The 131866-nt window shown below is 46.6% G+C and overlaps 3 protein-coding genes across 7 annotated transcripts; 1 reads left to right on the top strand and 2 right to left on the bottom strand.

Annotated features, from left to right (window-relative positions):
- Positions 1–10569: 10569 nt before the first annotated feature.
- mgat2 (alpha-1,6-mannosyl-glycoprotein 2-beta-N-acetylglucosaminyltransferase) lies at positions 10570–13818 on the bottom strand. Its single transcript, XM_038776405.1, has 2 exons — positions 13764–13818; positions 10570–13355 (listed from the first exon to the last, which is right to left on the bottom strand). Exon 2 carries the CDS (start codon positions 13301–13303, stop codon positions 11996–11998), a length of 1308 nt encoding a protein of 435 aa, XP_038632333.1. The 5' UTR covers positions 13304–13355; positions 13764–13818; the 3' UTR covers positions 10570–11995.
- A 5511-nt stretch (positions 13819–19329) lies between these two features.
- lrr1 (leucine rich repeat protein 1) lies at positions 19330–74712 on the bottom strand. Of its 5 annotated transcripts, none has more exons than XM_038776374.1 (6): positions 74516–74712; positions 55286–55426; positions 54978–55171; positions 54790–54888; positions 22027–22754; positions 19330–20420 (listed from the first exon to the last, which is right to left on the bottom strand). In XM_038776374.1, exons 3-6 carry the CDS (start codon positions 55164–55166, stop codon positions 20168–20170), a joined length of 1269 nt encoding a protein of 422 aa, XP_038632302.1. In that variant the 5' UTR covers positions 55167–55171; positions 55286–55426; positions 74516–74712; the 3' UTR covers positions 19330–20167. The 5 variants fall into 5 exon arrangements, with proteins under 5 accessions (XP_038632302.1, XP_038632310.1, XP_038632320.1 ...); XM_038776382.1 differs by lacking the exon at positions 74516–74712 and adding an exon at positions 55558–56109; XM_038776392.1 differs by lacking the exon at positions 55286–55426.
- Positions 74713–93928: 19216 nt separating this feature from the next.
- Positions 93929–95169, top strand: LOC119952829 (40S ribosomal protein S29). Its single transcript, XM_038776343.1, has 3 exons — positions 93929–94094; positions 94197–94296; positions 95016–95169. Exons 1-3 carry the CDS (start codon positions 94033–94035, stop codon positions 95022–95024), a joined length of 171 nt encoding a protein of 56 aa, XP_038632271.1. The 5' UTR covers positions 93929–94032; the 3' UTR covers positions 95025–95169.
- Positions 95170–131866: the final 36697 nt, after the last annotated feature.

Here is a 131866-nt window from a genome sequence, read left to right as displayed (position 1 = left end):
CCCCTCATCCTTCTCCGTTCTAATGAGAAAAGGCCTAGCACCCTCAACCTTTCCTCATAAGACCTACTCTCCATTCCAGGCAACATCCTGGTAAATCTCCTTTGCACCTTTTCCAAAGCTTCCACATCCTTCCTAAAATGAGGTGACCAGAACTGCACACAGTACTCCAAATGTGGCCTGACCAAGGTTTTGTACAGCTGCATCATCACCTCACGGCTCTTAAATTCAATCCCTCTGCTAATGAACGCTAGCACACCATAGGCCTTCTTCACAGCTCTATCCACTTGAGTGGCAACTTTCAAAGAACAATGAACATAGACCCCAAGATCTCTCTGCTCCTCCACATTGCCAAGAACCCTACCATTAACCCTGTATTCCGCATTCAGATTTGTCCTTCCAAAATGGACAACCTCACACTTGTCAGGGTTAAACTCCATCTGCCACTTCTCAGCCCAGCTCTGCATTCTATCTATGTCTCTTTGAAGCCGACAACAGCCCTCCTCACTATCCACAACTCCACCAATCTTCGTATCATCTGCAAATTTACTGACCCACCCTTCAACTCCCTCATCCAAGTCGTTAATGAAAATCACAAACAGCAGAGGACCCAGAACTGATCCCTGCGGTACGCCACTGATAACTGGGCTCCAGGCTGAATATTTGCCATCCACCACAACTCTCTGTCTTCTATCGGTTAGCCAGTTTGTTATCCAACTGGCCAAATTTCCCACTATCCCATGCCTCCTTACTTTCTGCATAAGCCTACCATGGGGAACCTTATCAAATGCCTTACTAAAATCCATGTACACTACATCCACTGCTTTACCTTCATCCACATGCTTGGTCACCTCCTCAAAGAATTCAATAAGACTTGTAAGGCAAGACCTACCCCTCACAAATCCGTGCTGACTATCCCTAATCAAGCAATGCCTTTCCAGATGCTCAGAAATCCTATCCCTCAGTACCCTTTCCATTACTTTGCCTACCACCGAAGTAAGACTAACTGGCCTGTAATTCCCAGGGTTATCCCTATTCCCTTTTTTGAACAGGGGCACGACATTCGCCACTCTCCAATCCTCTGGTACCACCCCTGTTGACAGCGAGGATGAAAAGATCATTGCCAACGGCTCTGCAATTTCATTTCTTGCTTCCCATAGAATCCTTGGATATATCCCGTCAGGCCCGGGGGACTTGTCTATCCTCAAGTTTTTCAAAACGCGCAACACATCTTCCTTCCTGACAAGTATCTCCTCAAGCTTATCAGTCTGCTTCACGCTGTCCTCTCCAACAATATGGCCCCTCTCATTTGTAAATACTGAAGAAAAATACTTGTTCAAGACCTCTCCTATCTCTTCAGACTCAATACACAATCTCCCGCTACTGTCCTTAATCGGACCTACTCTCACTCTAGTCATTCTCATATTTCTCACGTATGTGTAAAAGGCCTTGGGGTTTTCCTTGATCCTACCCGCCAAGGATTTTTCATGCCCTCTCTTAGCTCTCCTAATCCCTTTCTTCAGTTCCCTCCTGGCTATCTTGTATCCCTCCAGCGCCCTGTCTGAACCTTGTTTCTTCAGCCTTACATAAGTCTCCTTCTTCCTCTTAACAAGACATTCAACCTCTCTTGTCAACCATGGTTCCCTCACTCGACCATCTCTTCCCTGCCTGACAGGGACATACATATCAAAGACACGCAGTACCTGATCCTTGAACAAGTTCCACATTTCACTTGTGTCCTTCCCTGACAGCCTATGTTCCCAACTTCTGCACTTCAATTCTTGTCTGACAGCATTGTATTTACCCTTCCCCCAATTATAAACCTTGCCCTGTTGCTCGCACCTATCCCTCTCCATTACTAAAGTGAAAGTCACAGAATTGTGGTCACTACCTCCAAAATGCTCCCCCACTAACAAATCTATCACCTGCCCTGGTTCATTACCAAGTACTAAATCCAATATGGCCTCCCCTCTGGTCGGACAATCTACATACTGTGTTAGAAAAGCTTCCTGGACACACTGCACAAACACTACCCCATCCAAACTATTTGATCTAAAGAGTTTCCACTCAATGTTTGGGAAGTTGAAGTCGCCCATGACTACTACCCTGTGACTTCTGCACCTTTCCAGAATCTGTTTCCCAATCTGTTCCTCCACATCTCTGCTGCTATTGGGGGGCCTATAGAACACACCCAACAAGGTGACTGCTCCTTTCCTATTTCTAACTTCAACCCATATTACCTCAGTAGGCAGATCCCCCTCGAACTGCCTTTCTGCAGCTGTTATACTATCTCTAATTAACAATGCCACCCCCCCACCTCTTTTACCATCCTCCCTAATCTTGTTGAAACATCTATAACCAGGGACCTCCAACAACCATTTCTGCCCCTCTTCTATCCAAGTTTCCGTGATGGCCACCACATCGTAGTCCCAAGTACCGATCCATGCATTAAGTTCACCCACCTTATTCCTGATGCTTCTTGCATTAAAGTATACACACTTCAACCCATCTCCTTGCCTGCAAGTACTCTCCTTTGTCATTGTTACCTTCCCCACTGCATCACTACGTGCTTTGGCGTCCTGACTATCGTCTACCTTAGTTGCTGGACTACAGATCCGGTTCCCATTCCCCTGCCAAATTAGTTTAAACCCTCCCGAAGAGTACTAGAAAACCTCCCCCCCAGGATATTGGTGCCCCTCTGGTTCAGATGCAACCCGTCCTGCTTGTACAGGTCCCACCTTCCCCAGAATGCGCTCCAATTATCCAAATACCTGAAGCCCTCCCTCCTACACCATTCCTGCAGCCACGTGTTCAACTGCACTCTCTCCCTATTCCTAGCCTCGCTATCACGTGGCACCGGCAACATACCAGAGATGACAACTCTGTCTGTCCTGGCCCTTAACTTCCAGCCTAACTCCCTAAACTTGTTTATTACCTCCACACCCTTTTTCCTACCTACATCGTTGGTACCAATGTGCACCACGACTTCTGGCTGCTCACCCTCCCCCTTCAGGATCCTGAAGACACGATCAGAGACATCCCTGGCCCTGGCACCCGGGAGGCAACATACCTTTCGGGAGTCTCGCTCGCGACCACAGAATCTCCTATCTATTCCCCTAACCATTGAATCTCCTATTACTATTGCTTTTCTATGCTCCCCCCTTCCCTTCTGAGCCCCAGAGCCAGACTCAGTGCCAGAGACCTGGCCGCTGGGGCCTTCCCCCGGTAGGTCATCCCCCCCAACAGCATCCAAAACGGTATACTTGTTTTGAAGGGGAATGGCCACGAGGGATCCCTGCACTGTCTGCCTGTTAATTTTCTTTCCCCTGACTGTAACCCAGCTACTCTTGTCCAGTACCTTTGGTGTGGCTACCTCCCTGTAACTCTTCTCTATGACCCCCTCTGCCTCCCGGATGATCCGAAGTTCATCCAGCTCCAGCTCCAGTACCTTAACACGGTCTCTGAGGAGCTGGAGTTGGGTGCACTTCCCGCAGGTATAGTCAGCGGGGACACCAGTGGTATCCCTCACCACCCACATCCTACAGGAGGAGCATGCAACTGCCCTAGCCTCCATCCCCTCTTACTTTACAGAATTAGCTGCCCTGTGGACCAACTGGACCTCCGCCCTCCGACTCTGCTCCCAGTCAGCTGTACTCTAAACTCCTGGTTCCCTTCACGCTCTTTGATAAATATAGGAAATTAAATGAAAGGAGTACCTTACTCCCTCCTCACCTAACTCCCTCAGTCACCAAACTCTCACTGTAGCACTCAAATGCCACAAGCTCAGCACTCAGTGCAAACAAAGTCTGCACTGTATCTAGCCCCTATTTATACTGTGACTCTAGCTTCTAAAAACTGGCCTAATGCAATTAACTAATTAACAAGCTCCAGCTGCAAGTAAGTCCAAGTAGAACCTTGTTTAAAGCTGATTCAAAATTCACCTTCTTATAGACCAAACAGCAACTTTTAAGTTAATTAACTAAATAAAAGAAATACTAGACTTTAAATAACCCTTATACTCCCTCAGTCACCAAACTCTCACTGTAGCACTCAAATGCCACAAGCTCAGCACTCAGTGCAAACAAAGTCTGCACTGTATCTAGCCCCTATTTATACTGTGACTCTAGCTTCTAAAAACTGGCCTAATGCAATTAACTAATTAACAAGCTCCAGCTGCAAGTAAGTCCAAGTAGAACCTTGTTTAAAGCTGATTCAAAATTCACCTTCTTATAGACCAAACAGCAACTTTTAAGTTAATTAACTAAATAAAAGAAATACTAGACTTTAAATAACCCTTATACTCCCTCAGTCACCAAACTCTCACTGTAGCACTCAAATGCCACAAGCTCAGCACTCAGTGTTCTGTGTAAAAATATGAAAACTATGCAGTGACTAAATAAAGATGAGGAATATTCCAAATTTGATCTTTTATCCAAGCCGGTGTCGGCATCAGTTGGGTTATCAAGGAATGCTGTTCAGCTGTGGATCCTGCAGAGGACATTGATTCATAACATTTACAGCACAGAAGGAGGCCATTTGATCCATTGTGTCCAAGCTGGTCAAAGATCTGCCAACACTAAACCCATTTTCCAGCACTTGGTCCATATGGAGGTTATGGTAGTGCAAGTGAATATCTCAATACTTCTTAAATGTTATGAAAGTTTCTGACTCAAACACCCTTTCAGGCAGCGAGTTCCAGACTCCCACCACCATCTGGGCGTAAAGGTTTCTGCTCAACTCCCCTCTTAGCCTTCCACCTCTTACCTTAAATCTATGCCCCTGGTTATTGAGCCCTTTATTAATGGAAAAAGTGCCTTTGTATCCAAACAATCACAGCAGGTCTGACAGCGTCCTACCATTCCGAATGTAATCCTTTGCCTTGTGAGCCTTCCCCAAATGCATTACTGTACACTCTTCTAGATTGAATTCCATTTGTCACTGCTCTACCCACCTGACCAGTCCATTGCTATCCTCCTGCAGTCTATGGCTATCCTCCTCACTATTTACCACTTTATCAATTTTCATGTCATCGTTGAACTTTTTGATCATACATTTCAGTTCAGATCATTAATGTACACCGCAAATAGCAAGGACCCAAGCACCAAGCCCTGCAGAACTCCATTGGAAACGGACTTCCAGTCACAGAAAAATCCTCCTACCTTCACCCTCTGCTACCTGCCTTCCAGCCAATTTTGGATCCAATGTGCCACTTTGCCTTGGGTCCCAAGGCTCCTTACTTTCTTGACCAGTTTGTCATGAGGAACCTTATCAAAAACCCTGCCAAAGTCCAAAGAGACCACATCAAATGCATTATCTTCATCAACAATCTTGATTACTTCCTCAAAAAATGTGATTAAATTTGTCAAACAACGGTCCCTTCACAAATACAAGCTGATTATCGCTAATTAATCCTCGTCTATCCAAGGGCAGACATATTCTGTCCTCAGAATTATTTCTGGTAACTTCCCCACCACTGAGGTTAGACCGACTGGCCTATAACTTCCTGGTCTATCCCAACCTCCAATTTTTAAATAATGGGACAATGTTAGCAGTTCACTGGCACCTCACCTGTGGCCAGAGAGGATTTGAAGATTACTGCCAGCACCCCAGATATCTCCTCCCTTGCTTTTCTCAGCAGATTGGGATACATCTCATCCGGGACTGTGAATGTATACTTTTAAGGCTGCTAAACCTGCTAGTACATCCTCTCTCTCTGCTAGTTTATCTAATATTTCACAATCCTCCACCTATAGTCAAATAGCTGCCAGCAATAAACACTGTATTCAAATGTGAAGAATGATCCCTTGGATAACTTCCTCATGTGGCACCCTTTCCCAGCAAGAGCTTAAGCCTAGTGTCCTTGAAAAAAAGGGAGGGGAAGAAACGTAAAATACTGGATGAGAGAAACTTAAAGTGCATCTTGGCCGTCAATTTCCTCTTCACTCAAGTCTCTAATCCTAGCTATTTCTGTTAATGCTGGCAACCATCTGACATTTTGTCCAAGTTGCCATTCTTTGTGGGAGTGAGAGCAGTGAGTGTGGTCAAACTTTCAATCATAAACAGCATCTTCAATAAGCCCAAGACCCTTCATACCTGCAGTCCACACAAGTGTCCCAGTATGCATGGGGATCCAGTGGATTGGTCCACACTGTAGGTCAGCAAGGACTGGATGTGGCTAACCAAGATATGAGTGACTGAGTTTTGGAATGGCAATGGACTGAAGATTGTGGCAGAGACCTAACAATGATGGCTTCAGTAAATTAGAAGTTTAAACTCATCAATGACAATGTCTGTTTGGCAATCCAACAGCACAGGAGTGGTCATAGGGAGAGGTAGATCTTGATATTCCCAACATATCTATATGTGAAAGCTTACCCTTTCCTACCATCACTGCCGTCTACCCAGCAATGTGAGAAACTGCCAGGGTATGTCCTGTCCAAAAAAAGAAGTCGAACATGTAGCCACCTGGGTTGGTCACTTCCTCACACAAAATGGAAGAACGCAAAGGTTACAGGGAAAAATGGACAGTTGCAAAGAGACAAGTAGTTTGCAGAATCCCCTGTGTATTCTGGCTGCTAAAGAAACCAGACAGCATTGTAACTAACAAGTTTGCATATTAATGAAGCGATTCCCGGTGATTCCCAGGCACAATGGATACAACAGTTAATTGCAATCGCTACATTCTATAGAAGGTCAGACTTCTCGGCGCCAAAGGGAATCTGAAACAATAAGCCCCAAGGACCACCCAGTGATCAAGGAACAGCCCCGTTATTGGGGAAATTCAAATCAATCGATTGGGAAGAGACCCAATCGATTGCAAGTTTATAGAGGGTCCGCCCAGAAGGGCGCAAAGCCCCTAGGACCTATAAAAGTCAGGTCCCAGGGCTGATTCTTTCTTCTTGACCAGCCGGCCCTCCCAGCAGAACACCATTGCAGCAGAAGACCTTGACCAAGAGGAGAGGCCTGGTCAGCAGCCGCCATCAAGTAAGTGTCATACAACGCACGCTACGAGAGTAGACACTCCTGACCCCTTTAGTCCACACCAACTGGAAAACTGCGGACCCAGTGCAGAGCAAGAGGCCATTGTTCCCTGATCCGGCAGTTCCCTTATTCCAGATAAGTATTGGCCTATTAGTGGTAGGAATAGTTTAGTCTTATGTGCATGAGTAGTAAATAACTGTGTTATAATAAACGTGTCTTGTTTTGAACTTACTAACTGGTGTATTGAGTCATTGATCTGAACTTGAGCCTTGTGGCGGTATCATAACGATACCTGGCGACTCCAGAGCTAAGTAATAAACAGAGCCAATTGAGTGTAAAGCACACTCACCCAGAGCCAATTGAGTGTAAAGCACACTCACCCAGAACGAGCAACAAACCCAACCAGTTACCATCCCATCAATCTATTCTTGATCAGCAAAGTGATGGGAGGGGTTGTCAAAGTGCTATCAGACGGCATTTAGTGATTGTCTGTTGACTGATGCTCAGTTCTGGGTTCTGCCATGACCATTCAATTCTTCATCTCATTTAAGCCTCAGTCCAAACATGGACAAAAGTTTAACTCGAGGAAAGGTGAGAACAACTGCATTTGACATCAAGGCAACATTTGACTGAGTGTGACATCAGCAAGCTCAAGCAAAACTGGAGTCAATAGGAATCAGAAGGAAATCGCTCCAATGGTTGGAGTCAAACCTGGTATAGAGGAAGAGTGTTGTGGTTATTAGAAGTCAATTATCTCAGTCCCAGGACATCACTGTAGGTTTTGTTTAGGGAAGTGTCCTAGGCTCAAATATCTTCTGCTGCTTCATTAATGAACATACCTCCATCATAAGGTTAGAAGTGAGGATATTTGCTGATGATTGCAGAGATACAAATGCAGCAGACCCAGACAATATTCAGGCTTGGGTTGATGGGTGGCAAGTAACATTCAAGTGCCAGGCAATGACCATCTCCAACAAGAGAGAATCTAATGATCTCCCCATGACATTCAATGGCATTATCATCGCTGAATTCCCCCACAATCTTTTTAAAAATGTTTTCCAATTAAGGGGCAATTTAGTGTGGCCAATCCACCTACCCTGCACATCTTTGGGTTGTGGGGGTGAGGCCTATGCAGACATGGGGAGAATGTGAAAATTACCCGACAGTGACCCAGGGCCGGGATCAAACCCGGGTCCTCGGTGCCGTGAGGCAGCAGTGCTACCCATTGTGCCACCCTGAATCTCCCACTATCAACATTCTGGGGATTAGCATTGACCAGAAACTGAACTGGACCAGCCATAGAAATACTATGGCTGCAATAACAGGTCGGGCGCTTGGAATTCTGCGGAGATTAACAACTCCTGACTCCCCTGGAATACTCTTGTCAGGGGGACCAAGGCTCCAAGGCAGGAACATGATGGAACACTCTGTCGACAAGGAACCAAGTCAGGAGCGTGATGGAATACTCTGTTGGGGAAATCATGTCTAAAAGATTTGACTGATATTTCCTAAGGAGGTGGCTAGGTGTGCAGATGAGGGCAGTGCAGTTGATAATAGTCTGTATGGACTTCAGTAAGGCTTTTGACAAGGTCCTTGGGATCCAGGGCAATTTGGATCCAAAATTGGCTTAGTGGCAGGATGTAGAGGGTGATGGTTGAACACTGTTTTTGTGACTGGAAGCCTATGTTCAGTGGTGTCTCACAGGGATCAGTGTTGGGTGCCTTGCTGTTGTAGTGTACATTAGTGATCTAGATGTGAATATGGGAGGTATAATCAGTAAGCTCGCAAATGGCACAAAAATTGGTGGTGTGGTAAATAGCAGGGAAGAAAGACTTTGATTACAGGATGATATAGATGGGTTGGTCAGAATATGGCAAATGGAATTTAATCCTGAAAAGTGAGGTAATAGATTTTGGGAAGACTAAGGAGATAAAGTACCATAATGAATGGTAGGATGCGAGGAAGTACAGGGAACCAGTTGGACCTTAGGATGCATGTCCATAAATCCCCGGAGGTAGCAGAACAGGTAGCTAAGGTGGTTAAGAAGGCACATGGGACACTTGCCATTATTAACCAAAGCATTGAATACAAGAGCAGGGAGGTTACTATGGGAGCTGTCTAAAATGCTCGTTAGGCCACAGCTAGAGTATTGTGTGCAGTTCTGGTCGCCACACTATAGGAAAATGTGATTGTACTAGACAGTGCACTACAGCAAACAAATAGAAGCAAGATTAAAGGGAATTGAACTTGGAACGTTGGTTATAATGCTGGGAGCAACAGCAAACTCAAGGACCTTAGAAAGGGTGTTGGAATAATAATTTCTGGAGTATGTCATATTTTATTGAAGAATGGTATAAAGGCAGTAATTTTGAAGGAAACAATGTCTGAGAAAGTGGTAGCTGGAGACTACAGATAAACCAGTGCTAGAAGTTTTTTTGGTGAGGAATAAGGCTTTGAAAGGAAAATAGATAGTATCCAAGATATCAACAAGGTTGGTTTCTGTGTGAGCCAGGAATTGAATCAGTGGATCAGGAGAGTAGAAGATGAATCTTGTGATAGGCATGATACTGGTTGAATGGAGAAGGCTGATGGAACAAACACACACACCTAGATGGGTGATCTTTTCATACCTGGCATTTGTTTTTGAGGCAAGAGTGGAGTTTTGCTGAGCCATTCCAGTGATATTCCAAATAGATAATATTTTTGTGCTGCTCTATTGGAAACAACAAAGAAAGTCAGTTTCCATGGAAGTAGACTGGTATCTTCATGACCCAGAGTTTGAATTTTGATTCAAAGTTGTGAAGTCATGCTGGCACATGGTGGTGCTGCCAGTATTGATTTTTTTAAAAAAAATTGAGAGTACCCAAGGTGTACTTTAAACAAAAAAAATGCTCCATTACTCTTTCCTTCTCTCCTCATCATTTAAAAAAAAATTTAGAGTACCCAATTATTTTTTCCAATTAAGGGGCAATTTAGTGTGGCCAATCTACCTATCCTGCACATCTTTGGGTTGTGGGGGCGAAACCCACGCAGACACGGGGAGAATGTGCAAACTCCACACGGACAGTGACCCAGAGCCGGGATCGAACCTGGGACCTCGGCACCATGAGGCAGCAATGCTAACACTGTGCCACCGTGCAGCCCCGCTCCCAACATTGATATCACTGGAATGATATCCCAGGATAGCCAATCTTACTCTACTGTTTCCATGTGGAAATCCTGAAACTCGCTGACAGCACTGTGGGTGCACGTTATTCTACATGTATTATTGCAGTTCAAGGAAGCAGCAGCTTCTCAAGGAGAATTGGGAGTGGGCAACAAATGTTGGCCTTGTTAGCAACACACATCTGTGAATGAATAAAAATATATATTTGTCAGTTTCTTTCCCATATAGAATTTGTAAATACTTTAAACAAAAAAAAAATGCTCCATTACTCTTTCCTTCTCTCCTCGTCATTTTTAACTTGCCATGATGAAATTGGTAATATTGGGAAGAAACTGTTTAAACAGCAAAATGTAGTGCAGTTACATTTAAGGAAAATTCTACGGCAAAGCATGTTGTAAACAGTATCTCCTACATTTCACACAGAATTGCTTTCCTGATCCTTTTATTTGAGGTGGTAGTACACTGAAATACAAAAAAAACACAACCAAGGCATTTTCTTTTAAACAGTGGACCATTTCAGGTATCTCAAAATGCCATGAGGCAACATCTGTTAAATCAGCTGAACCAGATTAATTCAAACTACTGGGAAAAATAGACATGCCGGTTTTTTGAATATTAACAATTAACTGAAAACATTGCATTGTTTTCTCAGTTACAGATTTGTGCTTTAAGAGAACAGTATTGCCACTAAGATATCAATAAATTGTACTGGTGAGTGGACACATTTTTCTCATAACCACACTGGGTCATTTTTTTTTCTTTCCTAAGACTTCAGCAAACAGTGGGGCACTTATAAATTTTTCATATTAATTTCACTTGAACTCTGAAATTCAACCAGTGCTAATATATATATATAATTTTTCCAATTAAAAAACACTTAGCATGGCCAATCCACCTACCCTGCACATCTTTGGGTTGTGGGGGTGAGACCCAAGCAGACATGGGGAGAATGTGCAAAGCGCAGTGCTAATATTATAGCTTTTTTTTTTCATTTCTAGGCATTATAAGGAGGGAGAATTTTTGAGCTTTATGTCATACTAAGTATTTCAGGTTACAGGTGTGTTAATGATGGTGGAATTAACTTTGGTGATAGTTTTATAAATCACACTTAATGTACATTTAATGTATACATGTAATGTGGTATTTTTCTTGTAGTATAGATACATTAAAATAGCAGAGTGACAATACTGAGCTAAGCAAGTCTCATCTGTAAATTTAGCCAAACAATGAAAACAGAACTGTAAAAACTACACCCACAACATGAAATGAGCACCTTTGGCTTCTTACTGTTGCATACATCATTTTCTCCTCTTCAGTCACCAGAACACCCATAAAGTTAATGAAGAAAATGACAACTTATTTTCTAAAATAAAAATAAAATGCATCTTCCTGCTGCACTTCTTGTAAAGGCAGCAACTCATGGCTGGGTACAGGTCCACAGGCACCAGTAGTTCTCCAGCACTTTATTTTTCAAATGTGGCCCAGTCAGTGAGTGCCGACAAAGCTATATTCAAATTTGGACAGCATAGAGAAGAATCTGTCCTTATCCAACATTGTCAAAATTAATTTTCCAGTATAGTCACTGGATACTGATCAGGAATGGGCACCATGGCTGAATTTTCCTCTTAACTCAGAAGTCTTACCAACGTAGACCAGGTGTTACCTGGAGCTTCCCTAGTCATTAAAGCTCAATATCACACTTTTTGGTGCATTTATGAACTGAGCCATCAGGGCAGCCATTTATTTTTAATCTTGAAAGTCAAGGATTGTATCCTATTGTTGTGTTTTTATAACAGGAGGAAACTAAATAACCATTAAAAACATGATCTGGTATGAAAATTTATCACATCATTACTGGAGCCGGCGGTAACTCACACAAAGTTCATGGTCCCTAATATCTCCCCAACCTCCATTCTTTACGTGTGGGCTGATTGCAGACAATGGATATATTTCACTTATTGTCATGGTTTCTGGATACAAATGCTGCATGTTGCTACTTATAATTCTGTCAATTTTAGAAATTTCAACAGATGGCATGCAAGCTTTCTTGTGATGCATACCACAATCTCCAGCATGGAAAATACGGGGCGCTTCACACACCATAACTTTCCAGTACCGAGGCAAACAAGATACTGTTAAATACTGTAATGTCCAGTCCCAGTTGTAGTCATCATATTCACAGAAAGTATACGTGCACTGAATCATTTTTTGATATGTGTCTCTAGTCATAGCCATGCCCATGTTGTGTTCGGTTGATCGCCAGGTTTTCACCTCCACCTTATTGGTTTTATCTGTGAAATCACTGACACGGACGTATGTACCAAGGGACAATATGTCACAGTCAGGACAACTTTCAGTCTTTAGACGCTGCATATCTTTCAAGACATAATAGAAATCAGGTGACAAGTAGTGGTCCTCTTCAATGAAGAGCACAAAACCCTCATGACCTTCCAAAACTTTTACTCTTTCCCAGACAAAATGCAACTTCCACCACCAGTGATGTTTGGTTTGACAGAATTTGGATTCCCGATAATGGCCAAATGAATCTGGATATTCAGCATTGATACAGCCCAATTTGAAAGCATTCGTCTTGCTTATGTCACGAGGGCAATCTCTGGGGTCGTGGCCTGGGAATTCGTTGGGATACAGCTGGATACTGAATGGAAAAAAAATTTGCAACACTTGGCAAAAGTCGATGCCAGCTACGATATGGTTGATCTGCGGAGACCAAAAGTCATGGCTGAAGATTAAGAGGACGTTTTCTATGCCTTTGGCGTTCCTGAGCGAATTGACGAGGATCTGCAGGTATTCGGGTCTGTTGTGCACTTGAACCACCACCACCAAATCGTTTGGAGGACGTGTCTTTATGATCTCCTGGTTTCGGACAGTCTGATCAAAGTTCAGCTGGTAGACGATGCCGCGGTACACCAGAGTCAGGTTGTCCACCTCTGGCTGGTCGAACCTGTTCGGCTGGGACTCGTTGGAAACTTTCCTGGCCGGGCTGGCGCCGCCAGTCCGCCCGCTGTTCCTGGAGCTTTCGTCGTCCCTCGGAAACGCTTCGCTTTTCCTCGCTTTCCCGCTGGTCCAGAAGGCGAAGGCAGCGACCAGCACGACGAGAGCCAGGAGCAGCACCTTCCTCTTGTAGATGCGGAACCTCATGTTGAGCGGCGAGGAAGCGGCGACCCCCCGCCTTGTGACTGGAACACCGGGGCTGGGAATAATAAACAGGAATTTACAACAAGGAGAGAGGGAGGAGGACTCACGGACAGGGAGGGACTGGCGAGAGCAATAAACTTCCGATTATAATAAACCGCGGCTGGGCCAGGCACGATGCCACCTCACACTGGACCATGTCCAACCGGCACGGCCGCCACACTTCACACCGAGGCCGAGGGACAAGGCAGCCGGGGCTCCGGCAAGAGGATGTTACCAAGGCAGACGGGGCTCCGGCAGCTTCTCCCTCCCGGAAGAGAGCTGAAGGCAGCGCGGAGTGGACACGGGGTTGGGCTCCCTCCGCTGCTCTTCGTCCCCCGCTCTCCTCTCCGCCTCAGAGTTTGAATCGAGGCCGACATTCGGCCCGCTAACGGCTGCCCCGCTCCCGGCTCGCCCGCCTGCCTACCTGCTCACCCACCAACCGGCCCCTTCCCGCCGCCCTCATTGGTGCGCGAGCCCGCTCACTGGGAGCCGCCCTGCCTGACACAGGGCCGCTTATGAATGGTCCGCCCGGCTGTCCATCACGCTGACCCTCACGCTCATTGGTCGCTCTCTGCACCCAGAATCCCCGGCGACGCTGGCGGATGAGGTCAGCGACACCCCGGCCGCCTTCTGTTTACTGCAGTTCAGCTGGAAAGCAGCATTCCAGCGCACTGCTGTCCCAGGGTCCCGGAGTGCAGCAGCATATGCACACGCTGTAAATCTGATTTTAAAAAAATAGAAAATGCGGGAATTACTTAGCACGTCAGGTCGCATCGCTCGAGAGTAAAACGTCAAGGACCTGAAACGTTAACCTTGTCTCTCTCTCTCTTCCCCCCCCCCCCCCTTCCCTTCCCTTCCACGGATGCTGCATTTTCTATTCAAGTTTACTTGTTGTTACCGTAATGAGTATCTTGCTCTCGTCTGAAATCTTGCTGGTTTGGTTTGAAGGTGACTAAACCGGTTTCCTGTCCTCCACAAGTGTCAGTCTAAATAGCAATCGTGTAAGGAGTGATACATGCCCCCCCCCCTCCCCCCTCCCCCTCCCAAAGGAAAACTTGGTTTCAAGTAAAACGGTATACACATCACATATAGAAATGCTGAAACGAACACAATAGAGTTGTGGGCTCGACAAATAGAGAATAATATCCATACCAAAACCGTGTTGGGAAGGAGAGCCGACACCCAAAACATTATACTTTGGTGGTGTTTGTGATGTTCCTTGTATAGTCCTTCAAGATGGCTAAAAGTCATAATGTTGACAAAGAACATCAAGCTATGTATTTGAAACAAAGCTAGTTTATTTTACAAAACTTCAAATAGTTTGTACACTTCACTAATTAATAGCTAATAAAACAGTATTAATTTTAAAAAAAAATTTGAGTACCCAATTCATTTTTTCCATTTAAGGGGCAATTTAGCATGTCAATCCACCTACCCTATCCACCTATCCACAACACATCTTTTGGGTTGTGAGGGCGAAACCCACGCAAACACGGGGAGAATGTGCAAACTCCACACGGACAGTGACTCAGAGCAGAGATGGAACCTGGGTCCTCGGCAGCATCAGGCAGCTGTGCGAACCACTGCACCACCTTGCTGCCCTAACAGTATTAAATCTATGCTACATAAATCTATAATAGGGTGCTCTTCTGCACTGCAGGGATTCAATCATTTTATTTTTTATGATCTTTCTAGTACAACTAACACCATCTCAACCTCTCTCTAACCTTCACAACCTTCTCCCAGAACTCCTAGACACCCAGCTTTTATATAACTACTCTGGTGCCATCTAGTGTTGAGATACATGAACATCTTGTTAACCCTTTACACTCCTTACATTATATATATCATTAGTGTTGACATCAGTTAATATATCTTGCCAATATTTCTGAATGTAGTTAGCATTAGCTGAACCTTGAACCAGACATGATCCACTGATGCGGTCGTCATGGTTTGGCTGGTATGTACCTGTATCGGAAGGATTCTTTTTCTGTGATGGATGAGAGATTGCTGTTTTCTATTAAGTGTACAAAATTTATTAGGATCGTGGAAACATATTTCTTGGGTGAAGAAAGTATCAGCTCGTGGTACAGTAGCATTATGTTACTGAGCTAGCAAGCCAGAATCCATGTGGATGTTTGTTTTGAGAATTCAAATTTAAAAGTCTCAATTCTATCAACAGCCTGGGGGTTACCACTGACCAGATGCTGAAATGGACCAGCCATACAAAAACTGTGGCTAAAACAGGGCAGAGGCTGGAATTCTGCAGAGAGTAACTCACCTTATTCCCCAAAGACTATCTACCATCTACACGGCTTGAGTCAGAAGTGCGGTGGAATACTCTCCATTTGCCTGGATGAATGCAGCTCAAAATGCTCAATGCTATTCAGGACAAAGCAGCCCACTTGATGGCACTCCCTCCACTACCAATGTTTCTTCCACTACTAATGCTCAGTGACAGCAGTACAAAATGCAATGCACAGAGGTCCTTCGACAGCATCTTCCAAACCCATAACCTCTAGAAGGACAAGGGTAGCAGATGTATAGGAACACTACCACCTGCAAATTCCCCTCCAAGTCACACACCATCCTGACTTGGAATTCTAATCACTCTTCTTTCACTGTCACTGGGTCAAAATCCTAGAATTCTCTTCCTAACAGCACTGTGGGTTTTCCTACAACATATGGACAGCAGTGTTCAAGAAGGCAGCTCAGTATCACCTCATGAACGATTAGGGACAGGAAATTAATGCTGGCCGACCCAGCGATGCCCACATTGCATAACAAAAGAAAACAAATCAATTTTTATATGCATCGTTGCCTCAAATCTATAACTGCCAATCTCAGTCAGGTATGCTACAGGATGACTAGTGTTGAAAATGTCACAGCAGAGGGTAGTCTTCTGAACTTGGATCCAAGCCACAACATTAATAGTAAAGTAGAACATAGACGTTTTAAGATGTATCTGATAAAGGTCAGTCTGAAGTGTTACAAACCACCCTGATGTTAAATGTAAGGGTATGCCAAAACCCAGAAGAGTAACTTGAAACACTGGTTCATAATGGTGTGTTTTTTCTGGTATGCAAGTAACAGTGCACAACCAAGTGAGGAACAGTCCAGTAATGTGTGAACAATTAATAAAGAATATTTATTAAAAGAAAGCCAGAACATGACAAGGCCTATAATGGGCTATGACACTTGTATACTCATGACTACACACAGAATTTCAGATGAAACTATCCGTGGCCTCCAACTACCTACGTTTACCTGAACTCGTATGTAAAATACTTGCTTTCCACCGATAGGCGAATTTGTATCTCACCATTTCTCCAAGACCTCGGCCTCTAATCAACCATTTTTACTTTGTTCTTTTAATCTCAATTTTTTCCCCAATTCTTAACAGAAATAGGAGCTCTTTACGGAGAGTTCCTAAAATGGAAAATATTTCAGCACTAACATCCATCACCTTGAGGAGCACAAGTTTGACAAAAACAATTTCTTGTTTTCTCTAACTCCTCTGTTGAAAACACAAAATAAAGCAGGCTCTGAAAAAGGAGAATAAATGGAGAAAATTGGAGCAAAAAGAATAAATGTCATTTCAATATTACACTGAAGGATGCAGGATGGTGTTATTTTACAACAGAAGACAAGTTTTCATTGCTTGCTACTTTGTCAACAATAACTTACATTTATGTTGCATCTTTAACATAGTAAAATGTCCCACAGTAAATTTCACAGGAGCATGAACAAACAAATTTTGACTCTGTACTACTTGTGGTATTAAAGAACATCTCATAGAATTCCATGTTGTGTTTTTAATAGAGTACCTACAGTGCAGGATGCCATTTGGTCCAAGTCTGCACCAATCTCCAAAAAGGTACAGCACCCAGGCCCAATCCCCCACCCTATCCCCATAACCCCCCCATATCTTTGGAAACTAAGGGCAATTTAGCATGGCCAATCCACCTAGCCTGCACATCTTTGAACTGTGGAAGGAAACCGGAGCATCCGGAGGAAACCCATGCAGTCAAGGGGAGAAGGTGCAAGCTCCACACATATTAAACCCGGGTCCCTGGCCCTCAGGCTCTCTCAAGGAGAGAGAGAGAGAGAGAGAAAATAAAGCAGGGACAACTTGGGGCCTAGGAAGATGACGGCATAGCTGCCAACAGTGGAGCAAAAAACATTTGCAACAGGCTAGAATTGGAGTACAGAGATCTGATTGTTAGAGGACCCAGGGAAGTGACAGGGAGGGGTGAGGCCATGGAGAGATTTGAAAACAAGATTAGAAATGAAAAAAAGCATTGCCCTGTGTCTGCGTGGGTCTCACCCCCACAACCCAAACATGCACAGGGTAGGTGGAGTGGCCATGCTAAACTGCCCTTAAATTGGAAAAAAATAATAAGGGATTCTAAATTTATATTAAAAAAAGAAAAAAGCATTGCCAGACTAGGAGCCAATGCACATCAGAAAGCTTTGAGTTAAGTTAGGAAATAAGCAGCATCATTTTGGAGTGGTTTGATTTTACAGTGGAGATGCCACACAAAAAGAAAAGACGGTATGGCTTGCAGCTTTTGCGCCTACCACCAGTATGAAATTATTCAACTGCTGAAAACTGACAAGATGGTCAGTTAGACCTGTAAAATAAGCCACCAGAAATGGTTTTCAACTTTAAATGCGTAATATTTTGCAAGGTTATGAATCAGCTGCTCTTATGCGTTGGTCATTATCCAGACTAGTTGGATCATTCTTCAAAATGGTTTCCGACTGGGCAATAACATTTCTTCCTGTAGTTACCAAATGTAATTCAGCTACAAGTATTAAAATCAGTGTTTGCCTTGTTCCATATTAAAAGTCTCTATTTAAACACATCCTACATAGGTCTGTACTTTACATGTGTTCATGTGTACCTGTTAGTGGCATCCTTTTGCCTGAAACACCTGTATAAGTTCATTTGGATTTTTGTTGGCTATTGAGTGGTATACCTGAGCAATCTCCCTTCACTTTAAGCTAGACCCTGCCACCTTTTCTGTTGTGCCAAGTAACAAACTGTCAGATGAGGAAATCATTTTACATGTTGGAGGAGTTCCAAATATAAAATGTAATAAAATCATTATCGGGCCCACTCCCACTGTGCTATGGAGCTGAACTTCCAACTTTGGTCAGGGATTCGATAATGCAGCAGTGTCACAGAAGAATTTCAAAAAACCTTTCAATGTGACATTTCTTCCACTTCATCCATCTTTTCTGGCAAACGATTTCCCCCCCATTACATTAGTGGTTACTTATCTGGTATGATCTCCCACTAGCTCATCGGCCATGTGCGCCTGCCCCTCCTCTGGCCAGTAACTTGCATTTTACTGAATTCAAGATTCGAGAAATCTTAAGGGGAAAATGAGTCGAAAATTGAAACGAGCACGAAAAAGGCGAGCCAATTCTATGTATTATTCGGTATAATTCATCTCTGAACTTAAGAAGGTAATTATACGATACATAATTAATTATTGGGTTTGGCGAAAGGTAATTCTATTAACAAATGAGTGAATAAATTGGTAATGGACTGAAGTGTGTTTACACCGTCCTGCTTGGCATATGTTATTTATCAAAAATGTGATGTTTCTGACAGGAAATGTTCCAGAAATAGAACTCGTGGTTAAAAAACCTCACATTAAGATGCTGTGCAGTGTCGGCAACGAAACCAGTCATTCTACTGGTCAAATGCAGAGATACACTGATTCACACATCATTTGAGAGGCGCTGCTCAAACAGGAAAGTTAGTTGGCAGCTTGAAACTAGATCTACTACTGCTATTGATTAAATTGTCAACACATCTAAATTGCAAGGTGCAACACATTTTCCCTTTATAGAAAATCACTTGTGATAAAACGGATGTGAAATACAAAATTGCAAAAGGAATTAAAATTCCAAGGATGCCTCGTGTTATAACTGGTCTTAATATTGTTCTGTCTGGTGTAATTTTACTGGACATAACACAGAATTAAGTTAATTTTTATTAAATATAAATGACAATACTAAATAGACTGGAACAAATTCTCTGTACATTATAGTCTTATCAATAAAAAGCCAACAGCAATCTTCAAGCTCAATCACTGCTGTAGGAAAATGAGACAGCCAGTGATCTATAAACACTGAATACTGTTTTGCTCATTTTTATAAACTATAGTTAAGCATGACTTAATCTAAACACAGTTTCAAGGTCCACTTAAAATTTAATTCTTAAAAAAGTATTGCAAACAGTTTCAAATACTAAACTTTTTCTATGAAAACAGGCTCAATGTAAGATTCCAAGATTACAAAATATACTACCCAAACTGCTGAACATCATTTTCATTAGAGACTTAAACGGAACGCTTTCTTTGTCCCAGTCACTGATTTGCAGTTCAAATAGTTTGTAGTGTTCTTAAAATGTACATTTTGGTCACCACAGGAGTATGCACCAATGCTGGATATGTTGGCTGAATAGCCATCATGTACATTCGTGAAGCTTTTGCTCATCTCTCATTCATTTATAAAATTAAATTTAGAGTACTCAATTATTTTTCAATTAAGGGGCATGGCCAATCTACCTACCTGTCACATCTTTTTGGGTTAGGGTTAGACCCATGCAGACACAGGGAGAATGTGTAAACTCCACACGGACAGTGACCTGGGACCGGGATCAAACCTGGGTCCTTGGCGCCGTGAAGCAGCAGTGATAACCACTGTGCCACCGTTCCACCCCTACTCATCTCTCATTAATACAAGTTCCTAAAATTAAAACATCTCGTAAATATACTGCAAACTACCATTTAGTTATACATTTCACACTGATCATCTGTTGCGTTGTTGATATTTGTCAAGGAACTCTGAGTAGCAGGTTAATGAACAGAAGTAACAGAGAATTGGGGCTTCAGTGCCGCCCATATTGTCCACAAGAACCACAGTATGGGAGACTTGGTGCAAGTTCAGATTTACAACTACTTGAATGAAAGAGTTCAAGCAAGGTCTTCTGCAAAGGCAGGTTTTAATCAAATCCAGATCTTGACACAGGTGAGTTGGAAGGATTTGTGGTCCATAAGCAATTCTTTACAAGAAAAGAAAATGTAATTAATTTTAAAATACATTAATAGCTTAAGAGCAAGATATAAACTCAAACACAACACATGCAATTACTCCATCCCAGGTAATTTTGCTTTTTAAAAACAAATTTAGAGTACCCAACCATTTTTTCCAATTAAGGGGCAACTTACCATAACTAATCTACCTAACCTATACACTGCTGATGGGTATAATTGACAATTTAGTGAATAAGTCAGAAAGTTGAATACAACACTTTGAGCTTCCACATATTGTTATTTGATTACATAAGAGAATGCTCCAGGTTTCGCAAACTACTGACCAGTGTTATTTTTGCATTCTGAATGATTGTTAAAAAAAACTAAAGGCAGCTCAGAATCTGTTATTCGTTTGTCACCTCATGGGTTTGAACCCAAGCTTTTCCCAGCATTCAAACTCCCTCACCCTCGCATCAAAACACATAACATTCACCCCGGAGAAGGGAAAAACCAACAACTTTCAATGTAAAAACATACTTTCAGTTTGGCCGAGCGTACTAAAGTTTCTGATTCTGGGAGCTCCAGCAGGTTTGATTAGTTAATGGCATCACACAAAGTTCCCAAGTTTAATTTTTGTCTTAACTGATCTCATCTGGGGTGGAATTGCAGACAACCTGCTTTGGATCCCTCAGGCTTTGGCTGATGGTTCATATGGGTTGGCAGAGGTCATGAAAATTACCCAGACTTCTCAAACCCTAATTGCTGCTGAGTGACCTCTGCTGAAAGCAGAGTGAGACTCGACCAGCTCGGGTCCCTCCCACAGTCAGAGGTCAAATAACCTACTAACAATTGCTGTCTGGTCAGTTGTATAAGTGTTAGAAAACTGCTGATATTGGACCTAAAATCTGAATCTTCTAGATGGAGAGTATTGTGGGAACAGAATAGTAGGGGAGATTATAGAGTAGCTCCTACAGGCACGAATTTTCTGGTGCTTATTCTTTTTTCCTTGTGATGCAAGCACAGGAATAGCAGCTTTTCTGTTAATCATGGCAGAACAGAATGGCGTCATTGCCAGGAGGTGGGTGGAGGGTGCCGATCTTCATGGGTGGCTTCAATATGCGGCAGGGGCATTTGACCCCCATTCCCTTGTTAGCTTTTTTCTTCTCCTTGTTGAGGAAGTTGTCTCCTGATGGTAATGACTGTATGACCATGGATTAACCCTGTGGGTCCTCACCTTTGTTGAGGAATGTCCCCTTAGAACTATTGTGGCCGTTATTATTTTGTATTTTTGTAACGTTGGGATTTTTATTTGTAAAAAAAATCTGATAAAAAATATATTTAAAAAATTAACTTTTCTCAAAGTAAATTTGTGTTTAGAATCAACATTGTAGCTGGCAGAGAAGTAATAGAATTCTGTGAATCACTCCACTCAATAGCGAGAACTGAAGTCACATTAATTTATATCTGTTGTTTGATGTTCTTCCAGTATTGCAATAATCTTTGTGTATCCATCTAGTACGTGGCCAAATTTAAAGGAAAACAGATTTCTAATGTGGTCAAAGTGAAGTGCTGCTCAGTGAGTGGGTTACGCCATTATTAAACACTGTATTTACTAGTTTTGTTAAAACTCCTTACCTGTAATTTACTGTTGCTCTTGCTGCCATCTCTAATAGGGTCATCGGAATCTGCAGCTGAATTGTTGGGGCCAGAGGATGAGGTTGTTCAAAAAGATTCCCAAATAGATCCACATTCTCAAGGCACAACTTCTGGAAATCACATGGAAGATAAGGCAATTTGTTGCGCGCCGCTGAGAGGAAGCGGAGTTTAGTTAGCTGCCCAATCCTGTAAGGAAGCCGGAGTAACTCGTTGTCATCAAGCTTTAGATGAATGAGTTCTTGTAGTTTACAGAACTGAACAGGCAGAGCACGCAATCTGTTGTGGCTCAAATCCAAAAATTGCAGAGATTTCTGCAATGTGGAGCTACATAACGCAACACTGAATGTCTCCAAGTGGTTATTGTGCAAAATAAGTTCAGACAGGCAAGTAAGATCTCCGATGGTAGCTGGAAGTTTGCGAATATGATTATTACTAAGATCTAGCTTCCGCAGTTTTCGAAGGCAAAGCATACGCATATCCATACGTGCTAGTTTGCAGTAGGATACCTGTAGAAATTCTAGAGAGTAAGGGAAGTTTGTGGTGAGAGGATAATCCTTTCTAGACGTTATTACCATTTTGGCTTTTGGTTTTTCAACTTCAGTGGTCTTAACTGGAGCCAGATTGGACAATGATATAGTGTCTATTTCACTACCTCGGTGAGCCAGCCTTAAAGTGGAAAGGAAGTTCTTCAAATTATTGACATCTGCCTGTTAACGGAAAACACATTTCAGCTGTTAACATATATTAAAAGTATTATCTTTGATTTTCTTTTTGTTCAGCATGTCAATTTTAACACAATGAGCTGTTCTATACCAGATTCCTCTAGAAGATACAATAGGCTCAAGAGTATAATTTGGTCTCTTATTATTAGAAAGCAAAACAGAAGACAAACTTTAAAACATCCCTTGCTAGAATGTACCTTTAGTAAGCTCCTGTAAGTGTTAGCTACAGTTAGAAGTATATAACACCACACAGCACGTGACAAAAAGCTAATTACAACTATTAAAGTGAGAGCAAGTTTTACTGTAAGCTTGCATGAGAATAATTAAACTATAACTGACCTTTATATCATACTATTTTTAAGAGCAGATTTACTGGTTATCTGTTTAGTATTTATCCCGCTTTAAGACTACTTTAAGCACTACAGCAATGTGGTAGATATTTATTCAGCTGAACATGTATTGAACAAAAACTGAGTTTAGCCAATGGCATAGTAGTATTTGAACAGTAATAAGATTATAAATAAGCAGTTTATTTGTGACCAGTGTTTTGAAATTTCAGAGATTTTCTCAAGACAAATAGCGCACAGTAGCACAGTGGTTAGCACGGTTGCTTCACAGATCCAGGGTCCCAGGTTCTATTCCCTGCTTGGATCACTGCCTGTGCGGAGTATTCACGTTCTCCCTGTTTCTGCGTGTGTTTCCTCCGGGTGCTCCGGTTTCCTCCTACACTCCAAAGATGTGCAGGTTAGGTGGATTGGCCATTCTAAATTGCCCTCCAGTGTCCAAAAAGGTTAGTGGGGTTACTGGGTCACGGGGATAGGGTGGAGTGTTCAAGTAGGATGCTCTTTCCAAGGGCAGGTGAAGACTCGATGGGTCGAATGGCCTCCTTCTGCACTGTAAATTCTATGAAATCTACTACAATAATGGAAATTAATATTGCAGAAACACTTGGCATTTATTTTCGGAGTTGAATCGCTACAATAGAAACTAATATTTGAACTTTATAACTGTAGTCTTATTATTATGGATTCTCTTGTTTAAATCCATTGATGTCAGCAGTAAGTGTTGTGAAGTCATTTGTTGACTTGTATTTAACCAGATAGTTCCAATTCTATTATTTTGATGTTTAGCTAATTCTTTGCATTTTGAGTCCATACTGTATTTTAAACTTTGTTATTTTTATATATTAAACATTAACTTTAATCAAATCATTTTGACTACCTTTTTGTGGTCACGTTACCAAATCATTTAGGCAAACAGGTTAAAATAAATTAGAATTAAAACACGTTCAACACGAAAAGTTGCTTAGTTTACTGACGAAAGACGGGTTAGCAGCACCATGGCTGTACTTGGGTCAATCAGTGAGTTTGTGGAAGAGAATGAGAACTGGATAGAATATGTGGAAAGGTTGGAACACTTGGCAAATGGGATTGCAGACAAGATTAGAAAGCACTCAATTCTCCAAAGTGGGACAAATACTTACAAGCTAGTGGGAAATTTAGCCGCACCATGGAAACCGAGGGACATTTAATTTGCGGATTTAGATACACTCATTCAGAATCACCACAATCCTAAACCCCCAGTAATTATACAATGTTTCAAATTCCATAGTCATTTTTGGAAGGCGGGACAGTCAGTAGTTAACTTTGTTACTGAATTGCGTCAGCTCTCTGAACATTTGAGATTAGGGCAGTTTTGGAAGACAATCTTTGGGACAGATTAGTTTATGGCACTAACGAATACGACATTCACTGCCGTTTGCTGGGGGAAGCCATAATTACTTTTAAGAAAGATCTAGAAATTTCTCAGGGCATGGAAATGGTTGCCAATAATGCAAAAGATTTTCAGAAGGCCAATGGCAACAGCTAGGCAGGTGCACTGCATCAAGAAAAGAAAGAAGCTGCAAGTAAAAAGGTGAAGATATTGGATTGTTTTAGGTATGGAGGGTCACACTATGCCAATCACTGTAAGTTTATGGACACTGTCATCCGAGCAATAAGAAGGGGAAAGTGCTGAGGTGCTCAGAGAAAGTTGAAGGCTGAGCAGGAAAATTCAAATGCAGGAAAGTCTCAGTCAACGGTGCATTGCTTGGACAGCTCTGAACAGGAAGAGGAGCATGATTATGACATATTTAATATGAGTGAGAGGCATGCAGTGCTTATTTATGCTACAGCAGAGGCCGATGGACAGAAAATCAAGATGGAGGTGGACACAGGAGCCTCTGCATTGGTATTCAGTGAGGAGACCTTCAAGAAGATTTGGGATTCCAAGCAGACACCAGCCCTTACTCAAACGAATGAACCTTCGACGTATACTGGCAAGACTATACCATTGCTTGGAGCATTAGTAGTGGACATTGCAAAGAACAGCCAAGAAACAAGAATGCATGGCTCCTGGTGGTAAAAGGGCATTGGCATAGTCTATTCAAGTGTGACTGGCTCAGGAAAATTCACTTGAACTTGGGTGAGATAAAGCACACTAAAGTGGCAGAGGATGTAAAAGATGAACTGGGTACATTGCAGGGTATTACAGTTAAATTGTTTGTAGATCCTCAGTCTACTCCTTGCTTTTTAAAAAATCTGATGGCAGTGTCCTACTTCATGAAAGGCAAAGTGGAGGAGGAGGTGAAGCGCCTGCAAAGCTAGAAATCATTGAGCCCATTCAGTTTTCACGCTAGGCAGCTCCAATAGTACGTGACCATCAACATGCATAAAGAGTTGTTAAATTATAATTGTTTGCTTTTTGGCATACCCTCCAGTCCAGTGATATTCCAAAGGACAATGGACAACCTGTTACAAGGCATTCCTCATATTGTAGTCTACTTGGATGACATTTTAATTCCGGTTAAGACTGAGGAGGAGCATCTCCGCTACCTGGCTCGAGTTTTAAAAAGGTTTTCAGAGGCAGGACTGCCTCTGAATAATAATCTTTATTGTCACAAGCAGGCATACATGAACACTGCAAAGAAGTTACTATGAAAAGCCCCTAGTTGACACATTCTGGCGCCTGTTCGGGTACACAGGAGAGTTCAGAATGTCCAATTCACGTAACAAGCACGCCTTGGGACTTGGGGGAGGAAACCGGAGCACCCCTGGAGGAAACCCACACGGACATGGGGAGAATGTGCAGACTCCACACGTACAGTGACCCAAACCGAGAATCGAACCTGGGTCCCTGGAGCTGTGAAGCAACAGTGCTAACCACTGTGCTACGGTGCTGAAGTGGATCAAGTGCATTTTTCAGGCACCAAGCGTGGAGTAGCTAGCCACAAAAAAAAACTGCACATGGCTGATCTCCCGTGGAACGGAAAGTTTGAGCGATTAAGGAAGCTCTGGAGCCCAGGAATGTAACTAAGCTCAGGACATTTGTAGGTTTGATAAACTATGATGAAAGTTTTCGACAGACCTGTCTACAACGTTGGTTCCACTGCACCTACTCCTGCACAGAAGGTGTTCAAAGATGTGAAAGTACTGTTGCAATCGAAAAATCTGCTTGTCACCTTTGATCCAATCAGGTAATCTATTCTGTTATGTGATGCCTTGCTCTATGGCGTGGAGGATGGGTCATTTATTGGAGGATGGGTCCAAAAAACCTATTGGTTTTGCATCTAGAACGCTGACAAAGGCTGAAAAGGGGTATCCACAGTTGGACAAAAATGTCTAGCTATTGTTTTTGCAGTAAAAAGATTCCATCGGTACCTCTATGGTCATTAATTCATCATATGCACCAACCACTAGCTGTTAATGAGCCCTTTCACGAGTCAAAATGTATTCCTCCCTGGCCTCAGCAAACAGAGTGCTGGGTGTTTACAGTGTCGCTGATCAATAAAGGCAGGGAAGGATAATGCTGACGCGGCTGCATTAGCTGCCTCACTTTACCAAGTTTGCCAACCCAGGTATTGTGTCATCCTGAGACAATTTTCGTACTGGAGAGAATTACCCAATCTCCAGTGAGTACTAAACAAATTAAGCAGTGGATGGACAGGGATCCTATTCTGTCACAAGCTAAAAGATTTCTGATGCAAGGATGGTCGTCTATCATAGAAGATGGTGGGCCAAAATCTTATGTGAGGTTCAGCACGGTAGCACTGTGGATAGCGCAATTGCTTCACAGCTCCAGGGTCCCAGGTTCGATTCCTGCTTGGGTCACTGTCTGTGCGGAGTCTGCACATCCTCCCCGTGTGCGCGTGGGTTTCCTCCGGGTGCTCCGGTTTCCTCCCACAGTGCAAAGATGTGCAGGTTAGGTGGATTGGCCATGTTAAATTGCCCTGAGTATCCAAAATTGCCCTTAGTGTTGGATGGGGTTACTGGCTTATGGGGATAGGGTGGAGGTGTTGACCTTGGGTAGGGTGCTCTTTCCAAGAGCCAGTGCAGACTCGATGGGCCGAATGGCCTCCTTCTGCACTGTAAATTATATGTAATTAAAGATGAGTTAAGTGTGCAGGATGGTTGCACACTGTGGGGGTTGAGAGTGGTTGTTCTACCCCAGGTCATTCGTAAATAATGGATAAAATTCATGATGTTCACCCAGGTGCCTCTTGAATGAAAAGTCTAGCCATGTTGTATGTTTGGTGGCCGAATATGGACCAGGATCTGGAGAACAAAGTGAAATCCTGTTCTGCATGTCAATCTAACCAGAAGTCACGAGCACCATTACATCCTTGGCCGAGAATTCATTTGGATTTTGCAAGTCCTTTTATGAGTCACATTTTTAGTCACCGTGGATGCACATTCTAAGGTAGTTAGAAGCATACATAATGAGTAACATTACAGATTCCAGTACCATAGAGAAGGATTGCCTAGTCTTTGCAACTTATGGGTTACCAGATTCTCTAGTTTCTGATAATATTTACAAACAAATTGTTCCAAGAGAGTATGCAAACGAACGGTACTGCGCCTTTTCATCCAGCTTAAAATGGCTTGGCAAAGTGGGCTGTTTCAGATATTGAAGGAAGGATTAAGGAGGATGGCAGGTGACGCTTTAGGGACCAAGCTCTCGAAGTTCTTATTTCAATATCGTATCACACCATAAACAACTACAGGACTCTCACCAGCTGAAGTATTTATTTATTTTATAAATTTAGAGTACCCAATTCATTTTTTTCCAATTAACGGGCAATTTTGCGCAGTCAATCCACCTACCCTGCACATCGTTTGGTTGTTGGGGCGAAACCCACGCAAACACGGGGAGAATGTGCAAACACCACACGGACAGTGACCCAGGGCCGGGATCAAACCTGGGACCTCGGCGCCGTGAGGCAGCAATGCTAACCACTATGCACCCCCCCCCCCCCCCCCCCCCCCCCCCCCGGGCTGAATTTTGATGGGTCAAATCAAAGACCAAAATCTCACCTGGATCTGCTACGTCCTGATTTCAAAGCAAAAAAGTGCGAAGCTGACAGGAAACGCAGGAGAGGCATGATTATCATGCCAAGAAGAGACATTTTAACCTAAATGATTATATTTATATTAGGAATTTTAGCAGTAACACAGCATTGGCTCCCTGAAGTTACTCTTAATCAAAGTGGCCCAGTATCTTTGGCAGTGAAATAGAACAATGGAAGAGCTGTTTGCAAGCATCAAGATCATTTTCACTTAAGCCATGACTCGGAGACAGCACAAGTTCCAGGTAATACAATAGAAGGAAATGCAGCTGTGGAAATTCAACAAGTGGTTCCTGTTGTACCAGGACTTCCAGCAGACGCTACTTCAGGAGAGGGACATTCATGCACAGATACTCAACCTACTCCTGCGCCCACAAGTTCAGCTGAACTAAGCCAAGCATCACCAGAGTTGACGGAATCACCAGTGGCACTGCGAAGATCACACCATAGTCACAAAGCTCCTGAAAGACTGACGTATAATTAAGGCATTAGTTTAATTGCATTTGTCTTTGAAGGGGATTAAATGTAAGGGGCGGGGAAAGTAGTGTTAGAAAGAGTTATTATGCATCTTATTTAAATCTATTGCTGATGCCATCAGTTTGCTGTGACATCATTAGTTTTTATTGTTGTTTCCGGTGTATATTTGTATTTACCCATTATACAATTCTGTTACTGTTATTTCAATGTTTAGCTAGTTGCTCCTGTTTGTGTCCAATTATATTTTTGGGGGTATAAATTTAGGGTACTCAATTTCAATTAATTTTTTCCACTTAAGGGACAATTTAGCATGGCCAATCCACCTACTTTGCACATCTTTGGGTTGTGGGGGTGAGACCCATGCTAACATGGGGAGAATGTGCAAACTCCACACGGACAGTGACCCAGAGCCGGGATCGGACCTCGGCGCCGTGAAGCAGCAATGCTAACCACTGCGCCACTGTGCTGCCCGTCCAATTGTATTTTAAACTTCGTAAAGATGATTCATTTTCACTACATTGTTTTGACTACCTTTTTGTGGTCAAGTTACCACAATAACTCATTTTCTCCATTCTTCTCGTGAAAATAATAATTCATCCTGTGGCATAGTTTTTTTTTAAAATTTAGAGTACCCAATAATTTTTTCCAATTAAGGGGCAATTTAGCATGGCCAATTCACCTAACCTGCACATCTTTTGGGTTGTGGGGGCGAAACCCACGCAGACACGGGGAGAATGTGCAAACTCCACACGGACAGTGACCCAGGGCTGGGATTCGAACCCGGGTCCTCAGCGCTGTAGGCAGCAATGCTAACTACTGTGCCACCATGCTGCCCAATCCTGTGGCATAGTTAAATGATTTGCAGATAACCTTCATGTGGCCATTGTCCATATGGCAGGAGTTTAAAAAGGCAATTTTGGCTGTAGGGTGCATCCCAGCCTATTCCCAATCTAGACCATTCATTTAACAGTCGGGTAGAAACCATGAATAAAAATATTGTTTGTTTTTTGTCTCCTCATCCAGGATTTAGTAGAAGCTATTGAACATCTCCACCGGTCTTTTTCAAAGGTTAAGTTATTAACCAGATTTAAACTGAAAGTTTTCTGTACCAACAATACAAAATATTTAATTCCCATTCATATCTGATTTCTATTGGTATACACTGCACATATCCATATTCATATATAGATTTTTTTATTTTAAAAAACCTGTTCACGGATATGGGAGTCACTAGCTGGGCCAACATTTATTGCCTATCTCCAATTGCCCTCGAGAAGGTGGTGGTGAGCCACCTGCTTGAACCGCTGCAGTCCATGTGCTTTAGTTACACCCATAGTGCTGTAAGGGAGTTCAAAGATTTTAATCCAGCAACAGTGGAGGCATGGCGATATGGTTCCAAATCAGCATTGTGTGGCTTGGAGAACTTGCAGGTGGCAGTGTTCCCATGCATCGCTTGTCCTTACCCTTCTATGCAGTAAAGGCTGCAGGTTTGGAAAGTGCTGGCGAAGGAGCCTTTGTGAGTTGCTGCAATGCATCTTGTAGATGGTACACACTGCTGCCATTGTGCATCAGTGGTAGAGACAGTCAATGCTTAATGTGGTGGATGGCATACTAATCAAATGAGCTGCTTTGTCCTGCATGGTTTTGAGCATAGAGTGCTGTTTACGTTGCTCTCATCTAGGCAAGTGGAGTATTTAATCATACTCCTGACTCGGAAGCCTTGTTGATGGTGGACAGGCTTGGAGGAGTCAGGAGGCGAGTTACACACCACAGAATTCCCAGTCTCTGACTTGTTCTTGTAGCCCCGGTATTTATATGGCTGGTCCTGTTCAGTTTCTAGTCAACGGTAACCCCATTCTCTCCCCCCCCCACCCACAACTTCAAGGCCCCTACTTAGCTGCCTTGCACACCCCACCCTTCCTTTCATGTGCATGGCATCCCCCCATGGGCTCTGACCCTTGGCAGTGCCATCCTGGCACCTGGGCACCATAGTAATTAAGTGATTAATAATCACAATGCAGTTCGATTCCTGAAAAGCTAGGGTTGACTTTTACACTAGGTATGTGAAAATGTCTGTTCGGTCAAATATCCCAGTGTCAACTTTGACATGGGAATGAATATATGCTGTGTTGCAAGTTGTGATGACCTGGAATGCACTGCCTGAAATGGTAGTAGAAACAGATTCAATTATTTTAAAAAAGGAATTGGATAAATATTTAAAGAAAAAAATTGCAGGTCTATGAGAGAAGAGTGGAGAGTTGCACTAATGGGCAGCTTTCAAAGAGCTGGCAACGGCACAATGGGCCAAATGACCTCCTTCTTGGTGGCATAATTTTATGAGTTAAAGCCATCCATTGAACTGGATCGAAAAAAAAAGTTGAACATCTCACCGGAAGATTGCCATTTCTGCTGCTTCAGCACTCTCCAATAAATGGATACTCTATAATCGAGGCTCATCAACTGATTTACTCCCACTTAAGGTTCAAACCTGGCATCCCATTAATGATTTATGTACATCTTATCCCCGACTACACTGGCCTTTCCTGAAGGGAAGGGTTCATGTTTAAAATATTTTCAACTGAAGCTAACTAGTATTGCTGAATTTTTTGCTGAAACATCCAGTTTTGAACTATTATATATTAATGAAAGCGCAGATTACATAATGCGAAGCATGAAAGAGAAATGAAAACAACACTTTTCATCCCAGTCATGGGCTATGCTATGAACCTTAATGGATCACCTCATCACTTAATGTATCAGGTCCTTGCACCATAAGTCAGAAAGTGGCAAATTATACAAAGTTTAAAACCATCAGCTATCTTCTAATGAGGAAATAATTCCTATATTTCAGTTTTTTTAAATACGGTGACAAAAATTGGAAATTATTGTTGGTGATTATTAGCTGTCAAATGTTCAACAAATTTATGCAGCATTCTACAGTCTATTTTAATTAGAGATGTTAACAAAGATAAGTTTTTATCCATGTACATTATAGTTTACACTCCGGGTGAACTCGGAAGGCGGCTTGCAGTGCACTTTGTTAGCTGTGGCTCAGGCTCATGCCGTGGGAATCTCCGAGCCCCCGCCAGGTCGCAGAATCCCTGGGGGTGGCATGAATCCCACCTTGCCACCCTGACACCGGTTTTCAGGCGGGGGCGGGGTTTACGCCATGCCGGTCGGGGGCTGTTAGCAGCGGCCACCCCAGCAATTCTCCAGGCCCCGATGGGCCGGGCGGCCATCAGTTCCTGGCCAGTCCCGCTGGCGTGAAATGGACATGGTCCCACACTGTGGGACCTGGCTGGTAGGCCGTCTAGTGGAGTCCTCGGGGGGGGGGGGGGGGGGGGGGGGCATGGTGGCCTGGCCCGCGATCGGGGCTCACCGATCTGCGGGCGGGAGTGTGCCGTGGGGGCACTCCTTCCTTCCGTGCCGGCCTCTGTAGGGCTCCGCCATGGCCAGCGCGGAGAAGAACCCCCCTGCGCATGCGCAGGAACACGCCGGCCGGTCTGCGCATGCGCGGAACCATGACGGCAGTTCTGAGCATTCACCAACTCGTGCCTGCCCTTCGCCGCCAGTTGGCACGGCGCCAAACCCTCCGGCACCAGCCTAGACCCCGGGAGGACAATTCCGCAACTTCCGGTTGGCCCGAAGCCAGAGTGGTTCGCGCTGTTCTTGCCGCTGGCGTCAGGCCATCCCACCAATTGCAGGAGAATCCCACCCTAGAGTCCACTTTAGGCTATGATCATAATACTCAGCCTGATTGATGCTCCGGTGTAGTACTTCAGGAGTAGCTGATGATGCTATCTTTCGGATGACAAGTTAAACAGAGCCTCCCAGCTTGCACTTGCAGGTGGTGCAAAGGACCTTTTGGCACTTTTTTGAAAATCGATCAATATTTATCATCAAAAATCACAAAACCAGATCATCTGTTTGTTATCACAGTGTTGTTTGTCGGAACTACTCTATAAATTGCTACGGTGTTTCCTACACAACAGCAGTGACTACACTTCAAAAGTATATTATTTGCTTGCTAGTGTTTTGTGATGATCAGTGTTCATGAAAGGCACAATATAAATGCAATTGTTTTGTTCTCTTCCCTGTGAATTAAACAGATCTGGGTTCAAATTGTACTCCAGGAACTAAAGCAGGTAATGTGTGCTGACAGTTCAGTGGTAAACAGAGGGAATGCGACTTTGTTGGAGTGTCACCCTTTGAGGAACCATTAAATCAAAACCCTATCTAACCGTTATGGAAGTTCAGATGAACATGAAAAAATCTGACTACTCCGACTGTGGGCTTCCCTGTGTCAAAAATCAAAATCGACCAGAAATTTAACTGAACCAGCCACATAAATATCGTGGCAAGAAAAGAGGCAGGGTGTTTTGCAACTGTGGCTCACTTCCTTGTTCCCAGAAGCTATTGCATCACCTACAAGACACAATCAGGAGTGTGATGAAATCGTCTGTGCTCTAACAACATTCAAAAAACTTGACACCATAAGGACAAAGCAGCATACTTAACCAGCATTCCTGCTTCCTCACCATTGGTGGGTGCAATGTATACTTACCAAGACTTCACTTCCCAAACCTGCAACAAACCTCTACCACCTAGTGCATGAGAACACTGGCAATTAAATATATTGTTGATCCTTCATGGTTAATGGGACAAATATCCTCAACCCCTTGACCTAAAAACCCGATGGGAGTACCTCCACCACATTGACTGCACTGGTCCAAGAGGTAGGCTCACAGCCATCTTCTCAAGGTCAATTAGGAATGGACAATAAATGCTGGCTATCCCAAGAATGAATAATTTTTTTTTGTTTTTTTATATAAATTCAGAGTACCCAATTCATTTTTACCAATTAAGGGGCAATTTAGCATGGCCAATCCACCTAGCCTGCACATCTTTGGGTTATGGGGGCGAAACCCATGCAAACATGGGGAGAATGTGCAAACTCCACACGGACAGTGACCCAGAGCCGGGATGAAACCTGGGACCTCGGCGCCGTGAGGCAGCAATGCTAACCATTGCGCCACCGTGCTGCCCGTCAAGAATGAATAATTTTTTTAAAAAATCAGGACCACAAAATACGACTAACTTGTCATTCATCTTACTGTTGGTTATGATTTCCTATATTTGTAAATTAGCTGCATTATTTGCTGACATAAACAGTCACTACTGTTCAAAATATATTGAAGTCCTATGAAATTGGATCAAGTTCTAAACAAATGCAACTTTCTCAGCATGAAGTGATCAATAAGTCTGAAATTTGTATAAAGTTGCAACACAGGTATTCTTATTTCAGGCTAATTTGTTAGCTTCATAAATCTATGTAGCACAGGCATGAAATGGATTATTTTCAGATCTGTTGATGCTATGCAGCCCACTATGGTCACATTACAATTTTTGATTTCTTGAGCATGGAGCTCAAAATGTTGTCTAATTGGGATGCAAGACAAGCCTTTAAACTACAGAAATGATTGTACAAACTGTATGGAGTTATCCTGCTGAACAAATTTTCATAGGTTAAATAAGAATATGCCAAACATTATTAAACTTCAACCATGCAAGTACATGTTCAATTGATTATAGACGGTGATACAAATAGACAGATTTTTCTGTAAAAACAAATTTTGGGACAAATATCTGGTTCATTCTGCTTTCAAATTATTTTCCTATATTGAAGATATACAAAGATACATTGGGCAAAGGGTAATGTACGCTAATAAAAATGTGCACTATTTATATTTCATGCCATAGCCTTGATTCCAAGATTGTTTACTTAAAGTACTTGACCAGGACAATCCAGTAGCGATAAATTATCGTAAAATGATTTTATACAAAGCCTTGGATGCAAATGCAATAACAAAACCCCCAAGCAGGAGGTTTGGGAATTTTTAAAAAACCCAGCCAGTTCCTCAACTAAAAGATCGACCCATAAATAATCAATTTGATCGTCTATTTCATGGGAAGCTAACTAATCACCACAGAAGAAAAAAACTAAGCTACAGATACCTAAGGAAGACTCAATATAATTTAGCTTAAATTAAAACGGTCAATGGATCTCCACATCATTTTGGCAAATGATGTGGAGATGCCGGCGTTGGACTGGGGTGAGCACAGTAAGAAGTCTTACAACACCAGGTTAAAGTCCAATAGGTTTGTTTCAAATTCTAGCTTTCGGAGCACTGCTCCTTCCTCAGGTGAATGAAGAGGTATGTTCCAGAAACATATATATAGACAAATTCAAAGGTGCAAGATAATGCTTTGAATGCGAGCATTTGCAGGTAATTAAGTCTTTACAGATCCAGAGATAGGGGTAACCCCAGGTTAAAGATGTGTGAATTGTCTCAAGCCAGGACAGTTGGTCGCATTTCGCAAGCCTAGGCCAGATTGTGGGGGATGAATGTAATGCGACACGAATCCAAGGTCTCCTGGTTGAGGCCGTACTCATGTGTGCGGAACTTGGCTACAAGTTTCTGTTCGGCGTTTTTCGTTGTCGCACGTCCTGAAGGCCGCCTTGGAGAATGCTTACCTGGAGATCAGAGGCTGAATGCCCTTGACTGCTAAAGAGTTCCCTGACTGGAAGGGAACATTCCTTCCTGGCGATTGACGCGCAATATCCGTTTATCCGTTGTCGCAGGGTCTGCATGGTCTTGCCAATGTACCACGCTTCGGGACATCCTTTCCTGCAGCGTATGAGGTAGACAACTTTGGCAGAGTCGCACGAGTATGTATCGCATATCTGGTGGGTGGTGTTCTCACGTGTAATGGTGGTACCCATGTCTAAGATCTGGCACGTCTTGCAGAGATTGCCATGGCAGGGTTGTGTGGTGTCGTGGTAGCTTTCTGAAGGCTGGGGAGTTTGCTGCAAACAATGGTTTGTTTGAGGTTGCGCGGTTGTTTGAAGGCAAGTAGTGGGTGTGTGGGGATAACCTTGGCAAGATGTTCATCTTCATCGATGACGTGTTGAAGGCTACAAAGAAGATGTCGTAGATTCTCCGTTCCAGGGAAGTACTGGCGACGAAGGGCACTCTGTCAGGTGTGTCCCGTGTTCATCTTCAGAGGCGGTCGGTGCGGTGTTTTGCTGTGGCGCGTTGGAACTGTTGATCGATGAGTCGAGCGCTATATTCCGTTCGTACGAGGGCATCTTTCAGCGTCTGTAGACGTCCGTTACGCTCCTCCTTGTCCGAGCAGATCCTGTGGCTTGTCCATAGGGGATGGCTTCTTTAATGTGTTTAGGGTGGAAGCTGGAGAAGTGGTCCATCGTGAGGTTATCCATGGGCTTGCGGTAAAGCAAAGTGCTGAGCTGACTGTCCTTGAAGGAGATGAGTGTGTCCAAGAATGCAATCGATTTTGGAGAGTAGTCCATGGTGAGTCTGATGGTGGAATGGAACTTATTGATGGCTTTGTGTAGTCGTTTCAGTGATTCTTCGCCATGGGTCCAAAGGAAAAAAATATCATCGATGTATATGGTGTATAAATTCGGTTTAAGGTCCTGTGTGGTGAGAAGGTCTTGTTCAAACTTGTGCATGAAGATGTTGGCATATTAAAGTGCGAATGCGGTCCCCATGGCTGTTCCGTGTATCTGGATGAAGAACTTGTTGTCGAAAGTGAAGACGTTGTGATCCAGAATGAAGCGCATGAGTTGCAGAATTGCGTCTGGAAATTGGCAGTTGTCGATGTTGAGTACTGAGGCTGTTGCAGCAATGCCGTCGTCATGGGGGTGCTGGTGTAGAGTGCCGCGACGTCCATTGTGACGAGGAATGTTCCTGGTTCAACTGGCCCACGAGTGCTGAGTTTCTGTAGGAAGTCCGGCGTGTCGCGGCATTAGCTGGGCGTTCCTTGTACGATGGGTTTCAAAATGCCCTCGATGTAGCCAGAGAGGTTCTCACACAGGGTCCCATTGCCTGATACGATAAGACGGCCTGGTGTGTTGGCCTCATGTATTTTCGGGAGGCAGTAGAGATCTCCAACGCAGCAGTCAAGATCTCCCGCAAACTGCCGGCTCAAAGTGGAGAGGATCTCCAAGAAGACACTGACATTAAGTTTCTACAAAGATGCATGAAAGGAGACAAGATCCCGAAAGGGCTTCAGATCACGAACCCACTCAAGTCAACCTACAACACAGATTACGCTGAGAGACTCTGCCGTCGCACCTCTCTCACACTCCTCAACCACCTCATACACCAGCTCTATAGGAGACGCCGCAACCTGGAAAACAAGATAGAGGCCATATTCTCGACTTGCGCTTGGGACGCAGCAGACCAGCTGCGGAACACCGCCAAACAGATGAGACACAATACTACGTCACCTATATGCACACCAAGAACAGGAAGCTTGAGAAACTCGGCATCACCACCAGCAGCAACCAAGTCTCCCCGTACCACAGTAGAAAACAATACAGGGAAATCTATTGTCAACTTGTCGGACTACACCCTTCAACCAGACAAAATCGAAGTCCTCAGCAGAGGGCTCAATTTCTGCACCACCACCAAAATGGACCCCATCAGTCTCGCGGCAGACGCGGAGGAATTCATCAGGCGAATGAGGCTCCAGGAGTTCTTCCACAGACCACAAGAGGCTGACAGCGAACCCAATGAGTCAACCAATGAACCGGAACAGCAGATGGAGAGATCTGGGGTGCGGAAACCGAAGAGGAAAGAGCCGAATTGGACCCCTCTGGAGGCTGCTGCCCTAGACTCAACATCTATGCTCAAGCCGTCAGGACTCGTGTCAATGCCAGATTCATCAGTCACATTCACAAGACAGCCCCAAACGTCACCAAAGCACAATGCAACACTCTCAAGACCAACCGCAACACCGTCATCAAACCAGCAGACAAAGGAGGGGCCACCACCATACTGAACAGACAGACTACTGCAAAGAAGTTTTCCGACAACTCAAAAACCAGGAACACTATTGACAGTTACCCGCAGATCCGACAAAGGAACACACCCACCAACTCAACAGACTGATCAAGACCTTCAGAGCACCCTACGTGCTCTCATCCCACGTACTCCCCGCGTTGGATCTCTACTGCCTCCCGAAAATACACAAGGCCAACACACCAGGCCATCCTATCGTATCAGGCAAAGGGACCCAGAATCTCTCTGGCTGCGTCGAGGGCATCTTGAAACCCATTGTACAAGGAATGTCCCGCTTCTGTCGAGACACGACGGACTTCCTACAGAAACTCAGCACCCAAGGACTAGGAACATTCCTCGTCACAGTGGACGTCTCGGCACTCTACACCAGCATCCCCCATGACAATGGCTTGCTGCAACAGCCTCAGTACACAACACCGACAACTGCCAATCTCCAGATGCAATTCTGCAACTCATCCGCTTCATTCTGGATCACAACGTCTTCACTTTCGACAAGTTCTTCATCCAGATGCACGGAACAGCCATGGGGACCAAATTCGCACTTCAATATGCCAACATTTTCATGCACAAGTTTGAACAAGACTTCCTCACCACACAGGACCGTCAACCGACGTTATACACCAGATACATCAATGACATTTTTTTTCCTATGGACCTACGGCGAAGAATCACTGAAACGACTACAAGATGACATCAATAAGTTCCATCTCACCATCAGACTCACCATGGACTACTCTCCAAAATCGGTTGCATTCTTGGACACACTCCATCAAGGATGGTCATCAGCACTTTGCTTTACCACAAGCCCACAGATAACCTCACGATGCTCCACTTCTCCAGCTTCCACCCGAAACACATTAAAGAAACCATCCCCTATGGACAAGCCCTCCGTATACACAGGATCTGCTCCGATGAGGAGGAGCGTAACGGACATCTACAGACGCTGAATGAGGCCCTCGTACGAACGGAATATGGTGCTCAACTCATCAATCGACAGTTCCAATGCGCCACAACAAAAAACCGCACGGACCTCCTCTGAAGACAAACGCGGGACACAACCGACAGAGTACCCTTCGTCGTCTAGTACTTCTCCGGAGCAGAGTAACTACGACATCTTCTTTGTAGCCTACAACACGTCATCGATGAAAGTGAACATCTTGCCAAGGTCATCACCACACCTCCACTACTTGCCTTCAAACAACCGCGCAACCTCAAACAAACCATTGTTTGCAGCAAACTCCCCAGCCTTCAGAACAGCGACCATGACACCACACTACCCTGCCATGGCAATCTCTGCAATACGTGCCAGATCATCGACATGGGTACCACCATTATACGCAAGAACACCACCCACCAGGTACGCGGTACATACTCGTGCGACTCGGCCAACGTTGTCTACCGCATAGCTCTGCAGAAATGTCCCGAAGCGTGGTACATTGGTGAGACCATGCAGATCCTGCGACAACGGATGAACAGACATCGCGCGACAATCGCCAGGCAGGAATGTTCCCTTCCAGTCAGGGAACACGTCAGCAGTCAAGGGCATTCAGCCTCTGATCTCCGGGTAAGCATTCTCCAAGGGTGCCTTCAGGACGCACGACAACGCAAAATCGCCGAGCATAAACTTAGAGCCAAGTTCCGCACATGAGCTTGGCCTCAACCGGGACCTTGGATTCATGTAGCATTAAATTCATCCCCCACCATCTGGCCTGGGCTTGCGGAATGCTAACAACTGCTTGAGACAACTCACGCCTCTTTAACCTGGGGGTTACCCCTATTTCTGGATCTGTAAAGACTTAATTACCTGCAAATGCTCGCATTCAAAGCATTGTCTCGCATCTTTGACTTTGTCTATATATATCTTTCTGGAGCATACCTCTTCATTCACCTGAGGAAGGAGCAGTGCTCCGAAAGCTAGTGTTTGAAACAAACCTGTTGGACTTTAACCTGGTGTTGTAAGACTTCTTATTATTTTGGCAAATGCCAGAGATATTCAAGGATGCTGCATTTCCTGCCAATTACCAAGAGCCTAGGCTTTGCCAACATCAAAGTATGTAAATACAGAAAATCAAGGCACACGGTGACCAAGGAAGATAATAAATTTCCAAAGATAAAACACCATATATAGCGAGAGGTAGCCAACAATATATTTGCCTAAAACAAATTCCATTTAACTTTTGAGTACCATTTTCATGCCATAGATAATTAATTTTAAAGTCATATTCTATAGATCGAAAAAAGGACTGGACAAAGGAGGTAATCCGGAAAGATTACTTATTGTGGAATCTCTGACCAGTACTCGAATCATGTCCTGTTACACGTTTTTTAAAAATCCAATTAAGAGCCAATTTAGCGTGGCCAATCCACCTACCCTGCACATCTTTGGGTTGTGGGGGTGAGATCCACAGACACGGGGAGAATGTGCAAACTCCACACGGACAGTGACCCAGGGCCGGGATTGAACCCGGGTCCTCGGCGCCGTGAGGCAGTACTGCTAACCACTACGCCACTGGGCCACCTGGTTACACTTAAGTATGTGTGTGCAATCTATTTGGCAACTTTACTTTCCAGTTTATCTGGGTTAGTTCCATTTGCAGTTTATTGATTTCTGCCCCCCCCTTTAAGTTCCTTTATCTTTAATTCTTTCTCTTTTTTTGTACTCCTTGTTCCTTTTGCTTTCCTTTCTGTTTCATTAATTCCTTCTCCCTGCCACGTTATTTTAAAATCCAATTTAGGATCTGCATCATACAGAATTCAACAAACAAGAATGATGGAAATAAGGGGAGAGAAGATGAAATTTGAGTGCAAGTTAGCTAGTAATATCAAAGAAGATAGGAAGAGTTTCTTTCAATATAGAAAAGATAAGAGAGGCAAAGTAGGAATTGGGATACTGGAAAACGTGGCTGGAGAAGTAATAATAGGAAACAAAGAAATGGCAAACAAACTGGATAGTTACTTTGCATCAGTCTTCACAGTGGAAGACACCAGTGGGATGCCAGAGCTCCAGGAGAATCGGGGGCAGAGGTGAGTGCAGTGGCCATCACAAAGGAGAAGGTTCTGGGGAAACCGAAAGGTCTGAAGGTGGAAAAGTTACCTGGGACCCCAGGGTCCTAAAAGAGATAGCTGAGGAAATTGTGGAGGCATTGGTGGTGATCTTTCATGAATCACTGGAGGCAGGAAGAGTCCCAGACGACTGGAAAATAGCTAATGTAACGCCGCTGTTTAAGAAGGGAGGCAGAAGACGGAAAATTATAGGCCGGTTAGCCTGACTTCGGTTACTGGTAAGGTTTTAGAATCTGTTATTAAAGATGAGATCACGAAGTGCATGGTAAAATAGGACTGAGTCAGCAGTGCTTTGTCAAAGGGACGTCATGTCTGACAAATCTGTTAAGAGTTCTTTGAGGTGGTAACAAGAAAGTTAGACAAAGGAGAACCAGTGGACGTGATTTATTTAGATTTCCAGAAGGCCTTAGACAAGGTGCCGCATAGGAGACTGTTAAATAAGTTAAGAGCCCATGGTGTTAGAGCAAGATCCTGGCACGGATAGAGGATTGGCTGACTGACAGAAGGCAGAGAGTGGTCATAAAGGGGTCTTTTTCAGGATGGCAGCCGGTGACAAGTGGTGTACCTCAGGGGTCAGTGCTGGGGCCATAACCTTTCACCTAACAGTGGTCAGGACCAGAGGCGCAACATGTACCGGGAAATAGAAAAAAGGCATGTCAGAAAGGCAAGGTCACGGTGATCATGGGGGACTTCAATATGCAGGTGGATTGGGTAAATAACGTAGCCAGTGGATCCAAAGAAAAGGAATTCATGGAATGCTTACAAGATGGCTTTTTGGAACAGCTTGTCATGGAGCCCACAAGGGAGCAGGCTATTCTGGACCTAGTGCTATGTAATGAACCAGACTTTATAAAAGATCTTAAAGTAAGAGAACACTTAGGAAGCAGCGATCATAATATGGTTGAGTTCAGTCTGCAGTTTGAAAGAGAGAAGGCAAAATCGGATGTAATGGTGTTACAGTTAAATAAAGGTAATTACGAGGGCATGAGAGAGGAACTGGCGAAAATCGACTGGAAGCAGACCCTAGTGGGGAAGACAGCAGAGCAAAAATGGCAGGTGTTTGTATGCATAATTGAGGACACTGTACAGAGGTTCATCCCCAAGAAAAGAAAGATTATCCGGGCAGGGATTAGACAGCCATGGCTGACAAAGGAGGTCAGGAAATGTATCAAAGAAAAAGAGAGTCTTATAAAGTGGCCAAAAGCACTGGGAAATCAGAAGATTGGGAAGGCTACAAAAACAAACAGAGGTTAACAAAGAGACAAATAAGGAAGGAGAGGATCAAATATGAAGGCAGGCTAGCCAGTAATATAAGAAATGATAGTAAAAGTTTCTTTCAATACATAAGAAACAAACGACAGGCCAAAGTAGATATTGGGCCAATTCAAACTGATTCCGGAAGGCTAGTGATGGGAGACGAGGAAATGGCTGGAGAACTTAATAAGTACTTTGCGTCGGTCTTCACAGTGGAAGACATGAGTAATATCCCAAAAATTATAGAGGGTCAGGGGGCTGAGTTGAGTATGGTTGCCATTACAAAAGAGATGGTGCTAAAAAAGCTAAAAGGTCTTAAAATTGACAAATCTCCTGGCCCCGATGGGCTACATCCTAGAGTTCTGAGGGAGAGGCAGAGAGTTGGGATAAAAGGTTCTTTTTCGGAATGGCAGCCGGTGACCAGCGGTGTCCCACAGGGTTCAGTGTTGGGGCCACAGCTGTTCACCATATATATTAATGATCTGGATGAAGGGACGGGGGCATTCTAGCGAAGTTTGATGATGATACGAAGTTAGGTGGTCAGGCAGGTAGTGCTGAGGAAGTGGGGAGGCTGCAGAAGGATCTAGACAGTTTGGGAGAGTGGTGCAGGAAATGGCTGATGCAATTCAACGTGAGAAAATGTGAGGTCTTGCACTTTGGAAAAAAGAATCCAAGCATAGACTACTTTCTAAACGGTGAGAAAATTCATAAAGCCAAAGTACAAAGGGATCTGGGAGTGCTAGTCGAGGATTCCCTAAAGGTAAACATGCAGGTTGAATCTGTGATTAAGAAAGCGAATGCAATGTTGTCATTTATCTGAAGAGGGTTGGAATATAAAAGCAGCGATGTGCTACTGAGCCTTTATAAGGCTCTGGTTAGGCCCCATTTGGAGTACTGTGTCCAGTTTTGGGCCCCACATCTCAGGAAGGACATACTGGCACTGGAGCGTGTCCAGCGGAGATTCACACGGATGATCCCTGGAATGGCGGGTCTAACATATGACATATGGCTGAGGATCCTGGGATTGTATTCATTGGAGTTTAGAAGGTTAAGGGGAGATCTAATAGAAACTTACAAGATAATACATGGCTTAGAAAGGGTGGACGCAAATAAACTGTTTCCGTTAGGCGAGGAGATGAGGACCCGTGGGCACAGCCTTAGAATTAGAGGGGGTAAATTCAGAACAGAAATGCGGAGACATTTCTTCAGCCAGAGAGTGGTGGGCCTGTGGAATTCATTGCCGCGGAGTGCAGTGGAGGCCGGGACGCTAAATGGCTTCAAGGCAGAGATAGATAAATTCTTGATGTCGCGAGGAATTAAGGGCTACGGGGAGAATGCTGGTAGGTGGAGTTGAAATGCCCATCAGCCATGATTGAATGGCGGAGTGGACTCGATGGGCCGAATGGCCTTATTTCCACTCCTATGTCTTATGGTCTTAATATACATTAATGATCTGGAAGAAGGAACTGAAGGCACTGTTGCTAAGTTTGCAGATGATACAAAGATCTGAAGAGGGACAGGTAGTATTGAGGAAGCAAGGGGGCTGCAGAAGGATTTGGACAAACTGGGAGAGTGGGCAATGAAGTGGCAAATGCAATGCAACGTGGAAAAGTGTGAGGTTTTATGCACTGTGGAAGGATGAATTTAGGCATAGACTATTTTCTAAATGGGGAAATGCTTAAGAAATCAGAAGCACCAAAGGGACTTGGGAGTCTTGTTCATGATTCTCTTAAGGTTAATGTGCAGGTTCAGTTGGCAGTTAAGAAGGTAAATGCAATGTTAGCATTCATGTCAAGAGGGCTAGAATACAAGGCCAGGGATGTACTTCTGAGGCTGTATAAGGCTCTGGTCAGACCCCATTTGGAGTATTGAGAGCAGTTTTGGGCCCCGTATCTAAGGAAGAATGTGCTAGCCTTGGAAAGGGTCCAAAGGAGGCTCATAAAAATGATCCCTGGAATGAAGAACTTGTCATATGAGGAACAGAAGGATGAGGAGGGATTTTATTGAAATTTACAGGATATTGCGAGGCCTGGATAAAGTGGACATGGAGTGGATATTTCCACTTGTAGGAAAAACTAGAACCAGAGGACACTATCTCAGACTAAAGGAACGATCCTTTAAAACAGAGATGAGGAGGAATTTCTTCAGCCAGACGGCGGTGAATCTGTGCTGCAGAAAGGTTGTGGAAGCCAAATCACTTGTGTGTTTAAGACAGAGATAGATAGGTTCTTGATTAATAAGGGGGTCAGGGGTTATGGGGAGAAGGCAGGAGAATGGGGATGAGAAAATATCAGCCAGCATTGAATAGTGGAGCAGACTTGATGGGCCGAGTGGCCTAATTCTGCTCCTATGTCTTATGGTCTTGCAAGATAGGAGGACAGTTGCAAAACTATAATCTCCTTAATTGTGAGACGCCCGAAAAAACTTGAGAATATTCGCCTGACAAAGAGGTTAATAATTTTTGGACAGTCTTCCTCAGTAAGTCTAACAATATTGGACTGCACGTTTTTACAATACATTGAATTATCTCCCTACTGACAGGCAACCAGGAGATTGAAATTTAACCACCAACATTTGAAACTGGGATACTTTGGAGAGAAGAGACAATTGTACTTTGTAAGCTGGTAAGTGTTTAAAGCCACTCCTACTGTCAATCTCCAAATGTCCCAGAAGATTAATTTCATGTTTTAATTTAACGGCATATTTTCTAAGATAAGCATCCAATTGAGTACACAAGGCACAACAGAATGAGGGATGAGTGTGGTGCTAATGAGATGGATACAATATATGAATATAACCAAATTGACGTGTTTCACTTCAGCCAAGTACACTGGCCAAAATACCAGTCATATTTAAAGAAGCTAATTAGAAGAGCAACTGAACCGTGAGCCTGGTTTTAGCTACTATTCAAATTATAACAGATAATATCGTTCAGCAGTTTACAATCCCCTGAATCCAAGACAATATACAAACAGAAATTATCACTTGTAGCAATCCAAGATAGAATAGACAATCATTTCTACCAAGGCCACAAATTCCTGTTGTTCCTCCTACTGCTAAATAACCGGAATGCACCAGTACCAGTTTCCTCTTCTGGGAGGACCTAGAACTAGGGGGGGGGGGGGGGGGGGGGGACGACACTGTTTAAAAATAAGGGGACACCTATTTATGACAGAGATAGGCAGCAAGGAGGTACAGTGGGTAGCACTGTTGCTTCACAGCTCCAGGGTCCCAGGTTCGATTGCCGGCTTGGGTCACTGTCTGTGGTGGAGTCTGCACATTCTCCGTGTTTGTGTGAGTTTCCTCCGGGTGCTCCGGTTTCCTCCCACAAATCCCGAAAGATGTGCTGTTAGGTAATTTGGCCATTCTGAATTCTTCCTCTGTGTACCCGAACAGGCGCCGGAATGCGGCGACTAGGAGCTTTTCACAGTAACTTCATTGCAGTGTTAATGTAAGCTGACTTGTGACAATAAAGATTACTACAAGATTTTTTTTCTTTCTCAAGAGAGCAGCTCTCTTTGGAACTCCTTTTTCAAAAGGCAATGGAAGCAGAGTCGTTGAACATTTTCACGACATAGGTAAATTGATTCTTGATAAACAATGCGGCGAAAGGTTAATAGGGGGTAGGCAGGAGGTTACAGTCAGATCATCCATGATCTTATTGAATGGTGGAGCAGGCTCAAAAGGACAAGTGGCTTAGTCCAGCTTCTAACTCGTATGTTCATATATTGTACACAAAAAGAGCACCTACTGGCATCCAAAAACAGATGCAAATAAGGGGACCAATTTTGGAAGTACCAGTCACATGTAGAATGGCATATCATATACTCTGTACATGCCGCAAGAATATACCCAAATGCTACCCTTCCACATTCCCCAAAACAAATCTAAAATTTTACAAGATCCCTGCATATTATTGGTAGTCCCATGTAAAAACATTAACTGTTTTTGTCAAACACTTGCCAATCAAAATTGGATGGTACAATTTTAATTCTCCAACTCAGGATTAACAATGGGTCTTCTCTCAAGCTTCTCTCGTCAGACTTCAGTTAATTGAAATGACAATTGTTATAAGCATGATGGGGATAGAATTGTATTTATACCAGAGAAGGAAAAGTAGTTCAGAGGAAGGGCGAGTGTCTTTATTTTTCAAGGGCCACTTTTGAGATTGCGATGGGTTGAAACACAATTGAGAATATCAATTTGTTTTTCAATGCAGCTCCCATTGTGGGCAGCTGTTGACTACTCCAGATGCTTCCAATTTCTGTGTTGTGGTGATAAGACTCCATCAAGGAGAGAATGGGGTGATTTAAGTTGTTTTACAAACATTCAAATGGATCTACTTACAGTTTTATGCTGACTATTTCAATGTGGGGCCATTGTTGAACATTTGTACTTAGAAGCATTATTGTGGTGCAAGAGTTCTTCCTGTTGATTCCCTTATTTCATAATTTTTATTTTGTCATTATAATTTTGCTCCATGGATCTTTAAGTCGAGCAGAGGAAGTGAGGAACTCAAAGCTGCAAAATAGTACACTGTGCTATGAAGGTTTAGAACCAAGGAGCTCAGACTTTATGGTACCCGAGAGATTGGAGGGATTCAGTTTGATTGGTTGGCTGGTGACCGATGGATTGGCTAAGGACCGTATTCTGCCCGTAACAGACAATGATTGGGCTTGCCGGGGTAGGGAAGCTCTTGGACACTGAGGGAAGAGGTTGTGTATTGCTTGCTCTCTCTCCCAACTGTTTCCTATCTGCTGGTTCTGAGTCTGCAGAGAAGTCTCGAGACCCTACATGAAGTTACAGTGAAAACTATTACAGAAAGCAAAGATATCCAAATAGAGGCCAAAACTAAAATAAAATCTAACTGGAAGATATCCATCTGAAGCAAAAAATTTTATCCTTTTACTTTTTAAAAGATAAATTTTAAATACCCATTTTATTTCCAATTAAGGGGCAATTTAGCGTGACCAAGGTGTTAGTGAGGCCACACCTGGAGTATTGTGTTCAGATTTGGCCTCCTTACCTGAGAAAGGACGTACTGGCACTGGAGGGTGTGCAGAAGAGATTCACTCGGTTAATCCCAGGGCTGAAGGGGTTGGATTACGAGGAGAGGTTGAGTAGACTGGGACTGTACTCGTTGGAATTTTGAAGGACAAGGGGGGGATCTTATAGAAACATATAAAATTTTGAAGGGAATAGATAGGATAGATGCGGGCAGGTTTTTCCCACTGGTGGGTGAAAGCAGAACTAGGGGGCATAGCCTCAAAATAAGGGGAAGTAGATTTAGGACTGAGTTTAGGAGGAACTTCTTCACCCAAAGGGTTGTGAATCTATGTAATTCCTTGCCCAATGAAGCAGTCGAGGCTCCTTCATTGAATGTATTTTAAGATAAAAATAGATAGTTTTTTGAAGAATAAAGGGATTAAGGGTTCTGGTGTTTGGGCTGGAAAGTGGAGCTGAGTCCACAAAAGATCAGCCATGATCTCATTGAATGGTGGAGCAGGCTCGAGGGGCCAGATGGCCTACTCCTGATCCTGGTTCTTATGTTCAATACACATACCATGCACATCTTTGGGTTGTGGGGGTCAGACCCATGCAGACACGGGAGAATGTGCAACCTCCACATGGACAGCAACCCGGGATCGAACCCGGATCTTCAGCATCATGAGGCAGCAGTGCTATTGTCCTTTTACTTTTAGTATTTTTGTGGGGTGAGTTGGGAGGGGTGAATTGTGAGCCAATTGTGTTTGTTATATATTTAGTTATTGTTGTTATTAATAAAAGTTAATGGTGTTTAAATTTACAAACCTGGCAACTGCAGCTATTGGGCAGCTAAAGACTTTGGGTATTTTTAAAATTAAGAGTTAATTTGAACTGTGTTGTGACACTGGGTCAAGAAGGGCTGGAATTGATCGTGCAATAGCCCAGAGTGTTGTAACAATGGACCTCTGTAGGTTTACTGTACATGTTTATATTGGTTGTGCACAAACTACAATTATAGCAATAGTATGCAAATTAGAAGTTTGGGATTTTATTGTTATTTGCTAATCTACATGTCAGTTTTTAATCCCTGTAAGGAAGTGGAAGAGTACAACATGTGTTATGGAGAGTCCCTTGATTTTGCAACCCTGATGATACATTTTCTCAATAGACATTCATGTGGTCTTTTGTACTGGAACTTCCCAGAATGCAGGAGAAGTTGAAGGACCTGGAGAACAGGTCCAGGAGGCAGAATCTTAGAATTGCCGGCCTCCCTGAAGGCAGTGAGGGATCAGATGTGAGGACTTATGTGACAGACATGTTGGAGAAGTTAATGGGGGCTGAGGTGTTCCCATGGACCCTGGAAGTGGATAGAGTGCACAGAGCCCTTGCGAAGCCCTGAGCGAACGAGCCGCCGAGGGCGATGGTGGTACGCTTTCACCGACTCCTGGATAAGGAACATGTTCTGCAGTGGGCCAAGAAGGAACGGAGCAGCAAGTGGGAGAATTGTGAGCTGCACATTTATCAGGACCTGGGCGCGGATCTGGCAAAGAGGCGAGCTGAGTTTAATCAGGCAAAAACGGCCCTTTTTAAGGGGGTGAAGTTTGGGATGCTGTACCCAGCCCGTCTGTGGGTCACATGAGGAATGGGACTTCTACTTCAAAACACCAGACAAAGTATGGTCTTTTATTAAAGAAAAGAGGCTGGAAGCGAATTAAAAACACCGAGGGCTTGGAGTGGACTATGGCGACGATTTGTTGTGCTGGGCTGTACAAGTATAAGTAGTGCTATGTGTAATAAGGGACTGTTTGGATGGCTAACAGTAACTTTGTCTTGCTGGGAGCTGGTTGGGGGGGGGGGGGGGGGCGCGGAGAATGGTCTCTGGGGCTGGTTCTGTATTTTGGGTGTTTTGAGAGAGAGAGAGAGAGAGAGAGAGAGAGAGAGAGAGAGAGAGAGAGAGAGAGAGAGAGGAGAGAGAGAGAGAGAGATAGATAGAGAGAGAGCATGGGTCAGCTGACTCTTGGAAGCGCAGTGGGGGGTGAGCAGGTGTTAAGCTGGAGCTTGACTTGGGGGGGTTGGGTTTCTAGTGTTGTTGCTGGGGGGGGGGGGGGGGGACGAGCTGCTTTGCTGACAGGGGAGGAACTGTTACTAGGCGACAAATGAGAGGTCGGGAACAGCGAGGGAGGGCTCGAGGAGGCGGAGGACGCGAGCTAGAGGCTGGCCTAAAAAGGGTGATGGCTAATCGGCAGGGTGGGGGGACGCACCCCCGACCAGGCTGATAACTTGGAATGTCAGAAGGCTCAATGGGCCGGTCAACAGGGCTCATCTGTTTGCGCATTTGAGGGGGCTGATGCTACAAGAGACACACCTAAAGGTTATAGACCAGTCGGGATTGAGAAAGGGGTGGGTTAGCCAAGTATTCCCACTCAGGACTGGACTCAAAAACCAGGGGAGGTTGCGATCTTGATCAACCATCAAGTGGCATTCGAGGCAGGGAGAATCGTGTCAGACAAGGGAGGGGTAGATACATAATGGTGAGTGGGAAGCTGAAGGGAGTGCGGGTGGTATTCGTGAACATATATGCTCCAAATTGGGAATTTGAGAGGCAGATTTTAGGTAAGATCCCAGACTTAGAGTCACATAACCTGATCATGGGAGGAGAATTTAACACAGTCATTGATCCGGAACTGGATCAGTCAAAATCCTGGACAGGGAGGAGGCCGGCTGCAGCGAAGGAATTGAAGGGGTTTATGGAACAGATCGGGGGAGTAGACCCATGGAGGTTTGCACGGCCAAGGGCAAAGGAGTTTTCCTTTTTCTCACATGTCCACAAGGTATATTCTTGCATCAAATTTTTTGTTCTGAGCAGGGCACTAAAACCGGAGGTGGTGGATACTGAGTACTCGGCATAGTGTCGGATCATGCCTCGCATTGGGTGGATCTACAGGTTACTGTGGAAAGAGGGCAACGCCCGCTGTGGAGACTGGGTGAGGTTGTTAGTGGATGAAGCAATCTGTGGGCGGGTTAACAAGTCCATCCAGAACTGCCTGAAAGCAAATTATACGGGTGAGGTCTCCGCAGCGACGGTTTGGGAAGCTTTGAAGGCAGTGGTCAGAGGGGAATTAATCTCGATACGGGCCCACAGAGAAAAGGCGAACGGTCTGAGAGGGATAGATTAGTGGAGGAGATCCTCCAGGTGGACAGGAGATACTCAAGAGGCTCCGGACACAGGGCTACTGAGGGGGCGGTGGAGGTCACAGGTGGTTTGGGCTGTTGATCACAGGGAAAGCGGTGGAGCAGTTGAGGAAGGCAAGGGGGGCAATTTATGAGTACAAGGAAAAGGCAGGCAGAATGTTGGTGCACCAGCTCAGGAAAAAGGAGGCGGCTAGGGAAATAGGTAAAGTAAAGAATAGAGGCGGGAATACTGTCCTGGACTCAGCGGGGTTGAACGAGGTGTTTAAGGACTTCTATAGTAAATTATATGAGTTGGAACCCCCGGCTGGGGTGGAGGAGATGAGGCAGTTTTTGGATCAGTTGAGGTTTCCGAGGGTAGATGAGGATCTGGTGGAAAGGCTGGGAGCCCCAATTGAGATTGAGGAAATAATCGAGGGGCTAGAGGGCATGCAGTCTGGCAAGGCCTCGTGGCCTGACAGCTACCCGGTGGAAAGGTATTGAGCCCACTGCTGGTGAGGACATTTAATGAAGCAAGAGAGAAAGGAGTCCTCCCCCAAACAATGTCGTAGGCCTCGATTTCATTGATCCTGAAATGGGAGAAGGATCTGGAGCAATGCGGGTCATACAGGCCAATTTCTCTACTGAATGTGGACGCCAAACTGCTGGCTAAGATACTGGCCACAAGGCTAGAGGACTGTGTCCCCGGGTGATAGGGGAAGAGCAGACGGGATTTGTAATGGGCAGGCAACTCAAGGCCAATGTTCAAAGTATTTTGAATGTTATTATGATGCCCTCGGAGGGGAGGTGGAGGTGGTGGTAATGATGGATGAGGAGAAGGCTTTTGATCGGGTGGAGTGGAATTACCTGTAGGAGGCGCTGGGAAGGTTTGGTTTTGGTGATGGCTTTATTGACTGGGTGCGGTTGCTCTATCAGGCACCAGTAGCATGTGCGTATGAACCGGCTGATGTCGGAGTACTTTAAACTACACCGAGGGTCGATGCAAGGGTGCCCCCCTCTCCCCGTTACTGTTTGCTCTGGCCATAGAGCCATTGGTCATGGAGTTAAGAGCCTCTAGGAACTGGAAAGGGTTGGTTCCGGGGGGGGGGGGGGGGGGGGGGGGGGGGGGGGGGGGGGGCGGCGGCACTGGATCTTGCTTTATGCAGGTGACCTGGTCTTGTATATTTCAGACACGTTGGAGGGGATGGGGGAAGTAATGTGAATCCTGGGGGAATTTGGCAGTTTTTAGGGGTATAAATTGAACATTGTGAAGAGCAAGATGTTCGTGATCCAGGCAAGAGGACAGGAGAAGATACTGGGAGAGCTGCCGCTTAGAATGGTAGGGAAGAGCTTTCGGTATCTGGGAATCCAGGTGGCCCGGGAATGGGAGACACTGCACAAGTTAAACCTATCCCGGCTGGTAGAACAAATGGAAGGGGACTTAAGAGATGGGACATGCTCCCGCTATCACTGGCGGGGAGGGTACAGAGCATGAAAATGACAGTCCTCCCCAGATTTCTGTTTGTCTTTCAGTGCCTCCCCATCCTCATCCCAAGGGCCTTTTTCAAGCGGGTGAATAAGGTTATTTTAGGCTAGGTGTGGGCGAGTAAAACCCTGTGAGTGAAGAAAGTGTTGCTGGAGCGCAGTCAGGGGAGGGTGGGTTGGCGCTGCCGAACTTCTGCAATTACTACTGGGCAGCTAATATAGCCATGATTAGGAAGTGGTAGTGGGGGAGGGGTCGGCATGGGAGCGGATGGAAGCGGCATGGGTGCGGATGGAAGCGGCGTCATGCAAAGACACCAGTTTGGGAGCACCATTCGTTGATTTATCGGGGAAAAATAAAATGTCAGCAGATGCAGTATTTCAAGGGTGGGGGGAGAGAAAGAGGACCGGATTGTTGTTTTATGGTTGGGGTGTGTGAAGATTGGGATGGGGGGCAATATGTTTATTATACCATGTTAATGTAATTGTTAATGTTCTTTTTATAAAAATTCTCAAACACCTTCATAAAAATATTTTAAAAAGATAATGTAGAGAATGCAGAAAGTGAAATTGAGAGAAAGAAAGATAGGATCAAAAGAAAGCTAAGAGGCAAAATTAACATGTTTTTAAAATCCCCAATAATAAAAATCTGTTGAAATTAGAATCCACACTTATAAAAGTTAACCTTCAGTGCGAGAGCAATTGTTGGATAGTAGTCAAGACTGATTAAGCTGTTAAAAATTCACTTACACTTAAATGGAAAAGCTCTGACTTTTTCTGCTGTGTTTATTGCACGAGCACCACATCTTCAAGTCACTTGATATATTTCAGTGCCAATTTACCAATTTAGTAAGGTACCAATTTAGCTCAGCTTGAGGGTAACGCAAGACGTATTTCCATGGTTAACTGTGCACATGCAGACATGTGGAAGTCCAACGTATTCCTTAATAATGGTAAGCACCGTTCACCTCGCCGTTAATTCTAACACAAGGTCTAGACCAACATGTCACAAGCTGTGACCCCCATAGCACAATGCCGTTGGAATGTAGTGGCACACTGACTAATTTTTAAAATACGAAATGGACAACAAATATTTGTTCTTGGTTTGTAACACATTTCTATTTGGGCTGGGGGAAAATTTAAAAATAAGTGGCATTACAATAAAATGGGACCATCCATTCAATACATCTTGTTCTCCAGATTGTATATAGTACTTTTCTGCTGTGGACAGATTTATCAAACCATCTAGTTTAAATATTGCAGGAATGCAGTCAGAGATACAGTACAGTTTATTTTTTGACTTTTATTTCTCATTTGTAATGGGTGTCCAGTTTATTTCTACCCCATCTAATTTTAAATCTCCCTTCACCTTTCAATCTTCACCCGGTCTTCCAGGACTTGCTTGTGCGAAGATAATATTCTCCCAGGCATCTGCTAATATTACATTTCAGCTTTAGGAACTGCTTCAAAAATACTGCCTTGGTAATTGTTCTTCTCTTTATAACACAAGAAATAGGAGCAAGAATTGGCCATTCAGCCTCTTAAGCCGACTTCACAATTAAATAAATTCATGGCGGATCTTCTACCTCGGGTATACCTTCCCACACTATCCCCATATCTTTGGACTTCCTCTGCACCTAAAAATCTACGGCCTTGGTCTTGAATATACTCAATGTTAGAGCATCCATCAATTGATAATTCCAAAAGTTCACAATCCTTTAAATGGAGAAATGTCTCCTCAACTTGGTCCTAAATAGCTAACACCTTATCTGAGAGAGTGCTGTCTGGTTCTAGACTTCCCAGCCAGGGCAAATCAACTACCCTATCAAGCACCTTAAGAATTGAATATATTTCAATGTGATAACGCCCCTTTCTTCCAGGTTGTAGTGGCTCTTTGTCTCACTCCCTCTAAAGAAAGTATATTGTACCTCAGGTAAGGAGAACAAAACTGTATACAGTAGTGCAGGTGTGATACCATCAACATAAAGTGCAGTAAAGCTTCTTGACTCAAATTACTTAGGCTCTGGTTATCTTCCTGCACCAGCAGTCAGGGAAGGTATTGGATCAGATATCTATACATTCTGGAGAACTAATAGGTGCCAAGCTTTCAAAAGACTCCATTGATTTGTTTCCCACTGGCCAGTAACAATTCTTGTTCAAATAGCTATACACTACAAACAAAAATGGTTCTGGCAATGTGATTGATTAAACTTCTGTGGATTCAAATCCTGGAGGATAGTACCGTGGGATTTTTTTTTACATCTACCTGACACAGCAGATGGGGCCTTGCTTAACATCTCATACGAGTGATAGCACCTACAGTGCAGCAGTCCCTCAGCAAAATGGCAGTCTGGATTACGTGCTAAAGGCAGTGTTTGTGGACTAAATCCTTGACCGTCTGGCAGACAAGAGAGCTACCATCCAAACTATGGCATTTACATAGCATTTCTCATATAACAGAAATATACAATATAACAGAAATGTACAAGGTACAAAATAGAACATGCAGAAGTTTTGGAATACAAAAAAGGGACAGAAGTGAAGGTTTAGGAAAATAATTCCAGATTGTCGAGGCTCCATCACTGACTGCAGCACAGAAAGTGAGTAGCATGCAGGAGATTAAAGTTAGAAGAGTGTATGAGCTAAGGCCCATAACAAAGATTGCGGTAGTACATTGGAGCAAGTTCCTGGAGGCATTTGAATATCAGATTGAAGATTTGAAACACAAGACAGCAGGGAGTCAAAATCAAACGAGGACCGGAACGGAAAAAGTGTGTGTGACTTGATGCAGGATAGGATACAAAATTTTATTTTGGCTTGAACTATTAGTACAGTGGAAACGTGGAGGCTTCTGATAAGGTGATCTTTTTATCTACTGTGGTCATGTGTTAGGGCATACAAAAGTAGTATTAAATGTTGGAAGGGAGTATCCCTGGTGATCCATCAGAGCTAGGCTTTGAACCGCAGTTCAGTTCATTCAATATGGAACATGAATGCCTGTGGGTTCAGACTGAAAAAACAGCTTGGAAGTCAAGCAGGATGACTTTGGACAGTTACAGCTGTTACTAACTGCTCAAAGAATCACCTCCATTTGACACATACGTTTGAATGAAAAGTTTTAGCACAGGGCGAAAGAGCTGGCTTTTAAAGCTGACCAAGGCAGGCCAACAGGACAGTTCAATTCCCGTACCAGCCTCCCCGAACAGGTGCCAGAATGTGGCGACTAGGGGCTTTTCACAGTAACTTCATTTGAAGCCTACTTGTGACAATAAGCGATTTTTCATTTTCAAATAAAATGAAAAAAAGATTCAGCTTGTACCTTACTCAGGCAAACATCCACGGCTGGTTCTTTTAGCCTGATGGTTGCTTTTCCTTCTTCCACGAATTTGGTGAAAAAATGCTCTATATTTTCTTTCAGCTGTCAAGAGATTTTGGTGAAAGTATATTGTTAACAGGATAGTTTAATAAAGTGCACTTCACTGACTTATTCCATATTGCTTAACTCACCTTGTATTTACAGCCTGCTTTGTCTTTTAAGGTACAGATCAAAAGATGAACGGTTGCTGAATTGTTTTTGATGCTCCTTTCGTGGTGTTTCCCTACAGACAGTACAGCTCGGTTTCCCCTCCCTCTATTCCGCATGCCGAAGGTCGGGAGCATCCGATTGATGACTTCCACCTCGCACTGAAGTTTCATAGTATCTGTAATGAAATGATCGCCCACTGAAGTCATAATTCTGGGTATTTGAAGCACACAGCATTCCCATGGACGGCGATCACATAAACAAGTTAATAGTATGGATGCAGTGTGCTTACCTTCCTGATTGGCTGCTGCCTTGGCTAATACAGCCACTGATAGGAGCCGTAGGCTGTGACACAGTGAGAGGCCCCGTCCCCAGTCAAATCTCTGGGTCGAGGAGAACTACAACACCCAGGAGAGCGAGGGGAGGCAGTACCCTACAAGGGATAGGGATTGGAGCTTATTTCAGTAATAATAAAAATCATTAAAATAAAAACTGACGTAAGCCCGTTTTGGGGCAGTGCCAACTGGGGCAAAGTTCAGTTGCTTCAATCCAAAACGTGCTCACATTTCAAAAGATGTCGTGCCTATTTTCCAGTATAAAATACTCTAGTACATTCGTGTGATCCGTCTCTTTGTGGACATGAGGAACTGCATTAAAGTTTCCATTTGTCACGTCTTCCCGAACAGACAATTCGGTTACTAAACAAAAATGCGCAACATCCTGTATTTATCCAAATTGTGCAAGTGCATAACGTTTTTGTCATGAACCAACGTGTCGTTCTAATCGCGCTTGAGTAATAGATATAATTTCTCACGTCCAGTACAAAAGCTTCCAGCTACTATTTACATCTTGGAACCGCCATGACAATCAGCAGTCTTTGCACGTAATGTACTTTCACAAAGGCGGGAACAGCCCAGCTGTGTACCACAGAACATTACTGAATGGACAAATAACTATATCACTGCACGTTCCGCACGGGTTCCAGTTTAGTGTAGGGGGGAGAACAAAAGAGGAAAAGACTGCATAACAAAAACACCACACAGCTCAAATGCCACACGTCTGACGGAAGTATTCCACCAATACCCTTCTACCTCGGCCTCAGCCATTCATTCATTCTGACCACGTCTTATTTACTGTGCGATTTCTGAAGTACTATGGTGTCATTGCGACGGCCAGCAATGTGTCGCGACCATGTGTTTTTAAAACTTAGCAGAGCTCAATAATAATAAATATATCACTAGATAGATCACTAAAGTGTATTTAAATAAAACGTATTTTCTCAACATTTTAGCAGTAACAAGCGAATATTTTGACAACTCTGATCTTAGAAAATACGTGAACACAAAAATAGATTCAGATTTTAGCAAAAAAGTATCTTGAAATTAGGGCATAAGAATTAGTTCTATATGGTGCAAGGATTCTCACTTCCTGCACAGTCATAACACACGATTTTAATTTCCATGTACTGCAAGCATTTTCGAAGCTGCATTTATTTTGTATTGCAAGCATTTTCTGAACTACATTTATTTTTCCGCCTATTTATCTTCACGGGTCATTGCAAAAAGCGAAACAAAAATAAACGACAAAGTTTTAGTCCCACCCGCAGAATGAGTTATTTTCGAAAATTAAAATTTCAGGGAGTTTAGATGCTGCAAAAAAAAAACACATAAAATAAGCACACAGTTAAGAAGCCTGTAGTACACCCAGTATTGCACACAAAACTTTAAATGAAACCCTGAGTTGTCTTGTCCAGTCAGTTAAGCATATCTAGAAGCAAGAATACCTAGTGACTTTAAATGGTTTTTTGGAATCCACTACTTGCTACGCCATTAGATCTTTTTTCTCATTTTAAGCAGTGAAGTGAGTTGTCAGAAAAAAATGCTAACTTTTCAATGGCATCAGCAATGGCTTCAGTCCAGTCAACCATTAAGCGTGCTCTACATAATACTTTATACTTTTGTGTTTATCAATTGTTGCAAGATGCATTCTTTGAATGGGCTGACCTCCCAGCTTCCACCCTCAAGGGGCTGGATTTTTGGTTCAGGTTTAGGATACAAGAGTCAGAGCAATTCTCAACTTTGCCCCCAAACCCGTCACCTCCTCCCATATTTTCATCTCTCAAAGATGTGGGTGGGCAGGGTTTGGGTCTGTTGTCGTCCTAGACAGGTCTGAGGCAGTATTAAAAGAGTGTGCGTGACAAGGTGGATTGTTAGAAAGTGTGATTCAGTTATCAGGGATATTAGCCATATTCAAATGTTGCCTAACCTTTCACCATGGCCCTCCTGTTCCCCCCCCCCCCCTCTAATATTCATCCACCCTCCATGGCCCTCATATCCCCCTCCAATATTCTCCATGACCACACAGCCAGCATCCACATGTAACAGCAACAGCATAGGGCGCGATTCTCGCAAATGCGGAGAGTCGTGAAGGCTGCCATGAAACTGGCCGTGTTTCACGGCAGCCTCCGCGGCCCCTCCCGGGACCTGATTCTGCTCCCCGGTCGGGGCTAGCAGCGGGGCCCCGTGAACCTCGGCATCGCAGGCTTAGCGAACTTCGCTAAGCCCGCGCGCCAAGGTTAATGGCGGCTGACGCAAACGATGACGTCAGCCCCGCATGCGCGGATTGGACGGCTCCAATCCGCGCATGCGCGGATGACGTCATCAAGCATATGCATGAAACCCGCGCATGCGCGGGCCGTTATGCCCCTCAGCCGCCCTGCGGACTGATCCAGCGGGGCGGCGGAGGAACAAAGAATGCGCGGGGTTCAGACCCGTTGCCCGCGATCGGTGGGCACCGATCACAGGCCCATGCCACCCTTGGCACGGCCGTGCCAATCGGTGGCATGGTTCTCCAGGACGGCACCTTGCGGCCGTTTTCACGAACTGTGATAGCAGATGTGTTGGAGTTCGTGAAAACGGCCATAAAGGCCTGGGATATCGGCCCGTTGGCTAGGGGAGAATCGCTGCTCGCCGTAAAAAAACAGCGAGCAGCGATTCGTGCCGTGGGGCGGCCGTGGGGGGGGGGGGGGGGGGGGGAGAGAATAGCGGGAGGTCGGGGAAAATGTCGGGAAGGCCCTCCCGCTATTCTCCGACCCGTCGTGGGGGGCGGAGAATCGCGCCCACCATCTTTTAAATGGGTGTGAAAAAAAATTTCACCTCAACAATCTAATAAAGTTGTCACTCATCACCAATCACAACCACTCATTGTGAAAAAAAGTTTCATGCTCTCAGGTTTATCATTTAATTGTAAAAAGAAATAAGCATCAATTCAGGGACAAAAAAAAATCAGCCCTGAAAGGGTTAAAAACCAACAGGCTCACACAGGCAGCTGGTTTCTAGCTGGTAAATTCTTAAAGACAGAAACTAGTGATGAGAAACCAGTTGCTACAGTGCAGACCATTCATACATGAAGGACTCTTGTTACGTTACTTATAGCAAGGATGTAGTCACACAACTTCCACACACAAATTCAGTTGGTCATTATGCAGCTGCCGATGTGTGTCTTATGAAATACCGGACAATGGGATGGGAGGATGGGACACCACAGTTCAGGCATATCTTTATCTTACTCATGTACAGCAATTAGTAGACAAGCAGAGACAAATACGTGCTTGATGATATTGTATTACATACGTGCCTTGATTGATTGGTAATTCTAGGCATATATCAGATCATAGAATTTACAGTGCAGAAAGAGGCCATTCGACCCATCGAGTCTGCACTGGCTCTTTGAAAGAGCACCCTACCAAATCCCACACCACTCTATCCCCATAACCCAGTAACCCTACCCAACACTAAGGGCAATTTTTTGCCTGACCAATCCACCTAACCTGCACATCTTTGGACTGTGGGAGGAAACCGGAGCACCCGGAGGAAACCGGAGCACCCGGAGGAAACCCACGCACACACGGGGAGAACGTGCAGACTCCGCACAGACAGTGAGCCAAGCTGGGAATCGAACCTGGGACCCTGGAGCTGTGAAGCAATTGTGCTAACCACCATGCTACCGTGCTGCCCTACTATGCATGTGTAACCTTATTTGGTGGTCAGGATTGGCGTATGCTAATTTATTGTACCCGAATCACAAAGTATATCTCTCTGTACCATTCCTGAATCTGTGCATTTGGCATCCCAACGTGGAATGCCAATAGCCCATGCTATAGTTTGTAATAAAGGACCTAGTTTTAACTCCCAAGAGTCTTCATCTGGTTTCTCGTGAGTGGAAGAGTGAAGTACATTAAAGCAAAATAGTTGTACTAGTGTCAATCAAACTCTGCATGCCACCCCTGCTGAGCAGTTTTTTTTAAAGATTTCGAAACTCAGCTGAGCATTCCTAATAGGATCAGCCGTCAAATCAAACGTTTACAGTTCTAGACAATGGAGCCTTTTTAAACTATAAAAACAGACGTCTTGTTTTCCCTAAGCCAATCAGGTAGTCCCTCATTCAAAGAATTCCAGGAACAGGAGGCTGCTTGTTTTCTACGCTTAAACAACATGCCATTTGTTTCTACCGGAAAGCACTTCAGGTCATGTCACTGAGTTCCCAAGCATTTTTACCACTGTTTTGAATGCATAGAAGCACTTTTCCAAAGGACTGTAATGTATCTCAAGATTTATACAATGCCGACCAATGTAATGACCAACTTTCCTTTGCAGGATTGAGCCCTGTGATCAATCACTACAGTAGGAACACATTTAATGTACAACACAACATATAATAACATTTACAGTTGCCATGCTTCCAACCCCTCAGCAGGCTTCCTCCAAGGTTCCAAAATTGTCTTGCCAGGCAGGTTTTGCAAAGGCTTCCAAAACCTGTTCAACCAGCCAGATGAAAATACCATGAAAAATAAGTATTCCAAAGACCTGTCAATGGTACCTTGACTTCACAGTTTTGAGAGTGTGGGGCTATGACTTAATTTAACCTGAATCTCTTTCTGCCTATGGGAAATCTATGTACGGCTCATATTGTGGGGAAATACTAATTTCCAGACTCTTTTCCTCAGTTTTTCAGATTTCCACAGCTGATTTTCTTTGGGACACACCCAAATTTTCCAACATTCTGCAGCCTATATCCTAAATTGCACAACATCCTTTTCACCCATCACCTTTGCACTTACTGGCCTAAATGACTCGCGATTAAGCAACACCCATTTTTAAATGTTCATCCCAGTTTTCAAAGTTCAATTAGCCTCACTCTTCACTTCTGTAATCTCCACCACCTCTATAATCCTTTAAAGTCACTGTACTCCTTTAATCCTGCATGCTCTGAATTTTTCAAAATTTAATAAACTGGATTATTTACCTCATGGTTTGAGTTGCGCTGTTTGTAGCATGACTCAACATTTCAGGATGTGATTTGATTTGGTCACCTCTGCCAGAATTGCTCAAATAAGCTTGGGTAATGCAAAACAAAACAAAAGCTGCTGATTTTCCTAGTGTTTCCCCACAAAGTAATTAAAACTGTCTCTAATCTGCTTTTTTATAGGTCCAATTGATACATAATAAGGTCTGAAAATGTCTAGGTCTTACAAGATACATGAAACATTCATTTTTAGTTATTCTTTCATGTGATATGCATGTCACTGGCTAGGTTAGCATTTATCGCCCATCCTTAATTGCCTTTGAGAGTGTAGTGGTGAGATGCCTTCTTGAACTGAGGCATATGGTGAGGGTACACAGTGCTGTCAGGAGGGAGTTCCAGGATTGTGACTCAGCAATAGTGAAAGAATGGAGATATAATGTCAAGTCAGGATACTGCGCGGTTTGGAGGCGAACCTGCAGGCTGTGTTCCCATGCATTTGCTGCCCTTGACCTTCTAAGTGAAAGAAGTCATGCGTGTGGAACATGCTGTCAAATGAGCCTTGGTGAGTCGCTGCAGTGTATTTTGTAGATGGCATTGTGCATTGTATATTAGTGGTGGAAGGAGTAGTGAATGTCAACGGTGTTAGATGGTGTGCCAATCAGGTTATCCTAGGTGGTGTCGACTTATTGAGTGCTATTGGAGCTGCATTTATCTAGACAAGTGGGAAGTATTTCATTATACTCTTACGAACATATGAATTAGGATTAGGCCATTTGACTCCTCGAAACAGTTCTGCCATTCAAGGAGGTCATGGCAGATCTGATTTTAACCTCAATCTGCCTACTCCCAATAACCTTTCACCCCCTTGTTAATCAAGAATCTATCTAGATCTGCCTTAAAAATATACAAAGACTCTGCTTTCCTTATAATCCCACTTGCTTTGTCATTCAATGTTACATTTCTGCAAAGGACTTCAGCTGACGATTTAATTTCTCGCTGCATTCTTTGAAAATTGTCCTTGAACTCGTCGTACTTAGTCTTCAAATGCCTTTTGAAGTTTTATGGATTTTAAACTTTCATTTGCCAGTACTTCCCTGCATATAACATACATGGGCTTTGCACTGGCACAATTAAATCCATAACTCAATAAATCATCTTTATATTGCTTTGTTCCCGATTTCAGTTTCTTCTTAATGGGTTGTTCATCAGAGACCCTGGACCTCGGTACAGAGCTAAAACCAGCACTGCTTTGTCCTGCCATGGACTCTCCTTGAAAGCTCTAACAGATTCAATTGTGAGATCCTGACCTGTTTGTGTCTCTGGCCCAAATCTCTCCTCCCAAAGTCAGTGTACATGCCAGTCATGTGACCTGCTCTCTGTCACCACTTCTGGCAGGAAGATTTCATTGTTTTTATTTAAAGGCCAGTCGCGGCTGGCATTCTTTTTGACTTTGAAACTTTATTTCCAATATCTGATTTTTCCACGTTTATGACATTTCGCTACTGAAATGCCGAATTGCGCTCTGGGAAGGTGAGTGAATTGATTTCACCTGACAGTTTCAGTGCTTGGGAGGAGCTGAAAGGGAGTGGTAAGATTCCCTACTTTAAAAAAAACTTAACTTGCAGTTTTGCAGTGAGTGGGAGGAGCCGAATTGCGCTCTGGGAAGGTGAGTGAATTGATATATTTGGGCAGCGGCTAAACCCGAGACACTACACGTGTAGTATCTCCCACCCGCGCTCCTCCTCTAACCAAAAAAAAAGACTGTGTTGAAAAGGAGCAGCGGACATCAGGTTCTCGGCGGGAGCAGTGGCGAGGGGTCGAAGGTAAGTTTACCTCTTTAAAACTTTAAAAACTTACCTGGAAGAGCAACATCACAGCAAAGCAGAGATCTGATTGGCTGGTAAGGAAAGTGCTCCAATTAGCAGCAGCTGGGAGAAATTTAACTCTTCGTGTGTTGGTAAGTATTGTGATTGATAAGTAAAATCTTTGTTCCTTTCACTTATTAATTATTTGATAGTATAGTTTTGTAATCAGTTAAGCTAAAGGGTAAAAATGGCAAGAGATCCCAGACCCGTGTTATGTTCCTCGTGCTCAATGTGGGAGTTTAGGAACGCGGCCGATGTCCCTGACTCCTTCATGTGCGCAAGGTGTGTCCAGATGCAGCGCCTGTTAGACCGCATGACGGCTCTGGAGCTGCGGGTGGACTCACTTTGGAGCATTCGCGATGCTGAGGAGGTCGTAGATAGCACGTTCAGTGAGTTGGTCACACCGCAGATTAGGATTGGTGAGGGAGACAGGGAATGGGTGACCAAAAGGCAGAGAAAGAGCAGGAAGGCAGTGCAGGTGTCCCCTGCGGTCATCTCTCTCCAAAACAGGTATACCGTTTTGGATACTGTTGGGGGAGATGACTCACCAGCGGAAGGCAGTAGTAGCCAGGCTCATGGCACCGTGGCTGGCTCTGCTGCACAGAAGGGCGGGAAAAAGACTGGCAGGGCTATAGTCATGGGGGATTCAACTGTAAGGGGAGTAGACAGGCGTTTCTGTGGTCGAAAACGAGACTCCCGAATGGTATGTTGCCTCCCGGGTGCTCGGGTCAGGGATGTCTCCGATCGGCTGCAGGACATACTAAAGGGGGAGGGTGAACAGCCAGTTGTCGTGGTGCATATAGGCACCAACGATATAGGTAAAAAAAAGGATGAGGTCCTACAATCAGAATTTAGGGAGTTAGGAGATAAGTTAAAAAGTAGGACCTCAAAGGTAGTAATCTCAGGATTGCTACCAGTGCCACGGGACAATCAGAGTAGAAATTCAAGAATAGTCAGTATGAATACGTGGCTTGAGAGATGGTGCAGGAGGGAGGGGTTCAGATTTTTGGGACATTGGAACCGATTCTGGGGGCGGTGGGACCATTACAAACCGGATGGTCTACAGCTGGGCAGGACTGGAACCAATGTCCTAGGGGGTGTTTTTGCTAACACTGTTGGGGAAGTTTTAAACTAATGTGGCAGGGGGATGGGAACCAGATTAGGAAGTTAGAGGTCAGTAAAGAAGCAGCAACTAAAGCCGGTAAGGTACGAGATAATAAACTCCATGTGACTAAGGGGCAGAGTCGACAGGGAAGAGATGATGAACGCAAAGGGACAGGTGGTCTGTCGTGCATTTGTTTTAATGCGAGTAGTGTAGCAGGTAAGGCAGATGAATTTAGGGCTTGGATCAGTACCTGGGAATATGTTATTGGTATTACTGAGACTTGGTTGAGGGAAGGGCAGGACTGGCAACTGAATATCCCAGGGTATAGATGCTTCAGGAGGGATAGAGAGGGAGGTAGAAGGGGTGGAGGAGTTGCATTACGCGTCAGAGATGATATCACAGCTGTGATTAAGGAGGGCACGATAGAGGATTCGAGCACTGAGGCAATATGGGTGGAGCTAAGAAATAGGAAGGGTGCAGTAACATTGTTGGGACTTTAGAACAGGCCTCCCAAAAGTGAGCATGAAGTAGAGGTACAAATATGCAGACAGATTATAGAAAAATGTAGGAGCAATAGGGTGGTTGTGATGGGAGATTTTAACTTCCCCAACATTGAATGGGATTCGTGTAGTGTTGGAGGCGTAGATGGAGCAGAGTTTGTAAGGAGCATCCAGGAGAGTTTTTTCGAGCAGTATGTAAATAGTCCAACTCGGGAAGGGGCCATACTGGACCTGGTATTGGGGAATGATCCCGGCCAGGTGGTTGATGTTTCAGTCGGTGATTACTTTGGGAATAGCAATCACAATTCTGTAAGTTTTAGAATACTCATGGACAAGGACAAGAGTGGTCCGAAAGGAAGAGTGCTAAATTGGGGAAAGGCAGAGTATAACAAAATTCGGCAGGAGCTAGGGAATGTGGATTGGGAGCAGCTGTTTAAGGGTAAATCCACATTTGAAATGTGGGAGTCTTTTAAGGAAAGGTTGATTAGAGTGCAGGACAGACATGTTCCTGTGAAAATGAGAGATAGAAATGGCAAGATTAGGGAACCATGGATGACGGGTGAAATTGTGAGACTAGCCAAGATGGAAAAGGAAGCATATGTAAGATCAAGGCGACTCAAAACTAATGAAGCTTTGGAGGAATATCGGGAAAGTAGGACGAATCTCAAACGCGCAATAAAAAGGGCTAAAAAGGGTCATGAAATATCTTTGGCTAACAGGGTTAAGGAAAATCCCAAAGCCTTTTATTCGTATGTAAGGAGCAAGAGGGTAACTAGGGAAAGGATTGGCCCACTCAAAGACAAGAGAGGGAATTTATGCATGGACTCAGAGGAAATGGGTGAGATTCTTAATGAGTACTTTGCATCGGTATTCACAAAGGAGAGGGACAAGACGGATGTTGAGGCTAGGGATGGATGTTTAAATACTCTAGGTCAAGTTGTCATACGGAAAGGGGAAGTTTTGGGTATTCTAAAAAAACATTAAGGTGGGCAAGTCCCCAGGACCGGATGGGATCTATCCCAGGTTACCTAGGGAAGCGAGGGTCGAAATAGCTGGGGCCTTAACAGATATCTTTGCAGCATCCTTGAGCACGGGTGAGGTCCCGGAGGACTGGAGAATTGCTAATGTTGTCCCTTTGTTTAAGAAGGGTAGCAGGGAAAATCCAGGGAATTACAGACCTGTGAGCTTGACGTCAGTGGTAGGCAAACTGTTGGAGAAGATACTGAGGGATAGGATCTATTCACATCTGGAAGAAAATAGACTTATCAGTGATAGGCAGCATGGTTTTGTGCAGGGAAGGTCATGTCTTACAAATCTAATAGAATTCTTTGAGGAAGTGACAAAGTTAATTGATGAGGGAAGAACTGTAGATGTTATATACATGGACGTTAGTAAGGCGTTTGATAAGGTTTCCCATGGCAGGTTGATGGCAAAAGTGAAGTCGTATGGGGTTCAGGGTGTACTAGCTAGATGGATAAAGAACTGGTTGGGCAACAGGAGACAGAGAGTAGTGGTGAAAGGGAGTGTCTCAAAATGGAGAAGGGCGACTAGTGGTGTTCCACAGGGACCCGTGCTCGGACCACTGTTTGTGATTTACATAAATGACCTGGAAGAAGGTATAGGTGGTCTGATTAGCAAGTTTGCAGATGATACTAACATTGGTGGAGTTGCAGATAGCGAGGAGGACTGTCAGAGAATACAACAAATTATAGATAGATTGGAGAGTTGGGCAGAGAAATGGCAGATGGAGTTCAATCCAGGCAAATGTGAGGTGATGCATTTTGGAAGATCAAATTCAAGAGCGGACTATATGGTCAATGGAAGGGTCCTGGGGAAAATTGATGTAGAGAGAGATCTGGGAGTTCAGGTCCATTGTACCTTGAAGGTGGCAACGCAGGTTGATAGAGTGGTCAAGAAGGCATACAGCATGCATGCCTTCATCGGACGGGGTATTGAGTACAAGAGTAGGCAGGTCATGTTACAGTTGTATAGGACTTTAGTTAGGCCACATTTGGAATACTGCGTGCAGTTCTGGTCGCCACATTACCAGAAGGATGTGGATGCTTTGGAGAGGGTGCAGAGGAGGTTCACCAGGATGTTGCCTGGTATGGAGGTGCTAGCTATGAAGAAAGGTTGAGTAGATTAGGATTGTTTTCGTTGGAAAGACGAAGGTTGAGGGGGGACCTGATTGAGGTATACAAAATTATGAGAGGTATGGACAGGGTGGATAGCAACAAGCTTTTTCCAAGAGTGGGGGTGTCAGTTACAAGGGGGTCACGATTTCAAGGTGAGAGGGGGAAAGTTTAAGGGAGATGTGCGTGGAAAGTTTTTTTACGCAGAGGGTGGTGGGTGCCTGGAACGCTTTACCAGAGGAGGTGGTAGAGGCGGGCACGATAGCATAATTTAAGAGGCATCTAGACAGGTATATGAACGGGCGGCAACAGAGGGAAGTAGACCTTGGAAAATAGGAGACAGGTTTAGATAAAGGATCTGGATCGGCGCATGCTGGGAGGGCCGAAGAGCCTGTTCCTGTGCTGTAATTTTCTTTGTTCTTTGAAAACTAAAGTAATTTCAGTTGGACATGTGCATCCTTACATTTACACAGAAATTTAAACAAGCATAGAAAAAAGTACAACCATGTTTTTATTTTACAAACTATGGATTTAGATGAAACAAAAGAGAAAATGCTGGAAAATCTCAGCAAGTCTGGCCGCATCTGTAGGGAGAGAAAAGAGCTAATATTTCGAGTCCAATTACTCTTTGTCAAAGCTAAGATTTAGATGAGATGAAGTAACTTGTCAGGCACACACAATGTCACACTATTTCCTACTGGTTCCACTGCTTTGCACTATCCAAACATCCAAGTCATCTCCTTCTCCATTCTCACCAAAGGTACTTACTTCCTGGTTTCCAGAGTGGTGACACAAAGTGATGACTGTGTAGGTCTCTTACAGTTTGACATGTGTCAACCATATTGACTAGCCATATTTGATCAGTATTCCTCTGACAAACCTTTCTCTCTCACTGTCCAGTAGCTGTTACTGTCATTAGGTGCATCCACCCGTCAAGAGACTGCTGACCACTTCCCAACTCGTACTTCACATTGTGGGAGTGCAAGCGGACATCGTGCAGGCAGTTGAGCAGCTTAACCACAGAGCCGCAGGCCACATACTGCAGATTGGTGATGGGGGGACGAGCTGAGCAGCGCAGTGAGTGAGCACCAGAATGGTGCTCTAAGCAGGGGTCCCAACCGTTAGCATCACGCGCCCACCTGGCCAAAGATCAGCCCGTCCCCCAGCCGGTGACCAGCACACACCCCAGCCTCGCACCATCCTGCCCCCTCAAACATCATAGCCAATCGTGGACTGCCTGTGGCCGGCATTCTTAAAAGCCAGTCACGGCCGTTGGCACCCACGATCAGGAATGCAGTGCTCCGAAAGCTAGTGTTTGAAACAAACCTGTTGGACTTTAACATAGTGTTGTAAGACTTCTTACTGTGCTCACCCCAGTCCAATGCCGGCATCTCCACATCATGTATAAAACAAGGTTAACTTCGGGCTGCTTTTTCCGGCGTGACTGTGGGTTACGTATAAGGGTCAGCACCACTATTTCGAAGAACCCGAAGAGGCGATGGACTTTGTTAAGAAGCAAGGGCTGGCCCTGAGCTGAGGACGTTTGGACTCATCTTAGAGCTTTTAAGTATATGTGGTGTCTCTCCCGTTTTGGGATGTATCTTTTTTTGTGGTTGTTTTTTGCGTGCTCTTTGCGTGATTTACCTGAATGCTTCATGTTTGGGCTCTTTGCTTCGTTGGAGTTTGGCTGGGGGGGGGGGGGGGGGGGAGGAGAGAATTAATAAAGAAAACAGTTAAAAGGGTTGGGTTAAAATGAATGCTTCAGGGGAACTTCGTGCAATTTTTTTTCTGTGTCTGTATGGGAATGACTGAAGAGTGCCTGTTATTTATATAGAACAGTACAGCACAGAACAGGCCCTTCGGCCCTCGATGTTGTGCCGAGCAATGATCACCCTACTCAAACCCACGTATCCACCCTATACCCGTAACCCAACAAACCCCCCACTTAACCTGACTTTTTTTTAGGACACTATGGGCAATTTAGCTTGGCCAATCCACCTAACCCGCACATCTTTGGACTGTGGGAGGAAACCGGAGCACCCGGAGGAAACCCACGCACACACGGGGAGGACGTGCAGACTCCGCACAGACAGTGACTCAGCCGGGAATCGAACCTGGGACCCTGGAGCTGTGAAGCATTAATGCTAACCACCATGCTACCGTGCTGCCCATCTTTTTTTTCTTGGTTAATTTGAATTGTGCTATTGTGGGGGTTGTTTATGACTTGTATGGAGTGTTTGCTTAAATAGGGTTGATCTGGGGAAGTGGTGTGGAGGGTTCGGGGGAGGGGTGACTGGGAACAATCGGTGGGAGACGGGCTGGAGCCGAGGCTGAGAGCCCTAGACTAGCTGAGTGCAGCTAGTCAACGGGAGGTGAGGTGGGAGGTGTCCATATAGTTAGATTAGGGCAGGGGTTAGGTGACAGAATGGTGTTGCTTGGGAGGAGGGGGGGGGGGGGGGGGGGGGGGGGCAGGAGGTGGGCCAGAGGAAGCGCGACACATGGCTGGGGGGCTGGCCAAGGAAAGGGGATGGCTAATCGGCAAGGGGGGGGGGGGGGGCAAAGTGCCCTCCAACCAGGCTGATCACCTGGAACGTTAGAGGGTTAAACGGGCCAGTGAAGAGGGCGCATGTGTTTGCATATCTGCGGGTTCTGAAGGCGAACATAGTCATGCTGCAGGAGACGCACCCGAAAGTGGCAGACCAGGTTAGGTTAAGGAAGGGCTGGGTCAGTCAGGTCTTTCATTTGGGGCTTGATTCTAAGACGAGAGGGGTTGCGATCCTGATTAATAAAAGGGTACAATTTGAGGCGGAGGGCAGTCATGGATGGGGGTGGCAGGTTCATTATGGTGAGGGGTAAGCTCGAAGGGGTGAGAGTAGTCCTGGTCAGCGTGTAATGGGACGATGTGGATTTTATTAGGAGGATGCCCCGGGGAACATGGACGGGGGGGGGGGGGTATCGACTGTGGAGGAGGGCGGGGATTGTGAGGATGGGGGAATCTGTTCCTGGAAGGGAGCTTTCCGAGCATGAGGGCGCTGGAGGAGAAGTTTGGGCTGACGAGAGGGAACGACTTTAGATACTTGCAGACTGGTGTCGTCCTTCCCACGTCTCCCACCGAAGGGGAGGCAGGACAGGGTAATTTCTAGGGAAGAGGTGGGAGAGAGTAGAGTTTCAGACGTCTACAAGGAGCCAATGAGAGCTGAGGATATGCAGACCGAAGACCTGCAGCTTAAGAGGGAGGAGGAGTTCGGAGGGGGAGCTGGAGGACGGTATTTGGGCAGAAGCCCTGAGCAGAGTAAACACGACCGCAACATGTGCCAGGCTCAGCCTGATCTAGTTTAAGGTTGTGCACCGGGCCCACATGACGGTGGCCCGGATGAGTAAATTCTTCGGGCTGGAGGACAAGTGTGCTAGATGCGCCGGCTAACCATGTTCACATGTTCTGGTCGTGCCCTAACTCGGGGGGTATTGGCAGGGATTCGCAGATGTCATGTCCCGGGTGTTGAAAACTGGGGTGATAATGAGCCCGGAAGTGGCAATCTTTGGGGTTTCGGAGGACCCGGGAGTCCAGAAAGAGGGAAGAGATGTTCTGGCCTTGGCTTCCCTGGTAGCCCGGCGCCGAATACTGTTCGCTTGGAGGGACTCAAAGCCCCCGAGGGCTGAGGTATGGCTATCGGACATGGCAAGCTTTCTTGGCCTAGAGAAAGTCAAGTTCGCCTGGAGAGGTTCGCTACTAGGGTTCACCCGAAGGTGGCAGCCATTTATTGACTTCTTCGCAGAGGAGGAAGCGTCAGCAGGGCGGGGGGGGGGGCAAGGGTAGAGTAGAGGGCTATTGAGGCAGGTCCGTGCGTGATGAGCCGTGGTTTGCATTATGTTTAATGTGGAATTTGTGTCTTGACTTTGTGTTTGTACTGTACAGTCATTTTTTTCTATATGCCTAAAATACCTCAATAAAATTGTTTGTAAAAAAAAAACACAAGCCCAAATGCTATCCTGGTTTTGTTGCAGATTGTCATGGACTGTTTCAGTGTTGGAAGAGTTGCGAATGGTGCTGAGCATTGTGTAGTCATCAATGAGCATCACACATATGATAGAATGATGTGAAGATGCCGGCGTTCGACTGGAGTGAGCACAGTAAGAAGTCTTACAGCCTGGTATTGTAAGAATTCTTTCTTATGATAGATGGGGCGCAGTGGATAGCACTGCTGCCTCTCGGCGCCGAGGTCCCAGGTTCGATCCCGGCTCTGGGTCACTGACCATGTGGAGTTTGCACATTCTTCCCGTGTTTGCGTGGGTTTCACCCCCACAGCCCAAAGATGTGCAGGTTATGTGGATTAGCCACACTAAATTGCCCCTTAATTGGAAAAAAAAATAATTGGGAACTCTAAATTTATTTTTTTTAAACTTATGATAGAAGGAATGTCATTGATGAAGCAGCTGAAGATGGTTGAGCCTAAGACATTACCCAGATGAACTCCTGCAGTGATGCCCAGGACAGAGATGTTTAACATACAACAACAACCATTTTCCCTTGTGCTAAGTATGACTCCATCCAGCAGAGAGTTTCTTCTCTCGATTCCCTTTGGCTCCTATTTTAGGGCTCCAATTTTAGAGCTCCATGGTGCTAGTCAGCAAACAGATTATTGCTGACTAAGTGTGGCACTGTTGAAAACACTTCCATCACTTTGCTGACAAATTTAGATAGCCATAATCAGGGTACCTAACCATATCATGGTACCTAACCAGGTAATGATTAGGGAAGCCCAATAATATTTTAAAACAAAATATTGATATCATAAGACAGGAAATGTCTGTAAACATCCTAGTTACAGCCTCCAGAAAAAAAGTTAATTGTTTTAGAAAAACTGTCCATTTCTCAAACTATAATTTGGATTATTTGCCTCTTTTTGACATCATTCATTGAAATTACAAGCTCTCTCTTCTTTGGCAATGCTACTAGAAGATATGAAAATTCTCAGATCCTCGTGTCTGCGTGGATTTCACCCTCACAACCCAAGGATGTGCCGTTTAAGTGGATTGGCCACACTAAATTGCCCCTTAATTGGAAAAAACATTAACTGGATACTCTAAATTTATATAAAAAAAAGAAAACTTTCAGGTCTGTGTATTTTATCTTTTAGTTGGGGGATCCTTATCAACAACAATTTGCATTTATGCAGCACATTTAACAAAGTAAAATATCCCCAAGAGCTTTATGGAACATTGACATACCCAAGTAGATATTAAAACCAATGATTAAAAACTTGATTAAAGAAAGTTCCAAGCAGCATCTTAGAGAGAGAGATAGGGAAACAGAGACCGAGGAAGGAAAATCCAGAACCTCAGGGCCCAGGCTAACAAAAGTACAGCTGCCAATGAAGCAACTTCAATTTTAATCATTTCTCAAGAGTCCAGAATTGGAGGACAGCAGGGATCTTGCTGGAAAGGTTGTAGGGCTGGTGGAAGTTACAAAAAGATTTGAAATCAAGCATGAGAATGTTTAAATCGAGGTGGTGTCAGAAGGGGAGCCCAATGTAGAAAACAGAGCAGTGATGGGTGAACAAGGCTTGATGTGAATTGGCATCTAATTTATGTTTCACATAGATAGCCAGACAAAATGAATGGGGTATTGCAGTCATAACCCCAATCCTACAACGCAATACTTTATGACTCCAAATGAAGACATGAAGATATTGAATTTCTAGTCTTTTCTTTCCACAGCCATGCTATATCATTAAGTTCCTAACTTGAGTACTCTGATGGGTACCCGAAAACACAAAAAAAACATTTACAGATTGTACCCATTTATTTATTTTAAAGTTTTTTTTTCCAATTAAGGGGCAATTTAGCATGGCCGATCCACCTACATCTTTTGGTTGTGGGGGTGAGACCCACGCAGACACGGTGAGAATGTGAAAACTCTGCATGGACAGGGCGGCATGGTGGCGCAGTGGTTAGTACTGCTGCCTCACAGCACCAAGGACCCGGATTTGATCCCAGCCCTGGGTCACTGTCTGTATGGAGTTTGAATATTCTCAGTGTCTGCGTGGGTCTCACCCCCACAATCCAAAGATGTGCAGGATTGGGCAGCACGCAATAACAATACCAACACCAGATCCATTTGCATATTACCCTCTCTGTATTGGACATAATTAATGTACGGGTTTCTCCGGCACCCAAATATATATGTACCTCCCCAGTTTACCCCCCACCAAACAGGTGGCCACATGTGTTAAAAATAATATTGCCAATGTCCGTGAAGAGTTTGCACATTCTCCCCGTGTCTGCGTGGGTTTCACCCCCACAACCCAAAGATGTGCAGGATAGGTGGATTGGCCACGCTAAATTGCCCCTTAATTGGCAAAACTAATTGGGTACTCTAAATTTATTTTTTTTAAATAATAATATTGCCAACTGTACAGAGTTGCTGTTGTTGAGCTAGTGCATAATATCCTCCAAGTTTTTTTTTGTGTTTTCTTCTCTTCTACATACATATATATATATATATATATATTATATATAATTCTGTGTACATAACTGTAAATATACTTCGTTCAAAAACCCAATAAAACATTTATGAAAAGGATTGGACAGCACAGTAGTTAGCACAGTTGCTTCACAGCTCCAGGGTCCCAGGTTCGATTCCTGGCTTGGGTCACTGTCTGTGTGGAGTCTGCACGTTCTCCCTGTTTCTGCATGGGTTTCCTCTGGGTGCTCCAGTTTACACCCACAATCCAAAGATGTGCAGGTTAGGTGGATCGGCTATGCTAAATTGCCCCTTAGTGTCCAAAAGGTTAGGTGGGGTTACTGGGTTACGGGGTCAGGGTGGAGGCGTGGGCCTGAGCAGGGTGCTCTTTCCAAGGGCCGGTACAGACTCGGTGGGCCGAATGACCTCCTACTGTAAATTCTATGATAATTTTCCTCAATTGGAAAAATATAATTGGGTATTCTTAAAACACAGGGACAGTGACTCAGGGCCGGGATTGAACCCAGGTCCTCAGCGTCTCGACAGCAGTACTAACCACTGTGCCACCGTGCTGCCCCATGAGCAAATTCAACATCTAAATTATTCAGAATATGTTCAAACATGCACTAAATGAAAGTATACTTCAGAGAACTTAAAGGTTTATCCATGACGTATTTTCTCTAGGGCACATTCCCAGAGGGTACCTGTCAATCCAGTACATAGAACATAGAACAGTACAGCACAGAACAGGCCCTTCGGCCCTCGATGTTGTGCCGAGCAATGATCACCCTACTCAAACCCACATATCCACCCTATACCCGAAACCCAACAACACCCCCCTTAACCTTACTTTTTAGTACACTACGGGCAATTTAGCATGGCCAATCCACCTAACCCGCACATCTTTGGACTGTGGGAGGAAACCGGAGCACCCGGAGGAAACTCACGCACACACGGGGAGGACGTGCAGACTCCGCACAGACAGTGACCCAGCCGGGAATCGAACCTGGGACCCTGGAGCTGTGAAGCATTTATGCTAACCACCATGCTACCGTGGCTACATCACCCCAGTATCCATTGTTCAAGTGTGAGCTGAGACAATTGAGCATCAACAAATAATTTAATAGGCAAGGGCATCCTAATAAAGCTAAAAGCAGACATCAACAAATATCCACATGAAGAAAGACTTAGAGAAGTTACAGCAGAACAATCAGAAATGGAGACCCTGGCTGATTTTGCCCTGTTAACATCCCCTAACTCAAAGACAGAGATCCTTCTTGAGCTATTAACCAACACATTCCGTAAAGCAAAAACCACTAAGGTGAACCTTTTCTACACAAAAAGTTTGTAACACAGCACATCTCTTATCCAAGGTGAAACAGTTGGAATAACCTATATCATTATTTACAAACAGAGAATTGGCTGAAGCATCTCCCCAAATGGACAATGATGGTGGGGGTGGTGGAAAGGATGGTGATGGCGTTCAAACACACCCCAAAATTGCTACAATTTCTTCCTCAAAATTAATTAGTTGGGAGGGCAAAATGTTCACCAAGGTATTGCAGTGAATAGTACAAAGTTATTAATAGGGCTTGGACTTGGTGCGTTAAATTTTTTTGTTTGACAGACAAGACCCCCTTTACTTGCACGATTAGACTGATGAGGCAAAATCTACTTGAACTTCATGAAATTACTATTTGAAACGTAGACATTTTAAGTCGTTCGCTTTGATCTGGCAAACTCATTTCAGAACACCACAAATAAAAATAAATCGTATGTAAGCCGCTGCACAGTGGGTCACGACAGTGTGTGGCAGTCTATAACCCAGTCCAACACCTCTCGGTATTTTCATTGAGCAGCAGCTGCCCTCACTGTATTTGACAGTCGGAAGCAACAGTTTCGCCCGTGCAAACTCTTCTTTGAAAGAAGTGCTGACATTGGTCAGGTTTGAGCAGAGCGCAGGCCCTGCTTTGGACTCCAGCCCCCTTCAACTTCACAAAAAGTCCAAACTAAAAAGGGGGCAACTCAAGGGCCGGAGAAAAGCTGCTCGTAAGCAAAGGTCCGCTCCCGCGGTGAGACTTCTCTCACAAGAGAAGGCAAGGGTTCATGTGAGAGTTCATATTGGGGTTTTAAACAGGACAAGACTTTCTCACCAGTTGCAGGGCCGCTTGATTAGAGATGAAGCACTGTGACTGCCACCATTGGACAAATGGCGCTTAAAACGCGCGACGGCAGCCCCCCGAGGCCGGGGGACGAGGTTTACATGCCCCGACGGGAGGTGCTTGCTTTCTGCCCCCGGGGGGAGAGGATAGGGGGGGGGGGGGAACTCGGCCTCCGCCTAAAGCAACCGAAAAAGATGATGTGTTTTTTTGCGAAACCCGCGCTCCCTGCCACACCTCAACACGGCGTCTGCCCATTGGCCGGACCTGCATCCAATGAGCAACCGCGGGAGACCGGCAGTCAATACCCGCAGGCTCCGCGGGCGGCGCTGCGGAGTCACGGGAAGTTCAAATGCTGCAGATGCTGGAAAGGCTGAAATAAAAGACAGGAAAGAAGGGTGGCTGGACCACCAGGCAGGGGAGGGGAGAATTAAAGTTTAGCCACCAGAGTGACCAAAAAGTTTTCAAATGTCAAAAGAGGGAGGGACCTGTTGCAAAGGTCACTGTTGCACAGGCATCCAGGATAGGCGACCACTAAGAGTGGGGGGAGGGGAGGCAGTCTGGAATGTATCAAGTCAGAAACGAAAGAGAAAATGCTGGAAAATCTCAGCAAGTCTGGCAGCATCTGTAGGGAGAGAAGAGCTAACGTTTCGAGTCCGATGACTCTTTGTCAAAGCTGCGTTGGACTCTTTGTCCAATGTATCAAGCTAGAGTTGGCAACCCTATTAAGACCCTGTAGAGGGAGCTAATTATAGACTTATAGAATTTACAGTGCAGAAGGAGGCCATTCAGCCCATCGAGTCTGCACCAGCTCTTGGAAAGAGCACCCTACCCAAGGCCACACCTCCACCCTATCCTCATAACCCAGTAACCCCACCCAACACTAAGGGCAATTTTGGACACTAAGGGCAATTTCGCATGGCCAGTCCACCTAACCTGCACATCTTTGAACTGTAAGAGGAAACCGGAGCACCCGGAGGAATCACACGCACACATGGGGAGAACGTGCAGACTCCACACAGACAGTCATCCGAGGCCGGTATTGAATCCTGGGTCCCTGGAGTTGTGAGGCAGCAATGATAACCACTGTGCTGTCCATTTTTAAAAAATAAATGAACATAGGTTCTGAAGTAGATTAGGGTAGCAAATTCATAAAGAATAATCTCATTGCTATATATGCAGAGAGGAAATCTTGCCCAATGTCAGTTCCCAATTCTTTGAAAGGAGCTCAATGAAAATGTTTGTTCAACGTCAACACCAAATTTAAAATCTTTTTAAAGCTCATTTAATTGTCTCTCCTTGGTCATCTGGTTCCCCTCAACTTAAGTGATATTTACTGGACAGGAAAATAATAAATTTAACACCTCAAGTGCCGTAACCTGCAGGGCTACATACCAAATGCCGGAAAGTGGGTGCTGACGCGTACAAGTTGTTTATTAGCAAAGGTAACTCAGGATAGCAATAGCGCAGCGTGACAACAGTAGTAATTATTGTATTGAAAAGGTATCAGGAAGGAGCCTGTAAAGCAAAGGCTACTCGGATACTTGACATAGGTTAGCCTCGAAAAGGACACAGCAAAAACCTAGCCCAGACTAACCTGCACCAAGTGTAAACCCAGCAAGTATTGATAGATAGGTACCAGTCACTAGAATGCTAAGCAAAACGAGACAGTTACTCTACAACACTTGGCGTTTACTGTGATAGATTGTGACCCCCACAATTACTGACAGATGTCAGTCCCTGGAATATGAAGATACACAGCAAAATGGGACAGTGAATAAGGCCATAAGAAATATGAACAGGAGTAAGCCATTGTGGTAAACACCACTGGTAACAGACTATGCGTATTACGGTACTGTCACTGTACTATGGGTAACACAGTAAATCCCAGGCTGCTGGCTCCTCCCAGCAGGCGATGTATAAAAATGTAGACTCTCCTGCACCGCTCCCATTCTGGTTCCAGCTGCAGGAGGCTCAACATCTTGTGCAATAAAGCCTCAATAGTTTCACCATTTTCATCTCGTGGTCATTGATGGTACATCAGCCATTCAGTCCTCTGAGCCTGCTCTGCCATTCAATGGGATCATGCCTCATCCGACAATCCTCATGTCCACCTTTGTTCCCTTTTCCCTTAACCCTTGAATCTGAAACATTTGCACCTATTGTGATACACTGTGAGCCTATGCAACCAATAACGCACCCTCAGTCATGAAACAACAAGGACTAAATGTTTAAAAGATAATGTAACCACTCAGAGTTCTAACTTAAATTGGATTGATTTACACAGGCGCTCGCTTGAATAGATGACCAAAAACATAATGGAGTTCTCCAAGGTGAAGGATTCGGAATTTGGGTTTCCTCCATTTTAGATTGTTCCTCCATTTTGTGTTGGTTAGAATAGAACAGACTGTCTGTTAATTCAGCTGAACTTCCTTTTGGACAAAACATGCAAACCAGACTGTGGTGAATCACAGTAGCGTAATTCACACTGTATTACACATGTTATACTCTGTCTCTGTAAGCTCGGCACATGAGCAGTTGCGCTGCTCTGCCACTAGGGGGAGATGCACTGGGAGTGTACGGGAGTTTGTACTGGGCTCCACCCTTGGCCCTACCCACGGCCCCTCCCCCTAACCGGAAGTATAAAGGTTGATGCTGAGAGCCTGCCTGCCAGTTCATCTGGAGTTCATCTTGTCACAGGCAGGCTCTGTTGTAAGACGATTAAAACCACTGTTCACTTCTAACCACGTGTTGCGTGAATTGATAGTCTCATCAATTTAATCGTCTTAAGAAACAGTAAGGAATAACCATGGAATCAGCCCTCAAGCCTAATCGACTGGAACTTGACCCGCAGGATGCAGAGGCGAAAGAAATCTTTTGGCATTGGCTCTGATGTTTTAAGGCCTACCTGACTGAAGCAAGCACCACAGAAACGACGGAGGAGCAGAAACTCAGTCTACTGCACGCGAGGGTGAGCCATCGTATATCTACTCAGCTAAACTGTACCGGCTCATATACAGAGTCCCTAGCCCTACTCGATAGAATGTACATGAGGCCTACCAATGAGGTCTACGCGCGCCATGTTTTTACTACTCGCCGCCAGCGCCCTACAGAATCACTAGGAGAATTCCTCAGAGACTTAAAAGCCTTATCCCGGGACTGTAATTATCAGGCTGTAACTGCCGCAGAACATAGAGAACTTGCTGTCCGCGATGTCTTTGTTACAAGCCTTAGATCGAATTACGTGCGGCAGCAACTGCTGGAGAAGGGGGCCCTAAATTTAGGAGATACTGTTGAACTCGCTACAACTATGGAGGTCTCATTTCGTAGCCTCACCTGTTTCCTGCCGACTGCGCGACCCCGTCATGGGGCCCCGACCAGCGACTCCCCCAGGCCTGCGCCGCGCGGCCACCCAGCCACCATGCTGCCCCAGCCTGCCACTTTTGTGGCCAACCCCAGCACCCGCGGCAGCACTGCCCGGCCCGCAACGCGACCTGCAGCAGCTGCGGGCAAAAAGGCCACTGCGCCAGAGTGTGCCTGGCAAGGAAGGCCCCAGCCCCTAAACCTCCAGCGGCACAAAGTAATCACCCTCCGCACTCGCAGGCCCGCAGGCCCCGGAACGCAGAGGCCTATGCCCTGACTCCGCCCCCACCCGCCACGTGCGATCCATGGGGGCCGCCATCTTGGCGGACCCCCACCACATGGTCCACCACGGGCGACTCATGGGGGCCGCCATCTTGGACGCCATCTTCCTTGCCGCCCGCCACGTGTGATCCACGGGGGTGGCCATCTTGGGCCCCATCCTCTCCACACTCAGAAAACTCAATTGAAGACTGCGACCTCAGTGGGCACTCATCGCTGGGCCATCCCAGCGCAGCCGACCGAGCCGCCGACTACCCACAACTCTACGCAGTCACACTGGACCAATCTCGCCCAAAGCATCTCCACAACTCGATGACGACGGTCCAAATCAACGGGTGCAGTACACCGTGCCTTTTCGACTCCGGGAGCACTGAGAGCTTCGTACACCCAGATCTGGTAAGACGCTGTTTGCTCCCCGTTTTCCCTGCACGGCAAACTATCTCCCTCGCTTCGGGTTCCCACTCTGTCCATATCCAAGGGCGCACAGTCACAACTCTAACAATCCAAGGCGCTAGCTACTCTAATTTCCAACTATACGTCCTGCCAGAACTCTGTGCCCCACTCTTATTGGGACTCGACTTTTAATGCAACCTCAAGAGTCTCACCCTCAGCTTCGGCGGACCCCTACCCCCACTCACTATCTTCAGCCTAGCCACGCTGTGAATCTCCCCCCCTCCTCTCTTTGCCAACCTCACTCCGGACTGTAAACCCGTAGCCACTCGCAGCAGGCGGTACAGCCTACAGGACAGGGTGTTCATTCGATCCGAGGTCCGGAGGCTTTTACGTGAGGGGATCATAGAGGCCAGTAACAGTCCCTGGAGAGCTCAGGTGGTGGTCGTCAAGACCGGGGAAAAATTCCGCATGGTCATAGACTGTAGTCAGACTATTAATCGGTTTATGCTCCTCGACGCGTACCCCCTCCCCAAGATTGCAGACATGGTGAATTGGATCGCCCAGTATAAGATTTTTTCCACGGTGGATCTGAAGTCTGCATACCACCAACTCCCAATCCGCCCGGAGGACCGCCACTTCATGGCGTTTGAGGCCGATGGCCGCCTCTTCCACTTCCTCCGGGTCCCCTTTGACGTCACAAATGGGGTTTTGGTGTTCCAACGAGCAATGGACCGAATGGTGGACCAGTACGGGCTGCGGGCCACGTTTCCGTACTTGGATAACGTCACCATCTGCGGCTATGACCAGCAGGACCACGATGCCAACCTCAACCGTTTTCTCCAGACGGCCCAGAAGCTTAACCTCACATACAACAAGGAGAAATGCGTTTTCCGCACAACCAGACTAGCCATCCTCGGCTATGTCGTGGAAAACGGAGTCCTGGGCCCCGACCCGGACCGTATGCTACTACTCTTAGAACTCCCTCCCCCTCATTGTCCCAGGGCCCTCAAACGGTGCCTGGGATTCTTTTCGTATTATGCCCAGTGGGTCCCTCAATAAGCGGACAAAGCCCGCCCACTCTTTAAGGCCACACAATTTCCCCTGTCAGCTGAGGCTCGCCAGGCCTTCAGCTGCATCAAGGAGGACATCGCCAAAGCTGCCATGCGGGCGGTGGATGAATCCGTCCCCTTTCCAGGTTGAGAGCGATGCCTCAGAGGTAGCTCTAGCAGCCACACTAAATCAGGCAGGGAGACCAGTCGTATTTTTCTCCCGAACCCTCTCTGCTTCAGAACTTCGACACTCCTCATCGAGAAAGAAACACAAGCCATTGTGGAGGCTATACGCTACTGGAGGCACTACCTCGCAGGTAGGAGGTTCACCCTCATCACCGACCAAAGATCGGTTGCCTTCATGTTTGACAACTCGCAAAGGGGCAAAATTAAAAATGACAAAATTCTGAGGTGGAGGATCGAACTCTCCACCTACAAATTCAATATTATGTATCGACTGGGGAAGCTCAACGAGCCCCCAGATGCCCTGTCCCGCGGAACGTGTGCCAGCGCACAGAGCGACCGCTTAAAAGCCATCCATAATGACCTCTGCTACCCAGCGGTCACCCGGCTCGGCCACTACATTAAAGCCCAAAATATGCCTTTCTCCACCGAGGAGATAAAAGCCATCACCAGGGATTGTCCGATCTGCGCGGAGTGCAAACCGCACTTCTACAGACCAGACAGGGCCCACCTGGTCAAGGCTTCTAGGTCCTTTGAACGCCTCGCTATCGATTTCAAAGGGCCACTCCCCTCGACTAACAGGAATGTGTACTTCCTGAACGTCATAGATGAGTTCTCCCGTTTTCCCTTTGCTATCCCATGCCACGATATGACCTCGCACACAGTCATTAGGGCCCTGCATAGTATCTTCACCCTGTTTGGTTTCCCCAGCTATGTACACAGTGACCGGGGTTCGTCCTTTATGAGCGACGAACTGCATCAGTACCAGCTCGGCTATAACCCCAGGGGGAACGGGCAGGTGGAGAGGGAGAATGCGACGGTCTGGAAGAACGTCCTACTGACCCTCCGGTCCAGGAATCACCCGATCTCCCATTGGCAAAAGGTCCTCCCCGACGCGCTCCATGCAATTAGGTCCCTCTTATGTACCGCTACCAACCAGACCCCTCACGAGCGACTCTTTATTTTTTCCAGGGGCACTACCACGGGGGTTTCGCTCCCGGCATGGTTGAAGACACCGGGCCCAGTACTCCTCCGGAAGCACATCAGGGCGCACAAAACTGACCCACTTGTAGAGAAAGTGCTCCTACTGCATTTGAACCCCCAGTACGCCTTCGTAGAGTTCCCTGACGGCCGTCAGGACACTGTATCCCTCTGGGACCTAGCAGCTGCAGGATCCAACCCCCCCCCCCCCCCCCCCCACTACCACTGCTGAGGTACTCCTCACACTACATCCCACCCAACTTGCCCCCCCACGCCCCCGCACCTACCAGTTCGCTACATTTTTTTGCGCACCCACGCCAGCTAGCTCCCAGCGCCCCCAGTCCCCAGTCGAACCAGACGGATACGAAGCTCGGGCGGAATCGCCACCGGAGTCCGTCATCGTACCCCAACTGACGGTGCTCATCCAGCCACCAGAAGGGGCTGCAACCCCGCTGATCACAGCAGACAACTTGGCCACCGGACAGACTCAATCTGTAAGCCACCACCCCCACCGGACTTGATTGTTTTACAGGGGGTGAATGTGGTGAATCACAGTAGCATAATTTACACTATATTACACATGTTGTACTATGTCTCTGTAAGCTCGGCACATGAGCAGTTGCGCTGCTCTGCCACTAGGGGGAGATGCACTGGGAGTGTACGGGAGTTTGTACTGAGCTCCACCCTTGGCTCCACCCACGGCTCCTCCCCTAACCGGAAGTATAAAGGTTGACGCTGAGAGCCTGCCTGCCAGTTCATCTGGAGTTCATCTTGTCACAGGCAGGCTCTGTTGTAAGACGATTAAAACCACGGTTCACTTCTAACCACGTGTTGCGTGAATTGATGGTCTCATCACAGACATAACCGAAGAACGCTCGCCCCTCTCATCTGCCATACTCACTCCCAAGAGTAGCTCATGGCCATCTGACATTGGCTCTTGCTCATTAAACATTTGTTGTTCCATTTGCCTTCAGAAATAACTTATGGCTTTCTGACAGAAACTTCACTAACTTTTGCCTCAGCAACATCTGTTCGGTTGGCCAGTGGAGAAACTTAGAGACTGCAGACGGGGGCCTCCACTTGAGATAACAGAACTTGTAGGGTTTGCAGGATATGTGTTATCCAAGTGGCCTAGCTGAATGAGGCTTTCATTAAACCAAAGGTTGTTTATGATACCCTCTGATTCAAGGCCTGAGACCAGGCAAACAAAGAGCAGACAATTTTAACAGGAGTGTTAATCCGCCAAGGCAACTGGACTGTTCTGCTTTTGCTATCAGCAGAAACAGCAATTAGTGGGGGACTGTCTCTACTTCAGAGACAGTCCTCCACTAATTGCTGATTAATGCCCTACATTTAAAAAAAATAAATTTAGAGTACCCAATTAATGTTTTCCAATTGAGGGGCAATATAGCGTGCCCAATCCACCTACCCGGCACATCTTTTGGGTTGTGGGGGTGAAACGCACACAAACACGGGGAGAATGAGCAATCTCCACACGGACAGTGACCCAGAGCCAGGATCGAACCTGGGGCCTCGGCGCCGTGGGGCAGCAATGCTAACCACTGTGCCGCCCTCGCCCTACATTTATGTTATTTATTTTTTTTAATTTTTTTTTTTTTTTTTTTTTTATAAATTTAGAGTACCCAATTCATTTTTCCAATTAAGGGGCAATTTAGTGTGGCCAATCCACCTAGCCTGCACATCTTTGGGTTGTGGGGGTGAAACCCACGCAAACACGGGGAGAATGTGCAAACTCCACACGGACAGTGACCCAGAGCCGGGATCGAACCTGGGACCTCAGCGCCGTGAGGCTGCAGGGCTAACCCACTGCGCCACCGTGCTGCCCCCTACATTTATGTTATGAATTCACTCTGTATAACCTTAATAAATGGTAATCATGGATACACACCTATATTAAGGACACACCTTATGTTCATGCATTTTATTTGGAAAAATGGGAAGGCAACTTATTATCTAAATGGGGAAAGACTTCTAGGTGCTCTGTTGCAGAGGGATCTCAGGGTTCTCGTTCATGAGTCATAGAAAAGTAGCATGCAGATACAGCAGATAATAAAGAAATCAAATGGAATGTTGGCATTTATAGCTAAAGGAATAGAGTATAAAGGTAAGAAAGTGTTGTTGCAACCAAACAAGGCACTGGTGAGATCACACCTGGAGTACTGTGCACAGTTTTAGTCCCCTTATTTGAAGAAAGATGTAGCGGCATTGAAGGCAGATCAGAGGAGGTTCACAAGGTTGATTCCAGGGATGATGGCTGGGATTCTCCGAAATCCCGGCCAAGTGTTGGCACCGGCGTCAACGGGCCTCCAGGCCCAGTCATTTTCCTGTGCGCTGCACCGGCGCCGAAAGCTGGCCCGACACGGCCGGTGTGGGTCTGCGCTTGCGCGCCACGGCCATCTCCGCGCCAGCCATGGGAAACATTTTTTAAAAATAAATTTAGAGTGCCCTATTCATTTTTTCCAATTAAGGGGCAATTTCGCGTGCATGGTCAATCCACCTGCCCTGCACATCTTTTGGTTTGTATGGGCGAAACCCACGCAAACACGGGGAGAATGTGCAAACTCCACATGGGCAGTGACCCAGAGCTGGGATCGAACCTGGGACCTCGGCGCCGTGAGGCGGCAGTGCTAACCACTGCACCACCATGCTGCCCGTGCCCGTGGGCAACATGGCGGAGCCCTACAGGATCCCGGCGCGGAGGAACATTGCCCCCCCCCCGGAATTAGCGCGGCCGCCAATCGGTTGCCCCCGATTGCGGGCCTGGCAACCGTGGAGCCCCCCCCCCCGGAGTCGGCTCCCACCGCCCCCCCCACCAGGACCCCCGCTGCCAGAAAGCCAAGGTCCCGCTGGGTAGGACCATACGCAAACGACGCCGGCGGGACTCGGCGGGCACTCGGCCTGTTGAGCGCGCAGAACTGCCACGGGGATTCACGCTTCCCCCCTGGCGATTCTCCAACCCGGCGCGGGTTCGGAGAATTACGGCCGATTTGTTTGGATTTGTTTATTGTCACGTGTATCAAAGTATAGTGAACAGTATTTTTCTGTGAGCAGCTCAAACAGATCATTTAGTTCATGAAAAGAAAAAGAAAATACATAATAGAAAAAGAGGATCTGTTTGGGAGAGCTCGCAGAGAGTCGCCACGCTCCGGCGCCATCTTGCTGATGAGGAATTTGTTGAGCAAAGAGAGATTGAACAGTTTAGGCCGTTACTCTCGAGAGTTTAGAAGAACGAGGGGAGATCAATTGATAATGGTATGGATAAAGTAGATGTGGAACAGATTCTTCCTCTTGTGGGACATTCCAGAACGAGAGGTCATAGTCTTAAAATCAGAGGTTGCAAATTTAAAACAGAGTTGAGGAAAAATTACTTCTGCAAAAGGGTTGTGAATCTGTGGAATTCGCTACCCCCGAGTGCAGTAGATGTTGGGACAGTGAGTAAATTTAAGTAGAGGTTAGACAGATTTTAGGGCAGCATGGCGGCGCAGTGGTTAGCATTGCTGCCTCACGCAGCAGCGGTCTCAGGTTCCATCCCAGCTCTGGGTCACTGTCCGTGTGGAGTTTGCACGTTCTCCCCGTGTTTGTGCGGGTTTCACCCCTACAACACAAAAGATGTGCAGTGTAGGTGGATTGGCCATGCTAAATTGCTCCTTAATTGGAGAAAAAATGAATTTGGTACTCTAAATTTATATTAAAAAAGGAAGTTAGACAGATTTTTAATTGGTAATGGGTTGAAGGGTTATGGAGAATGGGCAGGATGGTGGAGTTAAAGCCAGGATGAGATCAGCGATGATCGTACTGAATTGTAGAGCGGGCTCAAGAGGCTAAATTGCCTTCTCCTACTTCATGTGATCTAAGAAAGAACTACTCTGGCTGATTTCACCATCCAGCTCTTGATCTTTAGCACTGTAGGTAACAGCATCCCAAGCATAAATATGGTGGTTATGATCAATAAGGGGATTTCTTGATTAATATGTAGATCAGGGCTTACGGGGAGAAGCAGAATGGGGACGAGGATCAAATGAGACAACATCGAATGGCGCAGCAGACTCGATGGGCCAAAGGGCCTAATTCTACTTCTATATCTTATGAATTTATGAACCTTATATAATCTTAAATATAATTGAATTATAATCTAATACACCAAGCATCATAAAATATTCTGCGAATTAGGGGAGGTGACCATATTATCCTTTGTATTAAAAGTAAAATGGTCAGGGGCAGCCGGTAGTAAGAAGATAGTTGGGGCCTCATGGCCAGATAGGTGATAAGGGACAAACTGACTCTTTGTTTTTGTAACAATCTAAGCTGCTGACATTAACCGTTATCGGAGGGAAGGAATTGGAAGCCATAATTTCCTCTCCTGTAGGGTGAAGGAGTCTTCGGCCAGCAGAATCACAGAATACCACAGTGCAGAAGAGGCCCTTCGGTCCATCGAGTCTGCACCGACACATGAAAGGCCGTGAGCTGCCCACCTAATCACACTTGCCAGAACTTGGCCCGTAACCTTGAATGATATGACGTGCCAAGTACTTATCCAGTTACTTTTTAAAGGATGTGAGGCATCCTGCCTCTACCACTCTCCCAGGCAGTGCATTCCAGACCATCACCACTCTCTGGGTAAAAAAGTTTCCCCTCAAATCCCCCCTCAACCTCCCACCTCTCACTTTCAACTTGTGCCCCCTCGTAACTGACTCTTCAACTAAGGGGAACAGCTGCTCCTATCCACCCTGTCCATACACCTCATAATCGTGTACACCTCAATCAGGCCACCCCTCAGTCTTCTCTGCCCCAGAGAAAACAACCCAAGCCTATCCAACCTCTCTTCATAACATAAATGTTCTATCGCAGACAACATTCTGTTGAATCTTCCCTGCACCCCCTCCAGTGCAATTGCATTCTTCCTATAAGGTGGCGACCAGAATTGCACACAATACTCCAGCTGTGGCCTCACCATCATGACCTCCCTGCTTTTGTAATCTATGCCCTGACTGTTAAAAGCAAATGTCCCATGTGCCTTTGTCACCACTCTATTAACCTGCCGTTCTGTCTTCAGAGATCTATGGACAAACACACCAAGGTCCATTTGTTCTTTGAAAATTCCCAGTGTCAGACCTTTCATAGCATACTTCCTTGTTAAATTACTCCTTCCAAAGTCCATCACTTCACACTTTTCAAGGTTAAATTCTACCCGCCACTTATCCGCCCATTTGACCAGCCCGTCTATATCTTCCTGTAACCCAAGACATTCAACCTCACTGTTAACCACTCGGCCAATCTTTGTGTCATCCGCAAACGTATTGATCCTACCCTCCACATAGTCACCTAAATCATTTATATAAATGACAAAATAGGGGGCCTGGCACAGATCCCTGTGGTATAGCACTGGACACTGGCTTCCAGACACTAAAGCAGCTGTCTATCATCACCCTCTGTCTCCTACCGCTAAGCCAATTATGAATCCACCGTATCAAATCACCCTGAATCCCATATGTGCATTTGCCTTCTTAATAAGTCTCCCATGAGGGACACTGTCAAAGGCTTTGCTGAAATCCATGTAAACTACATCAACTGCACCACCCTCATCTATACACATGCTCAAAAAGTTCAATCAATTTGTTAGGCGTGACCTCCCTCTGACATAACCATGCTGACTATCCCTGATCAAAACTTGCCTCTCCAAGTGGAGATGGATTCTCTCTTTCAGAATCTTCTCCAGTAGTTCCCTGGCTTATCTCTACAACCTTTCTTAAATAGTGGGACCACATTAGCTGTTCGCCAGTCCTCTGGCACCTCTCCCCCCCCCCACCCCCCCCCCCCCCCCCCCCACCCCCCCCCCCCCTGACCTACTACCAATTCTAAAGGTCATGGGAGACTCCTCAGATATTAAGGATAATAGCGTCACCATGGAGATCTTGACGGTCTTGAATCAACATTACTTGTAAGGGAAAGGCTAGGCTACAGAATATTGGGAAGAGCAGAGAGATCTGGTAAGACTGTCTAAAAGTGTATTTTACTTGTGCCCTTGAACCTATAAGCCGAGATGAGTTCTATCTGACTTCTTATGTGGAGGTTAAGGCAGACCTGTCCTCCCGTCCGTTTTACAATCTTTAATAAATCATATGAACCAGTTTGATCCTTGTGTACTTTTTCGAGTCTAACAAAGGTGTACCAATTTCACCACGACAGTGGGGTTAGGTTGGGTGGCTCACTTCCCAGCCGGTGCAGACATGATGGACCAAGTGGCCTCTTTCTCTGTTATTATTTTTACAATTGTATGATTCGCTGAGATTTCCACTGATACTATGGCCATTTGGGCATTCTGACATTATAAAGTTACACGGTAAGGCAGAGCAGACAGGACAAAATAAATGAGGTGTGAGAAAGGCACCATGATAGTCACTGGTGACTTTAATCTACATGTAGATTGGGAAAAACAGATTGGCAAAGGTAGCCTACACTTATATTTGGGACAATTTCATAGAGCACCATGTTCTAGACCAAACCAGGGAGCAGACTATCCCAAATAAATATATAAAATTAGGGAAGTTTTATTGCAGCTGTACAGGGCGCTGTAAGATCACAGATTGAGTAGTGTGTGCAGTTTTGGTCTCATTTAAAAAAGAACTTAATTGCTTTGTAAGCAGTTCAGAGAAGGTTCACTGGACTCGTCCCTGGAATGAACGGTTCAAAGAATCCCTACAGTGCAAAAGGAGGCTATTCGGCCCATCAGGTTTGCACCAACCCTCTGAAAGAGAACCCTACGTAGGCCCACTCCCTGCCTTACCCACGTAACCCCACCTAACCTGCACATCCTTGGACACTAGAAGGAAATGTAACCTGGCAATCCACCTAACCTGTACATCTTTGGACTGTGGGAGGAAGCCGGAGCACCCGGAGGAAACCCACTCAGACACGAGAGGAATGCGCAAACTCCACACAGACATTCACCCAAGGTTGGAATTGAACCCGGGTCCCTGGTGCTGTGAGGCAGCAGTGCCAACGTGCCACCTCCAGGTTGTTTTATGAAGAAAGGTTGAACATGCCAGGCCTATACCCATTAGAGTCTAGAAAAATGAAATGTGATCTCTTTGAAACTTCTAAGATGCTGAGGGAACTCGATAGGATTGATACCTGAAGGATGTTTATTTTTGTGGAAGGAGATTAAAACTAGGGGATTATTACGATCCCAGACCAGACCTCAACATTTGCTAGGATTCTGGACAGGAACCCCAATACTTTCTTAAATTTGTAAAACTGTGAGGAAAGGGTACTTCGTTGCATAAGTGATTCCACGCAAAAATAGGGATACGGTATACTAAAACAAACTTTATTATTAACATAATATTAAACTGCCTTAACATCACAGAAATGTAGCTTATATTTTCCCCATTAAACAATGCTTAACAATCAAAAGAAAGACCTGGGGCTGGATTCTCCAATAATGGGGCTGTGTCCCTACCCCAGCGTAAATTTCACTCTGAACTTTCCTTAAGAAAGACCTGAGTGATTCTCCTGCCTGCACGGGGCTGGCAGGGCCCCGCAATGGTTCTCGCAGCTCTGGCTGCGGATACGGAGCCCCACACTTCCGATCGGGAGTCCGCACAGCGGCGGCCTGCAGCGGCCGTCCCGTGCGACATAGTGTACTCGGACCCTGAGATCGCACGCGCCCATGGGTCCCACCCCTGGCTGTCCATGAAGACCCCGCAGCAGTGAATGATCTCCCGCTCCCCACCAGAGCGGCCATGGACTGAGTTGGTTGGTAGGCACCGCTGCCCCCTTCCCCTCCACTGATGTTACCACAACCCCCCACCTCGGCGCCTAGCAGCCAATTGGCTATCGGCGTGGAGGACGGAGGACATCCGCTAGGTCTGTAAGGTGAGGCGGAGATTGACCCCGACCCCTTCGGCCTAGAGAACGTCGTATCCCGGGACTCCTACTGATGCACCAAGCCCCACCGATACTCCATCTCTTCTGGGGCCCATTGACAAGGAAACCACACTGCTGCAGGAGACAAAGTCACATGGCTCCTGGAGTGGCGAGGGGGGGGGGGGGGATGGGTCTACATAAATCACCTAACCTCACGTTTAGGCGGGATGGATATCATGTTGGCCCCACATTTTTGGCTGGAGATCTAGGGCGGAAGGAGCCAGTGCCAGGCCGGATGCTACACCTGATGGTCTGCATGAATGTCTACACTCCCCAGGCTGGCAAACAGCAGACAACTTTCTTCGAACAAGGGTCCACTCATCGTGGCGCCAACACCATGGGTGAGTGCATCATCCTGCGGGGGCACCCGAAATTGCACCCTTGGGACCTCCATCGTGGTAGCAATTTCCGCAGTTGTTTCTAAGTCTTGGGCCCCCTTTCCAGCAGTCGTTGGCGCACATAATTAGACCTGAGGCCCGCTACAAAAACATCGCGTACAGCAAGTTCTCTGTGTTCAGCCATGGTAATCGCTTGATAGTTACAGTCATTTGATAGATTATTGAGCTCTCTTAAAAATTCGGCGAGTGATTCTGTAGGCCGCTGGCGGCGAGTCGTGAACACATGGCGTGCGTAAACTTCGTTAATGGGCCTCACATACATCTTATCGAGTATCGCTAGCGCTGCAGTATATGAACCGGCCGAGTTTAGTTGCGTAGAGATTCTGTGGCTCACCCTCGCGTGCAGTAGACTTAACTTCTGTTCCTCTGTTGTTTCGGCTGTGCTCGCTTCTGCCAGGTAGGCCTTAAAGCACCGCAGCCAGTGGGAGAAGATTTATTTTGCCTCTGCATCCTGTGGGTCGAGTTCCAGGCGTCCAGGCTTGAGGGCTGATTCCATGATCGATCCTGACTGTTCTTAAGTAGATTAAATTGATGGAACCATCAATTCACTAGACACGTGCTTTAAGATATGAACAGTGGTTTTAATCTACTTACTACAGAGCCAGCCTGTTACCCGTTGAACTCTCGATGAACTGGCAGGCTGGCTCTGGACAAGGGTATTTATACAGCAGTCCAGGGGGAGGAGTCGTGGGCGGAGCCAAGGGTGGAGCACTGTACAAACTCCTGAGCATTCCCAGAGCTACTCACCCTAGTGGTTGGATAACACTACTGCGCTTACAATGGTATTGGTAAATACAGTGTGAATTACTAAGTTACATTCACCACACTGGTGACCGGTCTCCCTCCCCAGCACGGACTACAAGATCTACACCAAGGCGATGTGTTTGCACCTTGGCACAATGCTGGACCACATGACCCACCCTGACCAGTCCTACAAGGTCCTGGTCCGCACAATCCATGACAACATCCAACTGGTTGGGGATCTGGTCCATCATTCCCAGAGGGCTGGTCTGTCGAATGCCTTCCTGTCTGTTGAGCAGCAGAAGACGTTCAACAGTGTGGATCACAAATATTTATTTGGTATTCTGCAAGAACGTGGGATGCATTTTGTCGCCCGGATGCGACTTCTGTACAGGGCCACAGAGTGTCTCGTTAAGGTTAATGGGTCCCTGACCGAGCCCCTTTGCTTTGGGTGAGGGGTGCGTCAGAGCTGTCCTTGTCTGGCCAACTCAATTCTATTGTGTGGAGTCTTTCCTGCGCCTCCTGCGGAGGAGATTGTTGGGACTGCTTCTGCGCAGGCCGGGCATTGGGGTGGTCCTTTCGGCTTACGCTGATGATGTGTCCTCATGTTCACCGACCCTGCTGACCTGCGGAGGGTGCAAGAGTGTCAGGCTGTGTACTCCGCCGGGTCCTCTGCCAGGATCAAATGGGCAAAGTGTTCAGGACCTCTGGTCAGTTTGTGGCAGATGGCCCCCCTCCCAGAGGAGCTCAGGCCATTCGCCTGGAGCAGGACCAGTCTTCCCTATTTGGGAGTCCATCTTTGTCCGGCTGAGAAATTCTGGCAGGTCAACGGCAGGAGCTGGAGGCCAAGGTTACCGCTCGCTTCAGATACTGGACAGGGCTGCTTCGAGTGCTCTCTTACAGGTGTTGTGTTCGCATCCTAAGCCAGATGATAGCCTCCATGTTGTGATACCGGCTGGTCACTTTGACTCCTTCTCCTGACTTTGTCACAAAACTCCAGAGGATGCTTGTAGAGTTCTTCTGGGACAAGAGACTGCACTGCGTCGCTACAGAGGTTCTGATTCTCCCACTTGGGGATGGCGGCCAGGCACTGGTGGGCCTTTGCACTCAGATGGCGATACCTTTATGTTGAGCCCCCTCCACGATGGTGTGCCCCGGCGACACATTTCTTCTGCCAGTGGACGGCCTGAATTTGATGTACAGCTCCTATTCATAGATCTGCAGGATCTTCTTTACCCTCTGCAGGCGCAGCCCGTCTTTTACCAGGACCTTCTCAAAGTCTGGAGCATTGTCGCTTCGCGTTGCAGCTCTTTCCCATCCGGAGTGGTGGCTGTCGTGAGAGTGCCGTTAATCAGGAATCTGCATCTCCACCAATACCATTTTGAGTGGCTGAAGGAGGAGTAATCTGTGGCTGCTGGGGTGACCAGGTCCGGGGACATGCTGGCTGCGGGAGGAGTAGGCTGGATTACACCCAGCGCGGCTGTGCACCTCCGGCTCACGGCCAATGCCATCCTAGGCCTCGAAACCTTTGTGCTCGGACCCGACGGCATTTGTGGTCTGGAGGACACGGAGGAGTGCGGTGGTATCCTGTCAGAGCGAACCCCTGCTGGATGGATTCCACATTAGCCCCAAGGGCCCCACAACCCTAGCTGCTTGGCAGAGGACACGGCGGAGTACACAGCCTGACACTAATGCCCTCTGTGCCTTTTTGCACTGCGCGGAGGTGTTTCCTGTATGGACTGTTGCTGCGCAGCCTTTTATTCCATTCATTTATGGAATGTGGGCATCGCAGGCTGTGCCAGCATTTATTGCCCATCCCTATCTGCCCTTGAGGGGACAGTTGAGAGTCAACCACATTGTCTCACATGGGTGGCAGATTTCCTTCCCTAAAGGCTATTAGTGAACCAGATGGGTTTTTACGACATTGATAATGGTTTCATAGTCGTCAATCGACTTTTAATTCCAGGTTTTTATTGAATTCAAATTTCACCACCTGCAGTAGCAGGATTTGAACCTGTCCCGAGAGCATTACTCTGGGACTCTGGTTTACTAGTCGTGACAGTACCACTACGCCACCACCTCGCCTCTTCAACTCCTTACTCTCGCCTGGACATACCATGACGTGCCTTGTTGCAATCCGGTGGCGGAGGTCCCCACTGAGGGTCCCTCTATGGAGGAGTCCTGCACAATCTTGGAGACCTGTGGGGGCGGGTGTTGCATGCAGCAGTGTCGTATAATCACCAATTGCACCGGTTCACAGACTCCCAAGAAGCCTGCCATTTTTGCGACCTTGTGGAGTATATGGACTACTTCTATGTTATCCGTTATAGGTTGCACTCTTTTTTTCGTTTTCTGGCACATCTTTTGTTGGAGTTTTGCTTGCACTTCAGCCCCAAGCACCGGATCTATGGGGCAGCATGGTAGCACAAGTGGATAGCACTGTGGCTTCACAGCGCCAGGGTCCCAGGTTCAATTCCCTGCTGGGTCACTGTCTGCGTGGAGTCTGCACGTTCTCACCGTGCTGCGTGGGTTTCCTCCGGGTGCTCCGCTCCCACAGTTCAAAGACGTGCAGGTTAGGTTGATTGGCCACGATAAATTGCCCTTAGTGACTAAAAAGGTTAGGAGGGGTTATTGGGTTACGGGGATAGGGTGAAAGTGAGGGCTTAAGTGGGTCGGTGCAGACATGATGGGCCGAATGGCTTCCTTCTGCACTGTATGTTCTATGTTCTAAGACTCAGTAGAGGGCTCAGGGGTGACACGGTGGTGCAGTGATTAGCACTTCTGCTTCACCAGGGACCCGGGTTTGATTCTGGCCTGGGGTGACTGTGTGGAGTTTGCATGCTTTCCCTGTGTCTCCGTAGATCCGGGTGCTCCGATTTCCTCCCACAGTCCAAAAATGTACAGGTTAGGTGGATTGGCCACTCTTTTGAGGTCATCCAAATAGAAGAGAGGAAACAAACTTAGGGACAAAGCAAAAAGGGCCGCTCCTGTTAGGGGCACTGCCCAAACATAACAAAGGTCAATAAAAGTTTAAAAATGAAATGAGAGTGCAATTAAAGGGGTCAACCTCGCTGGGCATGGAAGGTCTCAGTGGTGCACGTGGACACCGCATGTCCTCTTTCTAGGGACACCCAGTAACAAATGTAGCCACGGAAGAGGAGTAGACAGTCTGGTCAGATTTAGGCACAAGTTCAGGTTGGCCTTCTTTCAGTTTGATTGGACCCCCAGTTAGATTAATTTAGGCGGTCTCTCACTCCCATAAAGGGTGATATGTATATGCTGGCGTTGGACTGGGCTGAGCACAGTAAGAAGTCTTACAACACCAGGTTAAAGTCCAACAGGTTTATTTGGAATCACGAGCTTTCGGAGCACAGCTCCTTCCTCAGGTGAGCACAGGGGCTGGTTTAGCACAGTGGGCTAAATTGCTGGGTTTGAAAGCAGACCAAGGCTCGCCGGTAGAACGGTTCAATTCCCGTACCAGCCTCCCCGAACAGGCGCCGGAATGTGGCGACTAGGGGCTTTTCACAGTAACTTCATTTGAAGCCTACTTGTCACAATAAGCGATTTTCATTTCATTTTTTTCATAAAGAGGGCACAGATGCTGCTGAAGATTCTCCAGACGCACAGGGGTTCCCAATTCCCACATCCCATTAAACCAGGGGTGGGCAAACTACGTCGAGGGCCGACGGGCCTGTTCTGTGCTGTACTGCTCTATGTTCTATATGAGGCGCCCAGAATCATAACCGGGTGAAGTAATTATTTTACTTAATATACTATGCGGCCCTTTAAAATTGTGAATTTCTGAATGTGGCCCTTGCACGGAAAAGTTTGCCCACCCCTGCATTAAACCATGGACATGGTGGAGGGGCCTGTATATTGCGTCATCCCCGGTCTGCCAGGTATCCAAACGGCCACTAGAGGCGCTGCGTCTTCCCTAACGGCTCTAAATGCAATCCAAAGGAGCATAAGCGGAAGACGTAATCAGCGTTACGTGTATCCAAATGAGCGAAAGCGGCTGTGCCTGACACGTAATAACGGCGTTGCGGAATATGCAAATGACGCTGCGTGTTACGCGACATGTCTTTACGTGTTACTGGAATGAACGCGCAGGGGCAGACGGGAAGGGGTTGAAGAGCGCGTGCGCGGTCCCACCTCCCTCTTTCTGTGTCTGGCCGCCATGGGTCATCAGCAGCTTTACTGGTCTCACCCCAGGAAATTCGGTCAGGGCTCCCGCTCATGGTGTGTATCCGGACCCGAGAGGCTGTGAGGGGGGTGCGGGCTCGGGCCTTTTCCCGTCTCTCGCTCCCTGACTAATCTCTCTCTCTCTTGTGCTCCTCGCAGCCGAGTCTGTGCGAACCGACACGGCCTGATCCGGAAATACGGCCTCAACATGTGCCGCCAGTGCTTCAGACAATACGCTAAAGACATCGGCTTCGTCAAGGTAAAGGCGCGCCTCCCAGCCCGGGGATCGGGGCCCAGCACAACTGGCGGTGGGGCACGTGTGACGCGCTCCCCGGCCCGGGCGGCGGTGGCTCCACGGAGTGGCCATCGGGGAGCCGCCGGCAGCCGGGCCTCTTTTGTGGTCATTCCCGCGGGAAGTGAACGATCGGCCCCCGCAGCCGTCACCGTTGTGAGGGAGTGGGTTTATCCCTACACTCATAATCCAATTGCACAGGAATCAGCTTTTAAAAGTCTTTGTAGTCGCCTCTGCGCAAAATATCCACAGGGTGCATCCAAACCCCGGAGCCTCAGCTCGGTGTGGCCGCTGCATAGTTAATAAACTCACTTGTGAATGTTCTTTTGGGACGACATTGTTGCCACTGGATACCGTAGTTAATTTTCAGTCGCTCCTGGTGTTAAAAGTTCTGCATATCTGGTTGCTTTAATACGCCTCTTAGATCAAATAAATCTTGACTTGATCATCACAAACACGTTTTGTAATTCTTTACTAATGCTGACGTGTGCACAATGTAATATAAATCCTCTACGGGTGCAGATGTTGTAATTGTTGGCTGAATTCTTGGAGGTTGACCCCTTTCCTTGTTGAGGAGGTACATGGATATTTGACAAGTGGGTGTGCTGTGATGTAGTGATCAACTTTTGGCCATTTCTAAATTAGTTTGTGTTGCAAACGTTAATGAAACTTTCCTTCTTTTCCAGCTGGACTAAATTACAAAAGGAGCAAGAATGCATTCTAATACAGTACCAAATGGAAACTTGGCATTTGTCAAACAATTCTAACCTCCACCTGGAAGAAGCAAACTTTTGTGATGCTCCATTTTTGTAAATAAAATTTAATTGTCATTTATGTTCACTGCTGTTTTTTAATTGGTACTACACAAACTCCACTTAAAAGTGATATTTTGTCTTAACTTTCCTCCATGGTTGTGAGGGAGGGCATAGAGAGAGGTTCAGGACTAAATGAAGTGATGTTTTAAAGGGAAGAACAGAAATGTAATGTAAATTATATAATACAAATTTATGGGAATAGACTAAATGCTAGTTTCAAAATTGGTCTCAATTGGTGATTTGACTAAATGTGGGCAGCAAAGCGTTGGCAGTGTTGAATATTTAGAGCCATAGAAAAGCAGGCCATTCTGCCCATTTTGTGCTTGCTTGAAAAAAGAAACTTAAACCATTCATTTTAATCTCACTTTCCTGCATCTGGTTCTTAGCCTTGCAGATTACAGTACTTCAGATGTAAGCTCAATATTAATAGACAAATTGTGCTGGGAAAATTGATGGGATTGGAGGTGGATAAATCCCCAAAACCTAATAATCTGCATCCCAGAGTTCTTAAGGAGGTGGCTCTGGAAATAGTGGGTGCATTGCACCCTGCAGATCCCTGCAGATTGGAGGGTAGCTAATGTCACTCCAATATTCAAAAAGGGAGGTAGAGAGAAAACGGGAATTATAGACCAGTAGTGGGGAAAATTCTTGAATCCGTTATCAAGGACTTTATAGTGGAACATTTAGAAAGCAGTGGCAGGATCTGTCAGTCAGCATGGATTTATAAAGGGGAAATCCTACTTGACAAATCTGTTAGAATTCTTTGTAGTAACCAGTACAGTTGACCGGGGGAGGGGGGGCAGTCGATGAGGTATATTTGGACTTTCAGAAGGTGTTTGACAAAGTCCCGCATAAGATTATTGTGCAAAATTGAATCGCATGGGATTGGGGGAAGTGTATTGAGGTGGATAACAGGAAACTGTAGGAATTAATGGGTTATTTTCAAATTGGCAGGCAGTAACTAGTGGGGTGCCACAGGGATCAGTGCTGGAACCCTAGGTATTCGCAATATATATTAATTATTTGGATGAGGGAACAAAATGCAACATCTCAGTTTGCAGATGATATCAGGTTGGTTGGGAGGGTGAATGTGATGAGAATGCAAGGATCCTACAGCATGATCTGGACAAGTTGTGCGAGTGGGCAAATCAATGGCAGATGCAGTATAATTTGGATAAATGTGAGGTTATTCACTTTGGAAGCAAATACAGAAAGGCAGATTACTACCTGAATGGTTGTGAATTGGGAGACGGGAGTCCAGTGGACTTGGGTGTCCTTATGCACCAGTCGCTGAAGGTAAGCATGCAGGTGGTAAAGAAGGTGATTGATATGTCGGGCAGCATTGTTGAAGGAGGCCATTCAGCCCATCAAGTCTACACCGACCCTTGGAAATAGCATCCACCTAGGTCCATGCCCCCATCCTATCCTGTAGCCCCTCCTAATCCTGAGGGGAAATTTTGCATAGCCAATCCACCTAACCTGCACATCTTTACTGTGGGAGGAAACCGGACCACCTGGTGGAAATTCACAGACAGGGAAAAAGTGCAGACTCCATATAGAGAAACACCCACGTCCAGAATTTAACCTGGGTCCCTGGTGCTGTGAGGCAACAGTGCTAGCCACTGTGCCACCATGCCACCCTTTCTGGCCAGTCTGCCATGTGGGGCTTTTTCAATTGCCTTTCTGAAATCCATGCCGTCAAGACCCGCTGCACTACCCTCACCAACCCTCATTAAGTACTCAGAACTATTCTATTCAGTAGGACATGATCTTCCCTGAATAAAACGTTCAGTGACCTGACATTATGGCAAGAATTCTGACCCTTTATGGACCCAGTCTGGTACCACTGGATGATCAATGGAAAAATTCCCTCTAACCGTCACCCCAACACTTAAGATAACAATTTAAAATCGACATTCAGAAGTGGGATTGGCTTATAAGAAGCACACCAGGTTCTTGCCTGCCTTCAAAATCAAATAAATATTCTCTTCACAGAGTGCTGGTGGTAGCAGACCTTTCTCAAATGAATGACAGTACATGACAATTATCAGGAGGGTCAGCAAGTCCTTAAATTCCATGTTAAACTCAAGCCCAAAACCATCCAGCTCAGGGGCCTTGTATGGTTGGAGCACCCTATTGGCCACAGCCACCTCACCTTTACAGACAGCAATAAGGACCAACCGTAGATCCTCCAATGCTGAAGGGAGCTCGAGGGAAGGTAAGCGCTCTCTTAAGTGTCGGTACATTTCCAGACTGGCCCATCTCATGTAATTTAGCATAAAAGTCCGTAAACGTTTTATTCATGTTTTAATTAATCTATTACCCCTGGGAATAGTCCTAGAATTGACCCTCTTTTTATAAACATTTTATTGAGGTATTTATGGTTTTATAACAACAACAGAGGAAACAGTGTACATACAAATATAAACAGTGCAAAAGCCGTCTTCCTCCCTTCCAGGTCCCCCCTTTTCTAACACACTACTCTCAACTGAACTAAACCCCAACCCCTCCACCATCTGCTGACGGTTTCCCCAAAGAAGTCAACGAACGGCTGCCACCTCTGGGCGAGCCCTAACATTGATGCTCTCAGGGCGAACTTGATTTTCTCCAGACAGAGAAAACTAGCCATTTCAGTTAGCCAGGTCTCTGAGTTCGGGGGCTTTGAGTCCCTCCAAGCTAATGATATCCGTCTCTGGGCTACCAGGGAAGAAAAGGCCAGAACATCTGCCTCTTTCTCCTCCTGGATTCCTGGGTCTTCTGACACTCCGAAAATCGCCAACTCTGGACTCGTGCCACCCTTTTTTTAACACTTTGGACATGACAACCACAAACCCCTGCCAGAATCCCCTAAGCTTTGGACATGTCCAAAACATGTGGGCATGGTTCGCTGATCCTCCTGCACACCTTGCAGGAGGATCTTCTATCCCAAAGAACCTGCTCATCCAGGCCACTGTCGCGTGTGCCCGGTGAACGACCTTAAACTGTATCAGGCTGAGCCTGGCACATGTTGTGGACACGTTGACTACTCAACGCGTCCACCCAGAGACCATCCTCTATCTCACCTCCCAGCTCCTCTTCCCATTTGTGTTTCAGCACCTCAGTCTGTGTTTCCTCTGATCCCATCAGATCCTTGTAAATTTGAAACCCTCCCTTCTCCCACCCACATTCTGGAAACTACCCTATCCTGTATCCCCCGTGGTGGTAGGAGTGGGAAGGTTGAGACCTGCCTGTGTAGGAAGTCCCGCGCCTGCAGGTACCTAAATTCATTCCCTCCCATCAATTCAAATTTCTCCTCCAACTGCCTCAAGCTGGGAAAGCTCCCGTCTATAAACATATCTCCCATCCTCTCGATCCCCGCTCTCTGCCATCTCCGGAACCCTCCATCTAGCCTCCCCGGGGCAAACCTGTGATTATTGCAGATTGGAGAACAGGCCGATGCTCCCTCTGCTCCGACATGTCTCCTCCATTGTCCCCAGACTCTCAGGGCCGCAACCACCTGGGGCTGGTGGAGTATTGTGCCGGCAGGAATGGCAGAGGTGCCATTGCCAATGCCCCCAAACTAGTGCCCTTGCATGATGCTGCCTCTACTCCCCCCCCCCCCCCCCCCTCCCCCCAAACCACCACCCACTTCCTAATCATGGCTATATTCGCCTCCCAATAATAATTACTCCTAATAATAATTGGCAATACCAGCCCGGCACCCCCACCCACCGGCTGTGCTCCAGCATCCCCTTTTTTACTCGCAGAGCCTTACCCACCCATGCAAAGCCAGTAATCACCCTATTGACCCGTTTAAAGAAGAACAGCGGAATAAAGATTGGGAGACACTGAAACACTAACAGTAATCTCGGGAGGACCGTCATTGTCACTGTCTGTACCCTCCCAGCCAGTGATAGCGGGAGCACGCACCACCTTCGGAAATCTTCCTTCATTTGGTCTACTAGTCGGGCCAGATTTAACTTGTGCAGCCGTTCCCATTCCCGCGCCACTTGGATGCCTAGGTATTGAAAGCTTCCCCCTACCACTCTAAATGGCAGCTCCCCCAGTCGCCTCTCCTGCCCCCTTGCCTGGATCGCGACCATCTCACTTTTCCCATGTTCAATTTATAACCAAATACAGGTTATAACCATTACGGCCAAATTCCCCAGAATCCTCATAATTTCTTCCATCCCTTCTAGTGGGTCCAAAACAGATAGGAGCAGGTCGTCTGTATATAGCGAGACTCTGTCTCTTCCCCCCCCCCCCGCCCGCCCGCCCGGACCAGCCTTTTGAGGCTTTCAACACAATTGCCAGCGGCTCTATGGCCAGTGCAAGCAACAGTTGGGAGAGGGGGCATCCCTGGCTCATCCCCCTGTGCAGCCTAAAATAGCCCAATGTCAACCTGTTCATCTATACCCTCACCGCGGGCGCTTGATACAGCAGCCTAACCCAGTCGATGAACCCTGTCCAAACCCAAATCGCCCCAGCACCTCCCACAGATAATCCCATTCCACCTGATCAAATGCCTTCTCTGCGTCCATTGCGACCACTACCTCTACGCCCTACCCTCTGGGGGCATCATAATCACATTCAGCAAACTTCTTACATTGGCCCAATGATTTAGGTCCTTCCCAATTATGTCCGGGATGCAGTCTTCAATCCTAGAGAACAAGATTTTGGCCAACAATTTGGCATCTACATTTAGTAGGGAGTTAGTCTGTAGAACCTGCATAGCTCCGGCTCCTTATCCCGCTTCAGGATCAATGAGATCGTGGCCTGTTACATTGTCGGGGAAGCCCCCTCTCTCCCTTGCCTGATTAAATGTCCTCATCAGCAACGACCCCAGTATCCCAGAGAACTTTTTATGAAACTCCACTGGGTACCCGTCCGGTCCCGGGGCTTTACCCGACCGCATGGCCTCCAACCCGATCAGGGCCCCCAGCCCTTCGTCCACCATTGGGAACCTCAGCCCCCCTAAGAATTGCCTCATCCCCTCTGGCCCAGCTGGGGGTTCCGACTCAAACAGCCTGCTGTAAAACTCCTTAAACGCCTTATTAACCCCTGCTGAATCTCCGGCCAGGTTCCCATCCCTGTCCCTTACTTTCCCAATCTCCCTGGCTGCCTCCCTCTTTCTGAGCCACTGCGCAAGCATTCTGCTGGCCTTCTCTCCGTATTCATACATCGCCTCCCTCGCCTTCCTCAGCTGCTCCACTGCCTTCCCTGTAGTTAACAAGCCAAACTCCGCCTGGAACCTCCGTCGTTCCCTTAAAAGCCCTGCCTCTGGGGTCTCCGCATAACTCCTGTCGACCTGTAGTATTTCCCTTATCAGTCAGTCCGTCTCTGCTCTGTCTACCTTCTCCCTATGGGCCCTTATCAAGATCAGCTCCCCTCTAACCACCACCTTCAGCGCCTCCCAGACCATTGCAGCCAAGACTTCCTCTGTGTTATTAACTTCCAGATAGTTCTAGATATATTTACTCACCCGCCCACGCACCTTGTCATCTGCTAAACCAGGGGCTGGTTTAGCACAGGGCTAAAGAGCTGGCTTTTAAAGCAGGCCAGCAGCACGGTTCAATTCCCGTACCAGCCTCCCCGAACAGGCGCCGGAATGTGGCGACTAGGGGCTTTTCACATTAACTTCATTTGAAGCCTACTTGTGACAGCAAGCAATTTTCATTTCATTTCAAAAGTCCAACATCCAATCTCCAGTGCGGGCATTGGCCACCCTCCTTGCTCACCTGTTGGTCAACCAAGTGTGGGGCATGATCCGAGATGGTGATCGCTGAATACTCAGTGTCCACTACCCCCGTCAGTAAAGCCCTGTTAAGGATAAAAAAGTCAATCCGGGAGTACACTTTATGCACGTGTGATTAGAAGGAGAACTCCTTCACTCTCAGCCGCCCAAATCTCCATGGGTCCACCCCCCCATCTGCTCCATAAACCCCTTTAGCTCCTTTGCCATTGCTGGCACCCTGCCTGCCCTTTAGCTCGACCGGTCTAGCCCAAGGTCAATGATTGTATTGAAGTCCCCCCCCACCATGACAAACTTATGCGAATCCAGGTCCGGGATCTTCCCCAACATCCTCCTTATAAACTCCACATTATCCCAATTTGGTGCGTACACATTCACGAGCACCACCGACAGCCATTCTAGCTTCCCATTAACCATAATGTACCGACCCCCCACATCCGCAACTAATCTTCCCGCCTCGAATGACATTAGCTTGTTAATCAGGATCGCGACCCCTCTAGTCTTAGAGCCGAGCCCCGAGTCGAAAACCTGTCCGACCCATCCCTTCATTAATCTGATCTGGTCAGCTACTCTAAGGTTCGTCTCCTGCAACATTGCCACGTCCACCTTCAGTCCCCTCAAATGCGCGAACACGCATGCCCTCTTAACCGGCCCATTTAGCCCTCTCACGTTTCATGTGATCAGCCTGCCGAAGCCCCCCCTCCTCCGCTGATCAGCCATCACCTTTCTTGGGCCAGTCTCCAGCCCGTGCCCCACGCATCCGCAGGCCCGCCGCCAGGCAGCCTCCGTCCCCGACCTCCCTATTGTCCCACAGCAAAAGTCCCTCCCCCGTCAGCAGAACATTTCCCCCCTCCCCCCAGTAACAGCACTATGCAAACCACCCACTTCAAGAAGCCTAACATCTGCTCACCCCCACTGCGCTTCCGTGAGCTAGCCCGCCCAGCTAGCTTGGTGGTCCCCGCCCATGGCGCCAGACATTTTCCCACCTATTGTTCCCTCCCTCCCCTTCCCCCCACTCAGACACACATATGCAAAAGAAAGCAATTCCAACCCTATTGCCAGAAAGAAACACAAAGAAAATCAAAAAGAAGATCCAACATCTAAAATTCACACCACCATCCCCCATTAGTGCAAATGCAAACTTTTACTCACACCACTCTGCAGCAGGCCCCAAAACAATACAGAAGGCATTACAGATAACGTCCAAAAACAAAACATTTTAGCATGAACGCGGCAGGAAAGTTCAAACACCTCAGTCCGCTACCAGCCCTTTCCTTCCAGCGAAGTCCATCGCTTCCGCGGGCGACTCAAAGTACTAATGTTGCTCCTCATCAGTACCCAAAGACGGGCCGGATACAGCAGTCCAAACTTAACCTTCTTCTTGAAAAGGGTCGACTTTATCTGGTTGAACCCTGCTCGTCTCCTGGCCAATTCCGCCCTCAGATCCTGGTATATACGCAGGATACTGCTCTCCCATTTACAGCTCTGTGTCTGCCTGGCCCACTGTAAAATACGCTCCTTGTCGAAATACCTGTGGAATCTCACCACCATTGCTCTCGGGGGTGGGGGGGGGGGGGGGGTTCCCCCACACGTGGCTTCCTCGCGAACGCTCTGTGAGTCCTGTCCACCTCCAAGGGTCGGGAGAACGTCCCACCCCCAGTAACTTCTCAAACATGCCCGCTATGTATGCCCCAGTGTCCGTTCCTTTGGACCCCTCCGGGAGACCGACGATTCTCAGGTTCTGCCGGCGGGATCTATTCTCTAGGTCCTTCACCTTCTCCAGGAGCCTTTTCAGCATCCCCACCTCCAACTCCACCGCTGTTTGATGTTCCTCCTGCTCAGCCAGCATCTTCTCTACTTTCTGGACCGCCCGATTTTGAGCATCCAGTCTTAGTTCCAGTCGTGCAATCGATTCCTTAATCGGGCCCAAGCATTCCTGTTTCTGCTTGGCGAAGCCCTCCTGTATGAACTGCATCAGCTGCTCCGTCGACCGCTGGGTCATCGAGCCAGGACTCCGGTCATCCGCCATGCTTTCTTCCACTGCAGCCTCAGCCCAAGCCTTCTCTGTTCGCCTAGTTCTTCCTTTGTGAACCCTCCTGGTCTGCCTCTCCATGCACTGATTCCTCTTCACAATTGCATCCACCATCAATTTTCCGAATCAAATCTGACAAACAAATTGGGGAAAAAGGTCCAAAGTTCCAACCCGAGTGGGAGCCACCAAATGCGCGACCTACTCCTTCATCGCCACCACTGGAAGTCCCCGAATTGACCCTCTTCTTAGTCAAGAATGCCAAGTATGTACTTGGCTTGTTCCCAAACTCGTACAATTTTTGCCTCACAAACTTTAAACTCCTCTCAGCCCACTGAGTCAGCTAGGAATCAAGCGGCACACGAGCCACGTTAATCTCCCTCAACAACTGCAGATTGGGGTTCCTCCCAAACATCTCCTCCACTCCAACCAATCTAATTTCAAGCTGACACCAACTTTCCAGCATTCTACACCTTTTGTTGTCTGCGTATGGAAGAGCCAATCCCCTAGCAGAAGCCTTGCAGTCTCCCACGAAACAGAGGCGGTCACGTTAGAAAGGGAATTGACAGAGTAAAAAAGTACAAACTCCTTAAAATACGTAGTAACGGATTTATCCCTAAGCAAGGACATATCGAAACGCCATGTCCTGGATCCAGGGGGGAGGCCTTCGGGGTCACATTGCTACCTATAGAGCAGGAGGAGGATGTCAAATGCAGAATTGCTCTAGGCATGAAGAAGTAATCAATTCTCGTACGATATTGTTGAGAAGTCAAGAAAAATGTGAATTCTTTATCTCTAGGGTGTAGTGTTCTCCAAACATCTATAAGTGCCCCACCTAGTCACAAACCAACCTTGCCTGAAGGGTGGGTGGGGTGGGGGGAGGGGGGGGGGGATTTCTGGTTACTGGGAGTTTATCCACCAAGGGGTTTAAGTGACAATTAAAGTATCCGGCCACAAAAGAATTAGTTGAGGTCAACTCCACAAAGTCCTTGAAGACTTTAGTAATGAACGTCAGGGAATGATTTGGAGGACCATGCACATCCATTATCGAAACAGATTCTCCATACTCAAGATCCTTAACAATCACATATCTACCCCCTTACCCTTCACACAATTCTCCACCTTGAAGAGAACATTTTTATTGACCATAATTGCTATTCCCCTGCTACTGGTTAAGAACCAAGTGAAGAAAACCTGCCTTACCCAGTCCTGCTTCAACTTTAATTGCTCCTTGGCATTCAAATGAGTCTCCTGTAACAAGACTTTGTCTACTTTCTCCTTTTTAAGGAAAGACATTGTTTTCCTTTTGATAGGATGATGAATTCCCGGCGTATTCCAAGAATATAGTTTTAGATGATCTACTGCCATTGCACAATCCACCAGAAGAAATATAGGATAGGATTTCTGCGCCACACTCTGGAGAGCATCAGAACACACCTCCCCAATATCAAGTCACACAAGAAGCACCATTCTGTCCTTATAATGTTCTTATCTCAGATAAGAGACCTGTTTTTACCATTGTAGGATCCAGTCAACACCTTACAAACCCAAGTACAAAAGAATCACGACCACAGTAGTTCTAAGGCAACATTCCTCAACACAAGTGAGGACCCATAAGCCTAACCCTATGGTCATAGTATCATTACCATCAGAAAACATACTCCTCAAAAAGGAGATGAGATAAGCCAAAAAGAGAAGGGAGTCAAATCTCCATCCTGCATTTTGGGCCCATCCACGAAGACCTAAAACTTTCACTCACCTCTTTGGAGGAGCTAGTCAGGGGGATCGGGCAAATGCAGTCAGGTAAGGCGCCGGGGCCGGACGGGTTCCCGGTGGAATTTTATAAAAAGTATGCGGATCTGGTGGGCCCCTTGTTGGTGCGAGCCTTCAATGAGGCATGGGAGGGGGGGGCTTTGCGGGCACTGATCTCTCTGATCCTGAAGCGGGATAAGGACCCCTTGCAGTGTGGATCATACAGGCCTATCTCGCTCCTCAATGTTGACGCTAAGTTGCTGGCGAAGATCCTGGCCACCAGGATAGAGGACTGTGTGCCAGGGGTGATACATGAGGATCAGACAGGATTTGTCAAGGGACAGCAGCTCAACACGAATGTGCGGAGACTACTAAATGTTATTATGATGCCGGCAGTGGAGGGGGAGGCTGAGATAGTGGTGGCGCTGGATGCGGAGAAAGCATTTGATAGAGTTGAGTGGGGGTACCTGTGGGAGGTGCTGGAGCGGTTCGGATTCGGGGAGGGATTCATTAAATGGGTGAGGCTGCTCTACGCGGCTCCGATGGCGAGTGTAGTTACCAATGGAAGGAGATCGGAGTACTTTAGGCTCTACCGTGGGACCAGGCAGGGGTGCCCCCTGTCCCCCTTGCTCTTTGCACTGGCGATTGAACCTTTGGCTATGGCGTTGAGGGAGTCAGGGAGATGGAGGGGTCTGGTGCGGGGTGGGGAGGAACATCGTGTATCGCTGTATGCGGACGACCTGCTGTTGTATGTGGCGGATCCAGAAGGGGGAATGCCGGGGGTGATGGAGCTGTTAGCGGAATTTGGGGGCTTCTCGGGCTATAAGTTAAATTTAGGCAAGAGTGAGGTATTTGTAGTACACCCGGGTGATCAGGAGGAGGGAATTGGGAGACTCCCATTTAAGAGGGCAGTGAAGAGTTTCAGATACCTGGGGGTGCAAGTGGCCAGGAGTTGGGGGACTCTCCATAAGCTTAATTTTACCAGGCTGGTGGAGCAGATGGAAGAGGAATTTAAAAGGTGGGACATGGTGCCGCTATCGTTGGCGGGTAGAGTGCAGTCAGTCAAAATGACGGTTCTCCCGAGGTTCTTGTTCCTTTTTCAGTGTTTGCCCATCTTTATCCCTAGGGCCTTTTTTAGAAGGGTGACTAGCAGCATCATGAGCTTTGTTTGGGCGCATGGGACCCCGAGGGTGAAGAGGGTCTTCTTGGAGCGGGGTAGAGATGGTGGGGGGCTGGCGTTACCCAATCTCTCGGGGTATTATTGGGCGGCCAATGTGTCGATGGTGCGCAAGTGGGTAATGGAGGGGGAGGGGGCAGCATGGAAACGGATGGAGAGGGCGTCCTGTGGCGATACAAGCCTGGGGGCCCTGGTAACGGCGCCGTGGCCGTTCCCTCCTACGAGGTATACCACGAGTCCGGTGGTGGCGGCTACCCTCAAGATTTGGGGGCAGTGGAGGCGACATAGGGGAGAAGTGGGGGGCTCGATGGAGGCTCCGTTAAGGGGGAACCATAGGTTCGTCCCGGGGAACATTGATGGGGGATTTCAGGGTTGGTACAGAGCGGGCATCAGACAGCTGAGGGACCTGTTTATTGATGGGAGGTTTGCGAGCCTGGGGGAGTTGGAGGAGAAATTTGGGCTCCCCCCGGGGAACATGTTCAGGTATCTGCAGGTAAAGGCATTTGCTAGGCGGCAGGTGGAGGGATTCCCTTCGCTTCCCGCGAGGGGGGTGAGCGACAGGGTGCTTTCGGGGGTCTGGGTCGGAGAGGGGAAGATATCTGATATCTACAAGGTTATGCAGGAGGCGGAGGAGGCGTCAGTAGAGGAGCTGAAAACAAAGTGGGAGGGGGAACTGGGGGAACAGATCGAAGACGGGACATGGGCTGATGCCCTGGAGAGGGTTAATTCTTCCTCCTCGTGTGCGCGGTTTAGCCTCATCCAATTCAAGGTGCTGCACCGGGCCCACATGACTGGGACGAGGATGAGTAGGTTCTTTGGGGGTGAGGACAGGTGTGTCAGGTGCTCGGGGAGTCCAGCGAACCATGCCCATATGTTCTGGGCATGCCCGGCACTGGAGGAGTTCTGGAAGGGGGTGGCGAGGACGGTGTCGAGGGTGGTGGGATCCAGGGTCAAGCCAGGATGGGGACTCGCGATTTTTGGGGTTGGGGTGGAGCCGGGAGTGCAGGAGGCGAAAGAGGCCGGTGTGCTGGCCTTTGCGTCCCTAGTAGCCCGGCGAAGGATCTTGCTACAATGGAAGGATGCGAGGCCCCCAAGCGTGGAGACCTGGATCAATGACATGGCGGGTTTCATTAAGCTAGAGAAGGTCAAATTCGCCCTGAGAGGGTCGGTACAAGGGTTCTTTAGGCGGTGGCAGCCTTTTCTCGACTTTCTGGCTCAACGATAGGGTACGGGGACAGCAGCAGCAGCAACCCGGGGAGGGAAAAGGGGAGGGAAAAGGGGAGGGAAAAGAGGGGGGCCGACAATGATTATGTTTGTTTATTTAATTTTAATATTTTTAAAGTTCTTTTGTTGTTCATTAGGGTTAGGGGGGTGGGGGGATGTGATACATGCGGCGATACGGTCTGGGGGTGTCACAGTTATTATGGGTTATTTTGTTGCATTTCATTGTTTGTCGTTATGTTTTATATTTTCTGTAAAAAATTCCAATAAAAATTATATAAAAAAAAACAAAACTTTCACTCACCTCCTGGCAATGGCGTCACTCAATTCCATCATGATTAAAGAAAGGACACCAAACAGCCAGTATTACTATCGGAAGGATGCAGATAAGAGGAGAAAATGACGGAAACTGACATGTGGCACAGCTACCATAAATAAAGGTCCCTGAAATTCCTAAGGATAAAACATTCAGTATTGTGCTCAATTGTTAACACCCCCCAATAGCCAGGATATATGACAACACAGATCAGACAAAAAGCATCATAAAAGGGAGAAAGTCCAAATATTTCAATGAGCTGTAGACTGTCAGTCCAAGTCCTCGCCTTCTATTGACTTTACAAAGGCCAAGACAGTGGCTGGATTATTGAAAAACCCAGATATCATTCTCAGGGTTGCAGGATAATGCAGGGCATAATTCACTCCAGCTGCCTTGAACTGTTTTCTGACTTCACTGAAGTCTCTAAGTTTCTGCTGTGCTGCCGCTGAGAATGCCCGCAAAATGAAGCACCCGTCCTCCCACGGAGCAGGTCTCGCATTGCCACCTCCAGGACTTTCTGGCAATCTTTCAAGTTGTGAAAGTGAATGATTATGGGCCTGGGATGTTGATTTTCCCGAGGCTTCAAAGACAAGACACGATGCGCTCTTTCCAGCTTGAAACGTCCAGCCTTCATATCTAGCTTTAGGAAATGTGGTAGCCAGGTCTCAAAGAACTTACACTCCACTCCATCTGACAGACCGATGACCTGACATTTTATCTCTGGCTTCAGTTCTCCAGATCCTCCAGGATTCCTGACAAACCATGCAGCTGGTCTTCCAAGGATCGAATGCAATCTTTGGCTGAGGAAGCCACGTTTTTGACGTTCAGGATTCTTTCCTCCCTGTGATCGAGCCTTTTTTTAGCATTCTGCAGTTCAGCCTCATGAGCGCTTATAATTCTGCATCAAGCCGAGTTGTCATTTATTACTCTGAATGTTTGCAGTCATCATTTGCAACGCCTTCAAAAGTGCCGGGTCGGTCGGAACCGAGTGGGTCGATAGGGGGAATATTGGAGCTACTGCGAGGATTGGTAGTTCTCGGGGTACAAGCTGAACCTGGACAAGAGTGAGTATTTTGTGGTGTTTCGGCCGGGGCTGGGGGCGGGGGGGGGGGGGGGGGGGGGGGGGGGGGACTGCCATTCCGTAGGGCAGGGACTCACTTTAGGTATCTGGGGGTGCAGTCTGCCCGGGAGTGGGGGAGGCTTCGCAGGTACAACATCACTAGTTTGGTGGGGAGAGTGAAAGCCAATCTGGCAAGGTGGGATGGTCTCCCTCTGTCACTGGCGGATCGGGTGTGATGTGTTATCTGTGGTACCATGGTGTGTTATCTGTGCTGATCTAACATCGACTGCAACAGGATGTAGTAAAACGAGAAACAGGCTTCCGGCACAGGAGATGGTCCAACACTGTTTTATTGAACCTGTTGATTGCTGTACATAATCTGCTGTGGGTTGACACTCTATTAACCTAACTGATAACCTCCTACTGGCTTGACCAGACTAGCTATCTATTACATGGTGATGATGTTCATTGGCCTGTGCACTGTGACTATCTCCCTAGCTGTGTCCTGTGAGAGAGGGAGAGCCTTAATGCCCTGTGGGCTTTATAGTGGTGGTGTCCTGTCTGGTGATTGGTTGTTCTGTGTCGTGTGTATTCATTGGTTATCCTGTGTGTCAATCACTGTCTCTTTGCATCTCATGATATACATGAGTGGATATTATGACAGGGTGTAGGCGGTTAAAATGAATGAGTTGCCGCAATTTCTGTTTATTTTTCAATGCCTACCGATTTTCCTGCCAAAGGCTTTTTTCAGGGAGATTGAGGGAAGGATTACCTCGCTCATATGGGGAGGGAAGGTGGCCAGAGTGAGAAAGGTGTTGTTACAGAGGGGAAGGCAGGCAGGGGGTTTGGGTCTCCTGAACCTGATGTACTACTACTGGGCGGCGAATGTGGAGAAGGTGCGGGGCTGGGTCAGAGGGGTTGATTCCCAGTGGGTCAGAATGGAGGAGAGTTTGTGCAGGGGGTCGGGACTGAAAGCACTAGCAACAGCGCCGCTCCTGATAGCTCCGGGGAAATACTCAGGGTGTCCGGTAATAAGAGCCTCATTGAAAATTTGGAGGCAGTTTCGCCAACACTTTGGTTTGGGGGCAGGGTCAAGGGAAATGCCGATTCGGGGGAACCACAGATTTGAGCCAGGGAGGTGGGATGGAAGTTTTTGGAAATGGGAAGAGAAGGGGATTAAGACGCTAAAAGATATGTTTCTATGGGGACGGTTTGCAGGATTGAAGGAGCTGGAAACGAAGTATGGGCTGGAGCAGGGGGAAATGTTTAGATACATGCAGGTTCGAGATTTTGCCAGGAAGGAGATACAGAACTTCCCGGAGGAACCGGCCTCCACATTGCTGGAGGAGGTGCTGACGACAAGGGGACTGGAGAAGGGGGTAGTGTCAGCGGTGTACGGAGCTATTTTGGACGAGGATAAGGCACCACTGGAAGGGATCAAAGCAAAGTGGGAGGAAGAGTTGGGAGAGGTTATAGAGGAGGGGGTCTGGTGTGAGGAGAGTAAATGCCTCCACCTCATGTGCGAGGTTGGGGCTGATACAGCTGAAGGTGGTGTACAGAGCGTGCCTCACGAGGGTGAGCCGATTCTTTAAAGGAGTAGAAGATGTGTGTGAGTATTGCGGGGGGGGGGGGGGGGGGGGGGGGGGTGGGTGTGTGTGTGTGTGCTACTAATCACGTTCATATGTTTTGGTCCTGTCCAAAGCTAGAGGACTACCGGAAGGAGGTTTTTAGGGTAATTTCCAAGGTGGTGCACGTGGAACTGGACCCGGGTCCCCGGGAGGCCATATTCGGGGCGTCGGATCAGCCAGGGTTGGAAACGGGTGCAGAGGCAGATATCGTAGCCTTCGCCTCGTTGATCGCCCGAAGGCGGATCCTGCTGGGATGGAGAGCAGCCTCTCCACCCTGTGCCCTGGCGTGGTGGGGGGAGCTGTTGGAATACTTGACCCTTGAGAAGGTTAAGTTTGAACTGAGGGGAAGGACGGAGGGGTTCTACAATTCATGGGAATTATTCATTATGAACTTTCAAGAACTAGATAACATTGAACATTAGTTAGGGGGGGATGGGTGGGAGGGTTGTGGGGAGGGAGGGGGGCTGTGTGTATTAAGGGTGACTATGGGTAATTCCGAATTTGGGAGAAAATGTGAAAAAGGAGGAGAATAAAAATATTTTTTTTTAAAGTGCCGGGTCGGGATTAAAGGTCCTTTCCCATCTCCTGGTGCGGAGACCAGACGGAAAACTGGTACCATTATAAACACCTCAATCTGTCCCAACACAAGATGGGGCATGTGCTGCAGCTTATTACAAATATGTCTGTAGTGATAGCATGGTTGTGTTGTAATGTACCGACTGACCACTAGGAGTCTCACTAGTGAATGTGAGAGTCAGGTGACCTCAGACTGCCTGAAGGGAGCTGGAGAGACAGGTTGCTTGTTCATGTTCATATTGTTATTCATCTGTTGTTTTGTACATAGTTTACCCACAGTCAATGTTGATAAATTGTTTATAACTTTAGCTACAAGTGTTCTTGTAAGTTCTGTAATATAAATCAGGCCAACCGACAAGAACATTAGAATACCCAACACAGTATGTGCAAAATTTAATCACAAAGTTTTCAAAGCTTTTCAAATACTCGGCAATAAATGTTGAGGCAATAATTTGAAATCATATTAAAACAGAAAACCAAACATCTCTGAGGGAGATGCCAGAATCAAGCATTTTGGCAGCTGCCGAGGGCAGCAGGAGAGTGGCAGCAGTTGCTTCCTTGTTCAGCTACAAACAGAGTGGAGACCCAGAGCCGGACCTGCAGGAGCCGGACGTCAGAGAGGGACAGAGAAGGGGCAATAAACACAGGGGTAATAGGTTCAAAGGGATGGGTTGTGGGCATGTTATCAGCCTTTGAAAGAACTCAAGACCAATCTTGAAGGGCTCTCCCGGAGCTTGTTTAAATCATCTCGGAGGTGCAACAGGATATCAACCAAAGTACAGGACTCCAGGGGGCAACAGAATCCAGCCACAGCACCAGACCTGGCCTAGCCCAGAACACTCAGACACCTTAATGTCAGCTCCCCCCAGGACATCCAGCACACCCCCAAAACATATACTCCAGCCTGTCCGGCACCTCTCCAACCACCCCTACAGCAGTGCACCTCCCCCACTGAACACACTACTCACCCAGGTGAAGAGAAGCAGAAAAAAGCCCTTTCAGGGAAAAACACCCGAGTTGGTCTTGCAATGGTCAACAAATCAATTGAGGATTAACCAAAACCCACGTCAACATGCACCACCACTCATTACCTACAAACACTGACCTCAAGGACGAGTCAGAATACATAATCTACTCAGGGCATCAACAGCAATAGGCACGGATGCTTAAATTCAAAATAACAAAAAGCTAAATAAAAACACAATACGGTTAGTTCTAAATGGGGTCTACCCTCAATCTTAGTGAGGACTTTGCTAACCCTACCATCCAACTCTACACCACCATCCACCATCACCCTGGCGTGGCTCCACTCATCTTCACTATCAACGAGAAGCGGTGTCCAACTTATACACCCTTCGCATAACCGCAAGGACTTAAAAAATAAATTCCAATTAAGGGTCCCAGTCCACCAACCCTGCATATCTTTGGGTTGTGAGGGTGAGGCCCACGCACACATGGGGAGAACCATAACCGCAAGGATAACAGCACATAAAAGGAAAGTAATAAAACTGCACAGCCCACATGTCACATAATCAACTTAATATGGTTTTGGTGGAACAGGATCACATGCAGCTTCCTCCCTTGTGCTCACACCTCACACTCCCTTACAGGAAAAAAGGCAAAAATAAATAATCAACAGCATAATCATAAGGGAGTAATGTTTCGCATTATTGAAGACATGCAGGATAGTAACACCATCCATGTTGCTTGCAAAGGCCAAAGCCATAACAGGATCAACAAGCACTTCGCATGATTTCTCAAAGATTCCAATCAACGAAACACCTTTACTTAACAGGATAATAAAAATAATTGGGTAATCTAAATTTAAAAACAAAAAAAAAAGAAAAAACAAAAAAAAATAGAAATGGTTTACTTAACAGGATAATATTGTAAGGCCAGCGGTTGGGGGGCCCAACTGACTACAGGTCTTGAAGACGGGATATATTGCACTCCATTGAACCTGATACGTCCAGCCTCCAAATCAGGATTACTAAAGCTCGGCAGCCAATTGGGAACTCGCCTCTCACTTCCCACCAGGAAACAGGAAACCCGAATCAGTAAGGATAAGTGACAAACCATGCAACAGGATCTCAGTAAATAGAAGGCGGGCCCTTACCGGGGAAAGTGGTCTACCAAATGCATGGATTCCCTCCTGCGCCTCCACCATTCTCTCAAGGATATTTCCCGGTTCCTCAAGGTGAGCATCAAAATCCTGCAACACCGAGCTGAGGCCATTGTCCAGAACAACACTCTTAGAGGTGGTCACCATGAGGCCCCCTGTACTGCCGAGATGCAGGTCCCGCTCACCAGCAACGACACCACTGCAAACTGAGCCACAGCAGCCAACTCCGACTGTCTCATTCACACGAGGATTTATTTTTAAAATTTAGGGTACCCAAGGGGAAATTTAGCATGCCCAATCCACCTGCACATCTTTGGGTTGTGGGGGTGAAACCCACGCAAACATAGGGAGAATGTGCAAACTCTAGACGGACAGTGATCCAGGGCCGGGATTCGAACCCGGGTCCTCAGTGCCGCAGTCCCAGTGTTAACCACTGTGCCACATGCCGCCCCACACGAGGATTCTTTATGATTTAATTCAGCTCCTCATCGTAAAACACTAATCAGGATCATCCAGGGACATAATACCAAGCATCTGTTCTGAAAAAAGACAATTATGAAATGTGCACAAGGATAAAGACGAGCAGAGCCAGAGCTTACCAAAAGGCAGCTGCTCCTGCGCTCACATCACGTGACCCCCCCCCCTCGTACAACAATTTTGATCTGGGATGCACAGCCTGAGGTAGTAAAAGCAGATTCAAAAAGTGGAAGAATTGGGGAAAAGTTGGGTGGATGCTTCAAAAAGACTAAATGCATGTCATGGATCTGCCCAGCAACAGGTAGAAATTAGCCCAGTGCGGTGACACTCAGGTTTAATCACCATCAGTAAGCTCTCTCTCAAAGGGGAGAGCAGCCTATGGTCCTCTGGGACTGTGGCGACATTTACATTTTTGTATAATGTATTCCCATTCTAAACACTTCTCTATTTATGGGCTGGCAAAAATAAAATGGGGGAAAAATAGAAATTTGAAAGAAGAGCTAAAAGGTTGGAAATACAGGCCAGCCTACAGCTTCCTGCTAAAAAGGCATTAATGGTTCAAAAGTGGCCTTTAGCTAGAAACGCCTGATAAAGGATTATGTTTAAAACATGCACCTGTTTCTTCATTTGTACAGATTTGGAGTGATCTGCCATGTACTTTTATTGACATTTTTGGTGTGTCCTGGACACAGAGTTGAAGAATTACCAGGTTAGAAGGACAAATAACCTGGGAAAATGTGAACTTGGTTGGCAAGAAGAATAGAAAAGCAACATATTATTGAGACGGAGAGAGACTGTAAGAACTCTGTGCTACAGAGCGATCTGGGTACCCTGGTACATGAATAAGGAAGAGTTAATATGCAGATTGATTAGGAGGGCAAATGGATTGTTGGTGTCCATTGCAAGGGAAATGGGATATAAAAATAAGGACGTTTTGCTACAGTTGTACAGGGTTTTGGTAAGACCACGGACTGAATTCTCCGTTCCTGAGACTAGGTGTTGACGCCAGCCCAGTATTCGTGGACTTCCATGACAGCAAAACTGGCGCCGCCCCTGGTCCGATTCCGCTACTGTTGAGGTGTTAGCACCAGTGCCACATGGAACACAATCGATTCCAATGAGAAATGGTGCAGGATTCACCGGACTCGCGATTGACACTCAGGAGGCTGACAAACTGCACCTGCAGTGGGGCAGCAGGGTAGCATGGTGGTTAGCATAAATGCTTCACAGCTCCAGGGTCCCAGGTTCGATTCCCAGCTGGGTCACTGTCTGTGTGGAGTCTGCACGTCCTCCCCCTGTGTGCGTGGGTTTCCTCCGGGTGCTCCGGTTTCCTCCCACAGTCCAAAGATGTGCGGGTTAGGTGGATTGGCCATGCTAAATTGCCCGTAGTGTCCTAATAAAAGTAAGGTTAAGGGGGGGATTGTTGGGTTACGGGTACAGGGTGGATATGTGGGTTTGAGTAGGGTGATCATGGCTCGGCACAACATTGAGGGCCGAAGGGCCTGTTCTGTGCTGTACTGTTCTATGTTCTATGTTCTATATACACACTTCTCAACCCACACACACCATCTCAGCCAACAAGATGGCAGCGGGGCGAGCGGCACCCCGTTTCACAGATGCTGCGCTGGAGACCCTCCTGGACATGGTGGAATAGAGGCAGGGTACCCTGGCTCGGGAAGGAGGCTGCCAGCCACCGCCATTCGCCGTGCCTGATCGCAGGTGGCAGAGTTGGTCAGCGTCGCCAGCACACCATCCGGACCGGCCATCAGTGTCGTAGAGAACTGCACGATACTCCTGGCACTAACCCCCGTCCCACACCCCCATAACCCTACCCTCCCCCCTCCACCTGGAGGGCGACCGAACCCCCACCCTGCACCACATGCCGGCACCCATACCGGCCGCCACGGCTGGTTCCCTGGCCACTGAGGCTAGCAGCTGCCCACACCTGGGCTACATGCATCAGCTCCCCCCCCCCCCCCCCCCCCAGGATAAGACCACCCATAACCTCCGGGAGCAGGAGAAAACGGGAGGGGGACCAGATTCCTGCGGCCCCTCACCATGGCTGACCTGAGGGCCCTAACCGTGGTCAGCGGCCCAGAGGAAAGGGAGGCCGCTGGGGTGATAGGGCGAGGAAGCGAGACCCTGATTAGTTGCGGTTCTCCGTGACACGTGTGTCAACCCTCCCCCACCCCACACCAACACCACCCCCACACCACTCTCACCCCCACCCGCAACCCCACTCCCTCGCAATCCGTGGTCCAATTATGTATCTTGTCTTGTGCCTTGCAGGACCAGCTGGTTATGGGGAGGGTCCATCTGGTATCCCCCACCCCCAGCCAGTGCCACAGCCGGAGTTCTGGGTGTCGAGCAGTGATGAGGAGAGCAGGCCAACCCCAGGGACTAGCTGTCCTCCAGGTAGGTTTTGGTCTCCTGGAACGGACAGTCCCATCGATTGTGGCGATGCAGTCGCAGAGACAGGGACTACGTGAGGGCTTGACGACGAGCACCCAGCACCTGTGGGTGCAGGTGGAGGAGTCCAACCGCGTGCAGGAGCAGGAGGTGGTGTCAGCCATGCCTGCCGCCGAGGCCGACATGGCAAGGGTGGCGTCTGTGTTAGAGGCATTTGAGGTGAGGTTTGTGGCTATGGATCAGCAGGTCCAAGTCCTGGGGCATCCTGTGCAGGCACTGGCCTAGGCCCAGGAGAGGGTTAGCGCCTCACAGGCAGCCATGTGCCAGAGCCACCTGGGGATTGCGGCGGCGCTCCTGAGCATGGCCCAGTCACAGCAGGCCACGGCTGAGAACATCGGCGGCATTGCCCAGGCGCAGTCACAGAAGGAGGTGGCCCAATCCCAGAAGAAGATGGCGCAGACAGTGGCTGATGTGACACAGAAGGTGATGGCAGTCAATGGGTGATGTGGTGCAGTCCCAGATGGAGATGGTCCACTCCCTGTGCTCCACGGCCGTTAGCGTACAGACCCTGGTCGAGACCAGAGCGGGCCTCCAGGACTGGCAGTGGCAGGTGGCGGGTGAGCCTCAGGGGTTCACTCTGCTCACACCCCTGTCCCATGGAGTAGCCCGGGGTCCACCCCAAGGGAGGAGGAGGAGGAAGAGGTGATTGGGTTTGTGCCTGGTGAGGTGCCGGAACACCGCAGCAGCTTGGACCCCCCCCCCCCCCCCCCCCCCCCCCGGGGTTCATGGTGCATCTGGTGGGCAGGCAGAACAGGGCAGCACCATGCCACCTGGGACACCCGAGCCCATTCAGGCCCAGTCGCCCAAGCAGACAGCCACTAACGGGAACCCATGTCACAGGGTGGGAATCACAGCAGACCACCTCCACTCTAATTAATATTTTCTAATTTAGAGTACCCAATTCATTTTTTCCAATTAAGGGTGTCCAAATCCTTTCTCGACCTTAACCCTCCCTGTCTTTGACTTCTCACTCCACCAGCCTCTGAGTACAGCATTCACCCAACTCTGGTCTTGTGTTTCCAGCCCCTTACCCCACAATTTGCAGCTGTGCCTTCAACTATTTGGGCTCGTGGTTCATTCTCACATGTGATTGAGGAGCAGTAGGAGGCCACTCGGCCCCTCGCGCCTGCCCTGCCATTTACTAAGATCATGGCTGATCTGAAAGTAACCTCAACCCCTCATTCCCGCCTGCCCCCGATAACATGTCACCACTTTGTTTATCAAGGGAGTTCTGTAATTTCCTGCCTAAGTGTCTCCATTTGGCTCAACATCCAATCAAGGACTCGACCTCAGAAATCAAGCTGAAGCTCTGGTTCAGTGCTAATGGAGTGCTGCAATGTTGGATGACTTGCGGTTGGGCTGTTAAATTGAAGCTCTGCCTGCTCTTTTGGGTGGATGTAAGAGATCTCAAGGGGCATTCAAAGAAAAATAGGGAAGTTATTCCTATGGCGTCCTGGGCATTACTTATCACTCTGCAACATCACAAAAATCACATTGCTGTTGTATGGGAACTTGTTTTTCACAAATTGGCTACCGTATTTCCCACATTACAACAGCAATGGCAGTTCGAAAGTATCTCATTGTCTGTAAAGCGATTTGAAATGCACAATGGTTGTTCACGATCTCCGTAATCACCTCCAGCCCCACAAACCTGTTGAGATATCTGAGCCCCTCTAAATCTGGCCTCTTGTGCATCCTGATTTTAATTGCTCTACCATTGGTAATGGTACCTTAATAGTTGCCCAGGCCCCCTAGCTCTGGAACACCCCCGCTGCTTCTTCCTGCCTCTCTACTTCATTTCCCTCTTTTAAGTCACTCCTTGAAATGATCTCATTGATCAGACTGATGGTCATCTATCCTAATAAACCCTATATGTGGCTTGGTTTCATGTTTTGATTTACAATGTCCCAGTGAAGCACCTGCTGGGATGTTTCATTACACTGTCAAAAGACGCTGTATGAATATAGGTTGTTGATTATTTAAATCACTTGGCCTATTTATGTCTTTATTTAATTTGTCCCCTGACTTTTCACTTTATTTCCTTTAGATTTATTTAATTCAATCTGAAATCAATGTTTTAGGGTGGCGCGCTGGGGCAGTGGTTAGCACTGTTGCCTCACGGCGCCGAGCACCCGGGTTCGATCCCAGCCTCGGGCCACTGTCCGTGTGGAGTTTGCACATTCTCCCCGTGTCTGCGTGGGGCTCACCCCCACAACCCAAGGATGTGCAGGGTAGGTGGATTGGTCACTCTAAATTGCCCCTTAATTGGAAAACAAAAATTGGGTACTTTAAATTAAAAAAAAATGAAATCAGTGTTTTTCAATATTAATGGTCCTATCCCTTTCCTAGCTCCTGACAGAAGAAGGTGAAACAGCTTTGTCCAGTAGATCTCATTGCACTGTTGTGGTACCAACTCTAACCACTGGGTGGAGATGTGCAATGGGATATTGTTATTCCTTCATAAATTATTATTCCTGGTTTCTGCGCACTGACATCTAGTGGCCAGAATGGTGTACTGCCGGGGTAGAACAATTTGACAGCTTGCAGGAAAACGTTTCTGGTGCTACAGTTGTGAGGCGTTGTTGACTGTGTTAGCCAACTGGGTTGGAGGCAGGGCAAGACTTAGAGCAAGCAGTGTCTCTTATAGTAAACAAAATGTCTGCTTACAGACAAATTGCAGCCAACAGAATTCAGCTACCTGCTCCAATAAAAGCTGGGTGATTCCGAAAATAAAATGCAGTGACAGGAGGATAGTTATGCAATACACATCACGTGCATAAAAGCAATCCCAGTCACTTCCAACCGTGTCATTTTCAGGTGTGGTTGAAGGGGAAATCACAAGGTCAGAAGTGGGAATGTTTAAGGATGACTGCACAATGTTCAGCACCATTCGCGACTCCTCAGATAATGAAGCAGTCCATGTCCAAATGCAGCAAGATCTGCACGGTATTCAGGCTTGGGCTGAAAAGTGGCAACTCACATTCGTGTCACACAAGTGCCAGGCAATGACCAAGCGAGAATCCAACCACCGCCCCTTGACATTCAATGGCATTACCATCACTGAATTCCCCATAATCAACATCTTGGGGGTTATCATTGACCAGAAACTGAACTGGATTCTGTGGCATTATCATAACAGTCAGCATTACAAAGGTTAATGCAATATCACGAATAGCCACTAGAGGGAGCTGCAGATACTACTACCAGGGACAAACGGAGAGATCGATCAGTATGTTCAAGCATGTCCAATTTGTCAGATGCATCAACCTACACAGAGCAAAGAAACCCTGCAACGGATGGAAATTGTGACCAGTCAATGGAACAAGGTGAGCATGGATCGATTTCATTTCCAGGATCGTGACTACTTGATAGTCATGGACTATTACACCAACTTTCCAGAGATAATGTTGTTGAAAGATTTGACTGCCAGATCAATGATAAAGGCTACAAGACAGCTAGTGAAGGTCGTAAGAGCAGTTAGTGTGAGAAGGTTAGATTAGTGAGATTAGCAGTAGATGAGTGTGGTTAGATGTTATTGTTCAATTCTGTATTCTAAACTCCAAAGGACTAAGTGTTGAAGCCCCATTTAGTAGTGTAAATAAAATCATAGCTTTGTTGAAATAAAAGCTATACTGTGGTCTTTGTGGAACACCACGCCAACTATTGTGAATAAGCAACACAAAGAACACTACAAACTAGCCAAATTAATACTGTGGCTACCAGGGCAATTAAAGGCTAGGAATCCTATGGCGAGTAACTCACCTTCTGGCCGCCCAAAGCCTGTCCAGCATCCACAAGGCGTTTAATAGAATAGTCTCTGTGTTAGTCTGTGTAGAGGTATTACGGTACCTAGTAATGCTGGAACATCATTCGTAGATAATGTATGCTTTCCATTGGTTGAGCCTGTATGGTAGCTCCGCCCTGCAAGGCGGGGTATAAGAGCCCGTGCCGCCCCAGCAGCTTCCTTGCTGTACCTGAGCTGCTGGGGGAAACATCTAGCTTATTAAAGCCTTCAGTTGTACTACAACCTCGCTTTAGTAGTCATTGATTGTGCATCAATTTAATAAGCTAGATTTAAAGAATGGAGCTCTGAATCAAGCCGGAGTGTCTGCAACTCGGCCACCACACAGTAAACTCGGCGGCGACTTTCAAGCATTGGCTAGCATGCTTCAACGGCTACCTCGGAATGGCAGAAAACACACCCACAAGAGAACAGAAACTGCAGATCCTGCACTCGAGGGTGAGCCCTGAAGTCTACACCCTCATCGAGGATGTGGACGACTTTGATGTTGCGATGGAGTTGCTGAAAGGACATAACATTCGCCCTGTAAATCAGGTCTACGCCCGGCATCTACTAACAACGAGGCGACAAATTCCTGGTGAGTCACTGGAAGAATTCTACCGTGTGCTCCTAGTGCTGGGGAGAAACTGCAGCTGCTCGCAAGTTTCAGCAAACGACCACACTGAACTGTTGATTCGGGACGCTTTCGTTGCGGGTATGCTGTCCTCTCAAATCCGCCAGCGTTTGCTGGAGAAAGAAACTCTAGGCCTCAAGGAGGCTCGGGCCCTTGCCGGCTCCCTGGATGTGGCCTCCCGGAACTCCCACGCCTACGCCCTCGACCGCGCGGCAGCCCCCTGGGCAATGTGGAATCCCTCTGCAGCCGAATCCGAGGTGATGCCCAACATCCCCCCACAAGCTTGCGCTGCAAGATGGCCCACCAACCCCGGGGGTCCCCGCTGCTATTTTTGCGGGCAAGCCAAACACCCCCGACAGCGCTGCTCAGCCCGTTCGTCCACCTGCAAAAGGTTGTGGCAAAAATGGCCATTTCGTGGTGGTATGCCAGGCCTGGGCAGTCGCTGTGGTCTCCGGAAGCGAATGCGGACCGTCACTGCAACCCTCTCCAGGGGCCCCGTGCGGCCAGCGAGCGCCGCCATCTTCCTCCTCCAGGGCCACGTGTGGCCTCCGGACACCGCATCTTGTTCCGCTCTACCACTTTTTAAGGGTTCCTTTCGGTGTCACTAACGGGGTCTCAGTCTTCCAGCGAGAGATGGACCGAATGGTTGACCGATACGGTTTACGGGCAACATTCTCGTATCTCGATAATGTCACCATCTGCGGCCACGACCAGCAGGACCACGACACCAACCTCCGAAAATTCCTCCAGACAGCGAAAATCCTTAACCTTACGTATAACAAGGATAAATGTGTGTTTAGGACCGACCGCCTAGCCATCCTCGGCTACATGGTGCGAAATGGTGTGATAGGCCCCGACCCCGAACGCATGCGCCCCCTTATGGAGTTCCCCCTCCCTCACTGCTCCAAGGCCCTGAAGCGCTGCCTAGGTTTTTTTTCTTGCTACGCCTAGTGGGTCCCCAACTATGCAGACAAGGCCCGTCCTCTGATCCAATCCACAGTTTTTCCCCTGTCGATAGAGGCCCACCAGGCCTTCAGCCGCATCAAAGCAGATATTGCAAAGGCCACGATGCACGCCATCGATGAGTCCCTCCTCTTCCAGGTCGAGTCTCCACTTGCCTGGATGAGTGCAGCTCCAACAACACTCAACAAGCTTGACACCATCCAGGGCAAAGCAGCCCGTTTGATTGCTCCCCCTTCCACAAACGTTCAAACCCTCCACCACCGACAAACTGTGACAGTCATGTCTACCATCTACAAGATGCACTGCAGTGACTCACCAAGGTTCCTTAGACAGCACTTTACAAACCCACCACCACTACCATCTAGAAGGACAAAAGCAGCAGATAGCTGGGAATCCCAGCAGCTGGAGGTTCCCCTCCAAGTCACTCACCACCCAGATTTGGAAATATATATACTTCTTTAAATTTAGTGTACCCAATTCTTTTTTTTCAATTAAGGGGCAATTTAGAGTGGCCAATTCACCTACCCTTTTTGGGTTGTGGGGGTGAGATGCATGTAGACATGGGGAGAATGTGCGAACTCCACATAGACAGTGATCCGGGGCTGGGATCGAACCCAGGTCTTGGGCACCATGAGGCAGCAGTGCGAATCACTGCGCCACCATGCCACCCTCTGACTTGGAAATATATTGGCATTCCTTCACTATAGCTGGGGCAAAACTCTGGAACTCCCTCCCTAACAGCACAGTGGATGTACCCACACCTCAAGGACTGCAGCAGTTTAAAAAGGTAACTTACCACCACCTTCTTAAGAGCAACTAGGGATGGGCAATAAACCATAGAGAGTCATAGAATTTACAGTGCAGAAGGAGGCCATTTGGCCCATCGAGTCTGCACCGGCTCTTGGAAAGAGCACCCTACCCGAGCCCACACCTCCACCCTATCCCATAACCCAGTAACCCCACCCAATACTAAGGGCAATTTTGGACACTAAGGGCAATTTATCATGGCCAATCCACCTAACCTGCACATCTTTGGACTGTGGGAGGAAACAGGAGCATCCGGAGGCAACCCACGCACACACGGGGAGAACGTGCAGACTCCGCACAGACAGTAACCCAAGCCGGGAATCGAACCCGGGACCCTGGAGCTGTGAAGCAATTGTGCTAACCACTGTGCTACCGTGTTGGGCCAAACAGCGACACCCACATCCCATAAACAAATTTTTAAAAATTCTCCAGTCACCTCCATTCTGACTGGCGGCTCTGTGGAATATTCTGTACACAATTTTAAATTTAATGTATTATCGATTGGAACATCGGTGTCGAATGGAACATGGGGAAATCACTGTGCGTGCGTATGATGGCTATTGAACAATTGCGTCTGCTGTTAGGTGAATTGGGCATTCTGAGTTCTCCCTCTGTGTACCCGAACAGGCGTCGGAGTGTGTCGACCACGGGCCTTTCACAGTATCTTCATTGCAGTGTTAATGTAAGCCTACTTATGAAAGCATAAGGGAAATAAGGATGACGTGTACGGTGATTTGTTATATTGCCTGTTCAAGGGTGTACTGGGTGATCTAGACTTGCATTTGTTGTTCGATATTTTGCACCGGATGAATAAATAACCCTTGAACATCTCTGTTTTGGATTTATAGCAGAGCGCCAATGGTGAAAACTCCAACAACTGCCTATTTGTGTTAAGGAGCTTCTAGTTGAAGCAGGCAATATTCCAGTCTTGATATTCCAGTCCCCATGACTGAGATCCTTTGCATTGTTGGATAAATATAAGTCAAGGGTCAATTTCATGCTTCACAGAACTCCGACCTGAACAGTGGAGAAAAATGCTTTCATCGTTGCTGGCATTGTTTTTTCTGTTAACTTTGACATCCCTGGTGAGTCAGTCATAATTGCTTCACTCAAGGCTAATGGATAAGTTGTGATACCAGGTTTACACAGTGAGCAAGCCCATTTGTCCAGAGGGGAAGGTTATCGTCAGTGATTGTTTACATATAATAAGAACAAGGACCTTTTACAGGACGGTGAACTGATGTTAGCTGTTCACATTTGAAGAGATTTAATGTAAATAACGGACAGCCGAGGAAGTTGGTGCAATGATTGAGTTTGTACACGGAGACTATGGGGCTGCGTCCTTGTACTTTGTGGGTGTTTCAAAGACTAGTTTTTATTGAGTGATTTCATATAGTTGTCCTCATGATTAACTTTTAAGTGTTTCTCCATTGGGTTGGAGCTTTGCAATTTAATTGATAATTTTCTCTCTTTGCTTTTGATAGCTGGCTGCAGGGAAGCTTCTCAGCAGCATGAAGCCTGTTGATGTGTTACAGCTTGTGAAAGTCAATACTCTAGTTTCGAGCAGAAATGTTATTGTTACTGTGACACTGGGCCCAACCATTACACAAAGTCGGTAGGTGGACCGACCCTTCATCTTCAGGTCCAGGCCTTGAGCCGCTGGATGATGGCTTCCTCTGAGATGCGTCTTAACGCAAGTGAAGGGTAATAGTCATTATTTTTTCACTTATTCCCTCTCTACATTCCTCCCCCCCCTGAAGGTGGTGATGACCCTGATCCTCATGTGGCTGTTTGCTTCTGGTGGCCCACAAGACTCTTTGCGTGATCTGTGTATCTGTATATAGATAATGGGTTAATGTATAGTCATTACAGCTAAATAATCATTAGAGGGCAACGCTAACAGGGGGTATAAATACAGACTCAATCTGTTTTCCTGCCTTTTTGTGTGTATTGTGTCTAGAGACCAGAGGTGCAGAGTTAGCTCAGAGTGCAAGTATAATTTATCATAGTTTATTCTAATTCTATCTTGTTTAATTAAAAAGCTAGTAAAAGTATTGAATAGAATCAAACTCACAAGTTAATTGATTAGTAACTCAATAAATTATTTTGTTTTCATTGGACGACTTCGAGTATTCATGATTATCAAGTTTAAGAACATCTCGGCATAAACAGATGAGTAACATATATTGCTCCCAAGTAATATAACATGGTACCGGGAAAATAGCTTTAAGAAAGAAAGATTACTAGCAAGATTAGACAAGAATTCGACAGAAAACAAGAAAATCTGTACCGATTATTCGACTTTGGAAGGCTTCGCAGCATTCCGATCCTCGAGGAACGATCAACTGGATTTGACCACGTTCAAGCTCCATGTCAACTAAAAACTACCAGTCATTTACATTCAAACTCTAAACTTTTTAAGCAGCAGTTCCAAATATATTTGGAAGCACATGATTTGGGTAGCACGGTAGCACAGTGGTTAGCACAGTTGCTTCACAGCTCCAGCCTCTCCAGACCGCGATTGGGTCACTGTCTGTGTGGAGTCTGCATGTTCTCCCCGTGTGTGTGTGTGTGTGTGTGTGTGGGTTTCCTCCGGGTGCTCCGGTTTCCTCCCACAGTCCAAAGATGTGCAGGTTAGGTGGATTGGCCACTGTAAAAATTGCCCTTAGTTTCCTAAAAGTGGACAGGGTGGAGGCGTGGGACTTAAGTGGGGTACTCTTTCCAAGGGCCATTGCAGACTCGATGGACCGAATGGCCTCCTTCTGCACTGTAAATTCTATGATTCTATGATTTGACCGGTGCTTCTGAAGCTAGAAGAATAGCACTGCTACTGTCCATGGCAGGACAGCAAGCTATTGAAATTTATAACTCGTTTATATTCTCTGAAGGGAAGGACAAAAGCATTTAATTTAATGTGATAATCACAAAGTTTGACGACCACTGCAAGATAGAACATAGAACATAGAACAGTACAGCACAGAACAGGCCCTTCGGCCCTCGATGTTGCGCCGAGCCATGATCACCCTACTCAAACCCATGTATCCACCCTATACCCGTAACCCAACAACCCCCCCCCCCCCTTTTACCTTACTTTTTAGGACACTACGGGCAATTTAGCATGGCCAATCCAGCTAACTCGCACATCTTTGGACTGTGGGAGGAAACCGGAGCACCCGGAGGAAACCTATGCACACACGGGGAGGACGTGCAGACTCCGCACAGACAGTGACCCAGCCGGGAACCGAACCTGGGACCCTGGAGCTGTGAAGCATTTATGCTAACCACCATGCTACCGTGCTGCCCCATGCAGATGCAGACTAGCGAGATCTTGGAAAGATTTAGATTTCATAAAAGGTTGCAGAAACATGGCGAACGATCACAAGCTTTGCCACCGACTTAAAATTGCTGGCACAGACATGTAACTTCGCTGATTTGCATGACTCACTGATAAGGGCTCAAATTGTTTGTGGACTTTGTGATGAAAGTTTGAGGGAAGCATTATTAAGCAAATCGATCTAACGCTTAAAATCGCGATGGAAAAATGTATTTTGCATGAAGAAAGCAAGAATCAATATTTAGAGTTTTATCACCAGGAAAAGGGCGCGAAAGTCCACCACAAGGTTGAGAGTGTTAAAATGGTGTCGCAGGCAGCAAAGAAGCATGTTTCGGATGGCAGCTATCTTGCGCATGCACATTCTGGACCGAGACATGCACAGGTGTTTTGTCAACATTTAAGTGCTGTTGGGTGAGTGATTCATGTAAATTCAACGTGGGAAAGACAGGTTTCGGAAGTTGTACTTTCAGTAGGTCTCGCCGATTACGTTGCAAAAGTACACCCTCTGCAGACTTGACAATGTATACTCATGGTACTGCTTGCCTGAGTACTGTGGCTATAGCAGACCATCCTTCTTCTGGATGTCTCAGTCGAATAATGTCATCCTTCATTAGCGGTTTTAGTTGAATCGCATGCTGATCATAATACTGCCTTTGTTTGTTGCGTTGCTGTTTAGTACATACGATTGATCAGTTGAATTAGTTGAATTAGAACATAGAACTTAAAGTGCAGAAGGAGGCCATTCGGCCCATCGAGTCTGCACCGATCCACTTAAGCCCTCACTTCCACTCTATATCAGTAACCCAATAACCCCTCCGAACCTTTTTGGACACTAAAGGCAATTTAGAATGTCCGATCCACCTAACCTGCATGTCTTTGGACTGTGGGAGCAAACTGGAGCACCTGGAGGAAACCCATGCAGACACGGGGAGAATGTGCAAACTTCACACAGACAGTGACCCAGCGGGGAATCGAACCTGGGACTCTGGCATTGTGAAGCCACAGTGCTAGCCACTGTGCTACCGTGCCGCCCAAATTGCGGGTAACATTGTTCTAACATGGCGGTTAAAAAGCATTTGAGCCAGTGATAGCCCTGAGCTTAATGGTGTTGCTCTGTAAGAAAACAAAGCCAAGTGAATTAGTTGAATTAGAACATAGAACGTAAAGTGCAGAAGGAGGCCATTCGGCCCATCGAGTCTGCACCGATCCACTTAAGCCCTCACTTCCACTCTATATCAGTAACCCAATAACCCCTCCGGATAGCACAATCGCCTCACAGCTCCAGGGTCCCAGGTTCGATTCCGGTTTGGGTCACTGTCTGTGTGGAGTCTGCACATCCTCTCCGTGTGTGCGTGGGTTTCCTCCGGGTGCTCCGGTTTCCTCCCACAGTCCAAAGGTGTGCAGGTTAGGTGGATTGGCAATGATAAATTGCCCTTAGTGTCCAAAGTTGCCCTTAGTGTTGGGTTGGGTTATGGGGATAGGGTGGAGGTGTTAACCTTGGGTAGGGTGCTCTTTCCAGGAGCCGGTGCAGACTCGATGGGCCAAATGGTCTCCTTCTGCACTGTAAGAAAATTCTATGAATGTCGGATTGCGAGTCATTCGCTTTGCTTATGAGTTGCTTGATAATGTGCACACCTTTCTCAACTTCGCCATTTGACAGTGGAAAGTGTGGACTCAAAGTGACATGGTTAAAATTGTACTGATTGGAGAATTTTGTCCACTCCTAGCTCGCGAAGCCAGGACCATTATCGGACATTACCGTTTGTGGAATCCCATGTCTTGAAAATGTTTCCCTCCAAGCCTTTATTACTGACGAGGAAGTAAGATCCGGAAGTTTCATCCCTTCAGGAAAATTTGATTAGTAGTCTATGATGAGAACATAGTCACGACCTGTAGCATGAAACAAATTGATACCTACTTTTATCTACCATGCCGTAGTTAACTCATGCTGCTGGAGCGTCTCCTTACATTGTGCCAGTTGATGTTTCTGATAAGTGGCACACATCATTATCATGTCGGTTATCTCTTTATTGATACCAGACCAGTACATTGCCTGCCATGCTCTTCTCTTACATTTCTCGATTCTAAGATGCCCCTCATGAATCTTACTGACCATCTCTAACCTGAGACTTAGTGGAATGACGACCTGGTCATTGCGGAGCAACAGTCCATCCACTACTGTCAATTCTGTCTGTATCTTCTGATACTGTGGACACCGTCCCTTTGGCAAACCATGCTGGAGATGATGCATTACTCGGAGGAAGAAAGCATCTTTTTGTATTTCGAGACAAATTTGATGCAGCTTCTCGTCAGATGCCGGAAGATTCTCCGTGCATAACTGTATTTGAGCTTCAATATCATCAATGGACTCAGGTGATGAGCTTTCCGTGTTGATAGATCTTGACAGCGTGTCAGCTATGATGAGGTCCTTTCCTGGATGTATACTAGTGTGAAGTCATACTTCCTCAACTTCATCATCATGCGTTGTAGGCGAGGAGTCATTACACTCAAGTTTTTGTCCATTATGTGGATGAGCGGTCTATGATCTGTTTCCACTATGAACGTAGGAAGCCCGTACACATAGTCGTGAAGTTTTGTGATGCCTGTGATCAGCCCAAGACACTATTTTTTGATTTGTGCAGACCCGCAATCCGTGGCAGTCATCGCTCTGGATGCATATGCAACTGGAATCCAGACTGATTGATCATTTTGCTGAAGAAGTACTGTGCCGATCCTGTCTTGACTGGCATCGGTGGAGATTTTTGTAGTTCTGGTTGGGTCAAAGAAAGTAAGAATTGGAGCTGTCATCAGTTGCTGCTTGAGACCCACCCATTCATCTCGGTGGCTTGCGTCCATTCGAAGTTAGTGGTCTTCCTTATCAAGTTTCGTAGAGCTGATGTCCTCGTCGACAAGTTGGATATAAACCTGCCTAAGACGTTAATAAATCCTAGAAATCTTAACACAGCTTTTTTATCCTGTGGCTGTTTCATGTTCTGGATTGCAGAAATTTGATCATTATCTGGTCTGACACCTTGAGCTGATATCGTAACCTCCAAGAAGTTCAAAGATGTTCGAGCAAACGTGCACTTCGAGTGGTTGAGTTTCAATCTGTATTTGTGGATTCTTTGAAACACTTTTCTCAAACGAGCCATGTGTTCTTCTTCTGTAGTTGACCATATAATTATGTCATCTACATAGACTCTTACATCTTCGATAGCCTCAGTCAGCTGCTCCATTATTCTGTGAAAGATTTCGGAAGCGGAGATGAATCCAAAAGGCATGCGGTTAAAACAAAAGCGTCCAAATGGAATGTATAAAGCTATTTTTTTTCCATTTAAGGGGCAATTTAGCATGGCTAATTCACCTATCATGCACATTTTTTTTGGGTTATGGGGGCTAAACCCATGCAAACACGGGGAGAATGTGCAAATTCCACACAGACAGTGACCCAGAGTCGGGATCAAACCTGGGACCTCGGCGCCATGAGGTCACAGTGCTAACCCACTGCGCCACCGTGCTGCCCCATGTACAAAGCAATTTACTTGAATCATCCAGCTGCATCTGCCAGAAACCTTGCGAAGCGACGAGTTTAGTAAAAATGCGAGCATTTGCCATCTCACGTGTTATCTCTTCACGCTTAGGGATAGGGTACTATTCCCTACGAACATTCTTGTTCAGATCCTTGGGATCTATACAGATTCTGAGACCACCTCATGGTTTCTTGATGCACACTAAAGAGCTGACCAAGTCAGTCGATCACGTGACTCTTGAGATTATTCCTTCAGACTGTAACCTTTGTAGCTCTGATTTCAGCCTCGTGCGCAAAGGACCTGGAACCCTCCTAGGTGGATGAATTATAGGTTTTGCCTCTTTTTTCAGCAAAATTTTATATTGGTAACGTAAAGTACCCATACCTCGAAATACATCAGAGTATTCCTGAAGCAGTTGCTGGATGTCATCGTCCAGTCTTGATGTGTCTTTAATATTCATGAAAATTCTTTGGACATGCCGCAAGTCCTTGCAGTTTTGGGCACCTAAGAGCCAAGATTTCTGGTCGTCCACGATCTCAAACCATAGTACTTTCTTGACCTTATTTGCTACTTTCAAATGGCATAATCCTCTTGAAGCAATCTGGTTGCCATTGTAGTCTTTCAGCCTACATGCAGCAGGTAACATCTCGTGTTCCCCTGGAATCGATGCAAGATCTTTTCTTGTCATTAGGTTTGCTGAAGCCCCAGTGTCAAGCTTGAACAGGATTGGGAAATTGTTGACTTGCACTGTTGAGGTCCATTCATGGTTAGAGTCAATGACATTAATTTGTTGAGGAATCTTGGTCGATGCTTGAAGTTCCTCTGTTTTGTCGATAATTCCTACGAAGAAAGAGGAAAAATGATCCTCTTCGTCTGAAAAATCTTTCTTTGATTTGTGATTCTCCGTTGTATCAATGCTGTGAACATTGATGTTGTTCTGTTTCTGTGTTGGAGAATGGTAGATCGCTGTAGATTTGCATTGGGCCAGAAAGTGATTGAGTTTGGAACATTTCAGACATCTTTTCCCCTGAGCAGGGCATTTCCACTTTAAGTGGGCGTTACCACAGCAGTAGCACGTCATGACTGCAGAGGTTGTTCTTTTTCGACGTAATCGGCGAGACCGACTGAAAATACAACTTCCGAAACCTGTCTTTCCCACGTTGAATTTACATGAATCACTCACCCAACAGCACTTGAATGTCAACAAACCACCTGACATTGCTCACAAGGATATTAAAACTTCAACTACACCACTTCAACCAAGAAGATCCAACAGAAGAAGACAAAAACCCAATTGTTTGAATTTGTGCACATTGAACTTAGTAATTAGTTGGCTATGTCTAATTCATGACAACCTGTACAGAGAATTCGCAGCATTGTTTCTTTATGTACAATTTTCTTTGCAGGACACAGAAAATATGTAACACAAAAAAAGGGGGATGTAGTGATCTGTGTGTCTGTATATACATAAGGGGTTAATGTATAGTCATTATAGCTAAATGATCAGAGGGCAACACTAACAAGGGTTAGTGATTATTTTTGGCGGGGCTGGCGAAAATCCCACCCCTACCGTGGCAGAAATTCTCCGCCACCCGGGAATTGGCAGGGGCGGGAATCACGCCCCGCCAATCGGCATGCCCTCTGCGCCGATCGGCGAGCCCCCTGCGGCGATTCTCTGGCCCACGATGGGCTGAAGTCCCGCCCCTAAGAGTCCTCGCCCACCGTCGTGGTTTCAACCACCTCTGGTGGCGGCGGGATTGGAGGTGCGTGCGGGCCCCTGGGTCCTGGGGGGGGGGGGGGTGCAGGGCGATCGGACCCCGGGGGGGGGGGGCACGGTGGCCAGGCCTGCGATCGGGGCTCGTCGATCGGCGGGCGGGCCAGTGCCGCGGGGGCACTCTTTTTCTTCCGCCGCCGCCACGGCCTCCACCATGGCGCATGTGCCGGTGGTGACGCCGGGACCCCCCGTCCCGCCGGGTAGGGGAGAATCCCGGCCCCAGTGTTCATGCTTTTCTGCTCTGGTCACTGGAGAGTGAATATATGCAGGAATACCTGACGCCTTCCTAGCCACCCCAGCCCAACACTCAGCAGCAACCTTTGAGGGCTGAGTGACTTCTAAACTGGTGATGGAGCAGAGTATTCAACAGGAACTCACTCATTAAAAAAAAACGCCCCATGGAATCTGAATGAAAGATGTGGGTGGTTTTCTGACGAAGGGAGTCAATGTTAATCTTCGTGGTGCTGAGTGTTGATCCACCCTGTGTTTCCACCATTTTCTCGTTTGACCTTTTAATTCCAGCATGGTGTTCCTTTCTGCCGCATGATCTGCAAATGCGGATTTCCACTTCATATTGAAGTAGATTTTAAATCCAATATTGCATGAATACTCCACACTTGATTTGAAGGAATAACATTTGCGGGGATGTGTCTTCACAGATTCTGGTAATGGTGGGTGGGTGTTTTACCGTTACTCACAGCTAGATGGCACAACATTAACATGGTTTGCATTTCCTTCTCTAGTGCAGCGCTCAGAATCATCTCCTGTTAACAGATGCACAGTTACTTATGCAAACGAATATGTGGTAAATCTTAGTTGACCTGAGCAAAGGAGCTGCCAGGCTTGATTCTTCTTCGCCAGTATTTGCAGTCAATCTGAAACCCTTAGAATAAATTTTCGTTTCATTTTTGAAGTGTTGAGTCTATCCTGAACGTTGCTGAGTGAGAGACGTTCGAATTCAAAGAATTAAAATAAAGATCGCTGCTTGTTGGCTGCATTGAAAAGGCTCCTGTCAGCTGATTGAATTCCCAGCTCCGAACTTGGGATCCAGATTTTTTTTGGGGAGCGGTTCAAAATATGGTTTGGCAGGGAGGGGGTGGGATCCTCAAAAATAGGGAAACAAATGAGGGGCTGAAAGAAGATGTAGTACCCAGCAAGGGCAAACTGAATAGACATGATAGGCAGGAGCATGGCAGGGAGCGGGCAAAACCTGTTGGATTAAATTGCATCTATTTCATTGCAAGAGGGCTGACAGGTAAGGCTGATGAACACAGGACGTGGATAGGTATGTGGGACTGGGATATTACAGCCATAACTGAAACATAGCTAAGGGAGGGACAG

The sequence above is a fragment of the Scyliorhinus canicula genome, chromosome 2 (genome assembly GCF_902713615.1).
Source record: "Scyliorhinus canicula chromosome 2, sScyCan1.1, whole genome shotgun sequence".
In the NCBI taxonomy this organism is placed as follows: Eukaryota; Metazoa; Chordata; class Chondrichthyes; order Carcharhiniformes; family Scyliorhinidae; genus Scyliorhinus; species Scyliorhinus canicula.
This window is presented reverse-complemented; position numbering and strand designations above follow the sequence as displayed.

Bases quoted from the DNA above. Each gene is read 5' to 3' on its own strand.
- lrr1 (XM_038776354.1), bottom strand. From the start codon at position 55,202: ATGACTTCAGTGGGCGATCATTTCATTACAGATACTATGAAACTTCAG. The intron at 54,889-54,977 runs GTGAGTTAAGCA...ATCTCTTGACAG, and splicing joins AAGCAGGCTGTAAATACAAG to CTGAAAGAAAATATAGAGCA. The intron at 20,421-22,026 runs GTAAGGAGTTTT...TTTCTTGTAAAG, and splicing joins AGAGCAACAGTAAATTACAG to AATTGCTTATGGACCACAAA.
- mgat2 (XM_038776405.1), bottom strand. From the start codon at position 13,303: ATGAGGTTCCGCATCTACAAGAGGAAGGTGCTGCTCCTGGCTCTCGTC.
- LOC119952829 (XM_038776343.1), top strand. From the start codon at position 94,033: ATGGGTCATCAGCAGCTTTACTGGTCTCACCCCAGGAAATTCGGTCAG. The intron at 94,095-94,196 runs GTGTGTATCCGG...TGCTCCTCGCAG, and splicing joins GGTCAGGGCTCCCGCTCATG to CCGAGTCTGTGCGAACCGAC.